Source organism: Giraffa tippelskirchi, chromosome 13 (genome assembly GCF_054371585.1).
Source record: "Giraffa tippelskirchi isolate mGirTip1 chromosome 13, T2T-mGirTip1v1.2.pri, whole genome shotgun sequence".
Classification (NCBI taxonomy): Eukaryota; Metazoa; Chordata; class Mammalia; order Artiodactyla; family Giraffidae; genus Giraffa; species Giraffa tippelskirchi.
In genome coordinates, this window is record NC_137287.1 from 41,605,612 (window position 1) to 41,749,382 (window position 143,771).

At 45.2% G+C, this 143,771-nt stretch overlaps 3 protein-coding genes, 2 long non-coding RNA genes and 1 pseudogene across 15 annotated transcripts in view; 3 read left to right on the forward strand and 3 right to left on the reverse strand.

Moving 5' to 3' along the window:
• Positions 1–1,416: 1,416 nt before the first annotated feature.
• LOC145530932 (ferroxidase HEPHL1-like) lies at positions 1,417–58,096 on the forward strand. Its single transcript, XM_081552278.1, is given in 20 exon segments — positions 1,417–1,672; positions 2,352–2,531; positions 7,782–8,034; positions 10,813–10,983; positions 13,851–13,990; positions 14,134–14,265; positions 17,089–17,300; positions 20,734–20,769; positions 25,748–25,868; positions 26,837–27,049; positions 29,919–30,132; positions 36,201–36,340; positions 39,272–39,412; positions 45,068–45,174; positions 50,080–50,302; positions 54,012–54,071; positions 54,074–54,144; positions 57,151–57,313; positions 57,764–57,829; positions 57,909–58,096. Coding segments are annotated over 20 exon segments (3,087 nt in total).
• A 1,438-nt stretch (positions 58,097–59,534) lies between these two features.
• Positions 59,535–62,735, reverse strand: LOC145532778 (uncharacterized). Its single transcript, XR_014073529.1, has 2 exons — positions 62,230–62,735; positions 59,535–62,029 (listed from the first exon to the last, which is right to left on the reverse strand). It is a non-coding gene; the product is annotated as an uncharacterized LOC145532778 (long non-coding RNA).
• A 13,506-nt stretch (positions 62,736–76,241) lies between these two features.
• Positions 76,242–89,935, forward strand: LOC145532777 (uncharacterized). Its single transcript, XR_014073528.1, has 4 exons — positions 76,242–77,056; positions 81,068–81,174; positions 89,469–89,558; positions 89,815–89,935. It is a non-coding gene; the product is annotated as an uncharacterized LOC145532777 (long non-coding RNA).
• Positions 89,936–97,067: 7,132 nt separating this feature from the next.
• LOC145532776 (ninein-like protein) overlaps positions 97,068–143,771 on the forward strand; it is a 71,132-nt gene continuing 24,428 nt past the window's right edge. Inside the window, exons 1-11 of one of the 11 annotated variants that reach the window (XR_014073519.1) lie at positions 97,068–97,150; positions 98,164–98,310; positions 103,303–103,407; positions 104,430–104,504; positions 109,735–109,892; positions 113,828–114,000; positions 117,142–117,325; positions 117,586–117,706; positions 119,798–120,001; positions 129,632–129,732; positions 136,190–138,083. Coding sequence is in view for 3 of the 11 variants with exons in the window: in XM_081558529.1 (XP_081414655.1) it covers positions 98,294–98,310; positions 103,303–103,407; positions 104,430–104,504; positions 109,735–109,892; positions 113,828–114,000; positions 117,142–117,228 (615 nt within the window). In the remaining 8 variants the exon portion in view is untranslated. Of the gene's footprint in view, positions 97,151–98,163; positions 98,311–100,065; positions 103,016–103,302; positions 103,408–104,429; positions 104,505–109,734; positions 109,893–112,631; positions 112,735–113,827; positions 114,001–117,141; positions 117,534–117,585; positions 117,707–118,421; positions 123,913–129,631; positions 129,733–130,063; positions 130,759–136,189; positions 138,084–143,771 lie in introns of those variants that run through there. The other 10 variants (XR_014073521.1, XR_014073522.1, XR_014073518.1 and 7 more) reach the window with 10 other exon arrangements.
• On the reverse strand, positions 120,579–122,844 carry LOC145532775 (MAP/microtubule affinity-regulating kinase 3-like). The gene is made up of 2 exons (XM_081558528.1): positions 121,313–122,844; positions 120,579–121,165 (listed from the first exon to the last, which is right to left on the reverse strand). The coding sequence occupies exon 1, from the start codon at positions 122,462–122,464 to the stop codon at positions 121,406–121,408; it is 1,059 nt and encodes a 352-aa protein (XP_081414654.1). The 5' UTR covers positions 122,465–122,844; the 3' UTR covers positions 120,579–121,165; positions 121,313–121,405.
• LOC145530934 (stabilizer of axonemal microtubules 2 pseudogene) lies at positions 139,857–140,829 on the reverse strand (annotated as a pseudogene).

The window sequence follows — 143,771 nt, forward strand, 5'->3', positions numbered from 1 at the left end:
GACTATTGAAAAAAAAATACAGCTTTGACTAGATGGACCTTTGTAGTAAAAAGTGATGACTCTGCTTTTTAATACACTGTCCAGGTTTGTCATAGCTTTTCTTCCAAGGAGCAGGTGTCTTTTAATTTCATGGCTGCAGTCACCGTCTGCAGTGATTTTGGAGCCCAAGAAAAGAAAAACTGCCACTATTTCCATTTTTTCCCCATCTGTTTGCCCTAAAGCGACAAGCACAAATGCCATGACCTTAGGTTTTTGAAAGTTGAGTTTTAAGCCAAGTTTTTCACTTTTGTCTTTCACCTTTATTAGAGGTTCTTTAGTTCCTCTTCGCTTTCTGCCATTAGGGTGGTGTCATCTGTGTATCTGAGGTTGTTGATCTTTCTCCTGGCAATCTTGATTCCAGCTTGTGCCTCCTCCAGCCCAGCCTTTCACATGATGTTCTCTGCATAAATACACAAGGTGACAATATACAGCCTTGATGTACTCCTTTCCCCATTTTGAATCACTCCATTGTTCCATGTAACGTTCTGTTGCTTCTTGACCTGCCCACAGGTCTCTCAGGAGACAGGTGAGGTGGTTTGATACTCTCATCTCTTGAAGCATTTTCTGCAGCTTGTTGTGATCCCCACAGTCAAGTCAAAGGCTTTCATGTAATCAATGAAGCAGAAGTAGATGTTTTTCTGGACTTCCCTTGCTTTCTTTATGATTTAATTTATGTTGGCTATTTGACCTCTGGTTCCTCTGCCTTTTCTAAGCCCAGCTTGTACATCTGGAAGATCTCAGTTCACATACTGCTGAAGCCTAGCTTGAAAGATTTTGAGCATAATCTTACTAGCATGTGAAATGAGCACAATTGTCTGTTACTTTGAATATTCTTTGGCATTGCTCTTCTTTGGGATTAGAATGAAAACCAGTCTTTTCCAGTCTTGTGGCCACTGCTGAGTTTTCAAATTTGCTGGTGTATTGAGTGCAGCACTTGAATGAACAGCATCATCTTTTAGGATTTGAAATAGCTCAGTTAGAATTCCATAACCTCCACTAGCTTCATTTGCAGTAATGCTTCCTGAGGCCCACTTGACTTCATATTCCAAGATGTCTGGCTCTAGGTGACCACACCATTGTGGTTATCTAAGTCGTTAAGATCTTTTTGGTAGAGTTCTTCTGTGTATTCTTGTATACCTTTTTTAATCTTTTCTTAATCTTTTCTTAAAAATTTGTTAAGTATCTGACTCTGTGCAGGACACAATATACAGTGCCTCACATCGTTCTTACATCTCTGTGGGGTAGATGTAAACATTCCAGCTTTATTGGTATAAAACCAAAGCAGTGAGAGTTTAAGTAACAAGTCTCAAGTCCCATTAGCAAATAAATTTTAGCTGATATATGTTTGATTTCCAAGCTCTAGCTCTTTCCACTATAATGTGTGATCTCTGTGTTTTCAGTGTTTCATTTTTCTTGAAAGGAGCCCTATATCCAGATGGAACATCTGGAAGGAACAAGGATGATGACATGGTTCCTCCTGGCAAAAACTATACCTACATCTGGCCAGTGAGAGAAGAATATGCTCCTGCCCCAGCAGATGCAAACCGCCTGACTTGGGTGTACCACTCACATATTGATGCCCCTAAGGACACCTGCTCTGGGCTAATTGGCCCCCTGCTGGTGTGCAAAGAAGGTAAGAGGTGTCTTCTCCCCCTCTGTGCCTAGAAACCTCTTCCCAGGTGTGCTGAAATTGTATATAGTCTTCAGGTCTTGTCTTGCCCACCTCCCTTGCGTCACACAGAGTGTGTCTCTTCTTCCAAAGTTTCTGTAAGATTAAAGAAATTCCCCTAATGTAGAAGATCCATAGCAGGGACAATACCTCAGACTTCTGCCTAAAAACATCATAGCATTCTGAAACCTACTATGGGACAATACCTCAGACTTCTGCCTAAAAACATCATAGCATTCTGAAACCTATATGCAAAACTACACACTGACACCACACATAGGAAAGTGTAAAATGTACTCAAATAACCAGGGATTCTTTGCTTTATTATTTCACCCACATAATCGTTTTGCTCCTTTGTACTCTATTAATTGATTTCATGTATCTATGTTTTATCAGTAAAGTATATTTCCTTTAAGGATAGCCAGGTTTCCATATCTGTGCTGATGAGGATTTCTGTTTCATGACTTTTCTATGGTCTGTCATTTCCATCAAAGCCCTTCACTCCTTTTATGTTGTGGGTTACTCTTGTACATATAGGCCTTAAAAAATCTTCAGATTTATCTGATACTATTGACAGAAAGAAAGGCTCATCTTGGTTTAGTCCACGTTGAACTTTTTCCTACTCTTTTAATGTGCCTGACAGGTATCCTGCACAGCTATTCAGGAACAAGGACTGATGTAGACTGGGAGTTTGTTATAATGTTCACTCTTGTGGATGAGAATCAAAGCTGGTACCTTGATGAAAATATCAGACGATTCTGCACTGATCCTGATTCAGTTGACAAAGAAGATGCTGTTTTCCAGAGAAGTAACAAAATGCACAGTGAGTGTCTCCTGTGTTTTCAAGTACATACCAACTGCCTTTTGTGTATCTGGCACTACAAGGGATACAAAACACACAGAAATAGCAGACCAAGCTTTCCAAGATTTATAACCTAGTGATGAGAATAATAAGAAAGTGATGAAACATAATACCAGTCAGAGACTAAAGCAAAGAAAGAGAGCAAAGAAGAAAGGAGCAGAGAGGAGTCACAAGAATGGAGAGCAATGAACAAAAGGGTAATAAGCACATACTTATCAACAGCTAAATGTAAGTAGACTACATTCTCAGATCAAAAGACACAGAGGGATTAAATAGATTAAACAGGAACAACAACCAAGCCAAGACCTATCTATTACATTACCTACAAGAGACACACCTTAATTGTAAGGACACACATAGACAGACACTGAGTGGATGGAAAAAATTATTCCATGCAAATAGAAACCAAAAGAAAGCTGGAGTAGCTACACTTATATCAGACTTGAAATTGACTTTAAAACAAAGGCTCTAATAAGATACCAAGAATGATGTACATAATTATAAAGGGGTAAATTCAACAAGAATATGTAACATTTAAAATATTTGTGCACCCAACATAGGAGAACTTAAATATATAAAGCAATTATTAACAGACATAAAGGGCAAAACAGACAGCAATACATAATAGTAAAGTACTTTAATACCCTACTTATATCAATGTAGGTGCCCAGAAAGAAAATCAATTAGGGAATACTGGCGTTAAACAACATGTTAGATCAGATGGACTTAACAGATAGTTATAGAGCATTCCATCCAAAAACAATAGGATACTCATCCTTCTCAAGAGCACATGGAACATTTTTCAAGACAGATCATATGTTAGGCCTCAAATAAGTCTTAATACACTTAAGAGGACTGAAATCATATCAAGCATCTTTTCTGACCACAGTGGTATGAAACTAGAAATTAATTATATAAAGAAAACCGGAAAATTTACAAACACGTGGAATTAAACAGCATGTTACTGAACAATCAATAGGTTGAATAAGAACTCTGAAGAGAAATTTTTAAAAAGCTTGAAACAAATGAAAATGGACATGTAATATATAAAAATGTATAGGATACAGCAAAAAGAATTCTAAGGGGGAAGTTCATATTGATAAATGCCTACCTCAGAAAACAAGAAAAGTTTCAAGTAAGCAAGCTAACTTTACACCTCAAGAACTAGAAAAAGAACAAATTGAGCCCGAAAGGAAATAAAGAAGATTAGAGTAGAAAGGGCAAAACAAAAATGAAATAGACACTAAAATCTTGAATTAGACTCACTAAGAAAAAACAGAAAGAACTCAAATAAATAAAATCAGAAATGAAAGAGGAGAAACACAAAGGATCATAAGAGATTACTATGAACAAATATATGCCAACATGTTGGATAACCTATAAGAAGTGCATAAGTTCCTAGAAACATACAGCCTACCAAGACTGAATCATGATGGAATAGACTCTGAACAGACTGATTAACAGCAAGTAGGAATCGGTAATCAAAAACCTTCCAACTAACAAAAGTCCAGGAACAGATGGCTTCTTTGGTGAATTCCATCAAACATTCAAAGAAGAATTAATACCAATTCTTCTCAAAATCTTCCAAAAACCAGAAGAGGGAGAAACTCTTCCAAACATGTTTTTTGAAGCCAGCATTGTGTTGATACCAAAACCAGACAAGGATGCCACACAAAAAGAGAAAACATACAGGCTAATGTTCCTGATGAACATAGATGTAAAAATCCTTGACAAAATATCAGCAAGCCAGATTCAGCAATACATTAAATGTTTCATAACCATGATTAAGTGGGATTTATTCCAAGTATGAGAGGATGGTTCAGCTTCCACAAATCCATTCAAGTTGTATGCCACAATAATAAAATGAAGCATAAAAATATATGATTATTACAATAGACATAGAAAAAGCATCTGACAAAATTCAACATCCATTTAGGATAAAAACCCTTAACAGTATAAATGGAACCCACCTCAACATAATAAAGACCATATATGACTAGTCCACAGCTAAGGTTATACTCAATGGCAAAAGCTGAAGACTAATCCTCTAAGATCAGGAACAAGAGAAGGATGCACACTGTTGCCACTTTTATTCAACATGGTATTGGAAGTCCTAGCCAGAGCAATTAGGCAAGGAAAAGAAATAAAAATCATCCAGATCTGAAACAAAGAAGTAACTGTTTCTATTTGCAAACGACATGATATTACATATAGAAAAGTGAAAGACTCCAGTAAGTTTGAGGGATATAAAATCAATACATAAAAATTTGTTGCATTTCTTCACATTAACAATGAATTATCTGAAAGAGAAGTTAAGAAAGCAATCTCATTTACAATTTCATCAAAAGGAATAAAATATCTAGGAATAAATTTAACCAAAGAGGTGAAAACCCCATAGATTGAAAACTATGATATTAATAAAAAAATTTAAGAAGGCACAAATAAATGGAAAGATCTTTTGTGTCCATGGATTAGATGAATTAATATTGTTAAAATATTCACGGCAATCTATAGACATAGTGCAATCCCTATTTCAGTCTCAATGGTATATCATTACAGAAATAGAAAAAACAATCTAAAAATTTGTATGGAACCACAAAAGACCCTGAATAGCCAAAGCACTCTTGAAAAAGAACAAAGCTAGAGGCATCGTGCTGCTTGATTTTATTACAAAGCTATACTAATTCAAACAGGATGATATTGGCATAAAAACAGACCCAGAGATCAATGGAACAGAATAGAGAGCCATGAAATAAGCCTGCACAAGTGTATATAGGAGGAAAAGGACAGTCTCTTCAATAAATGGTGTTGGGAAAATTGAACAGCCACACGCAAAAGAGTGAAACTGGACCACTGTCTTACATATATGCAAAAATTAACTCAAATTGGATTAAAGACTTGAACGTAAGATCTGAAAGTATAGAACTCCTATAAGAAAACATAGGTGGTGAGCTCCTAGACATGGATCTTGGTAGTGATTTTTTGAATCTGACACCAAAAGCAAAAGCAATAAAAGCAAAAATAAACAAGTAGAACTATATCAAACTAAAAACTTCTGCACAGCAGAGGAAACCATCAATGAGGAAAAAGCAACCAACTGAATGGGAGAAAATATTTGCAAATCATACATCTGATAAGGAAATAATATCCAAAATATATAGAGAACTCATACAACTCAATAGCAAAAAGCGAAACAATCTTATTTAAAAAATGAACAGAATATCTGAATGATATTTTTCTAAATAAGAAATACAGATGACCCAATAGGTACGTGAAAAGATGCTCAACATCATTACTCCTCAGGGAAATGCAAATCAAAACCACAATGAAATATCATCTCATACCTGTTAGAATGGCTATTATCAAGAAATAACAAATGTAAATTGGTGTAACCGCTATGAAAATCAGTACAGAGTTGCCTGATAAGACTAAAAATAAACCTAACATATGATCCAGCAATTCTACTCATGGGTATTTATCTGAAGAAAACGAAAACACTAATTCAAAAGGACATAAACACCTCTCCATGTTCACTGCAGCATGTTTTTTTACAATAGCTAATATATGGAAACAGCCTGTGTCTACTGATGGGTGAATGGATAAAGAAATTGTGGCATGTAATAAAGGAATAATAAGTGGAATATTCAGCCATAAAAAAAAGAATAATCTCTCCATTTGCAACAGCATGATGGACTTTTAGGGCATTATGCTAGGTGAAATAAGTCAGACCCAGAAGGCAACTGCTGTATTATCTTTTTTATATGTGGAGTCTAACAAGCAAGCTCCTCAAAACCAAGCTCATAGATTCAAAGATCAAATTGGTGGTGACAACAGGCAGGGGATGGGGATGGGAGAAATGGCCAAAAAAAAGTAACATGCCTCATTCCTGTAAGTTGGCTTAAAACTCAATATTCAGAAAACTGAGATCAAGGCATCTGGTCCCATCACTTCAGGGCAAATCAATGGGGAAACAATGGAAACAGTGACAGACTTTATTTTCTTAGGCTCCAAAAATCACTGCAGATGGTGGCTTGCAGCCATGAAATTAAAAGACACTTGCTCTTTGGAAGAGAAGTTATGACCAACCTAGACAGCATATGAAAAACCAGAGACATTACGTTGCGAACTGAGGTCCATCTAGTCAAAGCTAGGGTTTTTCCGGTAGTCATGTATGGATGTGAGAGGTAGACCATAAAGAAAGCTGACCACGGAAGAATTGATGCTTTTGAACTGTGGTGTTGGAGAAGACTCTTGAGAGTCCCTTGGACTGCAAGGAGATCCAACCAGTCCATCCTAAAGGAGATTAGTCCTGAATATACATTGGAAGGACTGATGCTGAAGCTGAAACTCCAATCCTTTGGCCACCTGATGCGAAGAACTGACTCATTTGAAAAGACCCTGATGCTGGGAAAGATTGAGGGTGGGAGGAGAAGGGGACAACAGAGGATGAGATGGTTGGATGGCATTACCGACTGGATGGACATGAGTTTGGGTAAACTCCGGGAGTTGGTGATGGACAGGGAAGCCTGGTGTGCTGCGATTCATGGGGTCGCAAGGAGTGGGACACGACTGAGCGACTGAACTGAGCTGAACTGCCTCATTCCTCCCTTCTAATCATTTCTTTTTCTTCTTCATGCTTCTGTCACTTAAGTAGCTACTAGATGTCAGCTTTCCCAACGTGAGGTAAGACAGGGTTTCTAGTTACACAGATCTGGTGGGGAAGGTAAATGTGCAAATAGAGATGGAAGTAGGAGGTGGCCAGGCTGTCCTGGAATTATAAACAGTGCTTTGGTTTACTCCTGATCTCATTGTGTTCACAAAGCAGCTCAAGGCTGTGTTCCTATTTCTGATCACTTTTATTCAGTGCTTTACTCTTAAAAAGACTAATGCTTTTCGTTCCTTTAGGGACTGCATTTTATCAAAGAAGCCACATTTTTTTCTGCACAAAAATATTACAACCCAGTGATCTGTGCCGGAGAAGGCAATGGCACCCCACTCCAGTACTCTTGCCTGGAAAATCCCATGGACGGAGGAGCCTGGTAGGCTGCAGTCCACGGGGTTGCTAAGGGTCGGACACGACTGAAGTGACTTAGCAGCAGCAGCAGTGATCTGTGCTAGTTTTTCAGCTGTGCTAGAGTATGTATTACCGTTGTTTCTGGTTCTGCTGGGCTCTGCAGGGGAGTGTCTTTCACCGGTGTTTCTGTTTTTCAGCGCTCAATGGATACCTCTTTGGAAACTTCCCTGAACCTGATATGTGCATTGGTGAATCAGTGTCCTGGCACCTATTTGGGATGGGGAATGAGATAGACATCCATTCCATCTATTTTTATGGTAACACCTTCATCAGCAGAGGGCATCGGACTGATGTCGTCAACCTGTTCCCAGCCACCTTCCTGACAATAGAAATGATAGTTGAGAATCCTGGAAAGTGGATGATAACCTGCCAAGTCAGTGATCACTTCCAAGATAAAAGGAATGGAGGCCAATGTGGAAATGCTTACAATGGTACAATTAAACCACACAGTCAACGGTGTTCATTCAGTGCATGCTATTGGATGGATTCTTGTCTGTGTTATATTTATTATAATTAAATGTTAGACATAGGAAAATGTATAATGCCTATTTGGCATCTCATCGACAGATATTTATTAATTAATTACCTCCTTATGAACCAGGTAAGAGGTGATTGAAAAAATTGATAAGACTTTCCTGGAACCTGGAATCTAGTAGTTAAATATAGTTATACATTTACAAAATGAATAAAACTTGAGACAGAATGATAAATGCTCTTTGAGCTTTGTCACTTCACTGGAACAGTCAGAGAGGCTACCTAATGAGGGGGTTCCTAATCTGAGCCTAGAAATATGGGTAGGAATTTGATAGATGAGGAAGAAGAAAAAGGCTTTCCAAGTAGGGGAAGCAACATGAACTGGGAAAAACACATGGGCAATTATAAATAGAATAAAATTTACAATCAGAAATTGGAATTTATAGATAATCTGGACCAACCGGAAAGGGATTTCTAGATAATCTGGGCCACCCCTCTATCCAATTCTTGAATTCCCTTTTGGACATTTCTTTAAATTTTTTTTTTAATTTTATATTGGAGTATAGTTGATTTATGTATGTGTTAGTTTCAGGTGTACAGAAAAAATGAGTTATGCATATTCAAATATCTATTCTTTTTCAGATTCTTTTCCCGTGTACGTTTCCCGTAGTACAGTGTACTGAGTATAGTTACCTGTGCTCTACAGTAGGTCCTTGTTGATGATCTATTTTATATAGAGTGGTGTGTATAACCCCAGCCTAGTAATCGTAGCAGCCCGTTTCATCTCTGGGCTGTTCTGTGAGAGTTCTTCTTTGTATTGAGACATAATCCAATGACAGGTGCAAAATCCTTTGAAAAGTGAATGATAAGCATTTGTTGACTTAAATACCTGTTGAATGATTCGGTCCAGGTTCCTTGGGACCACATGGAATAAGTCTACTTAGCTGGACCTAAGGCTCATGTCAGAGGAGTGATGAAGCAGAAGTTTTAGAGAGGCAGTTTGGGCCTCAGGGGAGCAGTTTTGAATGGCAAGGCTAAGGAATGTCTGGAAGGTAATGCGTGCGTGCATGCTGAGTCCCTCCAGTCGTGTCGACTCTTGGTGACCCTATGGGCTAGAGTCCATCGGGTTCCTCTGTCTGAGGGATTCTCCAGGCAAGAATACTGGAGTGGGTTGCCATGCCCTCCTGCAGGGGATCTTCCCAACCCAGGGACGGAGCTCACGTATATTACTTCTCCTGCATTGGCAGGCGGGTTCTTGACCATTAGCACTACCTGGGAAGCCCCTGGAAGGTAAAAGTGGGCCCTTTTAGTTCATTAGACACAAGTGCTTTAGGAAGATTTAGGAAGCTAAATATGTCTTGGTGTAGAGAAGACTCAATGGAGACATTCTGGCTACTGGATGCCAGTTAAGAAACATTGGCAGTGTTAGAGTTATGACATATTAAAGGTTTGGCCTAAGAAGAGAAAAAGAAAATGTTATCGACTGGGTAAACATGGAGTAAATAATGTATGATTCAATTTGGATCCTAACTACACACAGTCACTACAAGGACAGCTATGCAGCACTTTAGGGTTGTTTTCATAACACATTTTTATTCCCCTCAACCTTAAAGGAAACTTCACATTTGTCCGCTGGGTTATTCCAGTTAAATTCAATTCAGGAAATGTTGAGTTGCCCGGTTAATACATATCAGACACTCTCCTGAGAAGACAAAGATGAATATGACAGTTACTATTCTCCATCCCCACTCCAGACTTTATTGAGGTATAATTGACAAATAGGAATTGTATATAAATTCCTTGATGTTTTGATATAAGGTGGAAACTCTTTAAACTACACACAAGCTAATTAATATATCAATTACCTCACATAGTTCAACTTTGTGATGTTGGTGATGGTGAGAACACTTGAGATCTCAAAGAATACAAAGTTTCAAGTGGGTCCTCCAGATCTAATGGTGACTGCTATCAACAATACTGTGTTGTATACTTGAAACTCCCTAAAAGGGTAGATCTAGGTGTTCTCCACATAAGATCCTTAAATTTGAGAAGCAATTAGTTTTAAAATCAAGGCATTAGCAGCCATTTGAAATTAGTTAGATTCTTAAATTTGGCCAGTAGTTGCAGACATAAGCTGGAATACATTACTGAAATACAACATTTACTAAATTGTCCATACCCTTGGAGAAAAATGTTTAAAATTGGAAGATATGTATAATTCAGTTTTTAAAATTAGCAGTCACCTCTAGAGATAATGGTGTCACATTTTGATGAATATCTATCTTCCCTATTTTCTAGACCTTTATATATAAATGCATAGTCTTTCCAAACTTTACCACTTTGATGACTGAACAACAGTAGCACTTGATTATTATTAAGGTTGAACTATTTTTTGTTTGTTCTTGGGCCAATAGTATTTCTTTTGTGAATAACCTATAAATTTTTTGCTCATTTTCTATTGAGATATTTATGTTTTTCTTTCTTATGTATCAAAGATATTTACATATTAATCTTTTGTCACGTGTTAAAACACTCGTCTACCCACTGTTTATTTTTACTTTTAACTTTGTTTATGGTCCTACTTTCTGTATAAAAGTTTTAAATGTTCACGAAGTCAAATAAATCAGTCTATTCTTCCTCTATGATTGCTTTTGGAGCATTTATACATTGGCTCATGGTTTTCCTCTGTTTTATAGCTGGCATACTGGGGCAATACAATGTTGGTAACTGCAAAAGTGGTATTTCTCACCCCAAGATGAAGGGACAACAGAGGTGCTACTTTACAGCAGCTGAAAAAATTCTTTGGGATTATGGTCCTCAAGGCTATGACAAATTCAGTGGTCTTCCCCTAAATGCCTCTGGCAGGTAAGCTCTCTTTGGTGATATTTCTAAGCCTCTCATAAGAGAGGCATCTGTTAGGCTTTTTGCTGTGATCTCATTTGTGCTCCAGGCACTGTTCTTATGAGTACATACTGCAAGGATGCCATAATAGCATCATTTAAGGAGCTCTGAGTCCCATAATGTATATACTGCTGAGAATTGGCAGAGTATTTCAAAGCTATGGTTTTTCCGGTAGTCATGTATGGATGTGAGAGTTGGACTATAAAGAAAGCTGACCACAGAAGAATTGATGCTTTTGAACTGTGGTGTTGGAGAAGACTCTCGCGAGTCCCTTGTACAGCAAGGAGATCCACCCACTCTATCCTAAAGAAAATCAGTCTTGAATATTCATTGGAAGGACTGATGCTGAAGCTGAAACTCCAATACTTTGGCCACCTGACGTGAAGAAGTGACTCACTAGAAAAGACCCTGATGCTGGCACAGATTGAAGGTGGGAGGAGAAGGGGACAATAGAGGATAAGATGGTTGGATGGTATCACTGACTCGATGGACATAAGTTTGAGTAAGCTCCGGGAGTTGGTGATGGACAGGGAAGCCTGGTGTGCTGCTGTCCATGGGGTCACAAAGAGTTGGACACGACTGAGCGACTGAACTGAACTGAACTATTGCTTTATGATTTGCTGGCCAAATCAAAGCACTAGATTCATTCATTCATCCATCAAACACTTCAGGAGCATCTACTGTGTGCAAGCTACAGCATTAAGTGCCATGAGAATTACTAATCTGACAGAGAACAGACTAAGGTCTTACACATATTAAGCAGACAGTTTTGGAAAGGGTGTAAGTCAGGACTCTCTTTCAGTGGAGATGAACTAGCCAAGGAAGGTTACCCTTTTTGGTTCAAGGGCAGCCTTATATAAGTGAGGCCCCTTCTGCCCAGACTTCATTTTCCTTCCTGTCCAGTACAATGCCACTTTCCCCCTTCAAAACCGAACTCTACTGTAACTTCTTAAGTAAAGTCTCCCTGACACCTGAATAATTTTCTCTGGGCTTCCATAGCATGTAATATGTTTCAAATTGAATCTAACAATTTATTAAGTGGATGAAGACCCCTGTGACTTTTATTGTAGGATCATATGCAAATATGTCCAGGAAAGCATTGCAAAATATACAGTATGATGTCAGCAAGTATTGCTCTTACCCGGTAATCCTTTTCATGTTTGAGGGAATGTTTAAAAAATTGTCTTTATGATCAATAAGATTCCTTTTGTTTCTTTCATTATAAATTTCATTCATTCTTCCACCAAAGTGATAACCTTTAACCTTGCCTAAAGAATTTGTGTGGACCACCTATGAAAAACTCTTTGATATCAACATTCCCTATTGACTAGTATTTTCCCATAAACAGAAGAGTGAAAATTAACATTGAGAATTATGTCTTAGAAGCCTTACAAAATTAGAAAGCACCTTATAAACTATGAAATATTAAGCTATATTCAATGGATATTTAATGTAATATGTGAAAACACAATGTACTAAGTGACATGAGAGGTGCAGGAAGGTCTAAGATAATGTTCCCGATCTCAGGTACAGAAAGAAGCTGAATATACAGGAGAAGAGAAGTGACTTTCCAAGTTACAAATAAAATTAAGATGATCTGTCCAGACAGTTCTCTGGGCATTTAGAGAGAGCTAAGATAGCCGAAAATACATCACAAAGGAAGTGGAACTTAAGTAGGGTCTTTTGAATGATAGAATTTATATAAATGGGTTGCAAAGAGAGGGAAATTTCAGATGCAGGGGTTAATGCAAAGCATCTGCCATAAAGTAGAGTGATTAGATCAGAGAGTGAATGACATGTGAGGGGTTTGGATGGGGCATGAGCACTTACACAGAGCAATGGAGAGAGGGTTGGAGCAAACTGGATATCCTTTGCAGAGGTCCTCCAATCTGTTTGAACTTTACTTGATTGGCAGTTGGAAGCAGCTGAAGATTTTGGAGCAGATAAAATGACAATGAAAATGACTGTTTTAACGGTTTTGGAGTATCAGTGTGTATGCTGAGAAAAAAACTCAAGGGAGCCAATGTGAGATAGAGGATGCTGCATGGATAGATAGGAGGTCCATACTAGGCTAGATAGGAGGTTCACAAGGCGAGGAGCACACGCATGTAGTGTGGGTTGTGGGAAGAAAGGAAAGGAAAAGATGAAATAAAGGTGAAGGAAAGGAAGGGTGCAAAAAAGAAGGTTACAAAGTCAGGATGAACAAGATAAGAGGGCGAGGCAGAAAAAGAAGACACAGCCGGCATGTCTGCAAGAGCGGTGGTACCATTGACAGAAGCAGAGGAGGGATAGTACTAGTTGGACGTTATACTATTGTATTTCACAAGTTTGAAATTTGGTATTTCGTATATATAGTTTATATGGTAACTCCACTGATTAAACTACTTAATTGACTAGATACTCCATTCCTTAATCATGCCGGATATCAGAGCTTACTATTTGCAGAGACTATTCATATTGACATCAGAAAGAGATAGAGGGATGCTCATTCTGCAGAGAAACCAGTTAGCTCTTTGTTACTTTGTAGGACACCATCTGGGACTCCAATATTGGTAAGTAAGGAGCTGACCTGTGCCTCCTTCGGTTGCTGGACCTCTGGGGAAGAAAGTACAACGGCTAAGAGAGAAATGAGCTTGAGCACCAAAGAGCTTCTGAAGACTTTTAAGGCTGGTTGACTATTCCTGGGAACTTGGCCGAAGACTGTGCTATCTTTTCTGGGGAGATGGGTGGATGAATGGGCTAGAGACAATACAATAAAGCTCCATAATTAAGGCACTTAATTATGGATGTGCAGAGGTGTATTCCCAGTCAACTCCCTTCTCTTTCCACAGTGACTCTGAGCTCTACTTCACACAAGGGGACAACAGAATAGGAGGGAAATACTGGAAGGCTCGGTACACAGAGTATGCTGCTGCAACTTTTACTCAAAGAAAGAGATTCTCTGAGGCAGAAGCCCACCTTGGAATTCTGGGTACAGTGAAATCATCTGTCACGTTTGGAATGAGGGAGATGTTTCAGTGGGGCATGTAATCTAACAGGGAATGACTCTTCTGCTCCCATTCACTTCTCTGTCTCTTTTCATCTCTTCTCCCTCCTTCTCTCAACATTTCTCAGGTCCCGTCATCAAGGCAGAGGTGGGTGACACTCTATTAGTGACATTTGCCAACAAAGCTGACAAGGTTTACAGTATTTTGCCCCATGGTGTGATCTATGACAAAGCTTCTGATGCAGCCCCAAACGTAGATGGTAAGTCCTAGTCTGCGCCTTGGGAGGATCCTGGGTCCTTTACTTGCCAGCCCTGTGAGCTTGAGCAGCTATTTCAACTTTCTGAATCTTACTCTTCTCCTCTATCAAGGGCAGAGAATGATGCTCACCTCACAGGGCTTTGGGAAGGGATAGACGGGCTCCCTTGGTGGCTCAAACAGTAAAGAATCTGCCTGCAATGCAGGAGACCTGGGTTCAATCCCTGGGTCAGGAAGATCCCCTGGGGAAGAGAATGGCTATCCACTCCAGTATTCTTTCGTGGAGAATTCCATAGATAGAGGAGCCTGGGGGGCTACATACAGTCCATGGGGTCGCAAAGAGTCGGACACAACTGAGCGACTATCACTTCACTTCAGACAGAATTCAGGACAGGGTCTGGTGCACAGTAGATAGTTAGGAAACATTAATGCCATCCCTTTACTCTCAGTAACATACAAATCTCAAAGTGGGCTACTTTCACAGCCTCACCCACTTCTCTAAGATGGAGAGTTTTCTGCTGCAGTTGCATGGGATTCTCTGGGTAAGGCTAAGGGGAAAATCTGATTTCCAATGTTTTGTTGAAATGAAAATCTTACACATGGGCTTTGCTTTGTCTCTATGGGCAAATATTTATTTAAAACTTTTGTGGGCTTACCATCACATACGTATCCCCCAATCACAGAGTATGTAGCACAGGCTGTCTACGTGTAAGAAAAGCAGCTTCTACCCAGTGGCTACAGGAACTATCCTTCCATTCATGATACTGTTTTGGGAAATCCTGGCTGTGTGGGAGGCCTTTCTCATCGCTATAGCAGACACCTTGACTCCTGAGATTCTTCTTGATTCCCTAGTATGAGGCTGGTCCCAGTCCAGAGCAGGCTTTGCGGTGCGGGGGAGGGAACAGAGAAGGAAAGGATGGAGGCAGTATTCCCCATTCCCTAGTCTCCCCCACCCCACACCCCCTGCCCGCTTCAGCAACGTCTCCTGTGCCCGCATTCTCTTCCTTGGTCAAAATGCTCATGATGACTTGCAGAAAGAACCCTAGTTAATGACAGCTGAAATGTCTACATTTCTATTGTTTATCTCAGAAAACTTACTGCCTACCTGTTTGCAAGCCCTGGACAAAATGCAGGAAGTCTCTGGCCTCAGTCTAGTTGAAGAGATTCAATGTGTTCATTTGACAATACACTGTGAGGGTCAAGTACAAAGTCTTTGGAATCAGCCCTGGGCTTAATCCCAGATCTGCCATTTACCAGCTTTGTTACCTTGTGCCTTTGCTTACCTCCTCTAACTTGTAGTTATTTGGGTTATTTCCTTGTTCAACCTTCTAGACTTAAAACTCTTTAAAGGTAGGTCTCTTGTTCAACTTTTTGGAGTATCCTCTAAAGGGCCAAATATAATCAATTCCACATCACCAGTTCATTTCAGTCGCTCAGTCGTGTCCGACTCTTTGCGACCCCATGAACAGCAGCACGTCAGGCCTCCCTGTCCATCATCAACTCCCAGAGTTTACCCAAAGCCGTGTCCATTGAGTCGGTGATGCCATCCAACCATCTCATCCTCTGTCGTCCCCTTCTCCTGCCTGCCCTCAATCTTTCCCAGCATCAGGGTCTTTTCAAATGAGTCAGTTCTTCGCATCAGGTGGCCAAAGGATTGGAGTTTCAGCTTCAGCATCAGTCCTTCCAATGCATATTCAGGACTGATTTCCTTTAGGATTGACTGGTTAGCTCTCTTTGCAGTCCAAGGGAGTCTCAAGAGTCTTCTCCAACACCACAGTTCAAAAGCATCAATTCTTTGGTGCTCAGCTTTCTTTATAGGCCATCTCTCACATCCATACATGACCACTGGAAAAACCATAGCCTTGACTAGACGGACCTTTGTTGGAAAAGTAATGTCTCTGCTTTTTAATATGCTGTCTAGGTTGGTTATAACTTTCCTTCCAAGGAGTAAGCGTCTTTTAATTTCATGGCTGCAGTCACCATCTGCAGTGATTTTGGAGCCCCCCAAAATAAAGTCTGACACTGTTTCCACTGTTGCCCCATCTGTTTGCCATGAAGCGATGGGACCGGATGCCATGACCTTAGTTTTCTGAACGTTGAGCTTTAAGCCAACTTTTTCACTCTCCTCTTTCACTTTCATCAAGAGGCTCTTTAGTTCTTCTTCACTTTCTGCCATAAGGGTGGTGCCATCTGCATATCTGAGGTGATTGATATTTCTCCCGGCAATCTCGATTCCAGCTTGTGCTTCCTCCAGCCCAGCATTTCACATGATGTACTCTGCATATAAGTTAAATAAGCAGGGTGACAATATATGGCCTTGACTACTCCTTTTCCTATTTGGACCCAGTCTGTTGTTCCATGTCCAGTTCTAACTATTGCTTCCTGACCTGCATACAGGTTTCTCAAGAGGCAGGTCAGGTGGTCTGGTATTCCCATCTCTTTCAGAATTTTCCACAGTTTATTGTGATCCACATCATAGAAGGTATTAAATGATATTTTATGGATTTACACTTACATATAAATGGGCAATTATCACTCTTTAAGATAACTTAAAGACAATTATCACTCTTTTAATATTTGCTAAACTTGAGATTTGAGTAAGAAGTAATATCTATGAAGATATTATGTATAAACTGTGAAGAAGATAGTCCTTTGATATAAGCATCTATCTCATAAAACAGCATATGGTGGCACTGACCTCTCTGATAGGATACAGTGGAAACAACTGTCCTTCCACAAAGCACATCATCAGACTGAGACACACCCTGAGCTGGAAGATCCAGTCTGACAAGTTTCTCATTCCTAGCTGTTTTACTTGTCTCCACAGGATGTCTGAAGCCAGGGGCACATGTTAAGCCAGGTGAGATCTTCACATACATGTGGACGGTGCCTGAAAGTGTCAGCCCAACAGCTGATGACCCACCCTGTCTGACTTATCTTTACTTCTCAGCCGTTGAACCGATCGAGGACACGAGCTCTGGCCTTGTAGGGCCTTTGCTAGTCTGTAAAAGGGGCGTTCTCAATGCTGATGCGACACAGGTAGGCCTCAAAGGTCACTAGGCTCACAGGGTTGTATGTGAGAGAGATCAGGAATGCAGCTAGAGAGTAAATAGTAATCGTCCATTACAAAAAGGTGCATTTTTTCCTCATTGCTCTTGAAATCGACTTCTACATAATGAGGATGTTGTTTTATTTTTTGTAAATTTAAGATGCAAATTTTAATTTAAGGTAATTTTAGTGTAAATTTAAGATCTGAAAGTTACTGATGCCTATGCAGAAAGCCAGGATCTCTGCTTGTTTGGCTGGAATTTGGTGAGTCTCTTTCCCTGGGCATTGCTTTGGTTCTAGAATCTCCGGAGACCTATATAGAATATAAATTGGGGATTTTGAGGGGTGCAGGGGGCAAATTTTCTCAAGAGCTTCCCAGGTGGTGCTAGTGGTAAAGAACCTGCCTGCTAATACAGGTAGACATAAGAGTTGCAGGTTAGATCCCTGAGCCAGGAAGATCCCCCGGAGAAGGTTAGATCCCTGAGTCAGGAAGATCCCCTGGAGGAGGGCATGGTAACCCACTCCACTATTCTTGCCTGCAAAATCCCATAGACAGAGAAGCCTGGCAGGCTGCAGTCCGTATGGTTGCACAGAGTCAGACGAGACTGAAGCAACTTAGCACGCATGCAATTTTCTTAAACTTGTCTACACGTTAGACGTACCTGGGCGCCCCTCCCCACCTTTTAAAAAAAGAAACCTGAGGCCCTTTTAAGCATCCTTTATTCAGGTGTTTCAGGCCAATTAAGTCAGAATCTCCAGGTGATTCCAATGTGCAACCAAGTTTGCACATTGCTGAATCACTGTAGCTCACCACTATAATCCAGAGTTAATCACTATGACCAAAGAAACAAGAAAACAAGTAGATATTTTCTTGCAAGTCGCAACTTAGAGGCTTTGATAAAGCCACACTGATTCGTGTGGCAAAGCATAGCATTTCAAGCTATATCTACATGATATTAAACACACTGATGGAACGAGGGAAAGTCAGCTACTTAATCATTTTGAATTACTTTATTAATCAGAAATAGCAAGCTATTTGTTTAAATGGTATATTTTATATTTGACATTAATCCTAAGTTCTATACAAAAGAAGAACCCATTTGGATGTATATAGATAGAAAGAAAGTTATGATAAGGAGCAGAATCACATGACTATGGAGGATGACAAGTTTCAGGATATGCAGGGTGAGTCACAGAAAGAGACTCAGGAGGCCCAAAAGGCCAGCAGGGTCTACGAAAGGAAGAGCCTGTGTTTGAGTTTGAGTTCAAAGGCAAGCAAAAGCTGATGTTCCAGTTCAAAGGCAAGAAGAATCCCCTTTGACTTGTGAGAGGGTCAGATTTTTGGTTGTTCTGTTAAGGCCTTCGAATGATTGGATGAGGCTCACCCACGCTAGGGAGGGCGATCCGCTTCACTTAGTCGCTGAATCAGATGTTCATCTCATCCAAGCGCACCCTCATGGAAATAGCTAGAAAAAGGTTTGACCAAATATCTGAGCACCCCAACAAGCTGACACAAAATTAACCACTACTCAGGGTCCTATACCTACCTTCTAACCTCCTCCTGGGCTAATTTCCCCTTTCATAGACTCAGTTACCTTACAGATGACTCACAGATGATGAGGCTCTCCACCCAAATTCCTCTCAGTGGTTCCTTCACATCCTGTGTACAAACAACCACAGTTAATAACAGTTAACACCAGGTGCTTAGTATTTCCTAGAGGATGCGTCAAGTGCTTTGCCTATAGTATCAACTTGAACCCTCCAACAAATATGACGTAGGGACAACTCATAGCCTCATTTTGCAAATGAGGGAATTAGGACTTAGAGAAGACAAGTCATTTGTCTCAGTTGTCGTAACATGTAAGCAGAATGGCACAAGAACCCGATATCTTTCCAAATATATTTGATCTCTTATTCCTCCTCTAGTTTTAATATTTTATCTTGAGAAATCTTAAGCCTACATTGTTTCTTTCCATAGCCCATGATCTAAAACTATTGCCTTCTAAAACACCGTGTGATAAAAGCAGTAAGTGTACATAAGGTATAGTAAGAACATAAAGTATAACCTTACCTTCAATGAGGAATTAAGAAAGCATCACAGAGCTGGGACAGCTAAGCTGCCCCTTGAAGTTGGATTAGAGTGGCAGACCATCAAAGTTGAGGGAGAACACACATAAAGGACATAGGCCTGCTGAACACGGCAAGTTCAAATTGCTACAAGGATCTGGGGCTTGCCTTGGTTCAGGTGTCAGGAGGGAAGGGCCAAGAGATGAGGCTGAAAAGGTAGGCAGGGACCTATCACTGTGAATTACATTGTATTGTCCAGATTGAGAAGGAGAGAGATGTGATCAGATGGCACTGGTGAGGGTCCCTCTGGAGTAGACGACAGGATGAAGGGTAGATTGGGAGGGAGTCCGTTAGAGGTGGGAAGATGGTTGAGAGACAGAAAACACGGTTACCTCTCTGGTTCAGCTTTAAAGAAAAGTAGATTTTGACATTTCAGTATGCTGTGTGGTCAGTAATATTCAAAGAGATGGTTTAGGAATATCCACAGTGGGAATAAGTCACTCATTATCAACTCAAATTAATATAATTTAGCAAAGCCATGAATTACATGAATTCATTATCTCACTCAAAAACACGTATTAAGTGCCTAGTTTTCCAGGCATTTTTGTCAGAGCCGGGAATACAGAGAGATACCCCAAACTTCCCTACCCTATCAAAGCCTACATTACAGTGGGACAACAGTCAAAAATTTAAGTGCATACATAAAATATTTTAGGTGGAGATAAGTGATACGAAGAAGAGTAGAGTGTGGAAAAGTGAGTAAGTTTGCAGGCGGGAGGGAAGATGAGGGACTTTTAGCTAGGGTGGGGCGAGGGTGCTCCGAGGAGGTGATATTGGTGCAGGGAATGGAACAGAATAAGGGAGGGAGCCGGGCAAAACCTAGGAGAACCTTCTAGACAATGGGAACAGCATGTGTAAAGGTCTTGAGGCAGGAATGAAGTAGGTGTGTTCACAGAAGAGCAAAAGACCAGGGTGGCTGGAGTGAGCTAGGGGATGAGTACAAGGAGATGAGGTCAGAGAGGCCAAGGCCAGGACACAGAGCCTAGAGTGACAAAAATAACATGGTGGTGACCAGCCTGAGAACAGGAGTACCGCAGATTAGGAAAGCGTCTGAACAGGGACTTACTTCCTCTGAGGAGGTCACATGCGGAGGGAAAAGGATGTAATGGGGAAGATGAATTTATTGGGTGTACAACGAATTTATCAGAATCTTGATTTACAAAATGATCCAGTAAATCTATGGCTGATGTTGATCCTAATTTACTTTGTGTTACTTCGTGTTAACTTTGAAAGCGAAGCAGAGCTAAGAAGTCCTCCAAGCTATACTCTAATACGTTCATTTCTTTCTTCTCTGTAGAAAGGAATAGACAAGGAATTTTACCTACTAATTACAGTCTCTCTTTTTTTAAAATAAATTTATTTATTATTTATTTATTTTAGTTGGGGGCTAATTACTTTACAATACTGTAGTGGTTTTTGTCATACATTGACATGAATCAGCCCTGGGTTTACATGTGTTCCCCATCCTGAACCCCCCTCCCACCTCCCTCCCCATCCCATCCCTCTGGGTCATCCCATTGCCCCAGCCCTGAGCATTTTTCTCATGCATCGAACCTGGAATGGTGTTCTGTTTCACATATGATAATATACATGTTTCGATGCTATTCTCTCAGAACGTCCCACCCTCACCTTCTCCCTCAGAGTCCATAAGACTGTTCTATGCATCTGTGTCTCTTATTCTGTCTCGCATATAGGGTTATCATTACCATCTTTCAAATTCCATATATATGCATTAGTATACTGCATTGGTGTTTTTCTTTCTGGCTTACTTCATGCTGTATAATGGGCTCCAGTTTCATCCATCTCAATAGAACTGATTCAAATGTATTCTTTTTAATGGCTGAATAATATTCCATTGTGTATATGTACCACAGCTTCCTTATCCATTCGTCTGCTTATGGACATCTAGGTTGCTTCCATGTCCTGGCTATTATAAACAGTGCTGCGATGAACATTGGGGTACACGTGTCTCTTTCAATTCTGGTTTCCTCAGTGTGTATACCCAGCAGTGGGATTGCTGGGTCATATGGCACTTCTATTCCCAGTTTTTTAAGGCATCTCCACACTGTTCTCCACAGTGGCTGTACTAGTTTGCAATCCCACGAACAGTGTAAGAGGGTTCCCTTTTCTCCACACCCTCTCCAGCATTTATTGCTTGTAGACTTTTGGATACCAGCCATTCTGACTGGCGTGAAACGGTACCTCATTGTGGTTTTGATTTGCATTTCTCTAATAATGAGTGATGTTGAGCATCTTTTCATGTGTTTGTCAGCCATCTGTATGTCTTCTCTGGAGAAATGTCTGTTTAGTTCTTTGGCCCATTTTTTGATTGGGTCGTTTATTTTTCTGGAATTCAGCTGCAGGAGGAGTTGCTTGTATATTTTTGAGATTAATTGTTTGTCTGTTGCTGCGTTTGCTATTATTTTCTCCCATTCTGAAGGCTGTCTTTTCACTTTGCTTATAGTTTCCTTTGTTGTGCAAAGCTTTTAAGTTTAATTAGGGCCCATTTGTTTATTTTTGCTTCTATTTCCAATATTCTGGGAGGTGGGTCATAGAGGATCCTGCTGTGGTTTATGTCAGAGAGTGTTTTGCCTATGTTTTCCTCTAGGAGTTTTATAATTTCTGGTCTTACATTTAGATCTTTAATCCATTTTGAGTTTATTATTGTGTATGGTGTTAGAAAGTATTCTAGTTTCATTCTTTTACAAGTGGTTGACCAGTTTTCCCAGCACCACTTGTTAAAGAGATTGTCTTTTCTCCATTGTATATTCTTGCCTCGTTTGTCGAAGATAAGGTGTCCATAGGTGCGTGGATTTATCTCTGGGCTTTCTATTTTGTTCCATTGATCTATATTTCTGTCTTTGTGCCAGTACCATACTGTCTTGATGACTGTGGCTTTGTAGTAGAGCCTGAAGTCAGGCAGGTTGATTCCTCCAGTTCCATTCTTCTTTCTCAAGATTGCTTTGGCTATTCGAGGTTTTTTATATTTCCATAGAAATTGTGAAATTATTTGTTCTAGTTCTGTGAAAAATACCATTGGTAGCTTGATAGGGATTGCATTGAATCTATAGATTGCTTTGGGTAGTATACTCATTTTCACTATATTGATTCTTCTGATCCATGAACACGGTATATTTCTCCATCTGTTTGTGTCCTCTTTGATTTCTTTCATCAGTGTTTTATAGTTATCTATGTATAAGTCTTTTGTTTCTTTAGGTAGATATATTCCTAAGTATTTTATTCTTTTTGTTGCAATGGTGAATGGCATTGTTTCCTTAATTTCTCTTTCTATTTTCTCATTATGAGTATATAGGGATGCAAGGGATTTCTCTGTGTTAATTTTATATCCTGCAACTTGACTATATTCATTGATTAACTCTAGTAAGTTTCTGGTAGAATCTTTAGGGTTTTCTATGTAGAGGATCATGTCATCTGCAAACAGTGAGAGTTTCACTTCTTCCTTTCCTATCTGGATTCCTTTTATTTCTTTTTCAGCTCTGATTGCTGTGGCCAAAACTTCCAAAACTATGTTGAATAGTAGTGGTGAAAGTGGGCACCCTTGCCTTGTTCCTGACTTGAGGGGAAATGCTTTCAATTTTTCACCATTGAGGATAATGTTTGCTGTGGGTTTTTCATATATAGCTTTTATTATGATGAGGTATGTTCCTTCTATTCCTGCTTTCTGAACGGTTTTTATCATAAATGGCTGTTGAATTTTGTCCAAGGCTTTTTCTGCATCTATTGAGATAATCATGGTTTTTTTCTTTCAATTTGTTAATGTGGTGTATTACATTGATTGATTTGCGGATATTAAAGAAACCTTGCATTCCTGGGATAAAGCCCACTTGGTCATGATGTATGATCTTTTTAATATGATGTTGGATTCTGTTTGCTAGAATTTTATTAAGGATTTTTGTATCTATGTTCATCAGTGATATTGGCCTGTAGTTTTCTTTTTTTGTGGCATCTTTGTCTGGTTTTGGAATTAGGGTGATGGTGGCCTCATAGAATGAGTTTGGAAGTTTACCTTCTGCAATTTTGTGGAAGAGTTTGAGTAGGATAGGTGTTAGCTCTTCTCTAAATTTTTAGTAGAATTCAGGTGTGAAGCCATCTGGTCCTGGGCTTTTGTTTGCTGGAAGATTTCTGATTACAGTTTCGATTTCCGTGCTTGTGATGGGTCTGTTAAGATCTTGTGTTTCTTCCTGGTTCAGTTTTGGAAAGGTATACTTTTCTAAGAATTTATCCATTTCTTCCAAGTTGTCCATTCTATTGGCATATAGTTGTTGGTAGTCGTCTCTTATGATCCTTTGTATTTCTGTGGAGTCTGTTGTGATCTCTACATTTTCATTTCTAATTTTGTTGATTTCATTCTTCTCCCTTTGTTTCTTGATGAGTCTGGCTAATGGTTTGTCAATTTTGTTTATCTTCTCAAAAAACCAGCTTTTAGTTTTGTTGATTTTTACTATGGTCTCTTTTGTTTCTTTTGCATTTATTTCTGCCCTAATTTTTAAGATTTCTTTCCTTCTACTAACCCTGGGATTCTTTCTTCCTTTCTTCCTTCTCTAGTTGCTTTAGGAGTAGAGTTAGGGTATTTATTTGATTTTTTTCTTGTTTCTTGAGGTACGCCTGTATTGCTATGAACCTTCCCCTTAGCATTGCTTTTACCGTGTCCCATAGGTTTTGGGTTGTTGTGTTTTCATTTTCATTCAATATATACAACAACAACGAAAAAACAGATTCACAGATCTAGAGAACAAACCTAATGGTTATCGGTGGGGAGAGGGAAGGGTGAAGGGGTAAGATAGGGCTATGGGATTAAGAAAAAAATACTACTGTGAATAAAATAAATCAGCTACAAGGGTATATTGTACAACATATGGAAATATTGCCATTATTTTATATTAACTTTAAATGGAGTATAATCATAAACATATTGAATCACCATATTGTATACTTAAAACTAATGTAATATTATAAATCAAATACGTTTCAATAAAAATTTCTTTCAGTGCCTAAAGCAAACATGGCAAGATAACAGACCTTGTTTCAGGACCAAGCATAGCATCTATTTATTGCCTTTAAAACATTATGAGAAAATAATGAAGTAGCCTTCCCCTTCTCTCCCAAAGAAGTACAAAAAAAAAGTCTCTCTTTCTCCCACGGAAGTCCAAAAATGTTCAAGGTTCCAAGTGACCCACAGCACCAGCTCAGACTTCTGTGGTCTCGGATGCTCTGTTCCAACTGAACCCCTTCTTGGACCAATGGAAAACAAGGAACAATGCACTTTCAACGTCATCTTCTACAAAAAAAAATTTGTTATAACTGAAGACAACAAAATTTGTTCCCAACTTTTCTAATAGCCAATAAAAAGTTAAACAAAGCTATAAATTAGGAAACATAGCAATTCCTTAATGGAAAAGCTAGGCTGCAAAAGGGATCTATATACAGAGAAGTTTGTATATAGAAAACAGAAAACAACCTAATGGATCATGTCAAATCCAGTCCCTTCCTGGTTTGGCAATTTGAAACACGTGTATATTTTAAGCCTGCAGAATATGTCATGTTTAAGGCAAAATTCAAGGAAATTATGTATTTAGTTCAAGCTTCACAAATTAAATTTTGTCTCCAGTCTTGCTTGCATGGGTAGGAGAAAGTTGGCCACAATACCAAAGAGAAAATGCCTTACATGGCATACAATGTTTGCATCGCTCGTGTTATCCAGTGTGTGTTCCAATCTGCCTGTTGAATATATAAATGCATTAATGAATGTTCCAGAAAAAGAGGCTTTTCCGGAGGGGGTGAGGGCATGCCACACAGCTTTGCGGTATCTTAATTCCCTGACCTGGCCCTCCAGCAGTGAGAATATGGAATCCTAACTACTGGCTCACCAGGGAATTCCCAGGAAAGATAAGGGTTAAACTGAAGTTCCAAGGCAACAGAGAATTCTCTACCAGCCAGCCAAGGACTAAATTGTTAGCACTACAGCTTACAATGGGATGGGGAGGGAGGTGGGAGGGGGGTTTGGGGTGGGGAACACGTGTACACCCATGGCTGATTCATGTCAATGTATGGCAAAACCCACTACAATATTGTAAAGAAATTAGCCTCCAATTAAAATAAATAAATTAAAAAAAATTTACAATGATACCTCTTTAACATTCAATGGACAAGACAGTTTATTTGCAACAGCATGATCAAAGATTTTCTTCAGAAAGGGTGATATTCTTCTCAGCAGCTCTAGGGCTTCTTGGGATTTCTGCTAATAATTCCAGACATTTGAGTAAAATTACCAAACACCACTCATTCCGCAGATAAAGAAACAAAAGGTAATTTTATTTGACAATGAGATTCTAACAGGAGACCATTTATGTGTGTGGTGGATGGGCCGTAGAAGGAGTGGAGTCGGGGGTGTCTCTCTCCGGGATATCAAGCGTGAGACACAATTAGGCGCAGTCACCCCTGAGTGTACTCAGTCAGACAGTCATCCCCCAGAGGGGGCGCGTGTAGCCACTGTCAGTGGATTGAGGTTGATGTCAAAGAGAAAAGCAATTTGCATTTCTGGAGGTACAAAGACTTTTCATATCTAAGTGATCATTATTCAAAGCCTTGTCAGTTATTTTACTGACACTGGAAAATCAAAATTAGCATAAGGCAAGATTATTTATTCAAGGGCTAACCTCTTAAAACTTAGTGTCCCTTCCCCACTCCTCAAATCCCTCTTCACTAACCAGACATGCAAATATAATGTCAATCAATTGCAAGTCTTTCAAGTGAGGCAAGATCCATAAAATCAGTGAAGGGATGTCTGATAATTTCTTGAATGAAATGCAAAGCCATTGGCAAATGAGGATCTGACAGAATTAAATAAATAACTGAGGAAAAGACACTTAACAAGGGAGATGACAGGATAAGAACCTTAAAAGAAAATGACTTCCATATCAAGAGTTTTAAAAAAAGACTTTGGGGAAATTCAAGAAATCTGTAAATATTTTTTGAAGGATGATGCTCTTTATAATCTGCAAAACTAAAATGTGAAATGAAGGATATTATATAATGCTATCAAATAATTTTGTCAGAAAAAAATTGCTTCAGAAAACAACCTGTTTATTTCTTATTAATTCTTAGAATTCATGTCCTGTGTATACATTGTTAAATAGAACAGTTTCACAGTTTTGGTGTATTTTCATTATTCATTATTAATTTCAGTCTCCATCTAAATTTGATACACCACCTGACTTTTTCCCAGTACTCTTTATTCTCTGATAACAGGATCTTCTGTAAATTTTGAACGTGAACACCACTGCCCCCCATATGCACCGATAACCTTTCACTAAGGTGATGTGTTGTCAGTACATCTACAAAATAACCGTGGGCTCTGCTCTCCTTTTCCTTCCATGTAGCTATCAATGGCTACACGTATGGCAACCAGCCAGGCCTAACCATGTGCAAAAAGGATAGAGTCTCCTGGCACCTGATTGGAATGGGCACCGACACGGACATGCATGGAGTTGATTTTCAAGGGCACACCATCCACCTGCGAGGGACTCACCGTGACTCCTTGGCCCTGTTTCCTCACGTCTCCACAACGGCATTCATGCAGCCAGACTGTGCAGGTAAACTTGGCAGGGCCAGCTCAGGTGGCCAGATGCCTATCTTCCGGCAGGTACTCTTAGGGTCTTCCCTCAGAAGAAACTGGTTGAATTTGGGCACTTCTGAGTGTGCAGAAGGAAATATAGCCTTGATTAGAATCAGAGAATCCTGACTGTTGTATTTCAAACACATAATGTGAAGGACAGAGGAAAAGCATGTAATAACACCCATAAAGCAGAAGTAGGAGTCGCCTAAATGACCTGGCCTCACAAATCCTAGGAGAATGCTCTTGATTTATATCCGTGAACAATTCAGCCCCAAGAAAGAGTATTTTTGTTTGCTTGTTTATTCTCTTTCAACACAAACTTCATCTTAGTTGCTGCTCGGAAGCATCAACCAGACACGAGCTGCCTGGTGTTTGCCTCCAGGTTGTAGATGTGAACTTGTCTCCCTTCTCTAGAGATCGATAGTGGTCTCTTGATGAGTCCAAACAGGGACTTGCCTATTGTCATTCTCTCGGGTGCCCGGAAAGCAAGCTCTGTTGGATCCGGAGTCCTGGAGAGCCCATTGAAGTGCTAGTACCCATCCCTTCTCTTAGAGATTAACAAGTTAATTAGGTCACTGGGGCATTTTAATAAAAGATAAAGAGTAATATATGGCCACATATGCTCTCTCATGAAAAATAAGAATAGTAAGTGCTGTGGATGTTCAACATGTTTCTCCAAACCAACTTTTTCGTTGGTCTTAAAATGAAACCAATATGCTACTCAAGATAAGTACTTGCCTGCTCGGTCTCCTTTATGAATAGGTATTTACTTCTTTCCTTCACCCTGGAACTGCGTTTTAGATGCTACTCTCTGTCACTGGTTAAGAATTTGAGACTTGAGGGGAAAAAAAGTCAAAGAGAAAAGGAGATAGAGCTTTTCAAAGCTACTCTTTTCCATTAACAAGTAGTAAATATGACTTACATCACTTCTTTACACGTTAAACATTTCTACGTGAAACAAATCTAAAATTGTAAGTCATCAAAGAAATACATAGTAAACATATGGACCCTGGGAGCCACCTAACCCCGCCTCAGCATTCACTTCTGGATACTGTGAGTGTAAATGCATCTTTTCTCCATGATTTTACATTCAGTTATCTGGTTGAGAGAGGAAAAGTCTTCATGACTTACCTACCAAATAAAATACATGGATTTTTAAAGAAAGAAAAATAAAAGCAAAACAAAAGAGGCTTGAGCTTCAAAACTTTCGCCAAACAGGCTCAGACTAGGAGCTCCATGAATCCTTGCCTTGTAAGCTGCTAGTATTCAACCTTTCTATATTAATTGATTGATCAATTATGAATCACCCCAAGGGATGCCTTTGGAACAATTGCTTTTTAAAAATTCACTCTTCAAGACCAAAGAGGGGACAAGAGGGAAACAGCCAAATAGTTTTAATCCATAGAAACAGCATTCAAAGCTAGAGATGGCTGGAATAATTTTAGGGACATGGTTACTTACTCATGGGCCCTACAGGCTTCTAAAGAGCTACATGACAATGCTTTCCAGTTTATGTCTGGTGTTGAGTATAAATCAGTGAGTGCTGAAAAGCTGAGTCCTTTCATCAATTGCCATCCCATCCTCTAAGCTAAAAGGGGTACCCAAACATGGGTAGAGTAGCCTGTCAGCTGAAAGTCAAACATTTCCTCTTTGATCTTTTTTTTTAAAACCACTTTATTGATGTGTGACTGAAACGCAAAAAGCTGTATATTTAATACATGTAAATTGATGAGTGTGGAAATAGTATGCATCTGTGAAAATATCACCATAATCAAGGCTTTAAGCTTCTCTTTGTTCTTAGAAAAGAAAATTCCTCCTCTGTTGAAGGGATGATGAGCACACAGATAGTGGGCTGCCTGGAGCCCAGCACAGGCAGAGGAAGCTCTGGCCTCCTCTGTTGTCAGAAGGGTCTTCTCTTTGTTTTTACAGAGGGTCACCGTTTGTGCCTGGGCGTGCTGGGGTACCCTATGAACCAATGGTTTGGGCTCATCCTCCTGAAGGGATAATTTGGCAATATTTGGACATGATAGATGCTGTCTCTTGTGCATTGTAGATAGTTAATGAGACCCACACTCTCATTCACCTCTGAGAACAGAGCCAACTAGAGGAGAAGATTTGTTGATCCAATAATTTCCCTGAGTTAACATCTTCCAGTAATTTGATTTTATATGGTTTTATTGTGAATTAAATTAAAATATGTATATCTGATGCCAAGGCATCTAGAACATTCAGCTTAAAAAATCATATACTTCTCAGATATGATGGTTGCTATTTCTTTTTCCTTTTCATCTGGCATAATGTAGACCTACCACTGGAAATGAGACCCTCCTCTGCTCAAGGGCTTAATGAAAACATACATTTAGCTTTAAGAGTAATAGCTTATTTGTACATTGCACCTTATAGCTTATGAAAGCCTTTAGGGCAAAAGACATGACTTCAGAAGCCTGACCTAATTTGAACTTTGTCTAGACAGGTCATTAGTTCCTTTTAAACTGGGCTGGGAGAAGATACCCATCAATGATTTTTCCAGGAGTGACTATCCTCTCATAGATGTGTACAATAGAGGAGACCCAGAGAAATCATTTCTTGGCAGTAACTTTGCAAGTTTCTTTTTTATTTGTTTTTGGACATGACAGATGAATTTCAGATGGTATTTTTTCCCCCCATACGTAAATATATTTACAAGTAATTTATTCCTCTTAGGATCTGATTTTTAAATGCTATAGAAGGTTGATATCTTAAAAATCCACCTGACCGGTTATTTTGCAAGAATTACGGAGGTTTGCTAGCAAACCAAAAGCAAACTCTGGAGCATCGCTCTGAACGCCAAGCCATGTCTCTTCCAGGCGTCTTCAGGGTCTTTTGCTCCACCCTGCACCACTTGGCGAGAGGCGTGCATCAGATATATGAGGTCAGCAGCTGCGGCAATAAGGACTCTCCCGAGCAGCCCTATGGGATGATAAGACCCTTTTACATCGCCGCTGAAGAGGGAGAATGGGATTATGCCCCTAACAAAAACTGGGAGTTCGAAAAGCAGCACTTGGACGCAGGAGGGGAAAGGTACCACAGGCCGAGCTGCCGCCATCTCCGGGGTGGGATCGCACAGGTGCGTGGACTTTCGGCAAACGCGGGACCTAAAAGGGCCCCGGGTGTTGTCTGCCCAGCCCTGGCAGACAGACATGTCACCCAGGAACACGAAAGCCTAGGCACGTTGCCGTCCCCCTCCGAGGGAGCGGTCTGAAGCCAGTCTGATCCCCAGGAGGCTGGTGGGCCACGCACGTGGGTCTGAGCGAGCGCGGGGGAGGGTCCGCGCAGGGGCTCGCCCCTGGGGGGCCCGGGGGACGCTGTGCGGAGACGCGGGGCCGCTGCGCAGAGCTGGGGGGCGGTGGGGAGCGGGGCGCTGTAGATGGGCCGGGGTCGGGGGCCGCCGGCAGCCAGCCACTGGCCGCGGGGACACCCGAGGAGCGGGGGGAGCGCAGAGCCCCGGGCTGGGGCAGGAAGGGCAGGTCCCCTTGTTGGCCTGGTCCCCAGAGCATCCGCGAGGCTGGCCCTCCTGTGGAGGCGCTGCCCGTGCCGAGCCCCGAGGAATCCGCAGGCTCGAGGACCCTGCGCGCTGCTGAGTGCGGGTGCCCTCCGGCCTGGCCTTCAGGGCTGAACTGTCTGGGGGGCAGGCCTGCAGGCCTCCTCCCCGGGGTTAGCACCTTCTGCCTGGGTGGCACCGCCTCCTGTATGCAGGTGAGGACTGGTTCCCTCAGTCAGTGGCAGAGGTGGAGTTGAACACTGACCTTTTTGAAGGTCAAATCCGTGCTCTCATCACCATGCCATGCTGACGTTCATGCCCCGTTCCTCTTTGATATTTATTATCACACTTCCCTTGCCCTTCTTCCCCAGCCTTCGTGCAGACCTTCCGTGGTTATGACCCCCACCAACTCCTCTACACTAGCTATTAGGAATCATAACCTGTTCTGTTTTTCTTACTCGGCCTGTTTTGAGGGTTCAGGCTCATGGAAAGAGTATAATGCTGCCACCTTGTGGATAAATGAAGAAACAAAATCACTCTTCACTTCAGTTTTAAAAAGTTTTAAAAGATTTGCCTCAAGGGCAGGATGATTTAACATTCATTCAAAGATTCACCAGGTTTCCCTGGTAGTTCAGCTGGTAGAGAACCCACCTGCAATGCAGGACACCCTGGTTCAATCCCTGTGTTGGGAAGACCCGCTGGAGAAGGGGTAGGCAACCCACTCCAGTATTCTTGGGCTTCCCTGGTGGCTCAGAGAGTCAAGAATCCACCTGCAATGTGGGAGACTCGGGTTTGATCCCTGGGTTGCGAACATCCCTTGGGAAGGGCTGCTGCTGCGAAGTCGCTTCAGTCATGTCCGACTCTGTGTGACCCCATAGACGGCAGCCCACCAGACTCCTCTGTCCCTGGGATTCTCCAGGCAGGAATACTGGAGTGGGTTGCCATTTCCTTCTCCCATGCATGCATGCATGCTAAGTCGCTTCAGTCAAGTCCGACTCTGTGCCACCCTATGGACAGCAGCCCTCCAGGCTCCTCTGTCCACAGGATTCTCCAGGCAAGAATACTGGAGTGGGTTGCCTGGATGGGTAGCCCTTCCCAGGGAGAAGGAAATGGCAACCCACTCCAGTATTCTTGCCTGGAGAATCCTGTGGACAGAGGAGCCTGGCAGGCTACAGTCCATGCGGTCGCACACAGTTGGACACGACTGAGTGACTTTCACTTCACTTCACTTCAGTTATTCACCAACACGTTTTGTTAAACCAGACATGCCCCCTGCCAAAGTAGAGGTGCTTATACAAGTTAAAGATGGGTAATTCAGTATAAAGTGAAATGAATACTAATTTGGTCTTTTCTAAAATAATTATTTCATTAACAGGCTGCTATCTCTGAAGACATTATTGTATAATAATTGTCACATGTGCAGTCCTAACCCATGAGTGTGTAAGAAATATATCCTTCATTATTTTCTTGAAACTCAGTGTAATTTCTGTTTTCAGCCCCATCCCTCCAGGCTGGCAGAAAGAGCTAGCTTTAATCTTCTGGGACTGTCTTTCAAGCTTCTTAGAGAGATAGAGGGCAGTGGGTGTGTCTGCACCCTGTCCCTGCTATTCTGGTCTTGCCCATAAATAAATGACAACAAAGTGAAATGAGAGCATTTCCACCTATTAAAAATACAACAGAAGAGCCACAACCACAGTCTTCTAGATCAGCACTAATATAGTAGACTGCACCCATACTTGGCTACAGAACACTTGTAATGTGGTAGTCCAAATTGAAATGAGCCATAAGTATAAAACATATAGTGGATTTCATAGAATCAGTATGAGCAAAAACATAAACTACATAACTAATAAATATTTTACAATTACCACATGATGAAGTGATAAAATTTTGGTTGTGTTGGGATAACTGAAATTGTTAAAATTGATTTCACCTGTTTAAAAAGCAACAGCTCTGTAGATAAAAATGCAGGACAGAGCTGCAGTGACAGGTTGTCCCAGTGGCAGTCTGTGGCACCCTCGTGGATCAGAGCCCAGGAGCAAAGGCCCTCCCACCCCAGTTACTATGCGTCTGCCTTTGACCCGAGGCCATATCTTAGGACACCTCTGGGTTTCAAACCACCCCTCAGTATGGGTTTTCCCTGAAACATTTATTGTCCTGGTGAGCACAGACCCTCTGCCTCACCTTGGAACCTGGAAGTCTTTCCCTGTGGCTTCCTAAGAACATAGTGGGGGGAACTCAGGATCCCAGAAAGGCAACAAATGGGACTGTCAGCACAATGCCAGGGTCTGTGCAGTGGGAGGGAATTTGAAAACAGAGAGTAGGTTGCTATAGAGAATTCCCTTATAGCTCATCTGGTAAAGAATCTGCCTGCAATGCAGGAGACCCCAGTTCAGTCTCTGGGTGGGGAAGGTGCCCTGGGGAAGGGAAAGGCTACCCACTCCAGTATTCTGGCCTGGAGAATTCCATGGACTGTATAGTCCATGGGGTTGCGAAGAGTCGGACACGACTGAGCGACTTTCACTTCACTTCCTAGCACTCTGGAACTTGTGGACTGATGCGCATGTCATTTAACTAACCTGGGATTTGAGGTAAGACTCAGCATCTATTGAGCAGCACCACTCCTAAGCCATGAGCATTTCCCAGTCCATCAGCTTTGGCCCAGCACCATCACATGAACTCCAGTGAGATGACGATGGAGTAAGCACTTAACAGGTGTCTGACGCTGACACAGCTTTACAGCTCTCAACTCCTATGATCCTCACGTCACTCCTGGGAGCTGGGTGAATTATTATCACCTCATTTTGCAGAGGAGGGAAGCTAGATAACAGCACAGGTAGCTCAAGAGTCTAGACTTGTCACCACCACACATGCTACTAGGACTCCTGGAAAATAAAAGTACAAGAAAGTTTTCTTCCTTGGAAAGCACACAGTGGGGGGTAGAAGGTATACAGGCGTTTGTAAAACGCCTACCGTGTGCTCGGCATTGTGCAAAGTGCCGAGAAGGGCACACAAGGTCCTTTCCACGCAGATTTCATGTTCCGGGGGAAGACATTAGAGCAAACACGCTGAGTCATGCAGTCACTGTGGGAGAGGGGGGGTGGTCAGGGAAGGCTTCTAGGAGGAGGTGGTCTTTGAAGGGAGGGCCCATCGAAGAGGTGGACAGCACGCTGCCGGCACAGGAAGGCAGCGTGGGGAAGCCCTGCAGGGGTGGAGGGCCCGCGGGGTTCAAGAGAAGGAGTGTGTACAATGGCGTGAGCATAGAGCGTGTGGGCGGCGGTGATGGGAAACCAGGTTTGGGAGCTTGGCAGAGGCAAGTGGGGAAGGTTTGTTGTCGTTCAGCCGCTAGGTCATGTCCGATTAATTGCGACCCCATGGACTGCAGCCCTCCAGGCTCCTCTGTCCTGCACTGTCTCCCAGAGTTTGCTCGAATTCGTGTCCGTTGAGTTGTTGATGCTGCCTAATCATCTCATCCTCTGCCACCTCCTTCCCCCTTTGCTTTCAGTCTTTCCCAGCATCAGGGTCTTTTCCAATGTGTCAGCTCTTCGCATCAGGGAAAGGGGTATGAAAGCTAAATCAAGGAGTCTGCCAGTGGGAAGCCATAAAAATCTTTTTGACAAGGACTGACATATTCATATGTGTAGTTCAGGATCTCTCTGCCTGTAGTGTAGAGAGGAGAGGGAGGGGAGGAGAATCGGGAGCAGAGAACATGGTTAGGAACAGTTTCAGTTAATACGGGTAAATCAACAGATGAAGTCGGTGACTTAGGTTATAGTGTGGGCAGTTTGACCATGGGAAATGGAAGGATGTGAGACACAATATATTTTGGAGATGAAGTTGATAGATTTGTTTCTGTCTTTTGTAGTGCTTGGGATTGTGCAGAGGCATAAAATAAAATAAATAAATAAAATAAAAGTAGGCATAAAATATAGAGTTGATCCTGATTATTTGCAGATTTCATATTTGCAAATTTGCCCACTTGCTGAAATTTATCTGTAGCCCTCAAATCAATTCTTGTGGTGCTTTCATGGTCACTTGTAGAGCAGTGAAAAATTTGTGTCACCTGATGTTCACATTCCCAGCAGAGGTCAAACCAACAAGGCATCTCTCTGTTTCCTTGTTTTAGCTCTCCTAACTGTCCTTTTAGTCATCTATTTAGTGTCACCTTTTTCTTCTTTGTTCTTTTTGTTGGTGACTTAGCTGTTTAAAATGTCCCTCCCCACCCAGAGTAGGGCTGAAACGCTGTCTAGGGTTCCTAAGAACTGGAAGGCTGTAATATACCTAACAGAGGAAATACATGTTTTAGATAAGCTTCATTCAAGCATGAGTCAGTGTATTATTGGTCATGAGTTCAGTGATTATGGATCAGCAATATGTATCACATGATATGTCTTTAAACAGAAACACACATCTATCAAATTTATATATTGATCTGTTGATAAATATATTGTAACCAGAGATTCGAAGGAACCTAACCCTGTACTTCCCTTAGGAACGATTGTTCAGTATTTGGGGTGACTCTCTAGAGCATACTATTGTGAATAACAAGAATCAACCATATTTATATTTGTATATAAGTATATGCAGAATACGGGGCTGCCCTGGTGGCCCAGCGGTAAAGAATCCGCCTGCAATTCAGGAGCCACAGGAAGCACAGGTTCGATCCTTGGGTTGGAAGACCCCCTGGAAGAGGGCATGGCAACCCACTCCAGTGTTCTTGCCTGGAGAATTCCATGGACAGAGGAGCCTGGTGAGTGACAGTCCATAGGGTCGCAAAGAGTCAGACCCGACTGAAGAGACTTTGCATACACACATATGTGCAATACACAACCCACAGACTTTGTTGAGATCTTTACAGTGGAAAAACATAGCAAGGTACAAAACAACGTATGAAATCTGGAGGAACGTAGGGTGGTGGGGTGTGTGTGTGAGGTTGGTTGGTCCCAGGAAGAGAATGTAATCTCAAAGTGCCTTTAGGAGTCTCTGACTAAGTCTGGCCCTATGCAGCTCCCAGCAGGGTTTTTCTTTTTTTTTATTGAGAATAATTGCTTTACAATGTTGTGTTGGTTTCTGCCACACAACATGAATCAGCTGTAAGTATGCATATATCGCCTCCCTCTCGAGTCTCCCTCACCACTCTCTCCCCATCATTGGTCCCTCCAGGCCATCACAGAGCGTCAAACTGAACCCCCTGTGTTATAGAGCAGCCAGCTGGTTATCTATGCAGCACCAGCTCTCTATTTTACACGTGGTGGTGTGTATGTATGTCAGTGACACTCTCTCAATTCGTCCTGCCCTCTCCTTTCCCCACTGCATCCACAAGTCTGTTCTCTGTGTCCCAGCAGGGCTCTAGAGCGGTGGTTCCCAAGAATGGAACGTAGGCCAATGCTGGACCGCCACATCTAAAGCCCCAGAGATGCTTTCAGATGCAGATTCCTGGCCCTACTTTCACAAAGCCTGATGTAAAGGGCCAGCTCGCCAGGGAGATTCTGATCATAGCCAGGTTTGGGAAGCACTGCTCCAGTGCCCGCACCTCCAAATCATGCAGAAGCACTCAAGGTTTTTCTACCCTCTAACACCTTAAATTCCTGTTGCTTCTGATTTGCAGACATGGAGATATATTCATGAACCACACTGAAAACTGGATCGGCTCTCAGTACAAGAAAGTGGTTTACAGGGAATACACCAGTGGAGAATTTGTGGAGATCAAAGCTCGACTGCCATGAGAGGAGCATTTGGCACTCCTGGGTATGGCACAGATCACAGCCGTGCACTGCCACACACACACACAGATCACAGCCGTGCACTGCCCCCCTGCCACACACACACACAGTTAGACATTGCCCAAGAAGTCATGGAAGGAACAGAGTAGCCTGACTGCATTCATCCAAGGGAGACAGCTTTCTGCTCTCCCATCATCAGGGAGCATGCTGTGTGCTCAGCTCGCACCAACAGTAGCATAAGAAGACCAGCAGATGACGGGAATCCCTGTCATCCAGGCAGTCTAACCAGCACCTGCTGCCCTGAAGGTCCTTGGCCACCCCTCTGCTGAGCCAGGAAACTTTCATCTGAAACACCGATGCCTCAGAACAGCAGGCAGAGTGTTTGCATAGCTTCTCCAAGGTTCTCAGTCATCCATGGCCAGTGCCTTGACAACACACCATGAAAATCATCCTGACAAAAAAGGAACCTTTTACTTGAGAAGCAGTGCTTGGGTGAACAGCATGGATTCAGTTCCGGGGGCCCTGACTTCCTGGCCTTCTCAGAACCGACTCCACCTGTCTGACGCCCTGGGCTGCCCAAGAGACTGGATAAGCTCTTCCTGCTAACCTTCCCCACTTGTCGTCTCCTGAGTGTCACCCCGTCGTGAAGATGAGATCTTAAAGCAGAGACTAGATGACTTTTCCGTTTTTAAATGTACAAGGCAACTTATATAAATACTAAGGCTTTAATATGTTTCTTATTATCAAAATAATGCACCACACAATCATTAGATTCATCAATCATTAACCACTCCATCCATCTTCACCATCTGCTAACATCAGCTCCCAAGCCTGGTTTTCATACCAATGAGTCATCTCCCGTGGGAATATTCCTCCTTTTGAGTCTCTGAGTCAGAGAACGGATCTCTGAAGAACAGGTGCTGATTCTGCAGAGGGGGCTGGGCTCAATTTGGTTGGCTCAGGAAAAGGAAACAGACCAGCAACTTCATCAGAGGCAAGCTCAGCACCACTTCAGTCGGGGGCGCAGAAGGCCCATCTGTTCGTTCGCTGCAGATCAGGGAGAGGCTTGAACCCCAGAAACTGCCAAGGCCTCAGGACAGGCACACTGGTCATCACTGCTCCCTGTGACCCACCAGGCAGTAGACCAGAAGGCATTCACCCCTTGTCACCAAAACAGCAAAGCATGTGCAATTTAAGTGGTAATGAAAATATATTGATTTTATTACATGTATGCACATGCCCTGTCTGTAACTCTACCCCAAAACTACTTTTAAAAACATGCCTAAATTTTGCTTTTCTGGATTTATCATTAAAAAAAAAAAAGTGTGCTTTTCAGACACTGATTCATACTAAATATTTGTTTTAAAGATAATAATGGTCCAACAAATGTTAGATTTATTTAGGCCTTTATCAGTACAGTCCAGGACTGGTTCCAGGAGATTGGTTCTGGGAACCTCACAGGCACCAAAATGCTCAAGTCTCTTGCAGTAAATGGCTTAGTACTGTTGGCCCTCTATGTCTGCATCCATGAATACCGACAGCCAACTGCATTTCTCAGGAAAGCATTAAAACCACGGTTGAACCAGTGAACAATGGTTGAGTGTGGTCAGACTCTCAATTGTGAGTGTCTCTCCCTGTGAACATAGTGTGCAGATACATCCCAAGAACCTCAGGGATCAGATCTGTGGTGCTTCCACTGGAAGTCTGTTTCCACCTCTCTCAAGTGATCCCTTTGTGAGTGATGCTCTGTCAGTGTGGCTGAGAAAACTGCATTTGTGCCTTGTTCGGGGGACCAAGGGGCACCTGTGCTGGGTGAGGGCATCCCACGGCAATGAGGGTACAGACCTCTCCAGGGATGTTGTGTGCCGATTTCCACTGGCACTCATGCTGGTTGCTTCCAACAGAAATGTGTGCACACAACTTTCTGAAGAGTGCATGTCTCATGCAGGTATCCAAATACTGCGAAATAGCACTGGATGTTTGGACATGCATTAGTGAAATCACCATATTGATCATAAATCAATATGTATATGTTTCAATTTTGTTGTCTTAGAAATTCCTTTTATACTCATTATTTCATTGCACCCTCACTATCATTATATCTATTTACCAGATAATGAGCAATTTTAAACTAACCAAAGGTTACACACAGGGGGAATGCAATGGAAAGTCACCACGTGCTGTGGATATAGTTTTTCCTGGAGAGTATGTCTCAGCAGTAGTAAAAATTTAAGCATTTATTGAGTACTTACTAAGTCTCAATTTACTGAAATTAGCACTTTACATATGTTATTTTATCTAATCCTTACTGTAACCCTTTGAGAAAGGTAATATTAAGACCATGTTACAGATGAGGAATTTGACTCAGGTAGGTTACTTGACTTATTCAAAGCCTCTCTAACAAGTAAGTGAAGGAGGCAGGATTTGAATCCAGATTGATCCAACTGCAAAACATGACATGATATTTAATGCTACCTAATGTCACCTGCTAGAGGAAATACGCTAATAACAAGGCTCAGTTCAGTTCAGTCGCTCAGTCATGTCCGACTCTTTGCAACCCCATGAATCGCAGCACGCCAGGCCTCCCTGTCTATCACCAACTCCTGGAGTTTACCCAAACCCATGTCCATCAAGTCGGTGATGCCATCTAACCATCTCATCCTCTGTCGTCCCCTTCTCCTCCTGCCCCCAATCCTTCCCAGCATTAGGGTCTTTTCCAATGAGTCAACTCTTTGCATGAGGTGGCCAAAGTATCGGAGTTTCAGCTTCAACATCAGTCCTTCCAGTGAACACCCAGGACTGATCTCCTTTAGGATGGACTGGTTGGATCTCCTTGCAGTCCAAGGGACTCTCAAGAGTGACCTTTGTTTATTTTGTCAAATACTACCTACACATGAATTCCACCGGTGTTGAGAAGAGCAACGATAATGCACACAGACCTGTGTTTTGCCTTTAGGCCCAATGATTCATGCCGAGGTGGGGGACTCCATCCTGATCATATTTATGAACAAGGCCAGTCGGCCCTACTCCATCTCCGCCCAGGGCGTGGAGGACGCGGATAGTGGGAAGCAGCTCCAAGTGCCCGTCACAAAGCCAGGTAACTTACCCAGAGGTCTTCTCCATGCTGATGGGTACTCCAGGCTCAACTCCTTTCTTTTCTGATCTCTGAAGGGTCTTAGAAAGCTCATTGTAACATCATTACTCCATTACGTTCCATCTATTACCCCAATACGAAATTACTGTTCAGCCAATGACTGTTTATGGAGTTTCTAGAGCTCTATTAGAGACCGTAAAGGATATTAAGACATAATAACAGCTAGCAGATATTGAATGTTAACCTTGTGCCAGCTTTTAAATGTCGAAAAAAATTTAAAAACTCATTTATTCTTATAATAACTCAGGGAGGTAGACATCAACATATTTCATTGAGCCTGATACCATTGATTATAATGGCCATCATTACTTTGTTATTAAAGAAAAAATAGCGCTGTCAGGACTTCCCTGGTGGTTGAGTGGTTAAGAATCTGCCTCCCAATGCAGGGGACCTGGTTCAATCCCTGACCGAGGAGCTAAGACCCCATGTGTAACTAAGCCTGCACACCGCCACTACCGAGCCCTGGAGCTCTGGAGCCCACGCACTGCAACGAAGATCCTGTGTGTTGCAACTAAGACCCAAAGTGGCCAAATAAATATATTTTTTAAATGCTGCCAATTAAACTTTAACATGCCACTGATGGAAAGATACATCTTGGCAGCAGATATGCTAAATTGTGAAAATGCACATCGTGTTATAGATGAAATCTGGTAGTGTTACGTTCATTTAACAGGTGACTGAAGCAAAGAGGAGTAAAGAGTTCAGCCAGGACAGACATTAGTAATGGTGGAGCCTGTTTGACCTCAGGACCTGAGCTCTTAACCATGCATTTCTCTCAAGATGCTTAAAATTAGTTTGGAAGAAAAAAAAGAGACAAGATGAATCATTTCAGCAATAATACAGATTATACATATTGAAATTCTAAGTGGTGAAGATTTTCAAGAATATTTCTGAGAGGGTTGATAAAATTTCAGCGAAAGAAAATCCATGAAGACACGTTTAATTAGGAATGATTAGGAAAAGCTTTATAAAAGAGCTAGACCTCTAATTGTTTTTTTTAATTGAAGTATATAGTTGATTTACAATGTTGTGCCAATCTCCAAAGTGTAACAAAGTGACTCAGTTATCACTTATATCACACATGATATCACTTATATGTGGAATCTAAAATATTGCACAAGGGAATCTATCTACAAAACAGAAACAGACTCATAGACATAGAGAACAGACTTGTGGATACCAAGGCACAGGGCGGGAGACGGATGGACTGAGAGTCTGGGGTTACTTCAGTTCAGTTCACTTCAGTCGCTCAGTCATGTCCGACTCTTTGCAACCCCATGAACCGCAGCATGGCAGGCTTCCCTGTCCATCACCAACTCCCGGAGTTTACCCAAACTCATGTCCATCGAGTCGGTGATGCCATCCAACCATCTCATCCTCTGTCGTCCCCTTCTCCTCCTGCCCTCAATCTTTCCCAACATCAGGGTCTTTTCAAATGAGTCAGCTCTTCGCATCAGGTGGCCAAAATATTGGAGCTTCAGCTTCAGCATCAGTCCTTCCAATGAACACCCAGGACGGATCTCCTTTAGGATGGACAGGTTGGATCCCCTTGCAGGCAAAGGGACTCTCAAGAGTCTTCTCCAGCATCACAGTTCAAAAGCATCAATTCTTCTGCACTCAGCTTTCTTTATAGTCCAACTCTCACATCCATGCATGACCACTGGAAAAACCATAGCCTTGACTAGATGGGCCTTTGTTGGCAAAGTAATGTCTCTGCTTTTTAATATGCTGTCTAGGTTGGTCATAACTTTCCTTCCAAGGAGCAAGTGTCTTTTAATTTCATGGCTGCAGTCACCATCTGCAGTGATTTTGGAGCCCAAAGAAATAAAGTCTTTCACTATTTCCATTGTTCCCCATCTGTTTGCCATGAAGTGATGGGACCGGATGCCATGATCTTAGTTTTCTGAATGTTGAGTTTTAAGCCAACTTTTTGACTCTCTTCTTTCACTTTCATCCAGAGGCTCTTTAGTTCCTCTTTGCTTTCTGTCATAAGGGTGGTGTCATCTGCATATCTGAAGTGACTGATATTCCTCCCGGCAATCTTGATTCTAGCTTGTGCTTCATCCAGCCTGGGATTTTGCATGATATACCCTGCATATAAGTTAAATAAGCAGGGTGACAATATACAGCCTTGATGTACTCCTTTCCTGATTTGGAACTGGTCTTGTTCCATGTCCAGTTCCAACTGTTGCTTCTTGACCTGAATACAGATTTCTCAGGAGGCAGGTAAGGTGGTCTGGTATTCCCATCTCTTTAAGAATTTTCCACAGTTTGGTGTGATCTACACAGTCAAAGTCTTGGGCGTAGTCAATAAAGCAGAAGGAGCTGTTTTTCTGGAACTCTCTTGCTTTTTTGATGATCCAACGGATGTTGGCAGTTTGATTTCTGGTTCCTCTGCCTTTTCTAAATCCAGCTTGAACATCTGGAAGTTCTCGGTTCATGTACTGTTGAAGCCTGGCTTGGAGAATTTTGAGCCTTACTTTGCTAGTGTGTGAGATGAGTGCAATTGTGTGGTAGTTTGAGCATTCTTTGGGATTTCCTTGAGATTGGAATAAACACTGATCTTTTCCAGAAATGGTGTGGACCTAACAGAAGCAGAAGATATTAAGAAGAGGTGGCAAGAATACACAGAAGAACTATACAAAAAAGATCTTCATGACCCAGATTACCATGATGGTGTGATCACTCACCTAGAGCCAGACATCCTGGAGTGCGAAGTCAAGTGGGCCTTAGGAAGCATCACTACGAACAAAGCTAGTGGAGGTGATGGAATTCCAGTTGGGCTAGTTCAAATCCTAAAAGATGATGCTGTGAAAGTGCTGCACTCAATATGCCAGCAAATTTGGAAAACTCAGAGGCGGCCACAGGACTGGGAAAGGTCTGTTTTCATTCCAATCCGGAAGAAAGGCAATGTCAAAGAATGTTCAAACTACCACACAACTGCGCTCATCTCACAAGCTAGGAAAGTAATGCTAAAAATTCTCCAAGCCAGGCTTCAGCAATACGTGAACTGTGAACTTCCAGATGTTCAAGCTGGATTTAGAAAAGGCAGAGGAACCAGAAATCAAATTGCCAACATCCGTTGGGTTATAGAAAAAGCAAGAGAGTTCCAGAAAAACATCTACTTGTGCTTTATTGACTATGCTAAAGCCTTTGACTGTGTGGATCACACAAAACTGTGGGAAATTCTTGAAGAAATGGGAATACCAGACCACCTTACCTGCCTCCTGAGGAATCTGTATTCAGGTTAAGAAACAACAGTTAGAACTGAACATGAAACACTGTACTGGTTCCAAATTGGGAAAGGAGTACATCAAGGCTGTATATTGTCACCCTGCTTATTTAACTTATATGCAGAGTACGTCATGAGAAATGCTGGGCTGGAGGAAGCACAAGCTGGAATCGAGATTGCCGGGAGAAATATCAATCACCTCAGATATGCAGATGACACCACCCTTATGGAAGAAAGTGAACAGGAACTAAAGAGCTTCTTGATGAAAGTGCAAGAAGAGAGTGAAAAAGTTGGCTTAAAGCTCAACATTCAGAAAACAAAGATCATGGCATCCACTCCGGTCACTTCATGGCAAATAGATTGGGAAACAATGGCAATAGTGAAAGACTTTATTCTCTTGGGCTCCAAAATCACTGCAGGTGGTGACTGCAGCTATGAAATTAAAAGACGCTTGCTCCTTGGAAGAAAAGCTATGACCAACCTAGTCAGCATATTAAAAAGCAGAGACAAAGACCTTTGCCGACAAAGGTCTAGTCAAGGCTGTGGTTTTTCAGTAGTCGTGTATGGATGTGAGAGTTGGATCATAAAGCTGAGCACCAAAGAATTGATGCTTTTGAACCGTGGTGTTGGAGAAGACTGTTGAGAGTCCCTTGGACTGCAAGGAGATCCAACCAGTCCATCCTAAAGGAGATCAGTCCTGGGTGTTCATTGGAAGGACTGATGTTGAAGCTAAAACTCCAATACTTTGGCCACCTGATGGGAAGAACTGACTCGTTGGAAAAAACCCTGATGCTGGGAAAGATTGAAGGTGGGGGGAGAAGGGGACGACAGAGGATGAGATGGTTGGATGGCATCACCAACTCTATGGACATGAGTATGAGCAAACTCCCAGAGTTGGTGATGGGCAGGGAGGCCTGGCGTGCTGCAGTTCATGGGGTCACAAAGAGTTGGACATGCCTGAGCGACTGAACTGAACTGAACTGATAGGGTGAGGATGGGACTCAGATAGTTCAAAAGGAGGTAATTTAAATGAGCCTTTTACAATGTGATTATCTTGATAACTCATGAGTAATATATGGCTCCTCTGCAAGGCTCTGGGTCAGTCACGGGATTCACAGATACGGGGCCTGACGAGAGGGAGTGCATGTATTTGTTGCAGGCATACATGCAAATTAACTCTTGCATGGTGGCTCAGACGGTAAAGAATCTGCCTGAAACATGGGAGACTTAGGTTCGAATCGCATTTAGTTATTCCCTAAATGACTATCATTTAGGGGTTTCCCAGGTGGTGCTAGCAGTAAAGCACCCGCCTGCCAGTGCAGGAGACATAAGAGATACGGATTTGATCCCGGGGTCAGGAAGATCTCCTGGAGAAGGGCATGGCAACCCACTCTGGTATTCTTGCCTGGAGAATCGCCATGGACAGAGGAGCCTGGTGGACTATAGTCCATTGGGTTGCACAGAGTCGAACACAACTGAAGCGACTTAGCATGCACACATATATACAAATTAACAATTATTGACTGACCTCAATGTGAGGCACTTTCCTAGATATTTTATTTCATTTAATCCTCACAACAGTTTGAAAACTGGGTTGACTAATCCACTTTACAAACAAGGAAACTAAAGGTCTGTGAAGGGTAAACTAAGTGAAAACCAGGCATGGGTCTGGAGTGGGTAGCCATTCCCTTCTCCAGGGGATCTTTCCTATCCAGGGACCAAACCCAGGTCTCCTGATTTGCAGGCAGATTCATTATCATCTGAGCTACCAGGGAAGCCCTTACTTTTCAAAGATCAGTGAGGTAAAGTAGCTTGTCAAAGGTTGAATGGAAACAAGTCATTAGGGTTGAGATTTGAAACTAGGCCTCTCTGAGTCTCTCTGGTTCCAGCTAGATCTCACTTGCCTGCACATTAGAATTGCCTGAGAAGCTTAAGGAATATATTTGTACACCAATAATAGATTGCAGATATTCTAATTTCATTGGTTTGGGATGAGGTCTGAGCAGTGAGGGTTTACAAACCTCCCTGGTGATTCCACAAGAAGCCAAGGCTGAGGCCCACGGCAACTCAAGTGTGCTCAAGCATAACTCTTGGGAAGGAGATACAAAATTTGAGGAGAAAACCCGTCAAACTAGGATGGAAGGCTATAGGCTGAAATGAAAATCTGTCATGGTGAACCTGCAGAAAGTCAAGGTATGAGTTTAACAGGAACTTTTCTATTGAATGGGTAATTCTCTCCAGCAGTAACTTTAATCAAACTATACAAAGAATCTGTTTGCATTTCTTCAGGTAAATTGTCTGGAACAGAGATCACATAATTAAAAAAAAAAATTTTTTTTTTTTCTATTTCTTCTTGTTTGTTTCAGGAGAAATAAAAACCTACAGATGGAATGTCCCTAAAAGGTCTGGTCCAGGGCCATCTGACCCAAATTATATTCCATGGGTTTACTATTCAACAGTAAACTTTGTGAAGGTAAGGTAGAGAGAGCTGCCAAAATGCTCAAAGGGATATGGTTTTCAGTTGACCATTCAAGTTATCACAATTATGGTGGGTATATACGAAGAGGTGTATTGGTTTCAAGCAGGGGTCTCAAACTATGGCCATGCCCATTTGTTTGCATTATTGACAATGAAGTTGAATAGCTGTGATGGAAATGGTATGGTCCACAAAGTAAAAAATTCTTGCTATATGAAGTGAAGTGAAGTGAAAATTGCTCAGTTGTGTCTGACTCTTTGCGACCCCATGGACTATACAGTCCGTGGAATGCTCCAAGCCAGAATTCTGGAGTGGGTAGCCTTTCCCTTCTCCAGGGATCTTCCCAACCCAGGGATCGAACCCAGATCTCCCGCATTGCAGGCGGATTCTTTACCAGCAGAGCTATGAGGGAAGCCACTTGCTATGTGGCACTTTACAAAAACAAAGTTTGCTGGCCGTTGGTCTAAAGTGTAGGGGAAAAAAATAAGATCTCAAATTACTAAATTTAGAACTTATAAGGAAGTTTGAAGCAAGAGAAGATATGTAAATTAGATAACCAAAAAATAATATACATTTTAATCTTTAACATGGTTTATGGTGTTGCCCATTTTTAAAAGCCTTACCAGTACCATCAGGGCTCAGGAAAGAAAGCACACTCCACAAAAACTTAGTAACTGAAACTGCAAACTATTTGAATGATAAATAGGCTAACTTCACTTAGAAATTAAAGGCATACACAATGGAATATTACTCAGCCATTAAAAAAATACATTTGAATCGGTTCTACTGAGATGGATGAAACTGGAGCCCATTATACAGAGTGAAGTAAGCCAGAAAGAAAAACAACAATACAGTATACTAATGCATATATATGGAATTTGAAAAATGGTAACGATAACCCTATATGCGAGACAGAATAAGAGACACAGATGCATGGAACAATTTTATGGACTCTGAGGGAGAAGGTGAGGGTGGGACGTTCTGGGAGAATAGCATTGAAACATGTATATTATCATATGTGAAACAGAACACCATTCCATGTTCGATGCATGTGACAAGGGCTCAGGGCCGGGGCAATGGGATGATCCAGAAGGATGGGATGGGGAGGGAGGTGGGTGGGGGGTCCAGGAAGGGGAACACATGTAAACCCATGGCTGATTCATGTCAATGTATGGCAAAAGCTATTACAATATTGTAAAGTAATTAGCCCCCAACTAAAATAAATAAATTTATAAGAAAAAAAAAAAAAAAACCCTTTGCAGGAAAAAAGGGCTTGTTAGGAAATATAAGAAATATTGCTTTGTGAAACTGTCACTTAATCTATATTTACTCACTATGTTTTTACTCTTAACGTATTTAGCCTATGTAATGAAAGCATAATAGTTAGGGATTTATATAACTAGAAGTTTAGCTTTAATACAAATAATAAGACAATTGTTGATTTAACTGATGATTCTTAGTTAGAGCTGAACTTCAGCTTGCTGTTCTTTGACTTTATGGAACTACATTCTTTTCTGTTAAGTTCAAGGCATAGAGTAAATTACCAAAAACAGGTTTTACCTTAAAACTTCCTGTTGATGAATTCTTTCCTGATGTGCCCTATACAAAAGTGTTCTGATTGATTAACCTTTATCAATAGAGAGTCACAAGGGGTTAGCAGGCCACCAGGCCAGAAGATGATGTAAACAAAATGAGGCTTTTTGTAACTAAAGACATGCAAACGGCTTCGATGGGGGTCGAAACTGCTGGCCCACTGAGCTAACTTGATAGGCCCATTAAGATATACCCATTAAGCTAAGTTGGTATGTCCCTTAAGCTGAATCGGTATGTCCCTTAAGCTGAATTGGTATGACTCTATACATTTGTTTCTATATAAAATATAAAATCTGTCTTAAAAAACAATAAAGGGGAGACACTTGGAAACACCGGAAAAAAAAAAAAAAAAAAAGAAATTAAAGGCATACACAATGGAATATTACTCAGCCATTAAAAAAAATACATTTGAATCGGTTCTACTGAGATGGATGAAACTGGAGCCCATTATACAGAGTGAAGTAAGCCAGAAAGAAAAACAACAATACAGTATACTAATGCATATATATGGAATTTGAAAGATGGTAACGATAACCCTATATGCGAGACAGAATAAGAGACACAGATGCATGGAACAATTTTATGGACTCTGAGGGAGAAGGTGAGGGTGGGACGTTCTGGGAGAATAGCATTGAAACATGTATATTATCATATGTGAAACAGAACACCATTCCATGTTCGATGCATGTGACAAGGGCTCAGGGCCGGGGCAATGGGATGATCCAGAAGGATGGGATGGGGAGGGAGGTGGGTGGGGGGTCCAGGAAGGGGAACACATGTAAACCCATGGCTGATTCATGTCAATGTATGGCAAAAACTATTACAATATTGTAAAGTAATTAGCCCCCAACTAAAATAAATAAATTTATTTAAAAAAATAATAATAAAAAAAAAAAAAAGAAATTAAAGGCAAAGATTCAATATTGAACTTGAGTCAGACATGTACGTATAAAACATCTAGTCTTGAATTATATATCCTAACTGAAGTCTCACCTGAGGTCATATCTGGTATAATTAGTGTCTTTGAGGTATACTGGACAGCACAAGAATTCAGGAGAAACATACCAGACACTTGAAAAAAAACAACAAAAAATAAAGTAGAATCATGGGAAGTCCATATTTTTTGTTGATTGCTTTGTGCATCCCAACAAATATTTATTGAGCCGTTGTGATGTGCAAATGTCCTCACCAAGTAGTATGAGGGCTGAAAATATTCTTGTCTTGAAGGAATTTATCATCTTTGGGGGAAATAATGCATGTGCACATCCATAATTATATCACAATTCTGAATCTGGTGAGTTTTGTAGGACAGGTTCGATCCCTGGTCCGGGAGATAATATCCCACAGGCTGCAGGGTGGGGCCAGGAAACAAAACGATCTGACACTAGAAGGATGGTGGACAGGATGAAGAGAAAGTCACAGAATGGAGAGACGTTGTGAAGGGGAAAAAAAATGTAACATTTGATAGCAAATGAGATGGGACGGCCCCTGGCGGAGGAAATGGCAACCCACTCCAGTAAAACCCACTTGCCTGGAAAATTCCGTGGACAGAGGAGCCAGGCAGGCTAGAGTCCATAGGGCTGCAAAGAGTCCAACATCACTTAGCGACTGAGCATACACGCACGCACAACATGGGACAAAGTGAGGAAAATGAGGAATTAAACACTGATAATCACGTTTTCTGACCAAAGTAACAGGGAATATCATAGTGCTACTAACAGAAATAGAGAATTCAGGAGAAGGAAATGATTTGAGGGAAATACTAAAATTCACCTTAGAAAGGCTTATTAGCAGATTGAATTGTTGCAGGAGGCACATCCAGGTGGTATCTAAATAGGCAGATGGAAATGTGGGAGTTCAAAAGAAAGCTCAGGGCTGAACAACTTGATATGAAAATCATTCATGGGCTCATATCAGTTCCCAAGAAACCTTTATCCATAGAAAATGGAATATAAGCATTTGTATATAGTTATAAATACAATCCCACTTGGGTATCACTTCACACTGGTCAGAATGGCCATCATCAAAAAGTCTACAAATAATAAATGCTGGAGAGGGTGTGGAGAAAAGAAACCCTCCTACACTGTTGGTGGGAATGTGAATTGGTGCAGCCACTGTGGAGAACAGGATGAGGGTTTCTTAAAAAACTAAAAACAGAGTTAGCATATGATCCAGTGATCCTATTTCTGGGCATATAACCCAGAGAAAACCATAATTCAAAAAGATACGTGCAATGTTCATAGCAGCACTATTTACAATAAACAAAACAGGGAAGCAACCTAAATGTCCACTGACAGATGAATGGATAAAGAACATGTTGTGTGTGTGTGTGTATATATACACACACACACACTCAATGTCTGAATATTACTCAGCCATTAAAAAATGAAATAATACCATTTGCAGCAACATAGGTGGAACTAGAGATGACTACACTAAGTGAAGTCAGTCAGACAGAGAAAGACAAATATTGTATGAGATCACTTATATGTGGAATCTAAAAAAATGATACAAATGAACTTATTTACAAAACAAAATATGCTTACAGACATAGAAAACAAATCTATGGTTACCAAAGAGGAAAAACGAGGTGTGGGGGATAAATTAGGAGTTTGGGATTAATAGATACACACTGCATACAAAATTAGAGAAGGAATTGGCAACCCACTCCAGTACTCTTGCCTGGAAAATCCCATGGACAGGGGAGGCTGGTGGACTACAGTCCATGGGGTCACAGAGTTGGATACGACTGAGCACACACCACCACCACGTACAGAATAGATAAACCACAAGGACTTATTGTATAGCACAGGGAACTATAGTCAATATCTTGTAGTAACTGATAATGGAAAAGAATCCGTAAAAGAATATATATATATATATATATATATATATATATGCATAACTGAATCATTTTGTTGTACATCTGAAACTAATACAACATTGTAAATCCACTATACTTCAATTAAAGAATATAGTCTCACTTGAAAAACACACAGGAAAATAGAAATAAGCATTTATTTATTCAACAAATATTTATTGCACACCTTCTATGTAGTAGACAGCCAGGATCTGGAGACTCAACAATGAGTAAAGGACACAGCCTCAGCCCTCATAAAGCTCCCTCTCAGCAAATTTTTAGAAATAATCTTAAATTTTAGCAAAGATCGCCCTGATTCTTCAGGGTTTCTTAGTACTTACTTCACGGTCAATTGTCTTTTAGTCTTTTTGCAATGAGTCTTACAAGCAACTAATCTGTGTTATTAAATTATTTAAAGGCTCTTCTAATTCAGGTTATTTTTCTTTCAGGATACATACAGTGGTTTGGTGGGTCCTCTGATTACATGCAGGGAAGGAGTGTTGAATGAAAAGGGAAGAAGAAGCGACGTTGATTATGAATTTGCTCCCTTGTTTTTGGTATTTAATGAGAATGAATCCTGGTATTTGGATGACAATATTAAGAAGTATCTTAATAGAGATCCACGAGATTTTAAGCTCTCTGATGATTTTGAGGAAAGCAACAAAATGCATGGTATATCAGAGGTTTAAAAAGGAGACCCTTGTTGAGATAAGCCCATAGAAATCTGTGGAAGGTCCCAGCCTCGTTCTCTGAGCCCTTCTCCATTGCCAAGGGCACCTTGGCAGAAGACAGTCCTCCAAAGCTTTCCTTCAGAGGGAACCAGCCAAGCCACTGACTGGCTGCCAGCAAGGTCTAGTGAGGTTTCAGACCATCTGTTTAGGCAGCTGTATCTCTGAATGCTGGGATCGCTAAACTATAAGACTGTAAAGTAATTCCTAGGAAATGAATGATCACTTATTGGTATATTTCTATAAGAATACAGGATAACCTGTACTTGATCAAATTTAAGGGCCTGGTTTAACTGTGTCTGGAACATGAAACACTATCACCAAATTTCTGTTTCAATGTGTCTATGTTGATTAATTCTTTGAAATTTAAGGTACTTCGTGTTTTTTAAGTGGAAGTAATGTGTTCTAATTGACATGTCTACACTCTCTTCCCAAGATGTACTTTTGACCAACAGTGTGCAAAAAGATAGGTCTTGCCCAAGATAAGAAAGCTAGTTAATTGCTAACATTGAGTAGAATATAGCAACCTGATTTCTGATTCAGCTCCTCTCTCCCCTACAATTTTGCCTCCCTCTACGCAGTTTCCTAGGCTCTCTCCTTTTAATGAATGGAACTCGTTTGGTTGTGTCATGATGCACAGAATAAAAGGCTCATAGAAAACAGATGAGTGAAAGTCCCCATCATGTCAGCCTAGCTTGAGCTTGCTTTGGTCATTGTTAGATCATGGGCTCAGGCCTGCGGGAACCTTTCCTTCTTTTGGCAATTTAGCCAAGTTTAGAAATTTGTCCCAAGCTAGTTCTCAGAAAATGAAATATTAATTGAACCTTTTAATTGATTCAGTTTTGATTTATATAAACTTGATTCTCCATGCTTGCGTTCAGTCAGCTGTAGAATGGTGTAAATCTGGTGACCCCACACGAGTCTGTAATCCGCTCCATAAAAAGAATATTTCAAGTAAACAACCAACCAACCAACATGTTCAGTTCAGTTCAGTTCAGTCGCTCAGTCGTGTCCGACTCTCTGCGACCCCATGAATTGCAGCACGCCAGGCCTCTCTGTCCATCACCAACTCCCGGAGTCCACCCAAACCCATGTTCATCGAGTCGGTGATGCCATCCAACCATCTCATCCTCTGTCGTCCCCTTCTCCTCCCGCCCCCAATCCTACCCAGCATTAGGGTCTTTTCCAATGAGTCAACCCTTCGCATGAGGTGGCCAAAGTATTGGAGCTTCAGCTTCAACATCAAACCTTCCAATGAACACCCAGGATTGATCTCTGTTAGGATGGATTGATTGGATCTCCTTGCAGTCCAAGGGACTCTCAAGAGTCTTCTCCAACACCACAGTTCAAAAGCATCAATTCTGCGGCGCTCAGCTTTCTTCACCGTCCAACTCTCACATCCATACATGACCACTGGAAAAACCATAGCCTTGACTAGACGGACTTTTGTAGGCAAAGTAATGTCTCTGCTTTTAAACATGCTATCTAGGTTGGCCATAACCTTCCTTCCAAGGAGTAAGCGTCTTTTAATTTCATGGCTGCAGTCACCATCAGCAGTGATTCTGGAGCCCAAAAAAGTAAAGTCTGACACTGTTTCCACTGTTTCCCCATCTATTTCCCATGGAGTGATGGGACCAGATGCCATGATCTTAGTTTTCTGAACGTTGAGCTTTAAGCCAACTTTTTCACTCTCCTCCTTCACCTTCATCAAGAGGCTCTTTAGTTCTTCTTCACTTTCTGCCATAAGGGTGGTGTCATCCGCATATCTGAGGTTATTGATATTTCTCCCGGCAATCTTGATTCCAGCTTGTGTTTCTTCCAGCCCAGCGTTTCTCATGATGTACTCTGCATATAAGTTAAATAAGCAGGGTGACAATATACAGCCTTGACGTACTCCTTTTCCTATTTGGAACCAGTCTGTTGTTCCATGTCCAGTTCTAACTGTTGCTTCCTGACCTGCATACAGGTTTCTCAAGAGACAGGTCAGATGGTCTGGTATTCCCATCTCTTTCAGAATTTTCCACAGTTTATTGTGATCCACACAGTCAAAGGCTTTGGCATAGTCAATAAAGCAGAAATAGATGTTTTTCTGGAACTCTCTTGCTTTTTCGATGATCCAGCGGATATTGGCAATTTGATCTCTGGTTCCTCTGCCTTTTCTAAAACCAGCTTGAACATCTGGAAGTTCACGGTTCACATATTGCTGAAGCCTGGCTTGGAGAATTTTGAGCATTACTTTGCTAGCATGTGAGATGAGTGCAATTGTGCGGTAGTTTGAGCATTCTTTGGCATTGCCTTTCTTTGGGATTGGAACGAAAACTGACCTTTTCCAGTCCTGTGGCCACTGCTGAGTTTTCCAAATTTGCTGGCATATCGAGTGCAGCACTTTCACAGCATCACCTTTGAGGATTTGAAATAGCTCAACTGGAATTCCATCACCTCCACTAGCTTTGTTCGTAGTGATGCTTTCTAAGGCCCACTTGACTTCACATTCCAGGATGTCTGGCTCTAGGTGAGTGATCACACCATCGTGATTATCTGGGTCGTGAAGATCTTTTTTGTACAGTTCTTCTGTGTATTCTTGCCACCTCTTCTTAATATCTTCTGCTTCTGTTAGGTCCATACCATTTCTGTCCTTTATCGAGCCTATCTTTGCATGAAATGTTCCTTTGGTATCTCTAATTTTCTTGAAGAGGTCTCTAGTCTTTCCCAATCTGTTGTTTTCCTCTATTTGTTTGCACTGATCGCTGAGGAAGGCTTTCTTATCTCTCCTTGCTATTCTTTGGAACTCTGCATTCAGATGAGAATATCTTTCCTTTCTCCTTTGCTTTTCGCTTCTCTTCTCTTCCCAGCTATCTGTAAGGCCTCCTCAGACAGCCATTTTGCTTTTTTGCATTTCTTTTCCATGGGGATTGTCTTGATCCCTGTCTCCTGTACAGTGTCACGAACCTCTGTCCATAGTTCATCAGGCACTCTGTCTATCAGGTCTAGTCCCTTAACTCTATTTGTCACTTCCACTGTATACTCATAAGGGATTTGATCTGGGTCATACCTGAATGGTCTAGTGGTTTTCCCTACTTTCTTCAATTTAAGTCTGAATTTGGCAATAAGCAGTTCATGATCTGAGCCACAATCTGCTCCTGGTCTTGTTTTTGCTGACTGTATAGAGCTTCTCCATCTTTGGCTGCAAAGAATATAATCAATCTGATTTCGGTGTTGACCATCTGGTGATGTCCACGTGTAGAGTCTTCTCTTGCGTTGTTGGAAGAGGGTGTTTGCTATGACCAGTGCGTTCTCGTGGCAAAACTCTATTAGCTTTTGCCCTGCTTCATTCTGTACTCCAAGGCCAAACCTGCCTGTTACGCCAGGTGTTTCTTGACTTCCTACTTTTGCATTCCAGTCTCCTATAATGAAAAGGACAGCTTTTAAAAACAAACTGCTATTTCTCTTTTCTGGCTCTCTTTTATAAAGATTTCTTACTAATCTGAATTTTGGGTCTAGCATAGTGGGGCCATTGGTAAGTGTGAGTGGGATGGTTACATTTTTATCAGGCAAATGAAAATGTTGGTGACATAAAGGTCTTCTTGAATCGTTTCTAAAACCACATTAAGTAATCATCACTCAGGAGAGGCTGTTTTCTTTTACCTTCTTAGCTATTAATGGGAAGGTTTTTGGGAACCTCCATGGACTTGTCATGAATGAAGATACAACGACCAGCTGTTAGGAGCAGGAGACGAAGTGGACATACACACCATTCATTATCATGCTGAGAGCTTTCTTTTCAAGGTACATGTAAGAGAAATGCTCTGGGGAAGACATTGAATTAACAGATTCAATTTCCATTATGAAAGTAGAGTTATTTGGCAATAAGGCTTTCACAAGCCACAGAGGTGGTAGTGAATGCTAGAGAATGGAACAGAGAAATATGATTATGTCCTTCCCCTGACAAATATTTCTTAATATGTATTTTATTGTGCTTTTTTTAAAAAACAAAACAAAACTCTCTGAGCTTCAGATGAGAGTTTTCTCATCAGTTAATATGGGGATAATTCCAACCACTCTGGAGTATGCTGTTAATATCGCAAATGAAAGCATCCACAGTATTTTGTCCCTTTTCCTTTTTTTTCTTTTCTCTTTTTTCTTTCCCTTTCCCTCTCCTGTTTCTTTTCTATGTGATTAGCCAACAGAATAGCCCTCTCTAGTGAAGGAGATATTTCAAGCTTTGTCTTGGGTCCGAAACGTTACCTTGACTTTTGTCCTAGTGGACTGGGCTCTACTACGTGTGGCTTCCTGCCTTGCAAGCATCGAGCTGTACCATCTAAGTGGTGAATCACCTGTGGAGCGGTTTAAGAAACGGATTGCCAGGCTCCACCCCAGACCTGATGAATCAGAATCCCTGGGATAAGGTCCAAATGTCTGTCATCTCAGGTGCTGTGCCGTCTACAAGGAAGTAGAATAGAAAAGAATAATCATGTCGAATCTGCAAGGAAAACCTGCACGGCTCCTTTTCCAGTTACACGGAAATAAATAGTAACTAATGAAACATCTAATATCCTCTCCCCTCAGTATATTTATTCAACACAGTTTAAGATAGAAATACTAACCTACAGTGATTATATTAACTTAAGTTTCATATATTAAATGCCTGTGACGCTTTTCAGAACTTGGCTGTTTTAATCCACATTTAAAAAGTTATATTAAAATATATAAAATTTAGTAAAATTAAAAAAAATTATTTTAGATACATATACAATTATTATATACATATACATAAATATTTCAAACTAAGGTATAATCTACACTGAGTAGAATGCACCCTGGGGCTTCGCTGGTGCCTCAGCAGTAAAGAACCCAGCTGCCAACGCAGGAGACATGGCTTTGTTCTCTGGATTGGGAAGATCCCCTGGAAAAAGAAATGGTAACCCTCTCCAATATTCTTGCCTGGGAAATCCCATGGACAGAGGAGCCTGGGTGGCCACAGTCCATGGGGTTGCAAAGAGTTGAACATAACTTAGTGACTAAACAACAACAACAAAATTCACCGTGTTTAGTATACACTTCTGTTGTGATAAGCACATACAGTGCTGTAACGAACCCTAATCATGATACAGAACACCTCCGTCAACCCCTAAAACGTCCCTTTATACCTTCTAGAGTCAGCTCCTTTCCCATGTTTAACCCCTGGCACCACTAATCTGTTTTTGTCTCTATAGTTTTGCCTTTTCTGAAGTGTCTTATAAATGAAATCATACAGTCTGTAGCATTATTAATCTGGCTTGTTTCATTTTGTATCAGCATTTGAAGTGCATCCACCATGTTGTATCAGCAGGTTGTTCCGTTCCATTGTTGAACAGTATTTCATTGTATGAATGTATTGCAGTTTGTTTATTTGTGCCCCTATTTAGGGACTTTAGGGTTGTTTCCAGTTTGGGATTATTAAAAATAAAGTCATTATAAACATTTGTGAATATGCGTTCATGTGAACCTAAGTTTTCCTTTCCCTTGAGAAAATACCGAGGGGGTAGATTGCTAATTGTTGTTGTTAAGTTGCTAAGTTGTATTCGACTCTTTGCAACCTCGTGGACTGTAGCCTGCAAGACTCCTCTGTCCATGGAATTCTCCAGGCAAGAACACTTGAGTGGGTTGCCATTTCTTTCTCCAGGGGATCTTCCTGACCCAGGGATCGAGCTCATGTCTTCTGCATTGGCAGGTGGATTCTTTACCACTGAACCACCAGGCCATGTGGTACATATATGATTAACTTCAAGAAAACTGCCAAACTTTGTTTCAGAGAGACAGTATGCTTTTCTCTCCTACCAGAAATCTCTGAGGGTACCACTTTTCCACATCCACACAAGCACTTGCTATCTTTCATTCTTATTTTTTCTTAGCCATCCATTTAAGCATTGGGTTGACCACAAGGTTCATTCACGTTTTTCCATACCATCTTATGAAACCTGAATGAATTTTTTGGCCAACTCAGTATATATATTGGTATCTCATTGTTTTTCATTTGCATTTTCCTAATGGCTAATGATATTGAATATCTTTTCATATGCTTTTCTAGCATCTGCCATCTGTAAATCTCCAAAGTTGTAGAATTCATGGATAGTTGTTCCTAACATTCCTTTACTATCCTTTTTAATGTCTATAAAGTCTTAGTGATAGACTCCCTTCATCTCCGATATTTGTAATCTGTGGTTTGTTGTTTTTTTTTTTTGTCAGTCTGTCTAGAGTTTTGCTGCATAACAAATTCGCCCTAAGGTGTAGTGCCCTAAAGCAACACACTCTTATTATCTCACAATCTCTCTGGGTTAGGCTGGAAAGAGTTTAGTTAGTTGATTCTGATTCAGCATCTCTTGTGAGGGTACAATCAAGATGCCAGCTGGAGCTACAGTCATCAGGTTTGACAGCAGCTGGAGGATCCATTTCCAAGCTCACTCACAGGACTATGGACCAGAGGCTTCAGTTCGTCACCATGACATGGGCGCTGGCTTCCCTAGAGTAAGCGATCCAGTGGGGGAGAGAGAGAAAGGGAAGCAGAATGCCATTTGCTTCTGCCATACGCTGGTAGCTTTGAGGACCAACCATCAGTCAGTAGTGTGAGAGGGGACTACCGAGGTAATGAGTGCCAGAAGACAGGGGTCACTGGGGACCATCCCAGGTTGGTTTCCATACAGTTCATCAATTTTACTGATTTGTTCAAAGAACAAGCTTTTGGTTTCTTTATCTTTATTATGTTTCTATTCATTTAATTGATTTCTGCTCTTTATTATTTCCTTCTACCTGCAGATGGGTAAATCTTACCGAGAAGATGTATATGACCTCTTCCCCGGGACATTGCAAACCACTGAACTGTTTGCAGATCACCCAGGGACGTGGTTGTTACATTGTCATGTGTCTGACCATATTCATGCTGGCATGGAGACGACCCACACAGTCTTTAGAAACATAGGTACTGTTTTCTGTCTGTGATGCCAGCTGATAATACCAGGCTTCCTGCAGACCTTGCAAACAGGAAGCATGAGGGCCTCCAAGGAGCTCAAAGTCAAGTAAGAGAGACAGACACGTAACTGTAGTAGACTATGATATATGCCAAGATAAAGTGCCAGGGTACAGGGTTCAGTGACAGCAGCAGGAGGCAATGATTAACAGGTTGGGGGACATGAACCCAGGTTCCACGGGTGGATATCTTAACAGGTGAGCAGAAACTTGCAGGGTGGATGGGGTAAGAACAGCATGTATACTGGCATGAAATAGGCATAGTGACTATCCAACACAGACTTACAGATACTGATAGGATCAAGTCTTTGTTGGTGAAATGACTTAACTCTGGAAACAACTCATGTAGTGCAAGAATCTGCTTCTGTTGTTTATAAACCATCACATTGTCTTCTTTGTCCAAACAACAGGATTCCATACTCCACCAAGTCTCCTTCTGGAGGCGCATCCGGATCCGAGCCCTCTAACGGTAAGGATACCCGCCCCGACCCTGTGGTCAATGGTCAGGATTCACTCCGCAGGGAAAGCGGCCCTTTTCTTTTGCACAGAACCCGGCAAGGAGCAGCTCTACTTCTTTGGCCAGAGTCTGGATCCCAGAGGAGCCAGAGCAGCCTTGGTCATCCTCTTCGTCCTCGGCCTCCTCCCCCTGGTCCTCGCGCTCAGGCTGTGCTCCGCGAGGCCGCGGGCGGCGTACCAGGAGGTGCAGTCCTGCGCGCTCCCCACCGACGCCCTGTGACCCCGGCATCCTCGGCACTGCTCCCCGAGGACCCTGTCGCCGCTTCCCGCTTCCCGGGTCAGGCTCCGATCCTCTGGAACACATTCAAAGCAATGTGCTTTTCTTTCTTTATTTTCAAAGGGGCTGTGAATAATCCTCAGGTATAAAATAGAAAAGGAAGAGTGGGCATGACTCAGAAAGCAGACCCAGTCTGTTCTCTGAATGAGCTCGTCGAAGTGCGAAGACCCTCTGAAAGATACCTTTGTTTTCCATCTTTCATAATTCTTAGATTAGACAGTGCTTCCTTACCATCAAAGTCTCTATAGATGGACAGTTTCAGGAAAGAGTTACACTGCCTCAGACATCTAACTGGAATGGTACTGATTTTTCATCTCTGTTATGGAAGGCGTTTCCCTTAGTGGTTCCAGGAAAAAGAACTTTCTGGGGTGTCCCTGAAAATGTCTAAATCAGTATCTGCTGATAAAATTTGACCAAATGACTTTTTTGGAGGCTTTAGCCAGCTCCCCTGGCCTTCTCCCTTGAAATATAAATAGCCTGTGCACTGTTTGCTACAAGAAGCAAAGTTACATGCCTTTTTTTTTTTTATCTTTAACTCCATAACCTGCTCCAACCCAGGTCCTCTGTTCCCTTGATAGCAGAACTGAAAGTGCTGTCCACACTTGTCTCTGTCTCCTCACCCGATGCATGCCTCCACCCGTTCCAATGGTTTCCCTTCCAGAGGGCCCTGCCCAACTCTGCGCCCCAGTCTGCTGTTATCAAAACCATCACGACTATAATAATGATAATGGAAACGATTCCACATTCTGTGGCCTCTTCCCGGTCTTTATCTTACTTAACCTCTCAGTAACACTTGGCACCTCCTTCCTTCTGGATACCCTCTAGTTCCCTGGCTCCATAACATGGCCTGCCAACCTTCCTTCTTCCTCAGCAGCTATTTCCTTTCAGTCTCTTGCGAGTTCCTTCTCCCCCCTCTGAGTTACATCTTAGCATGCCTCCCGACTTCAACTGGGCCCTTTTTTTCGTTCGGCTCTCCGGGGCAGGCTGAATAACATCGCCAAAGATTCCAGGTGCCACTCCCTGAACCTATGAATGTTATCGTGTACAGCAAAAAGACTTTGCAGCTATGATTGTTAACAAATCTTGAGATGAGAAGTTTACGTTGAATTACCCAGATTGGCCCTAAATGTAACCACAGTGTTCTTATGGGGCTTCCCAGGTGGCACAGTGGTAAAGAATCTGCCTGCTGATGCAAGAGACATGGATTTGATCCTTGGGATCAGGAAGATCCCCTGAAAGAGGAAATGTGGCAACCCACTCCAGCATTCTTGCCTGGGAAATCCCATGGACAGAGGAGCCTGATGGGCCACAGTCCATGGGATTGGGAAGAGTTGGACACAAAAGAGTGACTGAGTATGCATGCAAGCATGGTGTTTTTATAAAAAAAAAGACGAGGGAGATATGGGACACATGAGGGAAGATGCTATGCTGCTGGCTTTGGAGATGTAGGAATGCTTTCTCAAGGCTGGAAAAGGCAAAGGATTGGATTCTGCCCTAGAGCCTCTGGAGGCCTGCTGGCACCTTGACTTTATTGCAGTGAAACTGATTTCGAACTTCAGGTTTCCAGAACTGTTAAAAGATAAATGTGGGACTTCCCTGGTGGTCCGGTGGTTAAGAATCCGCCTTCCAATGCAGGGGACTTACGTTCGATCCCTGAGTGGGGAACTAAGATCCTACATACTGAGGGGTAACTATGCCTGAAACGTGCAACTAGAGAGGCCTGCTGCGCTGCCGTGAGGACCCGGTGCAGACAAGGAGATAAAGATAAACGTGTGCCACCAAGTCAGCGGTAGTTTGTTATACCCCCTCCATAGGTTATGTCACTCATCTTCCCAGATCTGAAAATCATCTTTATGCTAATAAACTCAAAATGTATTTCTTTCTGGGCTACAGAGTACTGATCCTGCTCAAGCAGATCATGGTGGCAGTCCCTAACCAGCCTCTCCAGGTCACTTCTGTCCCTCTAACCACAGTCCACACAGCCGCAGCAGTGTTCTTCCAAATCCGATCACCACACAACCTGGTGAGTTTCCTTTACTGTCTTTTGGTTTCACTTTTAATAATATCCAAACTCCTTACCTTCATCTATAAAACTCAGACTGATTCGGCTGCCCATCATGTCCATATCTCCAGCCTTACCTCTGACTCCTGTTTCAGCTTTTATCAGTTCCTGTGCCCTGCTCGTTCCTTCCTGCCTCAGGACCTTTGCACACACTGCTTTCTGTGCCTGGAATGCTCTTTCTTTCCAGCACCCTCACCTTCTTTCCTAGTTCAGATGTAAGCTCCCCAGACTGCCTTCTCTAAAGTGTTCCCCTCCCAAGTTATTTCCAGTTTCCATTATTTTCTTTAGTTGCCCTTATCCTGGGACATATCCATCTCACCTGTTAGTCTGACTTTTGTCTGTCTCCTTGAAATCTGGGCTCCATGGAAACAAGGACCTCAGACCTGTTTTGCTCACTGCTGCACCCCAGCACAGACCACAGTGCAGATACACAATAGTTGTTCAGCAAACATTACTTAGGTGAATGAATGAATATATAAACAGAAAAGGCCATGTAGTGGGCTTAACTCTCTTGACTTTGACTATTTTGGTCACAAAAGATTTCATATCCAAATGTCAAGGGTCTCTAACAAACAAAACAAGAGTTTTGGAACCATAGCTATGAGGCCCACAGCTGCTTTGGCTTCCTTCTAACAAATGACACCGGAGTAAGGAGAGGGGGAAGGGAGGATTTAGGGGAGGATGTGTTATTTAATCCCTACATGCACCTTATAGCTATAAAGGGGGAGACAAACACTAAATCAATGACTTAAACACATACTTGTTGAACTGTAATTGTGATCTTCATGAAGAAGGACAAATAGAGGGGAACAGTAATGGATAACATGTACACAGCACTCATCAGTCACCAGGCAATGTCCTGGGCACCTTATGTATATTAACTCTTTCGATCTTTACCTCAATCCTAAGCAGTAGAATCACCTTACAGATGAAAACACTGAGGTACAGAGGGGGCATGTAACTTTCCCAAGGCCCACAGCTAGTATCATAAGAATATTTTACAAAGGGGCCTAATCCTGTTTAGTGTTCACAAGGAAGACTCTCCAGGGAACCCAGCAGAACAGGCCAGGCAAACTGTGGAAGTGTGGAAGTGTTTTGGGGCAGGTGAAGGTCTGGAGGAGGCAAGAGCTGGCTAAGTTGAAGAACTGAAGGGAAAGTAGTGAAACTGGTAAGGCAGGCAGTGGCCATGCTAAACAATTTGAATTTTATCCTAAAAACCAGGTACACTTGAAGTAGGGGAGTGATAGGATAAGACTGGAGCTTTTACAAGCTCCCTTTGGCAGCTGCTGGGGAGAAGGGCTTGGGGGCCTGCAGGGCCTACCTGTAGGTGGTTAGCAGAGGGATGGCAGCGCAGGTAGAGGAAAATGATCAGATGTTCAATATTTAGGAGCAGGAAGCCAGAGAATTTGGAAATGGGTTAAGGCAGCAGGGAGAGACGGTACTGTTACACAGGGCAGTCCAGGTGTCTGGTTTGGGCGCATGGGCGGATGGCACTGCTTTGAGCAAGATGGGGAAGACTGGAGTTCATGCCGAGAGGAGATGAGAGTTGTGGTCCTGGCCATCGTGCTGTCCTGGTCCCATGAGTCCCCTAAGCGGAGAGTCGTGCAGGCCATGGGACGAGGGCTCCGAGGGCAGGGCGGGGTGGAGATGTACACACAGAAGAGGCTTGCCTGCACGGACCTGCCCGTGTACAAAGAGCAGCGAAGGCAGCCCCGGCCCAAGGAGCCCTCCTGTTCAAAGGTCCTGCCAGCAGCTCCAAATGTTGCTGATCACAGCGTCTCTTGACTGTCTCTCAGCATCCCAGACCGAGGCTCCTGCGGGCAAAGCGGGAGGCGAAGCACAGACGCTTGAGACCGAGTCAGGCGCAGGCTCACCACCCCGAGCCCGCGCCTCCCTGACCCGCAGTGTTCCTCCGCAAGTCCAGCTCCCCCCTCCCACGTTCGCTCGGTCTAACCCCCACGATCGCCTTTTATGGCGCCCGTTGCTCTCTGAGGCCTTTGCACCGCCTTCTGACCTGATCCCGCCATGCAGAAATACTGGTGGTGAGGGGGGCCGTCCGGTCCATAAGGCGACAGGTCACTTTCGAAACTTCAAACTTCCCGGCGCCCGGAAGAGGAGGGGATGAGGGTAGGAGGGGCGCGAGACTCGCCGAGGTGCCGCTCGCCGGGACGCCTCCTTCGGGGGTGGATCCCAGGGCTGTCCGGCGCTGCCTCGCCCGCCGCGCCCCGCGCCTCCCGGAAACGCCGCGCCCCCTTGGCGCTCGCGCTCCTCCGAGGTTCCGAGAGAGCGCGCGGGGCGGCGGCAGGACTCGCGCTTTGTTCGGCCGCGGACTCCCGCCCTCGGGCGCGCGGCGGTGGCGCGGAGCCCGGGGACCTGCCGGGGTGGCTGCGCCCCGGCCGGCGGTGGAAGAACGGGCGCAACCCGGGCTCCCGTGCCCGCGGTGCAGCCCCGGGACCCGCCAGGCCAGGCGCCCGGAGAAGACGGCTGCGGCGCATCACGGTACAAAGACCGGCGGAATGTGGGAGCCACCGGGGAGCCGGCAAAGGGAAAGCGAAACCCGCGGGCGGGGCTGGTGACGGGCGAAGGCGCCGCAAGGCCTTCCCGACGCCGGCCGTCCCCAGGCCGGCCTCGCGAACCCGCCGGGCAGAGCCCGGCGCGCCGCAGCCATGGCCATTGCCCACCTTGCCACCGAGTGTGGCTTCTCGGACTTCCTGCTGAGGGAGCCCTCGGAGCCCAAGTTTAAGGGGCTGCGGCTGGAGCTGGCCGGGGACAAGATGGTCACGTGCATCGCCGTGGGCTGCCTCTGCTGCTCATCTCGCTGGCTTTCGCGCAAGAAATCTCCACTGGTGAGGCCCGGAGCTGGCGGGATCGGTGCGGGCTGGGCCGGCGTTATCAGAGGTGCCCTGGTTTCTGGCTGGAAGTGATTTTACCGTGCGCCCCTGGCGGTGCTCGCCGTTGGCATGGGCATGCACGTTGGGAAGGAGGGTAGCCAGAGTGATGGTCTGAAGCATTTTTTGTCCACGTGCTCCCCGCTCCCCCCAACCGTGGACCCTGCTCGTATCCCACACCCCAGTTCGCCTGTTCCCTGCTGCCCACTGATGGCTTACTGGCAGTGTGCCCCCTCAGTGCCTACTGCTGACTGTGGCTTGGTTTCCAAGCCTCACTCCTAAGACCGGCGCCGTTGTCATTAGATTTGCCTGGAACAACTGTCTCCTTTCCCTCCCACCCCCACATTTCTGCGGTCATCCAAAATTTGTATCAGAGAAGCTCCCGAGTGTCTAAATGGAGGATATGAGGAAAAGTACCCCAATCAAAGTGCTTTCTTCCTTGTCTGACATTTAATTAACGTATACTGAGACTTAGCCGCTGCAGGGTTGTGAATGATGGGAAATAACTGCTCTTGGCCAGTATTAGAAGGATATCCAAATCCTCTACCTGGATGGTCTTTTTATGCATGTGAGATGAATGAATCGCCTTCATGTAAATTCTCATGTGTCACAGCAACAACAGTTCTGTGAGGTTCTGGAAGTCTGGTGGTCTGGGCAGGATCAGGTGGCTAAGAAGCAGCTGGTCTTCCTTACCAGCTGTTCTGACTTTGGCAGGGGCGGGGGCGGGGTGGGGAGGAAAGTGTTGGAGTCAACAGGAAGGCAGTGTGTGAGGCCAGACACAGCTCTGTGGAGCGGAGGTGGGCGGGTGGGCTGAAGGATGGGGAAAGCCTGTGTGAGAAGCTGGGCTGGCCCTGAGCCCCTGCCCGTGGGTGGGATGTGGATAAGCAGAGCTGAGACTTCTGCCGGGGTTTTGAGATGACCGAGAAGGCCCAGTTACTGGAAGGAGAGACACAGCTAGCGAGTATCCTCGCCGAGGCAGAAGGATTGCTCAGGGTTTCCGGGATATGAGAGTGAGTATGGGCCTGAGTCAGTGAGAACAGAACAGAAGACCTAATGTTTTAAAAAGTGAAAAGTTATGATTTGAGTAGAGGCTGGACTAGCTGCAAACAGCGCTTAATAAGTAACAGGCTGAGGGTAGTGTGTAAGGTCTGTGAAGGGAAGGAGGTTCAAGCTAGGAAGGATGCCATAAAGATGCGGCCTCAGTTGAGGTCTCGTGTGAGTGTGGGCCCCACGACTAGAAGGGAAAGGATGGGAGGTTTCCAGGAGCAAGGAGCCACACTTGTGGGCGTGTAGCTTTCCAGAGGCCCCAAAGGGCCGAAGTGATCAGAGATACCGGGAAGGCTGCAGGCCTGGTGATTGTGAGTGATATTGACGGAAATAGTGAAGTTGAGGCAAGAGTTGGTTAGAAAAAGGTTACAGTGAGCTTGATTTTGTGATCTGCACCACAGAATTGTTCAACTTGGCAGGAAGTCACCAAATTCATTTTGAAAAGTCGTCTTCAGTTTTCCGTGTCATTGGGCAGGCATTGATAGTTGAAGCTTTCCCTCTGCCTTCCTGTGAGTTGAGGCTTCCGGGAGAAGGGAAAACCACAAAGTAGCATGGATCCTGGAGATGATCTTCCCCTTCAGTGAATGTTTCCTGAGTACCCAGTGCTGGGCGCTGAGGACCCAGGAGTTGGGGAGACGTGGGCCCTGCTGTGGGGGAGCAGCCATCTGATACCAGGAGCTGGGTACCCTCTGTGATCAAACCTCACCTCTAGCCCACGTATTCCAGGGACTCTAAGAGTGCTGTCGACCCCTTCTAACTGGTGGGCTGTCTGAAAGGCGTTTGCTTTGGATAGGTTTACCCAGTGGGAGGCTGAGCCTATGCTGTTTTTTGGGGGGTGGGGGGCATTGAAGGAGTTTGAAGTGTGGTCCTCTCCCCGCTCTGTAGGAGTTTACCATCCAGTTGGGCACAGGAACAGACTTACTGGAGGTAACGTGGTTCAGCCGTGTGTGATTCAATGACAGGACAGTAGTAAGCTCTGAACACCAGGTGTCAGGGACTTGGGTGAAGCTGTCAGCAGACTCCTGTATACTGAGAGCTTTAGGACATTCGAGAGGAGGAAGGCAGGACCAGGGACGACATTAGATGAAGCCAGAAGACAGACTTCAGAGAGGAGAGAAGAGGTACGGGAAAGAGTGCGTGGAACTGGTCTGGTGGGGTCCTGCACGCTGTGGGAGGTGGGAGCAGAAGGGGCTCTGCCTAGCCGTCCTGCCTAGCCGTCCGTGCAGCGTTTGTGGGTCATCACAGAGGTGATGCGGTGTGGAAGGGCAGAGAGGGGCTGGTGCCCACGGGCACGGTGGAGGGCACACTGGCGGCCTTTGCAGCAACCTGGAGCTGTCACTGCTCATTGGTCCTGACTGCCCTGCCATGGCCGGAATTACAAGCAGAGCTGTTCTGGAGGGAGTTGCTAGGAGAATCGTTTAATTTCTGAGGTGCGGCTGGAGAGTTTTAAAGGCTTTTGCATAGTGAGCTGCTGATGTTGGATTGATGTAAGAATTAAAATAGGCCCCTGGTCTGGTTAAGCCTGATACTTCGCTCAGCTCTTCTAAAGCATTGCATGCCTGGCTCCCCTAGAGGGTAAGCTGGGTAGGGGGACAAAAAACCCCAATTGCACACTAACTGATGCATAGCAGAAGACAGTTTAAATTTGATTGTGACTCGGGGCTGGTAAGACGGTGCGAGGGGAGCCAGAGAAGAGGGAATTAGCGCTGACGCGTGTTTTCAGCCCTCACTTTTTCTCTCCCCTTGCCTGGCATCATGTCTTGTATACAACAAGTGCTCAATTAAGATGCGGTGAAAGAAATGCAGGAGCATGTGAGAGAGCTCTCCTGGGTCCGCCCTTGGAGAACGGCTGGGCTGAGGCGGGGAGGGGCATCCAGGGAGGGAGGCCAGGTCAGGATCGAAGTTGCAGTGGCCAAGTCCCAACCTGGAATTCACCAGCTCGAGGTGAGGGGTCCCTGTACGGGGAGACCTCCTTGTTGCTGGGGTCCCCATGCCATTTAATAACACAAGAGCTGCCCTGGTGAGGTCAGTCCTGGTTCCCTCCCTGAGGTCTCGCTCTGATGATAGTACTGCAGGATATGGCCAGAGTGGAGGCACTGGTTGCTCCAGTTGACGTACAAGCATAGGATGTATTGCAAGTACCTCAAATTCCCTTTTGCAGCACTTCTGGGGCAAGGGAGAATCTGTTTGAGATGTCGAAGGCTCTGTGGAAGGCGGTTGAGTGTCATTCTGTGTGGCTTGGAGAACACACGACTGTCGCCATATGCAGGTGCAGGGGGTGAGAGTTCTATGCCACAAAAGGACCCTCATTCCTAGCACACCTTTCCCTGATGCCTCTAGAGGTATAGCATCTGGCACCCTGACTATCTGCCTATCTCTATATATTTCTGTATCTAGAGAGAGTTTAGGAAATAGCAGAGTGACAGCTCTGTGTAGAATACAAGCATATTTGGGCTACATGGCCTTCACGCTCTGAAATTCTAGGAGTATTTATCTCAAGCATTGAAGAATGCTACTTTTCAACAGACCAGACCCTGAATGGGATTCGTGCTCTTAGGGTTTTTGCTGGGTCTGCAGTGCCCTTGGCTTAGGGCTGTGCATGACCCGAGGCCGAGGTGTTCTCCCTTGGGGTCTGCTTCGACTCTGGAGCACCAGCCTGGCGCCTTAGGAGACGCTGGCAGAGCGGAGTCCCTGTGACCTGGCAGGATGCTGCCTGCCGGGTCCCGGTCTGGCCGGGCCAGATGAGTAGCAGGGGTAACCGCTGGACCCTGGGGAGGGGCGTCTGGTCCACCCAGGGAGCCTGCTCTCCCGCTGCCCTCCTGGTGGGCGGCTGTGGCTCTGGAGCAAGGGACGTGGTCTCTGCTGCTGTCATTCCAGGGCAGGGGCTCGGCCAGCCCCAGGGAGCCAGGGGACAGGCAGCTGCAGCCTCTTCCAGAGGTGTTAGCGCCCAGCTCCCCTCTTGTTTCCTCCAGCTGAGTCAGCAGCTCTGTCATCCGCTCTTCTGTGGCTGAGTGTAGGCACACCTTTGGGAATGCGTTCAGGCTGCCTTCAGCGTGCAGCAGGTGGCAAAGCTGATTGTTCTTTTCAGGCGTGTCTCTGAGAATGGGCTAATACTTAGGGTCTCAGGGCAAAGGTCCCAAAACAGCACATCCTCAACTGACATTTGAAGCCAAAACACCAGGGATGCATTCTAGTCCCCTTCCAGAAGGATGCCTGCTGTCCAGAGAGGCTACTGATACGTGCATGTTTTTCTTTGTTAATTTTTTTTTTTTTTTTTTGTATTTCTATTGTTCAGATAGTACCTACATACCTTCTCAGGGTAAAGGATTCATAAACCTTCCCCGTGTGTTAGAGGTGACCACCGTGGACACTGTGTACAGCTGGAAAGTCCCCTTTCTCTGCATTAATACAAAGTTTAGACACTTTTTTAAACCAAACTGAGTCACGTCATAGTGGTTTGCACTTTCCCACTCTTCAGAACTGAAGTGTCACCTCACCGTTTTTTAATAGACAGGCAGACAGATACTCCATAGGGTGAAATGTTCTTGCCGTAGTTCACCCAGTCATTTCCCTAGGGATGTGCGTGTAGGTTCTTCCTGATTTTCCACGATTACACATCAGGCTTGTTGCTACAGAAATCTTTGTAACTGCCGCCCCCCTCCCAGCGTTGAAAGGAAAAGAGAAGAGACCAGTATCAGTTCCCAGAAGGATGGAGTCATTCTCCAGGAGAGTTCTGCATTCCTGAGTTAGTGTTTCAAGGAAAAGTCAATGTGCCTGTGTACCCTCCAGCTCCAGCTCCAGCTCCCTCTAAATGTGACTCAGAAGAGCGGAAGAGGAATTTTGATGTGTTCCTCGTTTTAAGAAAGGAATGACCTCCTTCAGGAGTAAGGTTGCAAGTTTCCATGGACTTTTCTGATGTGTTCTCAAAGCAGAGGGTTTCCTTCTAAGCACTTAGCCCAAGTTCCAATTTGTTCATTATTTGCATAATTGTTGAATGCTGTCTCCCCACCAGACTGTAAGTTCACTGGGGTCAGGGACCATTTATTCTCTGTGGGGTTGACTGCTCTGTCCCTAGTGTCCAGCACAAAACTTGATACATAGTAGGCCTTCAGTGGAGTTTGTAAAGGAATGGAATCACCAAGGATGTCAGTAGGATTTTAGAATTTGGGGATCCTGAGTGTTAGTTATTCTATTGTCTGTAAGATGGGATTTTATGTATCTTGGAAAGTTTGTCTTAAAAAAAAAATCACCATCAAAAATATTTGAAAACTCTGTATAATGTCATTGGAGAGAACTGGAGTAACAATAATAGAGCAAAGAATGTGAACTGATGGATAATGAAACATTTAGTCATGATGAGATCGATTTTAAAAAGATAACAGAATTTACCCTTATAGCATTTGTTCTGTGTCAGGGACTTGGGTGAAGCTGTCAGCAGACTCCTGTATACTGAGAGCTTTAGGACATTCGAGAGGAGGAAGGCAGGACCAGGGACGACATTAGATGAAGCCCATTCTTCCCCGACTTTAAAGAACTCAGTGACTTACATCTATATTTAGTTATTTTCGGATCCCTTTCTCTTTTCCAAAGAGAAATGAAAATGCGAAAAGAAGATGAAGTTGTGGGGGGAAATCTCTATTATTTCGAAACAGATGCAACTCCTATCCTTAGCAAAAACTGAACATATGTCTTGAAATCTTTGCAGAGTCTAGGTTTGGATTAGCAGCATCCTTTTAGAAACCATTCGGACACCCACCCTTCCTCTGCAGGTTGCTTCCTTGGATTGCTTTCTTTTCAACCCCCTACCTGGGGCAGTGAGTTTGGTCCAGAGCAGGGGTGCAGTTGGGGAGCACCGTGCCCTGGCTGAGTGAGCTGGGTGCAGCCATGTCCCTTGGGGCTGCCTGGGGGCAGCTGGGACGTTTGTTTCCGAGAGAAAAAGCACCGAGGTGAGCCTGGCTCCGTATGGGGCACAGGGAGTGTGTTAGCAAAGGGAGGATTCTTCCCACTTATTCATCCTCTCTAAAGCTTGCACTCCTTTTTCTCAAAGGCCATTTACATATGTGTATATTTATCTGATTATAAAGGTATGACTTTCTGTAGAAAACATGGGAAATGTAGAACAGAGCAGTAATTCCAGTACTATTACAACACTGAGGTAACCCCTGTCAAATCTTTGTGTGTTTCCCCCCACTCTTATTATATATACATAGCTGACAACTTGTATTCTGCTTTTGAAAAACCAAACTTCATTTCGGGTGATTTTACCTCATTCTTAAATCTGACAAACTTGCCTTTTGTTGGCTACCAAAGTGAACATCGAAAAGGTGTATGGAAATTGAACCTTTTGCAATTTTTTTGCTAATACAAATAGCAATGTGAGGAACACTCCTGAACATAAACCTCTAAACTAAAGGTCTCAGTATTTCAGCAAATCGTGTATAAATCTAATCCCAAAGTGTAGGAACATTTTCAGCATTCTAAACTTAAATGGCTGGTTGCTGTCTGGAAAGTTCATTTGTTGTTGAATCTTCCAGCAGTTAGAAGGGTCCCCTTGCTCCTGGTTTCCAGAGTGTATGATTTTATGTATCTCATTTACCCAGGTATCTCCTTACATCTAGAAATAAACCAGGAAATTGACAAGCAACAGACAAAGTGACCCACTTGCCTGCACAGCTTGTTACATCTTTAGTAGATAAATTCTTCAAAATATATTGCTACAGAATTATAGGAAGGCGATCATTACTGGGAATTTGTCAAGTTACCTGACAAATTTCTACATCTGGGCACTCATTAAATTTACTTTCACTTCATTGTTTTTTGCCTTTTGATTAATTTATTTATTTGGCTGCATCAAGTCTTAGTTGCGGCATACAGGATCTTTTGTTGCGGTTCACAGACTGTCTTGTAGTGGGGTACTTGGTCGCCCCGTGGCATGTGGGATTTTAGTTTCCCAACCAGGGATCAAACCTGGGTCCCTTGCATTGCAAGGCAGATTCTTAACCACTGGACCACCAGGGAAGTCCCTCACTTCTTATTTTGATTATTGGTATTACTACTATCTTTGTGATTGAGAGAAGCTGGGCGGTTAGGATGGGATAAACGAAGTGGAAATGCTTTGAGAAAATTACAGCTTCCAAATAGGCTCAGAACGTGGTGAATATTCAGTATGAAGGATGAAGAGGTTCTCCATGGACTCAGTGTATCAGCTGATGAGATAGGCTGGGGGCAGTGCGTTTGCCCTGAGATGCTCTTGAGTAGATACCCCGCCATTCTGCTGCTGTGCCGGTGGAGGGGACTTTCCAGATAGTTTTAATTTGCCACGTGTCTATATGTTTGTGTTAAAGTTCAGAGCAAGAGGAAATTAATACCCTGCCCTTTTTTTTTTTTTTAAAGAGCATACCCCAATCTTGATCTCTTTCCTAGAGGTAACAACTGTTTACTGTGTATCCTTTTACATTGCTCAATGTTCCTATGGAAAAATATGATATTATTTAGCATTTTATCAGAGTTAAATTTATAACAAAATATTATGTCATGTATTAACATTTGCTCGTTTGTCTATAATGTGTTCCAGAGATATTTTGGTGTCTATGTGTAGGTCTGCCTCATTGTTTTTGGTTGCCTATAATTTTCTGTTGTATGACTATACCTTAGTTCACTTAACCTTTCTGTTAAGGGACATGTAGGTTCATTCCACTTTTTTCTGCTGCAAATAGTGGTTCAGTGAACATCCTGGATGTGCTTCCTCATGCAAAATGTGTTTCTTTAGGGCAGTTGTTCTCAAACTTTTTGGTCTCAGGACACTTTTATATTTTATACTCTTACTAAATTTTATTGAGGATTTCCCAAGAGCTTTTGTTTGTAGGTTATATCCATCAGTATTTATCACATTAGCAATTAAAACTGAGAAATTTTTAAAATATTCATTAGTTTAAAATATAAGCCCATTACATGTTAACATATATTTTATGAAACAATAAGTTTAAAAACAAAAGCTTAGCGAGAGGAGTGGCATTGGTTCCCAGTTTTGCAAGTCTCCTTAATGTCTGGCTCGTTTGAAGACCACAGACCCCTGCCTGCTCCTCATCCATTGCACAGTGATGCGCCACGTCAGTAGCTTCTGGAAGCACTATCGAACATACGAGAGAATGAGATTAAGAAGGTAGGTGACAATTTAGTAATATTCTGAGAAGAGGGTTCACATCACGAACCTGCTTCAAGAGTCTGAGGTTCCGTACCCCACTTTGAGAAACATTCTCTGCGGTCAAAGAGTAGTGTTTGCCGCTAGCACCACACGAGGTGCACACATTGCATGTTCACGAGGCCCTTCCAGTTGCCCTTCAGAGCTCAGTCTACACCCGTCAGGATGTAGGGCGCAGCCCCTTCCCCACTTCCTTCCTGCTACCGAGTAAGCTTTCAGTTTCTCAATCTCTTGATGGAAATCACATCTCACACATCAACTCTACTTCAATTATCAAAAAAAATGGGGGTTTTCCTGGTGATCCAGTGGTTGGGAATCCTCCTGCCAGTGCAGGGGGACGGGGGCTCGACCCCTGGTTCAGTCAGAGCTCATACGCTGCGGGGCAGCCCAAGTGCTTCAGCTGAGGGTCTGGGCGCTGAGGGTCTGGGGCTTAGGGTCTGGGGCTGAGAGTCTGGGGCTGAGGGTCTGGGGCTGAGGGTCTGGGTGCTGAGGGTCTGGGGGCTGAGAGTCTGGGGCTGAGGGTCTGGGCGCTGAGGGTCTGGTGGCTGAGAATCTGGGGCTGAGGGTCTGGGCGCTGAGGGTCTGGGGCTGAGAGCCTGAGGCTGAGGGTCTGGGCGCTGAGAGTCTGGGGCTGAGAGTCTGGGCGCTGAGGGTCTGGGGCTGAGAGTCTGGGCGCTGAGGGTCTGGTGCTGAGGGTCTGGGTTTAGCATCAACCAAGACTGGGGCCTCTCTAAGCATGGGGTCCTGGGGGTAGGGATACTCCAAATTAGGAACCTCGGACAAGGAACTTTCTCTGCAGTGGAAACCTACGGTGTTGTTGTGGGGCTGGGAAGGTAGAGATGGGAGCTCCCAAAGGTCATGTTTTCAGCATCACGAGAAATTATGTCTGGAGAGTCGAGCAGTCAGGGCTGTGAGACGGTCCTAGTGGCATCTGAGGCCCTGATCTGAGCTCCCTTTCCCTTCCTGTATTCTGGGGAAAGGAAGCAAGAAGTACCTGGGTTCGATCCCTGGGTTGGGAAGATCCCCTGGAGAAGGGAATGGCAACGCACTCCAGTATTCTGGCCTGGAGAATCCCATCGACAGAGGAGCCTGGTGGGTTACAGTAGTCTATGGGTTCACAAAGTGTCGGACACAACTGAGCAACTAACACTGGCTGAACTGGCAGAGTGCAGCTCTGACCTTTACAACCAAATACAGCAGTGTTTGGAATCGGAGACTGTCTCTAGTAGGTGGGAGAGGTTGTGACCCCCTGACCTGGTGGGAAGGTGTGGCTGGAGTCGAGGGTAGCAGGGAGCTGGCACTGGAGGCTGAGCCCCCTTGTTGGGAGTGGAGGAGTCAAATGGCAGGAGCGAATAGGGTCAATCTGAGAAAGAGGGTGCATAGTGGGTGGTCAGTTCTAAGCTCCAGGAGAATCCTGAGTACCAAGGTCCGGAGCCAAACAGAGGAGAGAAGTGCTGGGGCGCACCTGGGTTGTGGAGTCAGGACAGCATCCGGGGGCTTCTCTCTGCCGTCCTCACCTATGGGAACTGCTGCTCTCTCCTTACGGTTCTGGCCTTTGGGGCGGATCATCCAGTCCCTTACCCGAGAAAGGCAGGAACATTCAAACACTGTACTCAGGGCTTGGGAGAACAGGGAGAAATGAAGGTAAGCCGGCCAGGGGCCTGGAAAGGATGATCAACAGAGGTTTTGTATCTGGGGGGGCTGGATCCTCCCTATCCAGGCACAGAGGGCATGGCTAAAGGGTGCCCCCTTTCAATCACTCAGCTCAGCCTGGCTCTGTTTTCATTTCCTTTCATCCCTTCTGGAGCTGGGATGGGATGAGAGGGTACATACCTTTTCACCAAACAATTCACCTTTTAGGAGTCCATCTTAACAGAAAAAGATGCATTGAAAGATGTTCACTGCAGCCCTGCTTGTGATATTCTAATAGCTGTGTGTGTGTATGTGTGTGATTATTTAACATAGAAACAGGTCTGGTAGCATATGGTCCAAACTGTTAACAATAGTTACCTCTACGGAAGGAAGGGAGTGGGGAAGGAAGGAAGGGAGTGGGGAAGGAAGAAAGGCTTTCCTTTGCCTCTGCACATTTTATATACTGCTGCTAAGTTTAATATTTTTTTCTACTATTTTTCTAGCACATGTTAATGTGACTTAAAAAGATTTAAAAATTACGTTGTACAAAATCTTGCAATTTAGAGAAATGAACTGAAGTCTGATGCCACAGATTTGTAGTGGTAGGGATCCTCGGGGTAATTTTATTTCCTCCAGAAGTTTTTGGCAGTCTGGGGGTAGGCCTGCAGGAAGATGGTGTTGAAAGGACCCAGAAGTTGGCAAGCTAAGACACAGGTGCTCAGTAATCATTCTGGGCATCTGACATCAGTTAGCGTATTTAATCCCTGAGGGGTGGATATCATGAATCCTAGATTTACAGTGGAGGAAAGTGGGTTGGAAAGAGGGCATGTGGCAGGACTGGGATTCACACCTCAGGGTGTGGGATCTCTTCGCTTATGGCTGCTTCCAGCCCAGTTCAGTGGGGAGGCAAGGAGAGGAGCAGAAAACTGGGTGCCGGGAGCAGCCTTTGAAAGCTGACTCCCAGGTGGAGGAGGAAATAAAGCTAGGAGGGAGCGCCAGTTGTAAAAAAAAAGGATCAGCTTAGGAGTAAGAGGCGGGGAGACCAAGTTGCTTTGGGTTTCACATAGAATAAAGCTGCGTGGAACGCTGCATCTTCACGTCTCTCATGAACTGGGGAGGGTGTCAGGACTGAGGAGTCTCCTGGAAATGGCCTGTGGCGGGGTGGGTGCCAGGCTGGCCTCTGTCCCTTGGCCGAGTCTTTTCCCAGTCCCATTGACCTCATGCAGATTAAGAACTGAAGTCGACATTCAGTGACAAGTTTGAGCCTGGTGGGGGATCAAGCAGTCCTGTGTGGGGGTCCCTGCAGTTGGGGGGCGGAGAAGGCAATGGCACCCCACTCCAGTACTCTTGCCTGGAAAATCCCATGGACAGAGGAGCCTGGTAGGCTACAGTCCACGGGGTCGCGAAGAGTCGGATGACTGAGCGACTTCACTTTCACTTTTCCCTTTAATGCACTGGAGAAGGAAACGGCAACCCACTCCAGTATTCTTGCCTGGAGAATCCCAGGGACGGCGGAGCCTGGTGGGCTGCCGTCTATGGGGTCGCACAGAGTCGGACACGACTGAAGCGACTTAGCAGCAGCAGCAGTTGGGGGGAGAATGGATTGGGGTGGTGGGGGACTATGTTCTCCTGCGTGCCACCAACTTCCAGGTACCCACATGGCTGGGGGTGCCTCTCCTGCAGCAGGAGTGGGGTGGTGTGTGAGCGCTCTCCACACACATCCGCGTGGCGGGATTCTTCACAGGGGTTCAGGAGTCCTGGGTGAGCCAGTGAGTGGCACATGCTGGTGAGGTTTGGGTTAGTCCTGTTACTGTGACTCTTTTCCCTTGTCACAGAGGTCTGGGGAAACTGGGTAGAGAAGTGTTCGGGGACTTTGAGGTTCAGATGATGGCCAGGGAAGGAGGGCTGTGGTGGAATTGGTGCTAGGCAGTCGAAGCTGAGGTGAGGGGGGAAATTGTGAGTTCCTGGAGTGTTCCAGGCTGAGTTCCAGAGCATGGATGAAAGTGAGTGGGGGGGTTGCTCCTTGTGACCCCAGAAGTAGGCAAATGACTCCCACCATTCCTGCCCGCTTCTACTTCATTCTTGGTTTTAGGTCTCTAAGTTTAGCGTTCCTAAATTGCAGACCTGGAAATCAGTTAACGTGGCTATGCAACAGTTCTCTGAGAACAGAGAGTCAGTGACCAGCTCAGGACAGCACAGGGCGGCGCAGGAGGCCAGCGAGGGGATAAGGGGGTCAGGGTCAGCTGGGGGTAAGGGTCCTCACCCCTAATTAGAGCATGGCTCAAGGATTTCCAGAGAGAGGTCAGGACAACAATGTCCTGCATTCAAAGGTGGGCCCAGGAAGCACCCTGGAATGCCAGGAGGAGGCAAAGTCAGTGCTGGGAGTCATCAAGGCCAGACTTCTCAGTGAGGCAGGGCAGGGAGGACAGAGGGTCTGAGACAGACTTTCAAACTCTCTGATAGCTCAAAGCATTTTCTCCACCAATTACTCTTTATTTAGAAGAGTCAAGGTTCTGCCTGGAAAAATTACCTTCTAAATCCAGCAGCACAGAGGCAGAAAACACTGCAGTTTTGGTAGAATTACTGGTGGTAATAAAAATCTTCCCTTGTGTCTTTTAAGACATCGTCATTGAGCCGTTGGTACTTTTATAAGGCAGGGAGGCGTGTTATGACTATTGCTAAATGTGCTTGAACTTGATCATGTAAGTCATGTGCCAGTGGCTTGGACCAGCTAGGCTAGTAAAGAGGGCTGGTAGCGCGAAGCTGCTCCCCGGTTACCGGGCCTTTCTGCGCGGCTGCCTCGGGGAACTGCCCGGTGCCCACCTCGGGCCCTGAAGATCTGGAGGGGGCGCGGGGGCTGTGGATCTTAGGTTCCCTGGCACCCTGAAGCCTGAGCCGCCGCAGGGATCCCGGCGCTGGAGCCCATGCGGCAGTGCCAGCGCCGCAGCAGGGACTGCAGCCCGGAATACGCCTCCAGGTCTTCACAGTAGCCGGGACCAAGGCGGGAGCGGGCGGCACCTCAGGGTCGTTCCAGGGCCGCGCGCGCTAGGAAACGTGTGGAAGGCGGCAGAGGAAAGGGATCCGCTGCACCAGGGTCTTGGCTGACCCGGAGCCGCCTGGCGCCCCAGCTGCTTTGCGTGGACTCCAGCACCCGCTGGAGGCTGGGCGCGGCTTGCTGCCGGCAAGACCCGGCATGGATGGAATGCGGAGCCGGAGCCGCGCCGCCTGCAGGTCCTGGGCAAGCGCCACCGCGTCAGCACTTCTCAAAGGCGCGGCCTCAGGTCCGCGTCCCTCCGTCCCTCCCGGCATGAACGGAGCCTTGCTGTCCCGACGGGATTCCTCCGGCCCGCACCGCTCAAGGGCCAGAGAGCTATTCTAGCTTTCTCCGCCACCAGCCCTCGGACCAGGGGCATTTATCCGTGGGGCGGCCGGCCGAGCGACGTGAGAGCCCGGGGCCTCTGGAGGCGCGGCCACAGCGCCTCCGGAGCCAGAGCGGGCGTAGCCTAGAGCGCACCTGCCCCCGGGGGGGGGGGGGTCGCGCCGCCTCACGGCGAGGGCGGCGTCGCTCGCGCGGCGGACACTTGTTGGCTCTGGGGCTTGGAGAGGGCAAATCCTCTCCCCTGAAATTCCCCAGAAGCGCGGCGCGGCCAAGGCGAGCGCGGCGATGTGAGGGGAGGCGGCCGGCGGCTCCCTCCTCAGGAAGGGCCTGCTCGGAGGGGCGGCCGCGGTGCGCTGCCCGCCGCCGCCGCCACGCCCGCACCGCGATAAAAGGGGCGGCAGCACTTCCTATCGCGATGACACGGCGCACGTGGCGACCCCGAGGTGCCGGGCAGGCCGTTTACCCGCCAGCGTGTCCGCAGCGCTGCCGCCAGCATGGGCTGCGCCCCAGCATCCACCCTTCCGAGAGCCAGGGGGTGTACCCCAGCGGCGAGGAGGCCAAGGACGTGCGGGGCCCCGCCGCGCCGCCGCTCCCGCCCGGCGGCCTGAGCCTCCCACCCGGCCAGAAGACGGCCGCCTCGACCGGGGACCCCGGCTCCAGCCTCGCAGAGTCCGAGCCTCGAGGCGGCAGCAAGGTAAAGGGGCGCCGGGCGGGCGGGCTGGCGGCCCCAGGGTTGCGGTCCGCGGTGAAACTCGGGCCCCGCGGGGCGGCAGCCTTCCCGCAGGGCCTGGCGGGGCTCCGTCCCCTGCCGCGGTGCCCTCTCCCCAGGCTTTGAGGGACGCCCGCGGACCGTCCTGGGCGGGGCGGCGCCTGGAGGAGGACCGACCCCGGTCCTGGGGCCCCGCTTAGCCGAGTTGTGAGGAGGACGCTCCCCGAACCGCGGCGTCCTTCACGTCTGTTGCGCAGTCTGGGGCAGGAGGGACCGCCATGAACTTGACCGAGGCGCTTGAAACCCCCACCCGCACCCCCACCCCCACGATATTCTGGCGCGACCCTGAACGTTCAGTGTGAACTTTGTTCTTCTGGTTCTCCTGTTGGAAAGGGAAGGGCGGCCAGCCTGTGAAGCAGGGGTTCTAGACCCTACCGCCCCGTTGTTTGTTTCCTTATTTGGGCTTTGCACAAGCCCGCAGTTGCAGTTTTCCATTTTCTTTGGACTATTTAAAATGTAATCTGGAATATCAGCTTTGCTCCATTGCACATGTATTTGAGGTCCCCGTTTGTTAGCTTGCATGTTGTTCTTAAAGCCTGTGCAATTAGAAAATACTATGAGAAACGCAGTTTTTGAAGCATTCAGCAGAACCAAGTTAATTTATCAGCCAGTCTTACTGGGACATTTTGTAACTTTTAAAAATTGCGCGTCTTCTCCAGCGCCTGTTGCCTTGGCTGTGTTTTGCCAAAGTTTCTGGGCTTCGTCTTTGTTAAGGTTTTCTAAAGGAAAGGTGTTTTTCCTTTTTTCAAAAAGGAAAAACATGTTTATGAAGACGGACTGCAGACGCTTTCGGGTTCTCTGATTCGAAATTTGAGAGCTGGAAGTCATGCGTTTGTTTATGTATTAACCTAGGGGGAAGTATTCCTGTATGCACGGCTATATAGATTGTTGAGGCTCGTCAGTCTCTTTGCTGCTGTGTTTTAAGAGTCATTTGTAGAATTGTCTTGATTTTCTTGCTTACTGCTAGACCTTCCAGTTAGAGGGTTAGAAATTGGTTCATTTTCTCTCTTAAATTTCCAGCAGTCATCATGCCTTTTCTACATGAAAGTGAAAAGTCTTTAAAAGTCTTTTTCAGTGTTGCATAACAACCCCTCTCATATGCGCTCGGAAAATTCAGGTTCACTCTGTTCATCAGATTTGGGAGTCCTTCTACCGAGTCATTGAAGAACCCTGTGATAGTTTTGAACTACTTACCTAAGCTGCTCTTCAGTTCAGTCGCTCAGTCGTGTCCAACTCTTTGCGATCACATGAACCGCAGCACGCCAGGCCTCCCTGTCCATCACCAACTCTTGGAGTCCACCCAAACCCATGTCCCATCGAGTCGGTGATGCCAGCCAACCATCTCATCCTCTGTCGTTCCCTTCTCCTCCTGCCCTCAATCTTTCCCAGCATCAGGGTCTTTTCAAATGAGTCAGCTCTTCGCATCAGGTGGCCAAAGTATTAGAGCTTCAGCATCAGTCCTCCCAATGAACACCCAGGACTGATCTCCTTTAGGATTGACTGGTTGGATCTCCTTGCCGTCCAAGGGACTCTCAAGAGTCTTCTTTGAACCCCATAGTTCAAAAGCATCAATTCTTTGGCGCTCAGCTTTCTTTATAGTCCAACTCTCACATCCATACATGACCACTGGAAAAACCATAGCCTTGACTAGACGGACCTTTGTTGGCAAAGTAATGTAATGTCTCTGCTTTTTTAATATGCTGTCTAGGTTGGTCATAACTTTCGTTCCAAGGAGTAAGTGTCTTTTAATTTCATGGCTGCAATCACCATCTGCAGTGATTTTGGAGCCCAGAAAAATAAAGTCAGCTACTGTTTCCCAATCTATTTGCCATGAAGTGATGGGACCAGATGCCATGATCTTAGTTTTCTGAATGTTGAGCTTTAAGCCAACTTTTTTCACTCTCCTCTTTCACTTTCATCAAGAGGCTGTTTAGTTCTTCTTCACTTTCTGCCATAAGGGTGGTACCATCTGCAAATCTGAGGTGATTGATATTTCTCCCGGCAATCTTGATTCCAGCTTGTGGTTCCTCCAGCCCAGCGTTTCTCATGATGTATTCTGCACATAAGTTAATATAAGCAGGGTGACGATATGCGGCCTTGACATACTCCTTTTCCTATTGGGAACCAGTCTGTTGTTACATGTCCAGTGCTAACTGTTGCTTCCTGACCTGCATACAGGTTTCTCAGGAGGCGGATCAGGTGATCTGGTATTCCCAGCTGCTCTTAATACTGTTGTAATGCTTGTGGGTTAAGCTACCTGACTTTTGTTTGTTTAAGTGTTACACAGGTGAAGTTGAATAGCAAAGCTTTAACAGCTTTCAAGTTTTTGACCCAAATCTGATATTGGTTATCTTGCATTAAGTACTATTAAGTTTTTAGTTAACCCAAGTAGCTTTTCAAGAAGTCTTGTGCCTTATTGGCCTACTGGGGGCAGTTGTGGATGTCCTAAATTCACGTAGGTGTCTTGTAAGCATCTCCAGTGCAGCAGTTTGCTCTCTGCCACCCACTTTGTCAGGAGGACCCCTGAGTTTCTAAGAGTCTTGTCAGACCATTGTCTTGAGTGGGGACCCAGAAAAATACATACATTACAGCACTTAATCCAGTGGCATGCATATAATAAGTGCTAAATAAATGTTGACTTTGATTTTTGTTGTTAACAGAATGATGAAACTTTTTCAGCCATTGGAATTGGATTCCATAAAACCTCCGGTGCAGGATTTAACGTTAGTTTTTCAAGAGGAGGAGCCAAATGATAAATAACACCACAGCCACAGAATTAGTAGTCCCATGCTTGTTATTCGTGAACTACAACATTTGATGCCACATCTCAGTTACAGATATTTGTAATTAGGCCTGTCAAGTGAGCCACCAGGGAAGCCCATAACAAGTGATGGTGGTGGTTTAGTCACTAAGTCGTGCCCTGTCAAGTGATAGGCAGAGGTAAATATCGGCATATTTTTAATTCACTATTTTTCTCTTTAAGGGAATGAATCTTCTGAAATTAAGATACTCAGTATGTTCTGGAAATTGAAAAACCCATGTTTAGAGAAGATAAGCTTTCAGCAATTTAGCAAAGTCAAATTATTACACAATGTAAATTCCTTTATATAAACATACCAAGATCCAATTGTAGCTCATTAAAAAAATACATCTTATTAAAATATAGTAAGTCAGCTTATTGAGTGAATTCCAGTCAGACATTCACTGAGGAAGCTTTTGTATTTCTATACCACGTAGTAAACACCAGTTCATCAGAATGCTTGGGAGATTGATAATCAATTGCATTTTCAGATTAATTAAGCACTGCATCCCCTACACCTGTCGTGTATCCCACATGTGTTCCATGAAGCAATTTGTGGACCGTTAATAAGTATTAAATGAATAAAGGATCCGTGGTCAAGTTAGTTTGGGAAATACTGGCTCAGGCGAAATTTGTCAGATTTCTTTAATACAGGATTTGTCAGAAAACTTGATTTCCTAAAACACATTGTGAACCTCCAAGCCGTGTTTAGAATGTGCAACGCTTCCCAAACGTGTTTGATTATGGAGCCCATTTGTTGAGGTATATATCTTAGGCCACATGTTAAGTCATGATTCCTAACATGAGATAACCAGTATTCAAAGTGCAAGAAATATACTGAATGGTACAACTCAATAAATATAATTTGCTTCTTAATGATTCCAAAAGTACTTCAGGATCTTGTAATACACGAGGCTGGCTCATCTTTATGAACTCATTTAAGTATTACTAAAAATACGCTGGCTGTTTATTCATTTCAGGAGTTATAGTCTCTGTGGTTACAGATAATGAATGCTGTGCTCAGTTTGAACACTTACAGTTTTGTTTTGTTTTGAATCGGGGTGCACTTCAACTGTAACATTTAATATTTTCTTGTCAGTCTTGAGATTAACTCCGTTTTCCTTTTGCTTGGCTAGGACTCTTGAGTTGCCCTCGAAAGATCTGAGTGTGGGGGCGGGAGTGTCCAAGGAGCCCTTCTGCTCCCCCCGCTCCCTTTTTGGAGACACGCAGGGAACAACTGAAGGTGGGTCCGCCCTCTCCCTCTGTGTCACTCATCAGCCCTGTGAAGGGGCAGCCCCTCTGTTTTGTTCACTGCTGTGTCCGCCCCACCCCCCCCACGCACAGTAGGCCTTCCACAGACATTGGTTGAATTGGAGAATTGTGTGAACTAGGCTGCTAGAAGTGGAAAATCCAGCCAGTCCTAGTAAAGGAGAAATAGAAACCAGTTTTAACTCGAGTGGAGGCTGTAGAATTTAGACTTGAGTTTTTGGAAGTGTCTGGTATTCCTCTTTCAGCACCTTTGTACCCAGGAAATAATACACCTTCGCTCTGGTGAGCCCAGATTTCCCCGTGAAGACATAAGAATTAGTGCGGCCAGGTGGCCAGTACACAGAGGTGACCGGTAACAGCGCGGCCAACGCTGACCTCTAAGCAGGGGTCACTGCCATCAGCTCTCAGGCTGACTCTCCGTTTGTCCTTCTCTAGTATTTGCTGTGTCATTTTCTTTCCCTCCACCTAGTTTTCTCTTATTTTTCGCCACCTTCCCCTTCTTCCCAGTCTTTTCTCCCTCCTTTTCCCCGCCAGCCCACCATCCTCCATAAAACTGGTGACATGAAGCACCCTAGGCCATCAAAATTTGCTGGTTTCTTCGTGTTTCCTAGCTCTGGAATAAAATTTGTTGCCTGCTGTTAATATACAGAGTGGATTAATCCAACTCATATTTCCCTAAAAGAAAGTGAAGTTTTCTTTTTGTGTGACCTGAGTGACCACTCCCTCCCCCCAAGTAGGGTCATTGACCTTTGAATTATAGATTATATAAATTACTGAGCGTTTCCCTGTAAAAGTGTAGTTGAGAAAATTGGACCCAACTTTCTGTTCGTGAAGTGAGTGACTAGAATTTTATTTGGAGCTCATGGGCTCTCAGTTCCCTGATCCTTGTATTCTTATGCCTTTTGGTGTATAGAATCTCATTATCTTGCCAAGTCTAACTATAAAGATAATCACCTTTTAAATTTTCTTGAATGCCTATTATATAGATAAAATACTTTGTTTTATACACTTTTTTTTAGTGCTTAGTGTCATTACCACCATGACTGTAAGTGTGGTTCTTAAGAGTGATGTTATAAAGGTCACAGCTCTGCCAGCTCAGACCTGCCCTCTGCTGGCCTTGACCTTCTCCTTGCTGAAGTGAGTGTTCGGTCCCTTCTGGCACAAATGTTCCCTGTCAAGTGTCTTGTGATGCTGGTGACCCCTTGGACTGCTTGCCTGTTTGGATTGGGTTCCTCTGTAGGTGATGGTTCCGGATGTGAGGCCATGGGGTGAGGCAGTCATCTCAAAATTACCTAAAATGCCTTAAAGGACAGAGTATTTTTAAAAATTCAAAAGAAATCAGAGAACAGAGGGAGAAGTTGACTGGCACATGGGTAAGCCCTTGGGTGTGTCCACCGTTGGTGGCTCCCGCCTGGTTTCTCTGCACACAGGGGTGGGTGGTAGGAGGCCTCGGACTCTGAGGTTCTGGGAGTGCAAGCTCTTCATCCAAGTTGCACCTGGCTTTCCTCGATGCCTCCTGTGTCGTAGGCACTTTGCTGGATGCCTTTTGGACCTTCTCTCTTCAGCCCTGTGAGGTGGCTGGTGTCATTTCCCTTGTGCAGATGAGGTGCCAGAGGTTAGAAACTCACCCAGGGCCAGACAGTTAAGCAGGGATGCAAGTCCATTGTTCCTGGCGCTTATCTCCTGGCTGGTTGCTCTGATAACCAACCACCTGTCCCAGTGTTATATCCACCATTCTCTGGCCTCCCACTCAGCTATGAGCATCGTGGGTCCACCTGGGCTTTAAGCAGGCATCCCGAATCTGTTATTAAAATTTCAAGTCTTGATTTACCTGGGAGATTGGTTCCAGCCCTAGCTTAGGTTCCCACGTCTGCGGAAGTTGTAGCTGTATTCGGCCCTGTCCCAGGTAATGCCTCCCATCAGGCATTCTGTGAGGCCCTCTCATCTGCCCTCTTAACTCTCTATAATGAGTCGGCAGGCATCACTCGGGGCTACTTTCTCCTCCTTTTCCTGCTCAGGCTGCAGGTAGCCTTCCTTAGCTAGGACCTCCGTAGGAGCCAGCCTGGAGGGCAACCCCTCCCCCCTTCTTCTGCCCCCAGTTCCACACGTGCACATCCTCCCTTGAGCCCTTGGTTGTACTTGCACTCTCTCCTCTGCTCTTGGGACCTCCCCTATAGCTCTCCTGGGCTCAGATTTCTCTCCCAAGCCTGCTGCTTGATGATAGGCCTCTGGAGGGCAAGGGGTGTGTCCTGGTTTCAGTCCAGTTCCCGAAGCGTTTGGCACACTGAGTAGGTGTTTGGATAAATACACCAGTCTCTAAGGCTGAAAGGGCTTTTGTTTCTATTCCATGGGTCTCTCACCTGTTTAAATTTAACAGAAATTGTTGGGGTGTGTTATGCTTTAACAAAAAATCAAAATACCGCGAAGCCAGTGATTAATCCGCAGGGTGATTAGTGAAGCTTTTGCCTCTCATTTTGGCTGTGTCAGGATTGAGCAATGTGCCTGGGTCCCGTCCCTCTGCTCTGCTTTTGTTCTGCTCTATAAGATGAGTGCTGGCGTCTCTTGTGAGAGAGCTGTTTTGACAAGCCTTGTGCTGCAGTTTCTTTGCTACAGGCCTCATCTGCACAGACGGGAAGGCAAGCTGAGCTTTCCCCACGCTTTCTGGATGGCCTCAAAGAACACCAGGACTTCCCTGATGGCTAAGACAGTAAAGAGTCTGCCTGCAGTGCAGGAGACCCGGGTTCAGTTTCTGGGTCTGGAAGATCCCTGGAGAAGGGCATGGCAACCCACTCCAGTATTATTGCCTGGAGAACCCCCATGGACAGAGGGGGGATGACCAGCTTTTATCCTTTGTGGGCTGAAAATTCACCTTCGATCTATTGAGATCGTACTTATTGCCTGAGAGCACGCATCTCCCTTTCGTGTCCTGCTCATCAATGCAGCACTTCTTCAGCCTTGTCTTTTGCTCCTGGGACGAGCAAAGGGCTGGAGACCCATGGGCAGTTTCCACACCGTCTTCCCACGTTTGAGGTTTACAGCAGCTCCCAAGTGAGGTGTGTTGGAAAGAAGAGAAGTGGAGGAGCCACAGGTGTTTGTTTTTAAAGCCAGCACCATGAGGTACCAGCTGTGTGATATTTAGCAGGTTCTGACCCACGTTTTCTCAAGCATAAAATGAGACTAGAATACCTGGATTTTGGTGAAGATCATTTAAAACAGTCTGTGTGCATATGTTTTGTTAATTCAACGCACCAGTACATGTACGAATTGATCTTTTTCTTTCAGTTACCTGTCTCAAAGACAAACTTTGCTTAAATATATTTGCTTATATTTAATTTGTTTTTGACTGTGCCGCACAGCATGGGAGATCTGAGTTCCCTGACCAGGGATCGAACCCAAGCTGCCTACATTGGCAGTGTTGACTGGACTGCCAGGGAAACCGTCTATCTGCTTATTTTTTAAAGCAAATCTCTTCCTTTTAAAAATATATTTTTATCTTTCCCCTAATATTTTATTAGTTTGAAAAATTTCAAACATATAGCAAACTTTAAAGAATTCTCACATGTGTACCCACCACCAAGATTCTATAGGTAACACTTGGCTTTGTTTGTGTTATCATTTCTCTTTATCCACCCAGAAATCTGTTTTATTTTTGGAGCCATTTCCAAGTAAGTTGCACATATCAATATACTTAACTCCTAAACACTTGAGTATGCATATCACCTCGGGTTCAAAATTTGTCTCTCTCTTTTTTTTTTTTTTTTGACAAATGTGTATGTATGCCTGTGTAATGCAGAATCTCTGTCAGGATACAGAATATTACCGTCACCCTAGAAAGTTCTCTGTGCTCCTTCTCCATTCCTAACCCTACCCATCAACAACCACAGTTCTTATAATTTTTTCCATTATAAATTATTTTTGCCTATTCTAGGCTTCATAGAAATAGACTCTTGAATGTATTCTTTTGTCTAAGGATTCATCTATGTCACATGAGTCAGTTCTTGCTGAGTCGTATTCTGTTGTGTGACTAGGTCGCAGTTCACTTACTCATTCTCTTGTCAATGGATGCTAGGCCTGTATTTCATTTTCGGCTATGAAGAGTACAGCTGCTATGAATATTTTGGTATAAATTATTACCTGGACATGTACTTTCACCTTTCTTGGGTTAATACCAAGAAGTGGAATTGCTGGGTCATAGGATAGCTATTATCTATTATGTTTAGCTTTCTAAGAAACTGCTTGACCTTTCTTCAGGGTTCCACAGTTTCACCTTCCCGCCAACAGTGCATAATGAAAGTTTGGTTGGTCTGCATCCTTGCCCCAGTTTGGTGTTATCAGTCTTTTAATTTTAGCCATTCAGGTGGGTGTGTAGTGATATGTCCTTGTGGCTTTGATTTTCATTTCCTTGATGGCTAATCATTTTGAGAATGTTTTCATGTGTTAATTGTTTATATAACTTCCTTTTTGAGGTTTTCATTTTAACAGTTTATTAAAAGGAAATGTAACTGTCTCATCATGGTCTCTGGGTTCTGTTGTTCAGTCGCTAAGTCACCTCTGACTCTTTGGCCACCCCATGGACTGTAGCCCGCCAGTCTCCTCTGTCCATAGGATTTCCCAGGCAAGAATACTGGAATGGGTTTCCATTTCCTTCTCCAAGGGATCTTCCCATCCAAGGGATTGAACCCAATGCTTCCTGCATTGGCAGGTGGATTCTTTACTGTTGAGCCACCAGGGAAGCCCAAATGAAAAACATTGTCTCTTGTTTGCACTAAAGAAGTTACGCAAAGCATTTACCATGAAGGAAAAGGTTGATAAATTCAACTAGGTTAAAATAAAGAACTTCACGACTGAGTTCTTCACGGTAGAAACTGTCTACAACAGTTTCTGGTTTTGATCTGTGTTTCTCTAATAATTAGTGATATTTAGTATATTTTCATGTGCCTCTTACCCATATATCTTCTTTGGAGATGTCTATTCAGGTCTTCTGCCCATTTTTTAATTGGGTTGTTTGATTTTTGTTTTTGATGTCAGATTGTATGAGCTGTTTGCATATGTTGAATATTAATCCCTTGCCGATCAAGTCATTTGCAAATATTTTCTCCTATTCAATAGGTCATCTTCATTTTGTCAATGGTTTCTTTTGCTATGCAAAAGCTTTTATGTTTCATTAGGTCCCATTTGTTTAGTTTTGCTTTTATTTCCTTTACTCTAGGAGGTGGATCAAAAAAATACATTGCTGCAATTCACGTCAAAGAGTGCTCTGCCTGTGTTTTCCTCTAGGAGTTTTATAGTATGCTGTCTTACAGTTAAATGTTTAATCCATTTTGAGTGTGTTTTGGTGTATGGTGTTAGAGAATGCTCTGATTTCATTGTTTTATAGGTGGCTGTCCAGTTTTCCCAGCACCACTTATTGACAGACTGTCGTTCTCCATTGTATATTCATGCCTCCTTTGTGGTAGATTAACTGACCACTCGTGTGTGGGTTTATTTCTGGGCTCTCTATCCTGTGCTGTTTACCTATTGTGTCTGTTTTTGTGTCAGTACCATAACAGTTCTTGACTTGTAAACAATATAAAGTTCTTTCTAAAGATACCTAGTTAACATACGTTCTCTTAAAAACTGCATTAACTATCAACCTATTTTCATATTAAATTATTTGAAAGTTCTTTGTCAGTGTTTTTGTACACAATCAACAGCTTTCAAATCATCATCAATTACTATAGCATTTTACTCATGAAAAATGACATATATTGATACTTCAACTGACTGATAGAATGTCAACATATAAAGCAAAAGAGGTACATTTTCACTGAATTACATCTTGAATAACACTTACGTTTGAAATTGAATATTCAGACATTAATAATCAATCCAAGTAATGTGGCTACTATTGTTATGTTGACAAGATGTGATAGAAATATACACAGTGGGTCACACACAAGTTCAAGGATGTCAGAAATGATATTGAACTAGGTTGAAGATGATTGTTTTGGGGTAGTGGCATTGGGGCAATTAAAAAAACTTTTTTAGTACTTTCTGCATTGATTTTTATGAGGAACATATGTCTTGTAATGATCGTTTATTGAAGAATCTTTCCACAATCATGATGTCAAGAATTATTCACACTTAACCACAAAGAGTATTTTCATATTACACTGCAATATCAATGAAATATAGCATAAGACTAAAGCTGTGCTTGGCGTAAAGATCTGACTCAGTAACATCTCTCTTAATAGCAAGCAGTTACATGACTTTTTTCATCTTATTGGCATTTAATTTAGATACAGTAATGAGTACAATATCAATTTTAAATACATATATCCCATAGAGTCTCCACCCAGATCAAAAATAGAGTCTAAGTCCAGCCTTGCAGAAGACTCTCGTGGCTCCTGAAAGTTAGTACCACTTTCATGGGTGACCTCTACCTGGCCTCTCCCACTGTATTGGTTAGTTGTGCCAGTTTTTAACTTCCTATAATTGGAATAATACAGTATAGCCTCTTGCATCTGATTTCTTTTGGTCAAAATTAGGTGAGGTTCACCTCTGTGGTTATACTGCCCATGTACTGTTCCTTTTTTATTGCTGTGTAATCTTTCATTGTTTGGACACATCACAATGTATTTCCTCCTTCTACTGCTGCTGGACTTCCGAGTGGTTTCCAGAGTGGGTTATCATGAAGACAGCTGCTGTGGACGCATTCACCCGTGCCTTCTGGTGGACAGAAGCACTCATTTCCATTTGGCACATATTCAGGAGGAGAATGGCTGGTCAGGGGTATATGTATGTTTAGTTTTAGGAAATATTGTGGGAGATTTCCAAAGTCGTTGTACCAGTTAACACTTGCACCAACAATGTAAGGTTGTCCTGGCTTTTCCTCATCCTTGACTTTAAGATATATGGCTTTGGGACTTCCCTGGCAGTCCAGTGGTTAAGACTCTGCATTACCAATGCAGGGGGCAAGGGGTTCAACCCCTGGCTGGGCAACGAAAATCCTGCATGCTGCAGAGCAAAAAAAAGCCTAGCCGAGTCAATAAAACTTAAATTTTTCATAAAAGTAAGTATGATTTTGAAAAGACTGAAAAGTATGTTTACCGTTTTTAAATTTGAGGGGTATATGTGTATAGAAAGTAAAAGATATCTGCTTGTATATCTGATCTTTTAAAAAAAATTATTAGAGAATAGTTGATTTACAATGTTATATTAGTTTTGATCTTAATAAAATAAAAATAATACCTCTAAATTCTGTCTTATATTAGAGTTAAAATACATTCAATTAAAATTTTGAACTAAAATATTTTTTACTATTTCTTTTGAGGAGAGAAAAAGACTGCTAATACCAAGAATTTAAAAACATAAGAAGTTTCTGTGACAGTGGGTATTGGCAGTGGTGTACTGGTCACTAATTAACAACCGGCTCACTAGGAAAGAAAGTGTGATTTGTAGAAGCTGCCAATTTCTGTGGGATAAATACTTTTAAACATGGCTGACTCTCACACATTGTTGGTAGGAATTTAAATTGCTGCAACCACTTTATAAAACCATTTGATGAAATCTGTTAAGGTTGAATGTATGCAAATGCTGGGAAACAGCAACCCCAACCCTAGGTATGTGTACCAAAATATTTATATTTTCAGGTCATCAAAAGATGAAAAACTAGAATGAATAAATAGTTGTGTATTCATGCAGTGGAATACTATGCAGCAATAGAAATGAATAAGCTGCTATTACACATAACAACATGAATGAATCTCACACATACAAAAGCATATATACTATATAATTCTAACTATAAAAAGTTCAAAACAAGCAAAACTACTGTGGGGGGTCAGAAGTCAGGGTAGTGGTTGACTTGGGAAGGACAGAGAAGGTAGTGATCAGGAGCATCTTACCTGGATGGTTACTGTATGGACTGAATGTGTTCCCCCAAATTTATGTTCAGTTCAGTTCAGTGTTTATCTGTTAAAGTTTATGTGTTGAAACCCTAACCCCTATTATGATGATATCATTACCGAATCCAAGCTCACACTGCTCACCACAGGTGACAGGTGTCCCAAAGAATCATCTTACCCGAGTTAGAATTCAGGCTGCTTTTATACTGAAAGGGTAGGGGATGTGGCTGGTTGTCGCAAACTTCTTGGTGCTGACCAGACCCCAGAGGGAATGTGAGATCCTTTGGTCTTGTCCACTCTAGGTCTCGTCACCATATTCCTATAAATCTCCAAAAGAGAAAAATTGTATCTATATGAAAGAAAATTGTTATATCTTTAATAGTCCAGCTTGGGAGCCAGAGCCCTGAAAAGGAGCTATGATGTGTTTCAGGCTGTAAGCAGCATTCCTTTCCAGGGTGCAGAGCCAGCAAAGGTAAGCACAGGAAACAGAGCACAAAGGTTAGAGCTAAAGCAATAGCTCCAATATGGAGTCAGGTTTGTTCTCTGTTACATTATGAGGTGGGGCTTGGGGGAGGTATGTGCGTGGGTTTAGATGAGATCATGATGTGAGGCCCCCATAATGGGATTAGTGTTTTATGAGAAGAAAGCAAAAACTTCTCTCTCCATCATTCTCTGCCTCTCTCTCTCCCCCTTCGTCCCTTCCCACCATGTGTACACACAACAAAAAGGTGACTTTCTGCAAGCCAGGAAGAAGGCTCCCACCGAGAACTGAATCTGCCAGCACCTTGATCTTGGTCGTCCCAGCCTCCTCCAGAGATGTTAGAAATAAATGCCTGAAGTTTGAACCTCCCTGTGTATGGTATTTTTTTACGACCTAAACAGTCTAAAACAGTTACGTTTGTACAGATGTGTTCAAGTTTTAAGGTGTATTCATGAGCAATTTCGATTAAATTTTATTAAACTAATGGAGTCTTCGCACACACAAAACCAAAAAAATCTTAACATCATTATCAGAATAAATCAGCTTTTTCAATGTCTCTTAATTCATTGATAAATCTTACTGTGTTCATAAATGAAACAAATTACACCTTGGCCAGTTAAACACATAAAGAGAATTTTGCCAAGAGCAATTTAGGCTCTTAGTAGAGCAATTCATGTACATACTTAAGAGAAGCCATTCAAGCAAACAGAATATTTTCTAAATCCCCAGATACTAATTTTGAACCAACTAGCTCTAAATCCAATTGGAGCAAAGACAGTTTCTGGCTGGAAACAGAGTGTGGTACCCTCTCAGAAGGAGAAAAAATTAAGCACATATTTAAAGACAAAAATATTCACCATTAAGATATCTCTTAACTCATCTCTTACATGTCCTTCCCCCCAAACCCTTCTGTTTTCTCATCCTGACAAAAATGTACTTTATTTACGGTGGGTATACTATCTCTTGGTCCTTCTCTTCTTTGGCTTTGTCTTGTTTTTTTAAATAATGTCACAGCACTTTTTATTTCTTGTTCCCAGTGAATCAAGGGAATCAGTGGAATTGGAGTATTTCTCAGTTTAACTGACATCTAGAATCACCCAGGCAGACTCCACTTCTCCTTGGAAAGTTACTGGCTGTGCCTTCTTACTTAAATGACCTTACTTAGTCCACGTCAAGCGAGGGGGAAAGTTCCTATCTCCACAGCCTTAGATTTTCTCACATTTTAAGTAAAATTCTTGGGTTATTGCCATCAACTACTCCCACATCTTTCTTCTCTATTTCCTGATTTCTGCAATGGTGAAGTTAGGCGGCGCTGCATAGCTCCCGGCTCACACGCACCCCTCTCCCCGCCGGCCCGGCTCGCCGCTCACACGCCGCCCTCGCCCCAGTGCACGGGGCCGCGCTCCCCGCTCCCACAATCCCTGTCCCCGGCCCGCGCTCCCCGGCCGCACGCCCCCCGCGCAGGCGCCCGCCCGCTCGCTGCGCACACAACCCCCGCCCCCAAGGCAGCGGCCTGTGCTCGCCGCTCACATGACCCCTGCGCGCCGCTGACACGTGCTCGCCGCTCACACGACCCCTGCGCGCCGCCGAACACCGCAGAGGCCCTGCCTAAGCTCTCCGCCCGGTCCGTGAGCGGTGTTCAGCGAGAAGGCCGTGGAGCCGGCCCGGGAGCTGCCCCGCACGGCCCAGGGAAGGCTGCCTGAGGCGGGGTGTCGTGAGGGTGGGGGCGGGCGGGCGCCTCCCGGGGCCGCTGATCTGGGGCTGCACAGCCGCGAGCGGGATGGCGTGTGCGCCTGTGTTTCCACTCCGTGGCTGTGGGCAGGTCGGTTTCGGTGGCTTGCCGCGCGCGCGGGGGTCGCCGCCACTTCCTGAGCGCCCCCCGCCGCCCCACGTCCTCGAAGCCGCTGTGCGCGCGGGCTGCGCGGCGGGCGTCTCGCTCCGGTGACGCGCCGAGAGACCGGGAGACGGGCTGCTGGAGCTCAGGTGCGAGTTACACCGGGGAGGTGGGGACGGGGTAACCCGGTAGACCCGTTAGGGCCGTGCCCTGAGGGCTGCGGTGAGTGTAGCCCCAGCGGGGAGCCGGCCATGCGAACACCCGCCCCTCCCCGCCGGGGAAGCGCGGGCAGCAAGGGGGCTCTGGGGCGGGAGGCTCGCTCTTCAGTCCCAAGGCATTTCAGAGGCGCGTGGGATTACTCTGTGTTTAGATAGCTGTCGCAGCGCTTGTGGCTCATCTGGTAAAGAATCTGCCTGCAATGAGGGAGACCTGAGTTCAATCCCTGTAATGGGAAGATCCCGATCCCCTGGAGAAGGGAAAGGCTACCCACTTCACTATTCTGGCATAGACTGTCGCAAAGAGTAAGACTTTGCAAAGAGTCAGACTGAGCGACTTTCACTTCACTCATTAAGGGGCTTGCCGACTAATTAAGGGGCTTCCCCTTAATTAGTCGTTAAAGAATCTGCCTGCAATACAGGAGACCCGGGTTCGATTCTTGGGTTGGGAAGATCCTCTGGAGAAGGAAATGGCAACCCATTCCAGTATTCCTGCCTGGAGAATCCCATGGATAGAGGAGCCTGGCAGTGTACAGTCCATGGGATCGCAAGAGTCGGACACGATTTAGGGACTAAACCAGCACGCAGCACTTTGGGGAATGGATCGGATAGAAGAAAGACTGGTTCTGAGTGGGTTGGAATAGACAGCAGGAGAGATGGATGTGGTCAACAGCCCGGTCGGGGGTCACTGAACACCGTGTCCTGAGACGACAGGACTTGTAGGTACAAGGACAGGGGTGGAGGTGAGAGGAGTAGCGGGCGAGGGGAGGGACCTCGTCTCTGGAGGCTTCTCTCAGGTAGCAGAGTAAACATCTGGGGGTCAGCAGGAAGAGCCTTTGGGTAAGGTGAGTTTTGTTTTGAACATTCAGGAGCACTTAGTCTGACACTTTGGCCATTTAACAGATGGGGAAGCTGAGTCACTGGAATTACGGATCAAGTTAAAGGGCTTGTCTGAACTTGCAGCTCTTGGAAGCGGAGCCTCAGCTTGAACAGTTTTCTTCAGTTCCACTCTGTTCTTGGAACTTCAGGCAGTTACCTTATCTAAAAAGGTAGGAGACCACAGTGGGAGGTTCACTGGAGACTAGAACTCAGAGGGGTGGTTGTTGTTCAGTCGCTACGTCATGCCCCAGTCCTCAGGCCCGCATGTACTGAGGCCCGACGCCAGGCTTCCCCGTCCTTGCCTGTCTCCCTGAGTTTGCTCAAATTCATGTCCGTTGGGTCAGTGATGTCATCCAACCATCTCACCCTCTGTAGCCCCCTTCTCCTTCGTCATATCCTCAATCTTTCCCAGCATCAGGGTCTTTTCCAGTGAGTCAGGTCTTTACATCAGGTGGCCAAAGTATTGGAGCTTCAGCATCAGCATTGGTGCTTCCAAGGAATATTCAGAGTTGATTTCCTTTAGGATTGACTGGATTGATTTCCTTGCTGTCCAAAGGACTCTCAAGAGTCTTCTGTAACACTACAGTTCAAAAGCATCAATTCTTCAGTGCTCAGCCTTCTTTATGGTCCAACTCTCATGTCCGCACACGACTACTGGAAAAACCATAGCTTTGACTGACTATGGGGACTTTTGTCTGCAAAGTGGTATCTCTGCTTTTAAAACGCTCTCTAGGCTTGTCATAGCTTTTCTTCCAAGGAGCCAGGGTCTTTAAATTTCATGGCTGCAGTCACCATCCTCAATGATTTAGGAGCCCAAGGAAGGAAAGTCTGCCACTGTTTTCCTTTTTTACCCCATCTATTTGCCATGAAGCGATGGGACCGGATACCATGATCTCAGTTTTTGAATGCTGAGTTTGAAGCCAGATATTTGAGAGGGGTGGAGGCTTTCCAATATGTCCCCACTAGGGTGGGAAGACTAGGTCACAGGGGAAGAAAGGAGCCCAAAGGCGCAGACATTGCCCACAGGTGCTGGCTTTTCAGACTGTGAGTCCAGCTGTCAGTTTCGCTCAGACTTGAAGTGTTTGTTTCCCACTTTGGGAAGCCACAGGGTGGAGGCAGGAAATCAGGGGTGAACTTCGAAGTGTAAAATCACTGGCTTTTCTGGGTCTTAGAGGGCGTCGGTGCACCTTTTTTTGCAGTCGTGGCTGCTTTGGGGGCTGGCCACTGGGACAGCTGAGCTGGGTTAGAGTAAGAATTGGTCTTGATCTGATTGACCCCTCACACCCCGGACCCACACATGCTTTCGAGAATCATTCCTCCCTGGCAGATGGTAGCTGGTTTAGAGCAGGGACTCTGCCTTTTTCATTCCAGAATCCCTCATGGTTAGGTGCTGTGTTTGGCAAATTGGAATGATGCGCTTTGTATCTGCAGAACTGATAATCATTTGAGTCTTTAGGGAAATTATCTTGAGTTCCCAGGGACTTACAGCTGGAGGTGGGAGCACAAAATGGCACAATTCCCAGTGTGAATTGTTAAAATTAAAGTCTGAAAAAAATAAATAAAAATTTAAATCTGAAAACTGGTTGTATCTTTACAAGTTAATTTCATACTTGTCTTTTTTGTATACCTGCTGATCTCCTAATTGTGCAAGAGTTTCAGCTGTCCCTTAAAACAATGTTTGTGATAAAAGGAATATGTAAGTGGATTCTAGTCAATCAGAGTTTCCCACGATATCTTTTTAACCAGTTCATGAAAGAGTAGGTAGAAGTCCTGGTTTCATTTTTCATTAGAAATCATTTCTTACATCCAAGCAGCAGTAAATAGTGTAATTTTGTAGTTATACCTGTAGTGCTAAAGCATTTTGTTTGCTAATGCATTTGTTTTGGCTCTCACAGTAGATGGGTTGCTTATCGTTGTTTTGTTTTGAGGTTTTTTTTTTTTTTTTGGTTGTCATTGGTATAGCATTATTGGGATTTTTTTTTGGTAAAAATTTTAGTTGAAATATAGTTTATTTACAGTGTTTCACGTGTAGGGGGTGCTTGTTGACAGACATTGTGTAGCATTTATGAATTTTATGCTTCAAATGTTTTTATCCTTCCAAGGGAAATTTTTTTAGAAATTTGCCAACGTAGATAGCAGAAAAACTCCTTTGACCTTTCTGTTTTCTATCATATCAGTGTATAGGTGGTTTTTTTGTTTGTTTTTTGATAGTAACCTTTTAAGATCCTTTTCCAGTAAATAATAAGTAATTTACATGCTTTTGTCATGTGTTATTACTTCTGTAGACTGTTGGTTTTTTGTCATTAGTTTTGTTGAGGTATAATTTATGTACAACACAATACACATTTTAATAGAGTTTTGACAACTGTATTCAATCCTTGTAACCAGCAACCCAACCAAGATTTCTGCTATGCCAAGGATTCCCCTTTCTCTTTTGTTGCCCTGGCTACCTCCCATCTGCAGCCTTAGGCAGCCAAGGATTTTCTTTCCCCTCCAGATTATGTTTGTCTTTTTTATTGTGTTTCTGGAGTCAGCATGCCAGCAATTGCAAAGTTTTCTGTACAGGGCCAGTTAGAAGCATACAGTGTGTACTCCTTTCTGTCTGACTTCTCAGTACAATGTCTTTAAGATTATCCTTAATGACTATGTTGATTGTGTATTTTGTTAGTGATTCATTCCTTTTTATTTTTTTAATTGTGGTAAACGATACAAAACTTAAATGTTGCCATTTCTAACCATTCTTCTGTGTCCACTTCAGTGGCATTAATTATATTCGCATTGTTGTGCAACCATCACCCCTATTTCCAAAGCTTTTTCATAACCCCAAATAAGCTCTATAGCTTTTAAGCAGTAACTGCCCACTCTTCTACCCCCTCAGCCTCGTAGGCGCTAATCTACTTTGTTTCCATGCGTTTGCCTTTTCTAGACATTTCAGATAAGTGGCATCATACAGTATTTGTCCTTTTGCGTCTGCCTTATTTCCCTAAGCAGTGTTTTCAAAGTTCACGTTGTCGTGTGTATCGGCACCTTTTTTTGACTGAGGAATATTCCACTGAAGAGACGTACTTTGTCTGAACATAGGTTTTCAGTTCTCTTGAGTGTATACCTAGAAGAGGGATTTCCGGATAATATGGAAATTAGAAATGTGACCTGTTGTGGCCCCGCAAGGCTGTGCTCTCTAGGGCTACACCGTCTCACATTCCCGCCTGCACTGGCCGAGGGTGCCAGTTTCTCCCCATCCTCTCCAACGCTTGTCATTGTGGCCATCTGAGTAGGTGTGGAGGAACTGTTGGTGTTTCATAAGGTACATAAGCATAGAGTATTGCTACAAACTTGGTGGGGGAATTAATGAGTCTAATTTTATATGTTCCAGGAGGATGGACTGAGGCAAGTTCTGGAGGAGATGAAAGCTTTACACGAGCAAACCTACCTGATATGTAAGTTGGTAAGTTGACAGTTTAAACAGTTTAAGAAATATGATATTGATGTCAGATCATCTTCACATTAGTTTTTAGATATGATTTGTTTGTTTAAATTCTCTGTGAGTCTGATCATACCCTAGCTATACAGAAGTAGAAGGATTTGTGTTAATGATTATTATGTCTCTAAGGACCAAATAGTGCTTGGCACATGGTAGGTGTACGATAAATACTTCTTGTTTGACTGTTATGACCTGAAAGGAATTAGGGTGGATCCAAAAGAGATGACACAGGAGCAAGTAACAGACCTAATGAGTCAAGTGTATTGTTTGAGCTGCTTGTTTTCATCAGGTGAGGCCTTAGTGGGTTTAAAGGGAGAACAGGCAGTTTGCAAATTTAGCAGGAGTAGCAGTGACTTCCGAAAGCTTGCGTGAAGTTGGCTGGGAACTTGTGCTGCAGAACACTACAGCTTGGTAGGCTAGAGGGTTCTGGAGTTGTAGACTGTTTAGAGCCAAGCGTGGGAGTTGGCACAGAGGAGAATTTGAGCTGAACGACCGACTTCCGAGGACCTGTGATTGGGTGAAGAATAAGACACAAGACTACTGACTGCTGGAGGAAAAAGGAGTTCTTGAGAGCTCCTCCTGGAGAGAAGTCTGTCTGCAACTTGAGATTTCGTCCCTGGCCTGGTTAGGTAGTGTTTTCATCAGTTAGCTGGGCATAGAAATCAGTAGCATGTTGTTAGGGTGTGTGGAGTACACAGAACAGTAGGAACACTTTGCAGTGACTGTGTTTAAGGATAGATACTGATGAATGGGGAACTGATGTGCAAGAGGTCTGCAGTAAATGTAAGGGAAATGGAAGGTCCTGCACTCAGGTTCCCAAGTCCTTCATTTCATGCAACAGATATGCACTCAGCAGTTATGAACTGATAAAGGGCTCTGCTGTTTCAATTGTAAACAGCAGAATCAAGAGGTTTGTCCCCGTGGCCTCTCAGCACCAGCGCCGCCCTCTTCTTGCAGAAAGGGCCCACGGAAGGCTGTGCTTCCCCCAGGGTCGGCTTGGAGTTTGGATCGGATCCCGTGGTGTCCTGGGCAGAACATCAATGGACATGTCCTCTTATTTTCAGGCACCGTCACGTTCGTGGGTGATTCCGCCCCAGCGAGTATCGAAACAGAGATCATACTGGAGTAGCTGAAGGCGCGTTACCAAGAAGTCAAGATCCAGCTGGAGACCAAGGTCGGGGGACTGAGGGAGGCCACAGAGGTCGGGGAACTTCTGCTGCTGAGACGCGTCTGCGCATATGTCTGCCCATAGTAAGCGCGCTCAGGGGGACTGAGGCTTGCAGGGAATATGGGTGACCTTGACTTTCTGCCTCCACCCCCTTTGGAAGGAGACAGGACAGAAAGAATAGCTAATAACGGAATGGAGCAGGGTCCCTCCCCTGTCCGGAGGCTGGTGCAGAGGCCAGACCTCCCTGTTTGCCCTGCGCTGGGAGGTCACAGCCCTGGCTCTGTTCCACCTGAAGCAGATTCTGGGAGCAGAATCTTAGTTCCTGGGATTGCCCTACGCCAGGGGCTCCCCAGGTGGCGCTAGAGGGAAAGAGGAGATAGGTCACCAATACAGGAGACATAAGAGATGCAGGTTGGAGCCCTGGGTTGGGAAGATCCCCTGGAGGAGAGCATGGCAAGCACTCCAGTCTTCTTACCTGGAGAACCCCATGGACAAAGGAGCCTGGTGGGCGACAGTCCACAGGGTCACACAGACTCGGACACAACTGAAGCAGCTTAGCACGCAGGGGCTCCTAGGCCACCCTGGCCAAGCCTGTCTTCTTGGGTGAATGTGTCTCTTGCTCTGATACTCAATTGTGGTGGGGTTTGTGGAGAGATGGTCCCACAGGTCGTCAGATGTCACCATGGCCACAGGGTGGTCCTGCCCCTGGGTGCCTGCTGTGGCCTTGCCTTCCAGGCCTCGTGGAGGTGGTGTTCCCCCCTGCCCTCCTCCTGCGGCTACCTGCCGGGCCACCAGCCTCCCTTCTGTGCCTGCAGGGCCTGCCCCCAAGGCTGCAGTGGAGGTTACAGGAAGTGACGGAAGCAGGCGCCCACACAAGCCGTGGGGAGCCTTTCACGGGCCCCGGCACCCTGTTGAAGCTGGGCCACCCGCTGTTTGGGTGCTGAGCCCTGCAGCTTTGATTCGTCAAGTGAATTGTGTTTGGGAGCCCCCAGTCGACATCACTCCTGCTCTCTCCTCAGATTAATGACCACAAGAGGGAAATGGAGGTGACGAAAAGGGCCTTTGCAGAGGAGAGGAGGCAGCTGGAGCGGGCCTTCCAGCTCGAGGTTGGCGTGCTGCAGGGTCAGAAGGCCGAGCTGGCGACGCTGCATGCGGAGTCGCAGGAGGTAGTCCGAGGCCTGCGGGAACAGCTGCAGAGGAGGGCAGAGCTGGTGGCTGAGCCAGGAGAGGGCGCGGCTGCAGGAGGCGCTCCAGCGGCTCAGGTCCGCCACCCTGGCCTTGTGGGATCTCAGGTCCAGGGTTTGTTGCCCAGAACCCGAATTGGAAATTGAATTTGGGCAGATTGTTCAGAATCACAAGTCCTTGTTACCTGAGTGGTGAGCCCTAAAAGAACAGGTTATTTTACAAAAGCTCTGACTTTTCTTTCTGCCACACTGTACGCATGGCGTGAGAGATCTTAGTTCCCTCACTTTAGTTCCCTCAGGGATTGAACCTGTGCCCCTGTGGTGGACGCGTGGCGTCTTCACCACTGGACTGCCAAGGAAGTCCCAAAGAGTCTGACTTTAGAAATAGTCTCCATCATCCGTCATCTCGAGGCTCCTGGGGAGGTGGATAAAAGGCCTAAATGCCCCCAAGTAATGGGACAGGCCTTTAGTTTGGGTTAGTGGAGTTCTTGAAAAAAACTGAGATTTGTGAGCAAAGGAGAGAAAAGGTTTATTTGGAGAACTGGAACATGATCTTCTGTGCTAGAGAAGAAGGGCCCACACGCCCATCCTCTGCCCCACCAGGAAGCTGGGGGCTGGAGAGGCCTGAGGGGAGGCTGAAGGTGGAGAGGCGGGCTGTGAGCCCGGTGATGGCAGCGCTCAGCTGTGCGGCCTGGCCCTCCTCCCCGCCCCCCTGGGGCTCGGGCCGGCGCCCACTCCATCTCAGGAGCCCAGGACGCTAGAAGGTCTTTTCCAGGAGCCTCACAGCACCACCCAGGAGATGTCCCGGGCTACTGCAAGCCGGGCACAGCTGTGTGTTGTGGTTGCGGCTCTGTGCACTATGTCTTTTGGCCCTGTGAGCGTCCACACAGCACTCCCGCAAGGTCCCCACGTGCTGTGGAGACAGAGGCTTTGTCAGGTGTTGTGTCCCTTGTCTGGGCAGAGGACGCTGGCCTACTGCACACACAGGTGTCTCCACTGAGGCGCCAGCTTCTGCGTGCTAGGTGACCGTGGCACGCTGCTTCACCGGAAAACAGATCATGTGGGATTTATGATAAGCCAAGGAACAAATGTCAGTGCACCTCCCAGCTTGAGAAGGAAAATGCTAGCATAGCCAATAGCCCCAGGCTCTGTTCCCAGACCCCCGCTCACTTCTCCCTGAGGCGCCTGGAGTGTTTATCACCCTCTACACCTTGCTCTAGGCCTCTGCCTCCGACACAGGGGTGGAGCCTTGGTTGTGGTGGGCTGACTTCTGAATTCCCTGTTCCATGAAGCAGAGGTGGTGCTGGGCCTCACAAGTGGCACAGAGCCTCAGGTGAACGTGTGGACTCACTGTTACTATTGCGGCTGCGATCGAAGGCTGGTCTCGGGCCCAGTGGACCTGCGAGTCCACATCAGGCCCCAGGCACACTCGGGGGCCTTGGACAGCCCAGCGGCCACACGGCCTCTCTGCCGTCTGTCTCGGGCACTTCCCTGTGGACAGGCACAGGAGCCCAGTGCTGTCCTAGTCCTCCACCCAGCCCCCGGGCCCGCTGGGCTGTGCTGGTCCTCTCTGCTTCTCCTGACTTGCGGCACGCCTTGGCTTGTTGGCCCCACAGCTAACATCACAGTTCCAGTCTCAGTGGTGTCTGGATCATCGGACAGGGTTTCCTGGGCACCTGCCACGTGCTGTCACAGCCGGGGGTGCGGCCGGGAGTGAGACAGGTGTTTGCAGCTTTCAGCCCCAGGGGGGTGGGTGGAGAAGGCTCCATTCTCCGGCATCTGTAACCCTTATTGCAGGCCTGTTCAGATCTTATGTTTTCTCGTGGGTCTGTCCTGGTAGATTGTTTCAAGGCATTTGGACATGGACATTTTTCAAAACTCCAGACCAGGAGTTTTACTGAATGGTCCTCAGCTTGGGTGCCTGGTTAGATGCCTTCTTTATGGGACCGTCTTCTTTACTCTGATGTGTGGCCTATCGTGAAACTGTCTTTGGAGTACATTCCCTCAGTTTTTGTTTCTCTGAAAATGTCTCAGATTCTCTCCCATTTCTGAAGGCTGGTCTTCCTAGGAGCACCAACCTTGGCGCTCAGTTGAAGGCTGCCCTCTGCCCTCTGCCCTGGGCAGGCTGCTCTGTGTGAGCATCCATTTTCTATTGCTGCGGTGAAGAGTTACCAGGAAGTCAGAGGCTTCAAGCATCACAACTTAGGATTTCATGGTGCTCGATCCTGGAAATCAGAAGTGGCTACAACTGGGCGGGAATCTCAGTGTTGGCAGCCGCCTTCCTTTCTGGAAGCTCTGGAGGAAACCTGTAGGCTCCCCATTCTTGATCCACACCTTCCTCCTCTAATGCCAGCAGTGACTGGCTGATCCTCCTCGCACTCCATCCTGACTCCCGTTCTTCTGCCTGCTCTTCCACAGTGGAGGGTCCTAGTGGACAGTCTAGGACACTCTTTCCATCTAAGGGCAGTGAATTAGCAGCTTTAATTCTCTTTGTTGCATTGATTCCCCTTTGTTATGAAATAGCACATTTGTAGGTTCTGGATGCAGACGTCTTTTAGAGGCTGGTTTTCTGTCCCCACAGGAGGTGATCTGAGTTGTGTCCTCTGGTTGCTATTAGCTTCTCCATCTTTTGTGGTTTTTCTTTGGTGTGTTTAGGTGTGTATTTCATTCGTTTTAACTTTTTATCGAAGTGTTATATGCACACACACAAACAAATACACGCGTGTGTACAGTTGGAAGAATTGTTGATGAATTGGACACATGTGTCACCAGCACCCAGAACACGTCCCCCAGGGTCACTGTTCCAATTCAGGAGAGTGGGAACCCCTGGGGGGCTCTGGGGAGCCCCATTTTTTTGTTCTCGGTGGTAGTATACCTAAGAATGGAATTGTTGAGCCATAGGGCATAGATGCGGTTTTCTTTCTACTTACCATACTTAGAAATATTGTGCCTGCTGAATATATAGATTTGTGTCCTATGAAAACATTTCAGCCATTCTTTGTAAAATATTGCCTCTCCCCTCAGTGGCCTTTTCAGCTGGATGTGTGATATTAGATCTTCTCACTTTTCCTCCTTTTCTTAACCTCTCTTTCATTTCTTCCATCTTCTTTTCTGTACATGTCATGTTCTGGGTACTTTTTTCATATCTCTGTGTTCCAGGTCAGTGATTCTTTCTTCAGTTATATCTAATCCACCAGTGAGCTTTTATGTTGACACTGATTTTGTTTTCATTTTCAAACATTCTATTTGGTCCTGCCTGATCGTTTCTGATAGCTTCTTGTTGCTTGCTTGTCCATTTTCTATTTCCATCTTTTATGTAAGTAAACATTTAATAATATTTATCCCAAGTTTGTGTCGGACGATTCCAATATCTGGGATCTAATTCTGTGGTTTTGGCTTCTTCTGACTCTCATAAGTGGTCCTTTCCCACAGATGTTGTGGTGACCTTTGATTGTGAGCTCATGCTTACATGATGTTTCTCTCTGGGAATCCTGAGAGCTGTCGTAGAGGGTTCTCCCTGCAGAAAGGATGTGTTTTGCTTTTGCTAAGACAACTTGGGAGCCTCTTAAACTGAGACCCCTTTAACCTCTTCCAGGGAACCAGCCCAGCACATGCGCTCCTGGGGTGGTCTCTCCACACTGATGTAGGTGTTGGCCTCGGGGTAACCCCATCTTTGTGTTGCTTAATGCTCACAGCTTTGGTTTCAGCATTCAGGTTTTTGTATAAAGGCCCCTGGAGGTTTCTATCACCTTGTTTTCTGTAAGGACACCGCACATTAGATGGTCAGCTTTGCACAGGCTCTGGTTGGCTGGTGAATGTGGAGGACTGGGATAAGGCAACCACCATCTTATTCAAAGTCCAGGAACCTGGAAACAGAACCCCCTACCCCCACCCCGCCCCACCACCCACATACACACACACACACCTCCCTTGAATCAATTTTGTTTTCCATCCAGGAGCCTGAATGACAGTTCAAAACACAGACCTCATTTGTGATCACGCTTCTTGAAACCCTTCACGTCTTTTAAAATTCCATTCTTCTTTGTCTTAATTTTTCTCTTTAGTTCCTCACGAGAATGAAATCGTACTTATGCTTATGAAGGAAATACTTATGCTTGATATTATAAGAATAATACATTAAACATATGAGGTCATGTGCTTTGAATACTTTTAGATTGAACAAACTAGAAGGTAATGCCAGATAAAGACCTAACGTTCAGGGGAATAAATGTCAGTGAGACCAACATATATTAAGGATAGGTTTTCTGGGCAGCAGGCGTGGGTTTCAAGCTGCCTCCCTGTGATCTGTATTGGTCAGTTGCTCATCTGTTGCACATCAATGGAGTTACCTTCCAGGGAGACTAAGAGCATCGGAAGCCAGGGGCTCCAGGCAGACTTGGCCTGGGCATCCTCTGTCAGTGCTTACTTTCCCCTCCTGAAGGTTCCACATTGCATCGGATCCCCCTCCGTCCACTGATTCGGGCATCTTTCCAGTTTCCTCCAGTGCTGACCTCGGGGTGTAGGATAAGGGGCACGCCCCATAGGATTCAGCTTCCTGAGTCCTTGTGTTCCTCAGCTTTGTGCTCGGGGTCCCTGGGGGGGGATTTCCTTGCAACAACCTCGTGAGGACTGTCACCCAGCATCTTGCATTGGTGCCAGCTGTGAGCATGCGGACATTTCAGTGAAGGTAAGGAGATGCAGGAACAGGCCAGCTGTAAACACAGAGTACCAAGGTGCCGAATACACTAGTCAATGGCTCTTTTAGGAGCTAAGAAAGCTCTGTTTTTCTGTAGCTTATCTCTTGGGAGATGCAAACCAGAGCAGGTTAACACTGGCAACAGGGAAGGAGCTGGTGCCCTGTGTCCTCATCCAGGAAAGGAAAGTGTGGCTGGGGGTCATTGCAAGAGCATACTCTGTCGGGTGACCAGCTCCTGGAATTCCCACTCTTCTTTCTTTTTAAAATTTGTTATCCAGAATTGAGTTGGAAAAGCTTTCTGAAGAAAACGTGCTATTGAAAAATGAGCTGGGGAGGATCCGACAAGAGCTTGAAGCTTCAGAAAGGACGGAGGCTGCACAGAGGTAAGGGCCGGCTCAGTGGTCCCACCCCAACCACCCATCCCGGACACGGTTTGCTCATCGTAGAAGAAGCTCAGAAGGCGTTACTGTTGAAAGTGGGACGTGTTCACAGATAACCCACATTCCAGGAACAGTCAGCAGGGAACTGTGCTGCCCTCTGACCAGTCTTGATGGACACGGGAGGGCTCAGGCGTCCTACAGAAATACTCCACAGCGTGCTCAAGGGTCAGAGGAGGCATCCTGCATTCCTGGAGGGGCACGAGGGCCTCTTACAACCTTCCTGGGCCAGTAGAATCTGTTTGTTCTTTTCCTGATAATGATTTCAGCTGTGCTTTTGTCCAAGGTTCATTCCTGGTCTGTGGATTTCAGTGTGTCAGAGTCAGGGGTCTAGGGCAGGGGCCTGAGCACTGAGGCAGGAGCTGTGGGTATTGTGGAGGGATACCTCTCAGTGGATTTCAGCTTTCACCATCAGAGCCTCATCTAAGAAGGGTTTGGCTTTTTTTTTTTTTTTTAATAAAATTCAAATGAGCTCAGCTCTAAACTGCCGAGAATGTGGTGTTGATTTGATAAAAGTGCCTGACGATTAAAGTGTGGAATCCAGAGTGGATGGTCACCAAGCGATGGTCACTGTTATGTTACAGCAGTTCTGAAATCCGAAAGGTTTCTTCCCTCCAGGAACCATTTCCCCTAAGTTTGGTGCTGGGACCCTTTTGACAGCAGACATCAGCAAATGTAAGGCTGTGTTGATTGTTGTGCTTCTGGGTGTGAAGAGCACTCCCACGTGCTAGAGAGAGATTAACATGTGCTGTGCAGCTGAGGAATGTCGTGGAGGGTTTGTTCTCAGTGCTGGCAGGCTTCCTCTGGTCCCCACACTGGGATCTTAATTGGACCAGCATCAGTAACAGTGCAGGACAGTGACAGACTAGTGGTTGTAGGGTCTCGAGAACAGGTGTACAAACCGAGCCACCCTGGTGACTGTGAGCGATGGCTGGTCAGTGATACGGTGAACTTTGCTTCTTCAACAGGGAGGAAATTGAGGTTTTAAAGAGAGACAAGGAAAAGGCCTGCTCTGAGAGAGAAGAGCTCTGCACACAGGTTAAGTATTGACCCCTGGCGTGAAACTGATGTCCCCCTCTCTTTTCCATTGTTTTGAAATAATCTCAAACTTACAGAAAGGAAACACAGAACATTTTAATGAAAGTTACAAGAGTTGCTGGCCCATCAGCCCCCTCCCACTCCAAGTTGGGAAATCAGTATGGATATGACGGGTTGTGGTCCCGTCAGCTACAACCAGGACCTCGTGTGGCTTCAGTCTGCCTGTCCTTGTTCTTAGGACCTGGTGCTTTTGAAGGTTATAAGCAGTTGTTTCGGTGTGTCTAGAACTTCCTTATAATTGGATTCAGATTATGTGGGAATATCCCCTTCTCATTCCATCCTGTCTGGGGGCACAAGCTTTAGTGATGTCCTTAGATTCTTTGTCGGGTGGTGTTGGCCACGCTTCTTCACAAAGTTCCTTTCCCCTTGGTAATTACTGAACATTTTATGGGAAAATCCTTTGATATGATGTGAATGTCCTGTTCTTCATCAAACTCGCACCCAGTTTTGTCCCTGTTTTATTCAATGGGTTGTAATATGTTACCATCAGTATTTACTTTCATGCTCACTTGTCCCAGATTTGGCCAATAAGAGCCCCCTCAGGGTGAGTTCTGGGCCCTCCAGACAGGTCCTGGTCATTATTTGAGCCCTTCCTTACTTTCTAGTGTCCCATGATATTCCAGGTTCCTCTGGTACTTCCCTTGCCCCAGCCCTGGAAGCAGCCACTTCTCCAAGGAATCCTTGGTGACTTTTAGCTCAGAATGGTACTTGGAGACCAAGATTTGGGTTCTGGGAGTGCTCACAGCTCCTGGGGCATCACTGTCCAAACGCAGTTAGTGCATGGAACTAGGGAGTGTGTATTTATTATGCTCACATGCACGTGGTTTCAGGTATATGTATTTATACACCTCTCTTCGAAAAATCATAAACCCAGACTCTGCAATTCCAATATCACAGGGATGATTGTAGTTTTCTCTCTTTCTATATTTATAACTATGCCTCTAGCAGTGAGAAGCCTGGTTTGCATCATCCTCAGTGGATGGACTTACTGTTTGATCGGTCCCCTTTAGCCTGCACGTGAATGCCCTTCTCACTCTGTTTCAGCACTGCCCACCACACTGGTCTCCCTCTGCCCCATGAATCAAGGCTTTCTGCACTTGGTCTCACTTCCTGGCTTTTGTACCGAAGCACACAGCTTGGAGGGCTCCCCTTGGGACTCAGCTGGTAAAGAATCCACCTGCAGTGCGGGAGACCTGGGTTTGTTCCCTGGGTTGGGAAGATCCCCTGGAGAAGGGAAAGGCTACCCACTCCAGTATTCTGGCCTGGAGAATTCCATGGACTGCATAGTCCACGGGGTTACAAAGAGTCGGACACGACTGAGCTTCTTTCACTTCACTTCACACAGCTTGTATGTGTCATTCTTTTTTTTTAAATTGAAATTATTGTTGATAACTGCAGGCTCACATGTGGTTATAAGACATATATTACAGAGCAATACACTTTGCCCAGTTTCCCCCAGTTGTCACATTTTATGAAACTAGTATAGGATCTGTGTTAGTTTGCTAGGGCTGCCATAGCAAAGCGCCACAGACTGAGGGGCTTATACAAGAGAAGTTTACTTCCTCACAGTTCTCGGAGTTAGAAGTTCAAGGTCAGGGCAAGGCTGGTTTCTTCTGAGGCCTCTCTCTGCCTCTCTCTTTGGTTTGTATACAACTGTCCTCCCTGTGTCCACACAGGGTCATCCCTCCGATGTGTCTGTGTCATCATCTCTTATTAGGGCACCATTACATTGGATTCATATGACCTCGTTTTACCTTAATCACCTCTTTCAAGACCCCATCTCCAACTGCAGTCCCTCTGTACAGTATCCCAATACGATATTGGAGGTTTGGGCTTCAACATGTGAATTGGGATGTGAGGGGGCACAAGTCAGCCCTTGATGAGTATCACAGTCCAGCTGCTGACATTGATGCAATCCGTAGGTCTTACTTCCCCAGTTTTGGGGGGGGGTTATTTTTCTTGGGGGAGGGGCTTCATTGCCCCACAGCGCGTGGCATCTTAGTTCCCCAACCAGGGATGGAACCCGAGTGTCCTGCCTCGGAAGGCAGATTCTCAACCATGGGACCCCCAGAAAGTCCACATGCTGCCGCACCTTTACTCATGTACTCATGTGGGTGTCAGGTCTACATGGTTTATTCCCTCCACAACCACAGTCACGACATTGAACAGCTGCAGCTCCACAAGGTCCTTCATATTGTTCATTCACAACTACATCTGCCATCTGCCTTTCTGCCCACCTACCCCAGCCCCAACCCCTGAAAACCACTATCTGTCCTTCATTTCCAAAACTGTATCGTTTCACAAGTGACACAAAAGGAATCATACAGAATGAGATCTTTGGGATTGCCTTTCCTCACATAGCATGATTCCTTGCTATGTGTCCACAGTTAGTTTCTTCCTGTCACTGGATGGTATTCCAAGGCGTTAATGTCCCACAGCTTGTCTGCAGTTCAGTTCAGTCGCTCAGTCATGTCCGACTCTTTGCGACCCCATGGACTGCAGCACGCCAGGCTTCTCTGTCCATCACCAACACCGAGAGCTTGCTCAGACTCATGTCCATCGAGTCGGTGATGCCATCCAACCATCTCATTCTCTGTCGTCTCCTTCTCCTCCTGCCTTCAATCTTTCCCAGCATCATGGTCTTTTCCAGTGAGTCAGTTCTTCACATCAGGTGGCCAAAGTATTGGAGTTTCAGCTTCAGCATCAGTCCTTCCAATGAATATTCAGAACTGATTTCCTTTAGGATTGACTGGTCTGATCTCCTTGCAGTAAAAGGGACTCTCAAGAGTCTTCTCCAACACCACAGTTCAAAAGCATCACTTCTTCAGCACTCAACTTTCTTTAGGGTCCAACTCGCACATCCATACATGACTATTGGAAAAACCATAGGTTTGGCTAGACGGACATTTGTCAGCTTTTTAAAATGCTGTCTAGGTTGGTCATAGCTTTTTTTCCAAGGAGCAAGCGTCTTTTAATTTCATGGCTGTAGTCACCATCTGCAGTGATTCTGGAGCCCAAGAAAATAAAGTCTGTCACTGTTTCCATTATTTCCCCATCTATTTGCCATGAAGTGATGGGACCGGATGCCATGATCTTAGTTTTTTGAGTGTTGAGTTTTAAGCCAACTTTTTCACTCTCCTCTTTCATTTTCAAGAGGCTCTTCAGTTCCTCTTTGCTTTCTGCCATAATGGTGGTGTCATCTGCATATCTGAGGTTATTGATATTTCTCCCGGCAATCTTGATTGCAGCTTGTGCTTCATCCAGCCTGGCATTTCATGTGATGTACTCTGCATATAAGTTAAATAATCAGGGTGACAATATACAACCTTGACGTACTCCTTTCCCAGTTTGGAACTAGCTTGTCTTAATGCTCACCTTTTAAAGGTTGGCTGGGCTGATTCCAGTTTGGGGCTGTCACAGAAGCTGCAATGAACATTCCTAGGCAGGTCTTTGTGTGGATGTAGGTTTTCATTTCACAAGACAAATGCCCAGGAGAGCAATTGCTGATCTGTACAGCAGTTGCATGTCTAGTTTTATATGAAATTGCCCAGCTGTTATCCAGAGCGGCTGCTAACAGTTTATGTTCCCGCCAGCAGTGTATGCTAAGTCCAGTTGCCCCACATCGTTGTCCACACTTGGTATTGTCACTCTTAGCCACTCCAGTAGGTGAGTGACTCTGAGTCAGAACAGCTAGAGGGGGCTCCACTTGGCTATTCTCTTCCCCTCGCTGATTCTGGTAAAGAAGGAGGTTTCCCTCGAGGGCAGAGAGCAGAATGCTCTGTGGACTTCAAAACAGTCGCGGTCCTAGTCTGCTCAGGCTCCATACAGAATGCCACAAGCAGGCGGCTTAAACTACCGAGTTTATTGTCCCAAGGTTCTCAAGGCCACGATCACAGCGGGGCTGGCTTGGTTCCCGTGAGGCTCTTCCAGGCTTGTGGGGAGCCCCCTCTCACTGTGTCTTCTTATAAAGTCACTGTCCCATTGGATTAGGACCCCACCTTTCGAGTACATTTATGTGAATTACCTGCTGCCAGCCTTGTCTGCAGACAGTGGTGACTTTGTGGACCCGGTGCTACCCACAGCAGCCACCTGGTTTAGGCCTCCAGCCTTTGGCTCCTGGTGAGCTGTGACGCTCGTCGCCTGTTTTTCTTTCTGGTTTTCAGAGCATTGGTTTGCCCTGTGACTTCAGTTCTCTGATGGCTCTCAGGAGAGTTGTTGACTTTTGGTTACTCAGCTTTTTCTTTGTTCTTGTTGGGAGGGTGGGAGTGACGACTTCCAGGCTCTTTCAAGGCCAGGGCAGAAATGGTGTTTTGTTTTTCACGTGGGTTTCAGCACGTTCACTGTCAGGACATAGAAGCATAGTAGATTTTCACCTGCCGACCTTGTGTCCCTGAGAGATCCGCCGTTCCCATCTGCCTCTTCCCACCGCTGCCTGCCTCCCCGAGTCTGGCTGATAAGGTGGAAACACCCACTCTGGGGTGACAGTGATGCACCCACCTAGCTGTGCATGAACCCTGCTCTGAGGCACAGAGGGCTTCAGACCCTCAGCCTCCAGAGCAATTGCTAAGGAAAAGCAGAGGAGCAAAACATGGTTTGTGTGAAGGCGTGTGACACGGTTGGAGATAATGAACTTCCTTGTGTCACCTGCTGACTGCTGTTTATCCCAGGCCGCACCGCCAGGGTCCAGCATCCACTGTCTGCAAAGTGGGTGATTTCATCAGTGTGCTGTGTTTAATGACAGTGATCAGATTTTTGAAGAGAATCACGTGCCTCAGGTTTAGCTAGGGTTTGGGGTTTTCTTTCCTTCAACTTGTGTAAGATAATGTCAGAAATAACTGGGAGAAATGAGGAAATCATGCCAGTTCTCCAGAGCAGTGATGGGATGTTGATGGGGTGTGAGCGATCCTGGTGTCCAGTGTTTGTTTCTTGGGGGATGGATCAGAGTTCATCCTCCGCCCAGTGGCCTGAGAGTCCATCACTCTGCAGACACTGAGCAAGCGCCTCACCCACTAGTTGCTAATAGCAACCCCACCCCCAGCTGAGATGACCAAAATGGTCTCCAAAGATTGCCAAGCATCCCCTGGGGAGAAGAGTGCCCCTGGTTGAGGACCTCTGGGATGCTGCTGGCTTAAAAAAATAACTTGTCTACCCGTGTTTTCTCCCTTTTTGTTCCAGAGTCAGAAGTATAGGGATGAACTGTCCCACTCAACCACAGGTTCCTGCAGCTCGTAGAGGAGGCCTTTACCCACCAGGCCCAAAGCGAGAAGAATCACGTCACCTTCCAGCTGCTGACACACAGACTGGAGGAGGCCATGCTCCGGGAGGAGCTGCAGGTGAATGGTGGGCGGGGCAGGGAGGGGCGGGCAGCCTGGCCTAAAACAGACCAGGGACAGCCCTGACGTGCCTGGAGGTAAAGCGAGGGGCTTCACGAGCAAGCCCTGAAAAATGTGTGAACTTGAGCAGCTTTTGCAAAGCCTGGTACCTAGAGAAAGTAACAGAAAGAGATTAAATCCTGATGATAGGAGCCTAAATTGGGATGACCTCTCCAGAGATCATTATGGCAAAACATACATCAAGAGTGGTCAAGAACGGTGGTCTGCTCTGGCTTCATGACTCTGCTGTGGGAACTTTCCTGAACTTTGTGTATGGACTTAGCTGAACGTATTTTCGTTGCTCTGGTGTTTATAATAGCACAACAGAATTGGAATCAGATTTGAATCATCAACTGTATTGACTAAGTCCGTAAATTATGGTGCTGCCATTAAAACCACATTTTTGAATAGTGTCTAATGCTCTGGACATTATAAGAGAGAAGGCATGGCCTTCGATGTCGTGGTGGCAGCATGTGTGTGTGTGAAGGAAGGGCCAGGAGATACAGCATGTCGGGTGTGGTGTGATCACGGATGACTTAAATGGTGTAATCCTTGCTTTTCTGAAGTTTCTGCATTAAACACGTATCACGTTGCTAATGTTCTTTTTATACTTGTGAAACTGACATTTAAAAACAAGGTAACCAAATCCAAAAACTTGAACTTGAACTTGACCACGTAGCTCAGGAACGTCAGAGCCTGAGACTGGCACAGTCACAGCTGAGAGAGGCCCTTGGAAGAGTCGGTACCAGATGGGTGTGCACGGTGGTCCAGGCTGAGGGGGGTCAGCCTTGCCTCTGACAGCCTGGATGGGACTAGCCTGGCCAAGGGCGTTGCGGGGCTAGCTGAGGTCACACAGCTAGGCGGGTGCCCTCCAGGCCCAGGACTCAGTCAGGCCCCGTCCAGGGTCAGGCGGAACACGAGTGAACCGTGTGAAGGGCAGGGCTGTGCCTGTTTCCTCACGAGGGCAGCAGGCCATGGCAGCACCTCTGTGTGTGCCCTCTGCAGGTGGAGGAGCCAGGGGACACGGCAGGTGGCCTCCGAGGTCCAGGCCGCAGGCAGAGCAGCCCCCGAGGGGACCAGCTCCCCGCCCCCAGCGGAGCCCGGGTGTCACACACCTGTGGGTGTCCACCCACTGCCCTGCCCTGCACTTGTCCGGCGCCTGCCAGGCTCAGAGGTGCAGCGGCGGGGAGGCAGGGAGCTCACGGGCTGGGACACACAGATGTGAGCGAGCGGGCCCAGGAAGGGTGGCAGGTGTCTGTCAGCGTGAGGTGCTGGGACGCAGGGCTGGTTCTTCCGAGGAGCTCCAGCAGGAGAGGAGGGAGGTGACGGTGTGAGGTGCCCTGTGGGCCACAGGCCCTGGTGGACTCAGACATGGGGTGCACTTGGAGGGCCAGGGTCTACAGGGTGAAGGGGCTGTGAGAGAGGGTCTCTAAGCCTCGTGTCTCTGCTCAGCCTGGCACCAGGTACCCCACCTGGCCCTTGGTCTGACCCCTGGACTTAGCTGTAGGCACCTGGTGTGAGAGGTCACTTCTCAGATGGCCTGGGTTGCAGAAAGGTCTGTCTGCATGTGGGACCCCTCCCTGTCCAGGGACTTAGGAGGGGCTGGCAGACCCCTTTGGGCCCAGCTCCCCACTGTCAGCAGGCACTTTCTCTAAGGTGTCTCTGTGTATTGGGGGCTCCCTTCCCTGTTTGTAGTGCAAAAGGAACCTTGAGAAATTGCCGGACTGGTTTGAGCCTTGGAGGCGCAGAAGACAGATCCACCTGTGGGCAGAAGGGCTGGGCTGCCGGAGTCTTCCATGCCCACTGGGGTGGGGGGATGCCCAGCACTCAGCCGCTGTCACGGGCAGGAGCAACTGCTGTAACGCAGCTGGTGTCACCTTTTGTGAGTTAGATGAGGACCCCCCGAAACACACCTGGATGAAAGTGTGCAGAGGGAAGTAAGGCGCTTACAGGGCATCTAGGGACCCTCGGGGGGTGCAGAGGTGAGGGTGCATCCAGAGCCATGGGGAATGCGTGGTCTTGAGGTCACGGGGCCAGCAGGGGAGCCAGGCGTCAAAGAGGGCGCTTATATGGCCTGCGTCCCGGGCTGCTGCGGGCGGGGGCACCTGCACCAGCCTCTCTGTGGCATCGGGTCCTCGTGGCGTGGCAACCAAGCGCCCCAAGAAGAGCAGACAAGCATCCAGGCTGCTGAGGACTGTGCTGGGGGGTTCCTTAACATCACTGCCCCACATTTGGCCGGGCCAGCCTGGATTCAGGGCAGAAAGGTCCACCATCGTCTGAGGGGCTCACTGCCCCACCCCAGCTTCCAGAAGATGGAGGCCCTGGCTTCCTGGCTGCAGTGGTCCCGCTTCTCTTCTGGGGACGTCCTGCCTTCTCTCGTGGCGGTCAAGCAGGGCTCTCCGGAGCGGGCCCACCCTCCATCCATGCCTTGCTTTACAAGGAGGGCCTCAGGGGCACTCAGCTGGGCCGTCCTGATGGACTGCCTGGCCAAGGAGAGTGGATGGCGAGGCCTGTGGTCAGGCTTCAGGGCTCAGCACAGCATCGCCTGCAGGAGGCGGCAAGGCACGCAGCCAGATGTGCGGGACTCAGACATGGGCTGGAGTGACTGCATAGTGATCATCCGAAGCTCAAAAGCCGGTGGGAGGCGGCTACATCTGGTGGAGGATGTGTGAGAACTTTCCTCCCCTCTCTTCATCCCAGGAGCGTGGGGGCTGCTCTGCTGGACCCGTGCATGTGGTGTGCTTCTGGGGGGTCCTTCCAGGGAAACTGCCCAGGGTGGCCCCTCAGACCCGCGGTGACACAGGTCAGTGAGGGCAGTGAGGCGGTGGCTCACAGTTTCACCCCTGCCCGGGGTGGCCCCTCAGACACGCGGTGACACAGGACACTGAGGAAATGGGGCTGTGGCTCACAGTTTCACTCCTGCCCGGGGTGGCCCCTCAGACACGCGGTGACACAGGCCAGTGAGGGCAGTGGGGCTGTGGCTCACAGTTTCACCCCTGCCCGGGGTGGCCGGTGCCCTCTTCTCCGGCCTGTCCTCAGCAGGGCCCCTGGTGGAGCTGCCGCCTCTCCCGTCCACGGGGTCTCAGAGGGCAGTTCTGTGTGCTCCAGACGAGGCCGCCACAGTCCATGGTGTAAACGGTGTTTAGATGGCCTCCCAGATGCTCCGTTCAGGAAAAGTGGACAGGCTCTGGACTGCCTGGTGCCAGCGATCCCGTGGGTTCTGTGCCCGGGGAGCAGTGTCCTAGTCTGTTCACATCCACGCCCCACCAGACGCTGTGCAACCACCTCCGGGGCCCTGGCCACAGCCCGTCTCAGGAGTGTGAGCTCTACATTTAGAGGGAGGCTGCTGTTCACAGCTGGTGTGGGTCCCATTATTGAAGGAATTAAACCGAGCAAAGAACCCAGGAGGTAAACAGGACAGAATAACTTGATCCTCCCAGGATCCGGCACAAGGTCACAGGGAGGGCTACAGGCAGGACTTCCAGGCTGTCAGGGTGCAGAAGTGCCCCTGAATGGACTTGCGTTCGTCGCTTAGTCCTATCTGATTCTTTGCGACCCCATGGACTTTAGCCCGCCAAGCTCCTTTGTCCGTGGGATTCTCCAGGCAAGAATACTGGAGTGGGTTGCCATGCCCTTCTCCAGGGGATCTTCCCAACTCAGGGACCAAATCCATGTAACCTGTGTCTCCTGCATTGCAGGCGGATTCTTTACCATCTGAACTACCAGGAAATGGAGCATGGGCATCAGATAAACGGCCTCTTTAGAAATCATGGGCTTTGCTGGACACGCCCTTCCCCTGTGGGGTGGCCTACCAAGTAGAGATGCAGTTTTCTGTGTCTGGTGGTGATCCTGTAGCTCTGGGCAGTCACCCCACAATCACTGTGCCTTTTCCCCAGCAGCTATATGGAGCCACCCAGAGGCTGCGGCTGGCCGGTCCCAGCATGCCCAGCGGGTGTGGCAGCTGCGGGAGGAGATGGCACAGCTCGTGCCCCCAGGCCGCATGGCCGAGCTGCAGCAGCTGCTGGAAGGGGAGCAGCGGGCGGCAGGGCGGCTCCAGGAGGAGGCCCGGGTGAGTGGGGACCGGGCTCGGGGGCCAGCTGGGGGTGACGGGGAGGGCAAGTAGGCTCTCTGGTGCCAAGGGGAGGACGGCCCGACAGCCCTCCCACCATGTGGGATGTTTGTGGAAGCCACGGGACCCGGCTTCCGCTGGGAGCTGGTGGGCATTGAGCGGCCGACCCTGAAGTCCCCCAGCCTGTTTTCTGGGCTGTGTGTGTCTATAGCCAGCCACACGTGTGACCTGCTTCCAGATCTGAAAGGTAGTGACAGAAGGGCCACAAGAGAGGGATGGGCAGGGATAGCTCTTCAGGAGTGCAGGCAGGTGCAAAGGTCCTGAGGTGGGCTGTGCTTGGCATGTTTAAAAGCAGCCAGGGGTGGGGGCTGCTGGTTGGACAAGAGATCAGCACAGTGACAGCATGGACTTGAGGAGCCCTGCTGTGTGCCAGGCTCTCATGTAGAAACAGTTGCTGCCTTAAAAGGGCAGCAGAACAGTGGTTCAGAGCATGCAGTGCAGGGGACTAGATCCTGGCCCCACCACCTGAGCCGAGTGATTTAACTGAGTGAGTGATTTAACTCTCTGTGCTTCTATTTCTTTCCACCTCTGGTGGCAGTGGTTCCTACCTCAGAGCAGTCTCTAAGGCATCAGTGAGTGAGCACCTCAAAGTGCGAGCCCGGGGAAGCACATTTGGGTCCTCAAAGTTCATGGGTCAGTGGGAGGGTGAGGAGGGGAAGAGGGCTAGGTGTCTTCGTGAGGAAGGAATTTGTGCAAGATTGGAAAGGTGGGTAAAATCTGACATTTGTAAAACACAGATTCTAATGAAGAACAACCTTATAGCATTATGCAAACACGTTGTGCTTGAGAGACATTTAAGCTAGGACATATTATTGACAAAGGAAATTTAGTCTGAGATCCTCTGGAAGACTACCATGTTTGGGGAAACTCAGCTTTGAGTCCTTTAGGGTTAAAATCCTAGGACAAAGAGTCTCTCATCTGCTCACACTACAGTGAGAAATGCAGCTTTGTGGCTTGTGAGACATTTCTAACCATCCCTCCCTATGGATGAAAGGTTAGCCAGATGCTTGGATTTTGTACACTTCAGCTGATTTCCATTCTAAAGTAAATAAGCCTGAGGTGATTTGCCTCTCCTTTGCCTTTAGCTCCTCTTCTTTTCTCAGCTATTTGTAAGGCCTGCTCAGACAACCATTTTGTGTTTATGCATTTCTTTTTCTTGGGGATGGTCTTGCTTACTGCCTCTTGTACAGTGTCAGGAACCTCAGTCCATAGTTCTTCAGGCACTCGGTCTATCAGATCTAATCTCTTGAATCTATTTGTCACTTCCACTGTATAATCGTAAGGGATTTGATCCATTCAAGTATGGTCTTCCATTCAGAAGGTAGTGGTTTTCCCTGCCTACTTCGATTTAAGTCTGAATTTGGCAATAATGAGTTCATGATCTGAGCCGCAGGCAGCTCCCAGTCTTGTTTTTGCTGACTGTATAGAGCTTCTCCATCTTTGGCTGCAAAGAATGGAATCACTCTGATTTCGGTATTGACCATATGGTGATGTCCATGTGTGGAGTCTTCTCTTGTGTTGTTGGGAGAGGATGTTTGCTGTGACCAGTGTGTTCTCTTGGCAAAACTCTGTTAGTCTTTAACCTGCTTCATAGATGAGAGGAAGCTTTGTGAGTGATGAAATGTATATAACTTGCTCTGGATCATGGTTACCTAAGTACATACAATGTGAAAACTCACAGAACTGCATGTTTGACATGAATCATACCTCAATAAAAAGAGGTGTATTTTTTTTTAAGAAATGCATGTATGTCTTGCGTTGAACTGTCTTGCTTTTATGAAATGTGACATAGAGTTAGGTATGGCATCAGACATACTGGGTTCCAGTCCAGCTGCAGGACCTTGGAAAAGTCACACAGCTTCTTTCCATTTCTACCTCTGCAAGTAAAAATAATCGAAATCACAAGATGGCTATGAGAATTAAATGGAAATTTGATATTAAAGTGTTTAACTCAGTACCTATCACCTGAAAAGTTCTCAATAAACTTAGCTATTTCTAAAAGGTGTTTTAAATAAACTGTAGGGCAGCTAAAAATGTGTACTGTTGTGCTTTGCAAATGATATGCAACTTAGGACAAAATTCCAACATCAAAAGGAAGCACTGGAAAACAGTTAAGTTAAAGGCATAGGTGTACTCGGTGGAGCAGCCTGTGGACACAGCTGGTAGCTATTATTTACTTGTGATCATCACAAGAAAATCTGGTCCTTTCTGTGATCATACACAAATCTGTCATCGTCATGTCCTACTTCCATCTTTTTATCTGGTGTCAAAAGGGAAAGGAAAGGCTGCTTGGAACGAGGACTAAAAGGAAAACAAGCCATGATTGTTGGAGGTGGTCAGCTTCAGGTTTTTTAAAGGAAACTCCCGTTTTCACCTTTCCAGAGGGCTCTATGGCAAATTATTTATTCAGCTTCAGGACTCATCTGAAATTTAGACTAAGAATTAGTGGAGAAGTAAGAATGGAATTGAAGTGTATCTTGAACCTGTCTGCTTAATCCCTGCTCCCCGCTAAATCATCTTTCATCTCTCTCAGTCTGATCCACTCCTGAGAAAGAGAATCCATTAGGGCATCCCCTGGAGAGACCCTCCTCCCTTGTCCTCTTGGCTCTGTTTGGAGAGTCTTGAGAAGCTGGCCCACTGCCCAGAGTTTCTCCTCCTTCTCTGGGACTTTTCTGGCAGATCTAGCTGGCGTGAGACAACCCCTTGCCCAGGCTGTATGTCTTGCCTTGAACTGTCAAGGGGCGTTTGTGAAATGTGAGGTAGTATTCTGAAAGAGTTAGATTTGGCATCAGACACGCTGGGTTCCAGTTCAGCTGCAGGACCAAGGGCTCCATCATGGCTGTAATAACACCGCACCCCCCCCCACTCCGCCCCGGGTTATGACAACAAGCTAGTCAAGAGAAAATGAGATTTAAAGGATCCCTTTACCCCATCTGATGGTAGATTCTCTGTGAGCTGTTCAGAGAGCCCAACGGGCAGCTAATCAGAAAGCAGCTCATAGTTGTCTTTGTCCGGGTTGTCTCTAGCCCATCATCCCTTTTCCTCCAGCGGCCATCTGTGACATTCATTTTCTTTCTGCAGAGACTTTCTGGGAGCTTGGCAACTGGACTCATTGTTCTGCCACGTGCGGCCACTTGGGAACCCAAGTTCAGAGACCCCCATGCCTGATGGCCAACGGGCAGGAAGTGAGCGAGGCCTTCTGTGACCAGCTCCAGAAGCCACGCGCTGCGTTCCAGCCCTGTAACATCCGGGACTGCCCCCCAAGGTGTGTGCAGTCACTCTTCTCTCCTTGCTACCAGTGTTTGACTTGTTTTAAAATGCATAGTAATTTGGACTGAATAACTCAACCACTAAGATTTGTTTTATGTGGACTATACTAGGTGCTCAGCTAAGTAGTTTATGTGGATCACTTCACAGTCACCTATCAAGTCAATATTGTTCATCTTCTGTTTTAAAAAATTTATTTTATTTCATTGGTTTTTTTTGGATTTTTTTTTGGTTATGCTACACCACGTAACCAACCAGGGATTAAACCCAAGTCCCCTGCACCGGAAGCTCAGAGTCTTAACCGCTGGACCTCCAGGGATGTCTCCAGTGTTGTTCATTCTCTATTATACAGTTGGAAAAACTCCCCTAGGCCACACAGGTACGAGGGCCAGAATTCAAATCGGGTTAATCTGATTTCAGAGCTTCTGGCCTTAATTGCCACTCTCACCTGCTCCCTGCACTCACAATGTACCTTAAGAGCACAGGGAAGCTGACTTCATGGGCTCACCTCAGAGATACGGCAGTAGGCCAGCATCACAAGAGGCACTCGTGAAAAGCACCATTCCTTAGACTCTACCCCCGTGGGTGGTGGTGTTATTCAGTCGCCGGTCGTGTCTGACTCTTTGTGATTCCATAGACTGCAGCACGCCAGGCCTCCCTGCCCCTCACCATCTCTTGGAGTTTGCCCAAGTTCATGTTCATTGCATTGGTGATGCCGTCTAGCCATCTCATCCTAGAGGCTCCTCTTCTCCTTCTGCCCTACATCTTTCCCAGCATCAGGGACTTTTCCAATGAGTCATCTGTTCTCATCAGGTGACCAAAATGCTGGCGCTTCACCTTCCGCATTATTCCCTCCGGTGAATATTCAGGTTGATCTCCCTTAAGATTGACTGGTTTGATACGCTTGCTGTCCAAAGGAGTTTCAGGAGTCTTCTCCAGCACCACAGTTCAAAGGCATCACTTCTTTGCTGTTCTGCCTTCTTTGTGGTCCAGCTCTCACAACTGTACATGCCCAATGGGAAGACCACAGTCTTGACTATACGGACCTTTGTTGGCACAGTAATAATGTCTCTGCTTTTCAACACACTGTCTAGGTTTCTCATCGCTTTCCTGGCAAGAAGCAACCGTCTTCTGATTTCATGACTACAGTCACCATCCACAGTGATTTTGGAGCCCAAGAAGAGGAAATCTGTCACCACTTCCACCTTTTCCCCTTCTATTTGCCATGCAGCAATGCAGCCAGATGCCGTGATCTTAGTTGTTTTTACTATGTAGTCTTAAGCTGGCTCTTTCACTCTGCTCCTTCACCCTCATCAAGAGGCTCTTGAGTTCCTCTTCACTTTCTGCCGTTAAGAGTGGTATCATCTGCATCCCCAGGGGTAAAGCCATTAATAACCTTTCGATATCATAGATGACACAAATCAAGAGTTTTACAAGTATCCAAAATCAAACTCATAATCTCCACCAAATCTGATCTGCCCCTAGTTAGTGTTCCAGATCACAATGACCACATCCTAAGCTACCCACCCCCTTTTCCTCTCACTTCCATCCATTCCTGTCAGTTTCCCACTGTTCCCGGTGTCTTTGTCATTCCTCATAAGGGCCACGTCAGGAGCCTCTTGAGTTTTGTCTCCTCTCTAGAGTGCCTTGTCCACTCTATAAGCAGAAACATCTTTATTTGTTTTTTATTGGAGGATAGTCGTGTTTCTACTGTACAGCAAAGTTAATCAGTCACATGTATACATACATCCCCTCTTTTTGGATTTCCTTCCCATTTAGGTCACCACAGAACACTGAGTAGAGTTCCCTGTGTGATACAGTAGGCTTTCATTAGTTATCTGTTTTATGCATAGCAGTGTATACATGTCAACCCCAGTCTCCCAGTTCATCTTCCCAGATGGCACCAGTGGTAAAGAATCTTCCTGCCAATGCAGGGGCTGCAGAAGCCAGGTTCGATCCCTGGGTTGGGAAGATCCTCTGGGGGAGGAGATAGCAACCCACTGCAGTATTCTTGCTTGGAAAATCCCATGGACAGAGGAGCCTGGTGGGCTACAGCCCACGGGGTTGCAAGAATCAGACAAGTCTGAGCGACCAAACAACAACAACAACGACAAGAAGGAACACACAGGTGCTGCCTCCTTTTTTCTTCCCTTTGGTTTCAATGAGTTGAAATTCACCTTTCCAAAATTTCCACCTAATTTTGCCCTAGCTCTGCTTGCTGAGGCCACACAGCTCTTACATCCCTGAGGACAACTTTATCCCACCCCGATGCTATTGTCTCTAGGTGGTGATTCTGTTGCTTCTGAGTGAAAGGAAATCTGAGAGTATTGCTGGGAGTTATTGTGCTGCTGCCCACTCCCAGAGGCATGTGTCGGCCCTGAAACAGTCATACTGCTAGGATGGGCTTTCTCTTTGGAAGACAGTCCCCATACGGACTGTCCTCCTAAGCTCCTGTAGTTTTTGTTCTTAGGTGCCTCACAGGCACATGGTCAGAGTGCTCTGTGTCTTGTGGTGAAGGATTCCACAGTCGGCAAGTGACACGTAAGCGCACAAGAGCCAATGGAACGGCACAGGCATTGCCGCCGAGAGTGTGCATCCCCAGAGACAGGCCTCTGGGGAGAAGACCCTGTTCCAGTCACCCTGTGTTCAAGGGCTCATTGAACAAGGGAACCAGGTAATGCTGACAAATCTAGTGTTTTAAATCATCCAGTCCCTGTGGTCAGACCCACGCATCCAAAAAGGGACTTCTGCTGGCAGTCCAGTGTTAGGACTTTGCCTTCCAATAATGCAAGGGATTTGGGTTCCATCCCTGGTCGGGGAACTAAGATCCCACATGCCATGAGGCCAAAACATAAAAGAAGCCATATTGTCACAAAACCCCACCCATCAGGGCCCCTCCCCACAGGGGAGAGGAGAGCACTGGCTCCTGCAGGACATTCAGGAAACTCATCTGCACAGGGAGCTGACCACACTACACACCAGCTGGTTCAGGGGACTTACTATCCTATGCTAGACCTCCCGGTCATAATTCACACAGGCTGCAGAGATCAAAAGTTCTCCTCAGCCCTTCTGAAAATGTTCAGTATTGTTAGTGTGGGAGAATAATATACTCTTTCTGCATTTCTGCCCTGCAGTGCAGCAGTTGTTGCTCTTGAGAATCACTGTGCTAATTGTCAGGTCATTAACTGCAAGTCCTACATGACTACACACTTCTCTAACTGGAGAGGATGCAAAACAGAGGGAGATACATCTTTCTGGAGAAATGAAGTTTATTAAAACTATGAAGGAACAGGGAGTTGGCAAAAACTATCCCCTCCACCAGCAACATGGAAGGGGGCAGTGTGGGGGAAGGGGGACACGCCCCGGGGGAGAGTCCAGTCTGTGGTTTCATCCAGTGGCGGAGGAGGGGCAGCGGGGTCAGGGTGTTGCCTCTTCTGGTCCCTCAGGCTGCTCCAGACCATCCTCGGAGCTGGCCAGGGTTCCTGAAGGCCCTGGAGGTGCTGGACTGGGTCCCAGGGCGCTCGGCAGGGCTGCTTTTGTCTTGGTCGACTGTCCATGGTCAGTCATCCATGGGTTGTTCTGGCCTACTTGGCTTGTGCAATATTTTCTTATAAACCTCCATATTCTCCCAGCCACCCCCCTCTTCTTCTTGCTGAGGCCAGAGGGAGTGGCTGGGCATTGGGACTGCCCAGCTTGGGAGGAGCTTCTGGGGGTGTCGGCCACACTCAGGGGGTCATGGGTTCCTCTCGGGTACCGTGGGTGTCCCGGGCGCCGTTCTCGCCGTGGGCGCCGCTCCCACCGTGGGCGCCGCTCTCGCTGTGGGTGTCCCGGGTGCCACCTGTGCCCAAGATATCGGTAATGCCCCGGGTGTCAGGCGTAGGGCGGGTGGGGCGGGTGTCGGGGAGCCCACAGGTGGAGGGAGTGGCCCCGTGGTCACAGCAGGAAGATGGGGGAGGTGGGAGAGTGGTAGGGTCAGGGATCTCACCTGACTCGTGGGTGGGCTCCGTCACGAATAGCCAGTGTGGTATGATGGTGGGCTTGGGGCTTGGAGGCTGAGGTTTTTCGTTGGTGAAGTCCATTATGACGGGGCGGGCTTCACGCGGATGGTACGGGCCCTCACCCTGGGTCCATCCAAGCCTGTGCTTTCTGACCTGTGGCTTTCGGCAGGGGTGGGCTTCACGCGGATGGTACAGGCCCTCACCCTGGGTCTGTCCAAGCCCGTGCTTTCTGACCTGTGGCTTTCGGCGCACCTAGAGCACAGACGCTGCTGCCCGGTCACCTCCGAGTCCTCGTCACAGAGTGGCTGGAGGGGCTCCTCCTCATACATCGTCACCCATGGATGCTGCTGAAGATGGGGTATAGTAGCTCTCATTGTCGGGTCGACGGTCAGCATGCTTGCTATTACTGTTCTCACTTCACCTGAAAGGTACTCGGGCACGTGATAATGCCCTCTGCACACACTCCACTCCATCTGCTCGTAATCTCGTCCTCGGAAGGGTTCAGACCCAGTTACCATGACATACAGGACGACGCCAAGGCTCCACACATCCAAGGGCGGACCTGAGCATGGGCTGTCCAGGAATACCTCCAGGGCTGCGAAGGAAGGGGTGCCACAGGTTATATATAGATTCGGTTCATTGTCTTGGCATTGGGTGCTCAGACCGAAGTCTCCAATCTTAACATTCTGATGAGCATCAAGGAACAAGTTGCTCGGTTTCAGGTCCAGGTGCAGGATGCCCCGATCGTGGCAGTAGTTCAGGCCTGAAAGGAGCTGCCGGAAGAGGCGTCGGGCTTCCTTCTCGGTCATGCGGCCCCGCTGATCCAGGTAGGTTTGCATGTCTCCCCCACTCATGTATTCCATAACCATGATGAGAGACTCGTCATTATCAGTGACATTGAGGAGTTTAACAACATGCTCATTGTCTAGCAGCTCCAAACTTCTCCTCTCACGCCAGTACTCTGGCCAGCCGAATGAACGCCCTGTCCTATTTATTACCTTAAGGACCACCTTGGTCCCGGCCTCAACATGCTGGGCCAACTTAACTGTCGCAAAGCGACCTACTCCAATAGTGTGGACAATTTCATAATTTCCTATTCGAGTTCCTTTAGTTGAATAAACGGCCATTAGGTCCTGCATGGTGATAAACACTAACTACCAGCTAACTACTCTATGCCAACTATACTAACAAACACTATGCCAACTAAACTAACAAACGCTAACTATGACAACTATACTAGCAATGAAACTATGCCAACTGTACTAACTATGTTAACTATGCCAACTATACTAACAGGGCTAACTATGCTAATACTACCTATATTAACTATGCTAATAAACTATTAACTATACCAAATATGTTAACTGTACCAATGATACTAATACCAATACTAGCAGCACTAACTGAAAAAAAAAGGAAAAATAAAATCAACAGAATGGCAAAAACACAGGAAAACAACGTGCTAACTGTGGGTCCAGCCGTCAGATCACCAGTAACAGCTTCCTGGGCTCTAAGGACCAAAAACCTGGAGCCAGCTGGGCTCTTATATAGGGTTTTTAGTGAATTTCATCACAATTGTGCCCTGTGAGGACAGAGCAGGAAACGGACCAGTCATGGCTGAGGATAAATCCTAATGGTTTTCTGTCTTTTCAGGTTCAAGGCCCCTTTACACTTAGGAAAAAGGGTCCTAAAGAGATTTTTCTTTATATGTGCTATTAGAGACTGGTATTCACTTTCTTAGAAATTAAAAGCTGTAGAATTTTTCAGCAGCCTTTCCATGTCTAGTTTGAAAATCAGTAATGATGTTAAGGACCTCATAACATCTACACTTGAAATATTCAATTCCTGTTCCTTAAACTCTGGTCTCAAAATAAAGTGACCATTTAAATGAACTTGACTATACTATCAGAAACTGTCCTGTTGCATGAGACACTCATAAGGCACATAATTAATGTCTGCAAAGCTGGGAGATTTTTCTGGGAGGATCATGAATAGATTTCTCATCGGGAGCCTCAGAGGCCAGATGACATGGGTCAGTGTATTTGAAGTGCTGAAGGGAAAGAAGCTGTCAACCAAGAATCCTATGGGTAGCAAAACTGTCCTTTGAAAACGAAGGAGAAATGAAGACCTTCCCAGTTTATACGAGTTGCGAGAGTTCTACCTCAGCACAGAGTCCTTCAGGTTGGAGTGCAGGATTTTTGACAGTAACTCAAAGCCTTACGAAGAGATAAAGATCTCCGGTAAAAATAGATGGGTAACTAGAAAAGCTAGTGCTACACTGCTATAATTAAAACAGATAACCAGCAAGGTCCTACTGTGTAGCACGGGGAACTCGGCTCAATGTTCTGTGTCAGCCTGGATGGGAGGGGAGTTTGGGGAAGAATGGATACATGTATATGTATGGTTGAGTCCCTTGCTGTCCACCTGAAATTTTCACAACATTGTTAATCAGCTATACTCCACTATAAAATCGGAAGTTTCAAAAAATGAAAAGCTAGTACTATTGTAACTTTGGTTTGTAGCTCCACTTTTTGTTTTCAATTTGATTTGAGACTACTGTGTAATAAACATACACACACAGAAATCATCATCTGTTTCTAATACTTTTTTTTTTTTACTTTGGGATAAAAATTCTGATTGGTCTCTAAAAATGAATGTATGTGCCTGACTTCAAGGATAGTATTTGGAAATTTCAGTGTCTTTGTCCTCCAATATGAAGGTAAACCAGGGTCAGGTCCCTTTGAATGCAGCAGCTCGGTAACAGAAGCTACAAGATAGACTGATGTGAGGCAATAGCAATGAGAACAGGCTTCAAGAAAATGATGTGAGGCAATAGCAATGAGAACAGGCTTCAAGAAAAGGAACTGAAGACCATTATTAATAGATCCACAAAAGTTTCAGAACCCCTTTTCGAAATACAACCTTGAATAACATTATAGTAAAAAAAAAAAAATAGTAAAAAAATTGTAAGAAATGTGTAGAGCTGTGTATGATTAGTAGTCTGTAGTGTTAGTTACTCAGTCATGCCTGACTTTCTGCAATCCCATGAACAGTGGAGCCTCCAGGCTCCACTGTCCATGGGATTCCCCAGGCAGGAATACTGGAGTGGTTGCCATGCCCTCTGTCCGGGGATCCTCCCAACCCAGGGATGGGACCCACTTCTCTTGCGTCTCTTGGGTCTCCTGCATTGACAAGCCAGTTCTTTACCATTGGTGCCACCTGGGAAGTCCCAATAGTCTGCAAGTCACCATGAAAGAAAAGCACACACTGGGTGCCTTGAACAGCAGAAATTTATTTTTTCACAGTTCTAGAAAGCTAGAAGTCCAAAATCGAGGTGTTCTTAGGGTTGGTTTCAGTTACTGGCTTGTAGACAACGACCTTCTGACACTATTGTTCTTGTTGAGTTGCTAATTCATGTCCCACTCTTTTGCAACCCCATGGACAGGACTGTAGCTTGGCAGGCTCCTCTGCCTCTGTCCTCACATAACCTCTTCTCTCAGTACACACAGAAAAGACAGAGAGTTCTGAATGTCTCTTCTACTTCTCACGAGGCCGCTTCCTATTAGACTAAGGCTGCACCCTTTGGCCTCATTTAACCTCTAACCTCCTTAGGACCCTATCTCTAAATATAGCCACACTGGTGGTTAGGACTTCACTGTATAAATTTTGAGGGATAGATACAGTTTGGTCCATAACATTCTGCATTTTCCCCAAATTTATGTCCTTCTCGTGTGCACAATACACTCACCCCATCTCAACATCCCCAGAATTCTTTTTTTTTAATTAATTTATTTGTTAATTGAAGGATAATTGCTTTCCAGAATTTTGTTATTTTCTGTCAAACCTCAACATGAATCAGCCATAGGTATACATATGTCCCCTCCATCTTAAACCTCTGTCCCATCTCCCTCTCCATCTCACCCCTCTAGGTTGATAACAGAGCCCCTGTTTGAGTTCCCCGAGCCATACAGTAAATTCCCGTTGACTGACTATTTTACATATGGTAATGTAAGTTTCCATGTTCCACTCCCTATACATCTCACCCTCTCCTCCCCTTTCCCCATGTCCATAAGTCTGTTCTCTATGTTTGTTTCTCCATTGCTGCGCTACAAATAAATTCTTCGATACCATTTTTCTAGATTCCATATATATGCTTAAGAATACGATATGTATCTTTCTCTTTCTGACTCACTTCACTCTGTATAATAGGCTCTAGGTTCATCCACCTCTTTAGGATGGATGTAGATGTGTTCCTTTTATGGCTGAGTAATATTCCATTGTGTATATGTACCACAACTTCTTTATCCATTCTACTGCTGATGGACATCTAGGTTGCTTCCGCGTTCTAGCTGTTGTAAATAGCGCTGCAGCGAACGTTGGGGTACATGTGTCTTTTTCAGTTTTGGTTTCCTCAGGGTATACACCTAGAAGTGGGATTGCTGGGTCATATGGTGGTTTTATTCCTAGTTTTTTAAGGAATTTCCATACCGTCTTCCATACTGGCTGTATCAATTTACATTCCCACCAACAGTGCAAGAGGGTTCCCTTTTCTCCACACCCTCTTCAGCATTTGTTGTTTGCATACTTTTTGATAATGGCCGTTCTGACTGGTGTGAGGTGATAATCTCATTGTAGTTTTGATTTGCATTTCTCTAATAATACTCAATGTTGAGCATCTTTTCATGTCTTTGTTAGCCATCTGTATGTCTTCTTTAGAGAACTGTCTTGTGTAGGTCTTTTGCCCCACTTTTTGATTCGATTGTTTTTCTGGTACTGAGTTGTATGAGCTGCTTGTATATTTTGGAAATTAATCCTTTGTCAGTTGTTTCATCTGCTATTATTTTCTCCCATTCTGAGGGTTGTCTTTTCACCTTGCTTATAGTTTCCTTTGCTGTGTGAAAGCTTTTACGTTTCATCAGATCCCACTTGTTTACTTTTGTTTTGATTTCCATTACTCTAGGAGGTGGGTCATAGAGGTTGTTGCTTTGATTTATGTCATCGAGCGTTCTGCATGCTTTCCTCTAAGAGTTTTATAGTCTCTGACCTTACATGTAGGTCTTTAATCCATTTGGAGTTTCTCTTTGTATATGGTGTTAGGAAATGTTCTAATTTTCTTTTACATCAACATCCTCAGAATTCTTAAACCATTCAAACATCAATTCCAAGTCCAAAACCTCATTAAAATGTCACTTCGTCAGGTAGAGATGAGAAGTGACACATAAAATTAATCCTCACCGAACCCATAAAGAAAAATACAACATATTGTTGAAACACATAGCAGAAAATTTGGATAAGTAAAGGTACTCTGAGTGCTATAAAGGAGCCCATTCCCTTAAATGAACCAGAACACATACTTCCAATTCAAATTGCCATAGAATTCTTTTCTCAGAACCTCATGTGATTTTGACATTCATGTGGGAGAGTGAGTGAGGACAAGAGATTTTTAGAAAAACAAATCGATAGGAGGATAGAAAGACTTTCCTAATCTGATGTCAGAGTGTCCTGCAAAACTGTTGTAAGCAAAACAGTGCAGCATCAGTGCAGAACGCACTTAAGTCATGCCGTATAATAAAAGTACAGGGACGGACCCGTTTAAAATGAGTTTAAAGTCCAAAAGCAGTTAGTCATAAAGGGAAGAAGAGTTTTTTAAAAATGAACACTATAAAACTACAGAAAGTTTTTTTTTTTTAAGGACATTAAAGAATGTGTTCATTGCTCCGTCGTGTCCGACACTTTGTGACCCCATAGACTGTAGCCCGCTAGGCTCCTGTATCCACGGCATCCTCCAGCCGTGAATACTGGAGTGGGTAGCCATTCTCTTCTCCAGGGAATCTTCCCGACCTGAGGATCGAACCCAGGTCTTCTGCACTGCAGATAGATTCTTTACCGTCTGAGCCACCAGGGAAGCCCAAGGACTGGTAAAGAAGACCTAAATAAATGAAAAGGCATTGTAACAATGTGAAAGGTATATTTATGGATAAAAAAATATTATTCACGTGACAGTAAATTGATCTCCAGATTCAACACAGTCCCCATCAAAACCCCAGCTTCTTCGCAGAAATTGGCAAGCTGATCCTAAAATTCATATGGAAATATAAAGGACCCAGGATAGCCAAAGCAATCTAGAGAAGGAACAAAGTTAGAGGGCTCCGACATGTCAGTTTCAAAACTTACTACAAGACAATAATAATCAAGACAGCGCAGTACTAACATGGGCTTCCTTGGTGGCTCAGCAGTCAAGAACCTACCTGCTAATGCAGGAGACGCGGGTTTGATCCCTGAATCTACTCACTCCAGTATTCTTGCCTGGGAAATCTCACGGACAGAGGAGTCCGGCAGGCTGCAGTCCACACTCTCCATGGGATCGAAAAGAGTCGGATGTGACTTAGTGACTGAACAACAAGATGGTGCTAACATAGCAGAGACACATAGACTGATGAAATTGAATTGAAAGTCTAGAGACAAATCCATGTATCTATGTCAGCTGATTTTCTACAAGAGTGACAATACCAGTTCAGTGAGGGAAGAACAGTTTCTTCCTCACCGGTGAAGGACAACTGAATATGCAAATGCAAAAGAATGAACTTGGGCTCCTAGCATATAAGGTATACAAAGCATTAACTCAAAATTTATCAGAGACCTAAATTTAAGAGCTAGAGCAATAAAGCCCTTGGAAGAAACTCTGTAGCCATACATCTTCATGTTTTGGATTAGGAGATGGTTTCTCAGATATGATACAAAAAGCAAGCTACAACAACAACAAAAATAGATAAATGGGACTACATGAAAACGTACAGCTTTGTTGCTACAAGGGATGTGATCAAGAAAGTGGACAGCCCACAGAATGGGAGAAAATATTTAAAAATCATATACATGAAAGGGAACTTGTTTCTAGGCCTGTTTGTAAGTCCAACAAAGTTAGCCTAGGTACCCAACAAACACAATTGGCTATAGAGTACTGCACTGTAGTAGGTTTATGATACTTTCCACACAAATAACACATAAAAAGCAAACCCAAAAGAAAACATTATTCGTCTTACATTACAGGACCTTGAAAAAGTACAGTAGTACAGTTGCAGTCGCTGACATACAGGGGCACATTTGCATCTTTGAAAGTTCTCAACTTGAAGGTTCATATGTAGGGGACTTACTGTAAACTGTATACATTGAACAGTGACTTTTAGGCTATGTGAATTGTATCTCAATAATGTTGGAAAATTAAAACAAAAAACAATTGTATCAGAGAGAAAGTGGTCAACTAAGAGGAATAAATAAAATGAGAGCCCAAACTCACTGCATACAACAGAATAAATTCTGCCTTGATTAAAGTGCTTCAGTGTAGTCATTAAACTGGAATAGAACTACCAGGATGGGGAAGACCTTTTCAAGTATAAAACAAATGACAAGAAAAATTTGATATGGGTTAGTACAGAAAAATTTAAGAGCTGAATGTTAATTTTTTTTCCTGTAATTCAGCTCACCCTTACACACAAGCCTCCATTTTTGTTCTAAGCAGGAAAACCCAAACTTGGCTGTAGCTTATGCTTTTAAGCACAGTGATTTCTGAACCTTAACCTGGTCAATTAGGGATTGGCCCTGTGCTTTTCACTCCTTCTCCCCAGGGGTGGTCTCAGTTTCTGAGGAGGAAAAGGGGATGAAAGGAAACTTAGGTAGCTGTTTGACTCTGAAGGAGGGCAATCTGATCCTTACAGCTGGGCTTCCCTCCTCCCTACCTTCTCTGAATATTCGCTGGAAGGACCGATGCTGAAGCTGAAGCTCCCATACATGGGCCGCTAATGGAAAGAGCCGACTCATTGGAAAAGACACTGATACTGGGAAAGATTGAGGGCAGGAGGAGAAAGGGGCAACAGAGGATGAATGAGATGGTTGGATGGCATCACCAGCTCAATGGACAAGAGTTTGAGCAAACTCCGGGAGATGGTGAAGTACAGGGAAGTCTGGCCTGCTGCAGTTCATGGGGTCACAAAGAATCGGAAACAATTGAGCAACTGAACAACAACTTTCCTTCGGCCAGCTAACCCCCTGTAGCTGGTCTCTGGCAACGCCGCCACAGCACGTGGTTTTGGTACCCCAGCACACATGAGCTCACAAGATTGTTTTCTTTTCATTTTTTACAATCAGTCTTTATATTTATTTTCGCCATGCTTCACCACATGTGCGATCTTAGTTCCCCACCCAGGGATCGAACCCGTGCCCCCTGCATTAGGAACACAGAGTCTTAACCAGTAGACCGAAAGGGAAGTTTCTCATAAGATTGTTTATACTGCACTGTGCTTTTGTTTCAGTGTCCTGGACGTTGCCTGGGTCGCATTGTGAGGATGCAGCAGCATCACATAATTTGTCAGCACCTCAACAGTTCTGAGTCTGGCTGTGATGACACAAAGAGGTACTGGCCCCACCCTAGGGCAGCACACAACCTCTCCCACCTCAGATAAGCACTATGATGTCTGAAAATGGCATCATCCCTCCCATACACCACCTCTCCAAATGCACAGTTCCTACTCAATTATGATTTCTTATGGTGCCATCCTCAGTGGTGTATGTTATGCTGTTGCTGTTCCATCGCTAAGGCGTGTTCGACTCTCTGAAACCCCGTGGACTGCAGCATGCAGTCTGTAGGGAAGCCCTGTCCTTCAAATCTCCCGAAGTTTGCTCAAATTCATGCCCATTGTGTCGGTGATTCTTTCTAACCCTCTCATCACCTTGATTTCCTTTAGGATTGATTGGTTTGATCTCCTTGCTATCCAAGGGACTCGAAAGAGTCTTGAAAGCATCGCAATTTGAAAGCATCAGTTCTTTGGGGCTTAGCTTTCTTTATGGTCCAGTTCTCACATCGGTACGTGACTACTGGACAAACCATAGCTTTGACTGTACGGACTTTTGTTGGCAAGGTGATGTTTCCACTTCTTAATATGCTGTCTAGGTTTGTCATAGCTTTCCTTCAAAGGCGCAAGCATCTTCTAATTTCGTGGCTGCAGTCATCATCCACAGTGATTTGGGAACCTGAGAAAAAATCTGTCACTGCTTCCACTTTTCCCCCTTCTATTTGGCATGAAGAGACTGGACACCATGATCTTATGAGGCTTTTGAATGTTGAGTTTGAAGCCAGTTTTTTCACTCTGCTCTCTTGCCCTCATCAGGAGGCTCTTCAGCTCCTCTTCACTTTCTGCCATTAGAGTGGAGTGGTATCCTCTACATATCTGAGGTTGTGGATGTGTCTCCCAGCAATGTTGATTCCAGCTTGTACTCCATCCAGCCTGGCATTTTGGATGATGGACTCTATGTATAAGTTAAAGAAGCAGGGTGACAGTATACATCCTTGACGTCCTCCTTTCCCAATTTGGAACCAGTCCGTTGTTCCATGTCCTGTTCTGTTACTTCGTGACTCGCATACAGGCTTCTCAGGAAACAGGTAAGGTGGTCTGGTATTCCCTTCTCTTTTTGGAATTTTCCACAGGTTGTTGTGATCCATGTGACCCACATAATCAAAGGCATTAGCATAGTCGATGAAGCAAAGAAGAATTAGAAGTGTTACTCACTCTGTCACGTGCGACTCTTTGTGACCCCATGGCCTATAGCTTGCCAGGCTCCTCTGCCTGTGGGGTTTTCCAGGCAAGAATACGGGAGTGGGTTGCCATTCCCTTCTCCAGGGAGTCTTCCCGACCCAGGGATCGAACCAGGGTCTCTTGCATTGCAGGCAGATTCTTTACCATCTGAGCTACCAGGGAAGCAAAAGTAGAAGTTTTTCTGGAATTCCCTTGGTTTCTCCATGATCCAGAGAATGCTGGCAATTCAATCTCTGGTTGCTCTGCCTCTTCAAAACCCGATCTCTGGAAGTTCTCACTTCACAGACTGCTAAAGACTAGCTTGAAGGATTTTGAGCCTAACCTTCCTAGCATGTGAAATGAGCACAGTTGTACAATAGTTTAAACATTCTTTGGCATTGCCCTTCTTGAGATTGGATTGACAACTGACCTTTTCCAGTCCCGTGGCCACTGCTGAGTTTTCCAAATTCGTCAGTTCTCTTTAATTTACAGATTACCTCTGGATCCTAGTGTTTTCAATTATTCTAAATTTATTCCTCCATTTAGAAACTGTTTGATTAGGACGTCGGGACAGTGGATTGGCAGAGAATAAAGTAAACTTTTATCTTGTTGAGGGGCTTACACAAGAAGATTGCTTCTGTCTGGTGTAAAAGTCTGAGCTGGTAGATAGTTTAGAGGGTAGAAGAGCTCTGCTCCCCGAGGTCCCTCTGAGATCCAGACGCCTTCCATCTGGCGGCTCCACCACCCGAGAGGAGCGTGCTCCAGTCAGAGAAAGTGAGGAGAGAGCCGCGAGGGCCACCAGTGGAATCTGGAGTTCTGCCGCTCTCTTCTTGGTGTAACTTTGAGCTTTGTGAGCTCCTGATCTTCACTGTGGGGTATTACTGTCCGTGTCAAATTATGGTTGGGAAGTTGTTTTGTAATTGAAGTGTAGTTGATTGACACAAGTGTGTGTTAATTTCTACGCTGCAGCCAAGTGATTTAGTTATACATATATACGCATTCTTTTTTAATATTCTTCTCCATTATAGTTTATCAGAGGATATTGAATGTAGTTCTCTGTGCTACACATTAGGAACTTGTTTATCCATCCTATATATAAAAGCTCACGTCTGCTAACACCAGCCTCCCACTCAGTCCCTCCCCCAACCCCCTCTCCCTTGGCAACCACCAGTCTGTTCTGTCAGTGATTCTTTTTCTGTTTCATTTGTAGCTTCATTTGTGTCATCATTTAGATCCCACTCATAAGTGATATCACATTGTATTTGCCTTTCTTTTTCTGACATTTCACCTTGTATGATAATATCTAGTTGTATCCATGTGGCTGCAGATGGCATTATTCCATCCTTTTTTTGTGGCTGAGTAGTATTCCATTGTATATGTGTACTACATCTTCATCCCTTCCTTTGTCGATGGACACTTAGGTCGTTTCCATGTCTGGCTGTGTCAGTAGTGATGCTATGAACATCGAGGTGCATGTATCCTTTTGATTTTTAGTTTGTCCAGTATATACCCCGAAGTGGGACTGCTGGATCACATGGCAACTCTTGTTAGTTTTCTGAGGAACCTCCGTACTGTTTTCCACAGTGGCTGCACCTGCGTTCATTCCCACTAGCAGGGTAGGAGGGTTCCCTTTTCTCCACACCCTCTCTAGCATTTACTGGTAGGCTCTTTAATGATGATCATTCTGACTGGTATGAGATAGTTCCTCACTGTAATTTTGATTTGCATTTCTCTAGTGATTAGGGATGTTGAGTGCCTTTTCCTGTGTTTATTGGCCATCTGTATTTCTTTTTTTGGAGAAATGTCTATTTAGGTCTTCTGCCTATTTTTGGATAGGCTTTTTATTGTTGTTGTTGAGTTGTACGAGCTCTTTGTACATCTTGGAAATTAAGCCCTTATTGGTTGCATCATTTGCAAATATTTTCTCCCATTCTGTAGACTGTCTTGTGTCTGAGAGGTTTTGATTAATTGGTTTGGTGTGAAGCACTTAGCAGCCTGAGTCATAGCAGATGCTCACTCCATGGGTCTTCCTTCCTCCTCCACATCGTGAGTTGCTGGGGAAAATGAGATGACCCTGACCATTGGCTCCATTTCCATTTTGAGTCTTCACTAAGTTTTGTCGATGTAATGTCAGCTGCATTTCCTATTCCCAACACAATTCCAGCCAGAATCATTCTCCTCGAATGGAAAATGTTCAGAACAGCCACCCTGATTCTCAACAGACAACCTAGTTTCCAATTTTGTTCAGAAGATAGAGACCACACACTGATTGATATGTATCATCCCAGACGTTTTACTTTGCACGCTCAAAGATATATTTATATTACAAACACACATGGTTTGTGTTTTCTTTGTAATAAGCAAGACATATTTTTTATGAAACTTGTGTTTTTTCCTACTGATCAATATGTTATTGACTTTTCCCCCATCTGAGTACCTAAGGGTCACTTCATCCTTTTGAATTGTATTTACTGTTACCTCAGTCTTGTCCATTGCTGATGGACATTTAATTGTTTCTGTTTTTTGCTATCACAAACAAATGCTGCAGTAAACATCCTGGAACATAGATCTTTATGCCTAAAGGGCAATACTCTTAAAGGATAGACTTTAGGTGGACTTAAATTGACAGACATGCTCGTCTGGATACTGCTAAATTACCATCAAAATGTCTCTACCAACAGTATAGGAGAGTTCCCCTTTTTACCAACTTTATATAGGTTTCCAGTGTTTTAAAAATTTTGCCAATCTGATGGATGAAAATTTATATCTTAATGTAATTTGTACTTTTCTGTTTGGTGTGTCTTTTGGCTCTTTGTGTTTTTTCTCTAACCCATCTTTCCTTCTTTACTGCCAACCTACTTGACCTTCCTCTTTCCCCTCCTCCCTCCATTACTTCCTCCCTCCTTCTTTCCTTCCTTCCATACACACACACACACACACACACACACACACACACACACACACACACATGCATGTGTAAATGGGTTGAAATCCACCCTGTCATTATTTTGTTGCTCAAATCATTCTGTCTTTGGCCACTGGGAGAGTTGAAAGGTTGACTGCATATAAACTAGTGCATGAATGCATGCACACACACACACATGCACATGCATGCATGTGCACACACATACACACAAGTGCATACATGCACACGCAACTATTTTCCTTCCATATGTATGAATTTACACTGAAATCTTGGATACCAATCCAGCACAATGAAGGTCATGATTATAGTAAAAATATAATATGATTATACTTTTTTCTTCTTTTTTTGGCAACTTCTTTCTCTGAGAGGGACTAACCTGGGGTGCATTATCAGCAATGTATTTTTCTGGTTTGACTTTCATATACACATCAAGTAGTCTCAGAATTGATGATGCATACTCCCTGTGAAAAGAGAAAATATGACCAATGAGAATGTAGAGTGGTTACATCATTCTTTCTGTCTGTTGCCCCCTCTTCCAGGGTAACTCAGGTCACCCCCTTTTTTCCTGCCCCCTTCAGTGTGGTTATGGCATTCTTCTGTTGTACACTTATACTCCTTTGTCACAGTCTGCATGCCTTCTTGGGTTCTCCCCACCTCCTGGGTGATGGTTTTTATCATTTGACATGCAGTCAAGTTGACTCTGTGGTTTACAGTTCTCATGTGTGTGTGTATGTGCGTGTGTGTGTGTGTTGTGTGCGCATGTGCACTCTGTCGTGTCTGACTCTTCACAGACTCCATGCACAGTAGCCTTCAGGCCCCTCTGTCCATGGAATTCTCCAGGCAAGAATACTGGAGTGGGTAGCCGTTTCCTTCTCTAGGATCTTCCCAACCCAGAGATTGAAACATTTTCTCATATCTCCTGCATTGGCAGGAGGATTCTCTACCATTGGCACCACCTGGGAAGCTCCTACAGTTCTCATAGTTTTAACAAATACAGATAGTTGTTTGTCAGCCACCACATTTCGTCACATAACAGTTCCTTTTTGCCCCAAATTCCTTTATATTGCTTCTTGGTAATGACTAATTTCTCCATGCCCCAATTACTGGCAATTACTGATATATTTCCAGTCCCTACAGTTTTACATTTTCCAGAATTTTATGCAAGTGTGTTCGTTCATTATGTGGCCTTTGAGGCCCAGCTTCTTTCACTGACCAAGACACCTTGGAGGTTCATGCATAATATTGGGCAAATCAACAGTTTGTTTCTTGAATTGAGCCTGTTTGAGTATACTAGAGATACGTGTCATTTTTCCAGTTAAAAGACATCAGGATTGTTTCCAGTGTGGAATGAGGATGAGTAAAATTGTATAAACATTCATGTACAGGCTTTTGTGTAAAACTTAAGTTTTCATTCTTCTTTGATAAATACCTAGAAGTGGATTTCTGGCTCATATGATAGGTGCATGTTTAGAAGAAACTGTCAAACTGTTTTCCAAAATTTATGTTCCCACTAATGACATACAGGTGTCAGCTGCTCAAATCCTCATCAGTACTGCAGATTGTCATGTTTGTGTCGGTATGTGTATATGTGTGGGCTTTCCCAGGTGGCGCCAGTGGTAAGGAACCCGCCTGCCAATGTAGAAGACATAAGAGATGCAGGTTCATTCCCTGGGTCAGGAAAATTCCTAGAGGAGGGCATGATAACCCATTCCAGTATTCTTGCCTGGAGAATCCCAATGGGCAGAGGAGCCTGGCAGGCCACAGTCCATGGGGTCGCAAAGAGTCAGACGTGACTGAGCAACTGAGCATGCATGCATGTGTGTATGCGTATATTGTAGCCATTCTAATAGATGCATAGTGGTGTCTGATTGGGCTTCCCTAGCGGCTCAGATGGTAAAGAATCCACATGCAGTGTGGGACACCTGGGTAACAGGTGTCTCATAGTTTTAATCTGAATCTCCCTGTTGACTAATGTTGTCCTTTTGTCAGGTTTATGTGTCTGTGTGTGTTGTAGCTATTCTAATAGGAATATAGTGGTATGTCATTGTGGTTTTAATTTGCATTTCCCTGTTGGCTAATGATGTTGAGTATGTTTTCATATACTTCTCTGTCATCTTTTATGGATTGAACTTTGTCCATTCCCTCTCCCCCCCAAAAATTTCTAACTCCTAGAATGTGATCTTATTTGGAATTAGGGTCTTTGCAAATGATCAGGGAACAATGAGACCATTAGGGTGTGTAACATGAGGGTGGGTAAAAGACCTGAGTCTGTGAACATCAATATAGTTGGTTTTTTTTTTTTTTTTTGGATGTGGACCATTATTTAAAATCTTTATTGAATCTGTAACAATATTGCTCGTTTTATGTTCTAGTTTTTCGGCATTGAGGCATGTGAGATCTTAGTTCCCTGAACAGGCATGGAACCTACACCCCTGCATTGGAAGACAAAATCTTAACCACTGGACCACCAGGGAAGTCCCATGACTGGTAGTCTTATAAAAATGGGGAATTTGGACCAGGTGCCTGCACATAGGGAGAAGATGAAGGCAGAGATTGCTAAGCCAAGAAACACTGAAGGTTGCCAGCCAAGCTCCAGAAGCAGGGAGAAGAATAGAACAGATTCTCCCTTGCAGCCCTCAGGAGGAACCAGCTCTACTAACACCTTGACCTTGGGCCAGAACAGTGAGAAAGTAAAATGATTACGCCACCTGCTTTGTGAAACTTTGTTACAGCAACTTTAGCAAACGAATACACCATCTGTGTATAATCTTTAGTGAAGTAGCTGTTTAGATCCTTTCTCCGTTTTTCCTCTTATTGTTGAGTTTTAAAAGCTCTTTATATATTCTGGATACACAGCCTTTGAAGTCTGTGTTGTAGATGAAGAAACAGGGTTCAGACAGGGAAGGCAACTTATACCAGGTCACGTAGGTTAGTCTGTCTGTGGAAGAAACTAGCGTCTTCACCCCTCTTCTGGCTCCCATCTTCCGAGGCTTGCTGACTGTCAGCATCTCCTGGCCATGTTTCCTTGCTAACCACTGTAACTCCCTAATGGATTCAAGTAAAGAGGTCTTGTTGGGGATACTGGAGATGATGGAGACGCAGACCTGGCTGCCCTAGAGAGCAGCTGGCAAGCTGTGTGCGCTGTTGAAGGGGAGGGGATGGTGACATTGGTGAAAATCCTAAGTCTGTGACACAAGCTGAAAATCTGCATGTCCATGTAAAACAGCACGGAGTGGAGAGAGAAGACGAAGTGAAAGTTTCTTGTTGTATTGGACACTGTGACCTTTGAAAAGTATTCAGCACTCTCTTTAAACAGCTTTTTTTGACGTTTGCTAATTGAGGATTACCAGGTTCATCTTCCCTTTCTTTGATGAATGTTCAGAGGCCTCCTCTTCCCCTCACATTACCAGGCTACTCTCACACAGAGACTCTCAGGGAGGGCCTTGTGTGTGTCAGTCGCTCAGTCGTGTCTGACTCTTTACGACCCCATGGACTGGAGCCCACCCGGCTCCTCTGTCCATGGGATTTCCCAGGCAAGAATACTGGAGAGGGTTGCCATTTCCTCCTCCAGGGGATATTCCCGACCCAGGGATCGAACATGCATCTCTTGCGTCTCTTGCATTGGCAGGAGGATTCTTTACCAGCTGAACCACCAGGGAAGCCCCAGAGAGGGCCTTGGGTAGTTTGTACAAAAGTCTATAAGTCAGATGTTTTACGGGGCTGGGGAATGGGGATTCCCAGCTTCTGACTGCTGGACACCCCCTCCATTCTTCCTGTCACCTAGGTTTTGGTTTTTTTCTTTAATCATTTTATTGTTTTAGAACAGTTTTAGGTTCACAACAAAATTGAGTGGAAAGAGCAGAGAGTTGCCCTGTGCCTCCTGCCCCCACACTTGCACAGCCTCCTGCCCTTTAACAGCCTTTGCCCAGAGGCTGCGGGTGTCACAATGGGTGGCTTAGCCTTGACACGGCATAACCACCCAAAGTCCATGGTGCACGTTAGCCTTCACTCTGGGCGTGGGTGTCCCTCCAGGTCTTATGAACGACGGAGCCTCTCTTTCTAATTCTGTGGTCTTATTTTCCACAACAAGGATATGCAGGGAGACAGGGTCGAGATGGGGTGGGGTGGGGGTGAAATTTCCTACTGCTTTTTGTCTCCAAATGTCCCCCATTCTTCATCAGATTCATCCAAGTTTGGCTTCATGGAAACTCATTCTAAATCTGGCAGATGATTAAATAATGTTACTAGTTTCCAGTGCTTTTAAAATGTTGTGTGACTGTGTGTGTGTGTGAATTATGCATACCTTAACCTAGAAAATCCTTTATTAACAAGGTCTCTTCCAGAGAAAATTGGTTGCAGAAATGATTTCATGAAAATTCATTTAGTGATACTTTATTAATATTACTAGATACATATAATTCAACATAATTTCCCCTAATAAATACAAAAGCAAATAAAAACAGATTACTGCCACATAATGAAAAATACTTTAACCAAATGTTGATGGACTTATTCTCAGTTATGGATATATATTTTGAAACAATTCTAAAACTACAAGACTAAACTTTTAAGATAAATCCTATCACCCCAAAACCACCCAATAAGAGTTTATTTCATGGGACTCCCCTGCCGATCCAGTGGTTGGAACACCATGCTTCCGATGCAGGGGGTACGGGTTCGATCCTTGGTCTGGGAACTAAAATCCCACGTGCGGCATGGCGTGGCTGGGGTTGGGGGGGAGAGTTTCATTCATTAGGGAATGTTCAGCATTTATATATGCAGTCTGTTCTGCCGACTTCACTTGGTGCCACCATTCCTTCCCTCCCTCCCTTCTTGGCATTGCTCTTCACACTGGAGGGGGAGGAGGACATAACTGTGCTCATGCTGAGCCTGATTCTTCTTCTGTGCTGTGATTCTGGCAGCGGCAATTAGGTGCATAATTAATTGCCTGCGGTTACCCTGAACATTTTCTTCAGAGCTGCTGGTCATACTCTGAACTTCTGCAAATGCTTTTTCCTTTTTGGAAATAGTGTCATTCAAACCACATTATTCCCCTATCCACACTCCATTCTCTGTAACAACTTCTAGGTGCTTGTGAAGCTTTAGAGGGCAAGACTCCTCTCAGAAATCATACTCCTCATCAGCACAAAGCAGGCTAGGTTATTCTACAATCCTTGCTACAGGCCAGTAAGGGAGTATTGAGTAGGGAATTCTCCTACTATGAAAATGGAGGAACAGGTACAAAGAGAGATTAGGTGACTTATGAACAACCCCTGATTCTTGGTTAGCACTCTTACTTTGTGGATTTCAAGGCATCACAGGACCTGATGCTCAGAGCAACGTTTCTGTGAGGTAGGCAGAGCAGACATTCTTTTACAGATGAAGACACTGAGCCTCAAAGACAAGAGTCACTTGCTTAGGGTAACACAAATAGAAATTAACATCACTGGAGCTGTGAACTCAGGTGCTTCGATTTCCAACTCACGGAGCCTTAGATTTCAACATTAGGGTGCCTTTTACTAACCTGAACCCTGTGAGGAGCAGTGCAGCCATCTGAACAGCCACCAATGAAAACCTGACTCAGGGAACACCTCATAGATGCCTTGAAGTCTAAGGAGAAAAATTCTGTTGTCTTGAAAGAAGAATCCGTGTGTCATTTTCTGCGGTGCTCTAGAAAAGTCCTAAGGCACTTGATGAATGATAACACCTATGTGAATAACCATATACTTGACATAAGTATGAACACAAGTATAAATTATAATAGATTGAAACAAGTTACCAAACAGTATGTTGGGATTAAAAACAGTTCTGATGGGAATGTACATAATTAAAGTCTCAGAAACACCTACTAAAGAACAATCTTGGTTCAAATACTAATTCGAAATGGATTGAAAAATCCTGATTTCCTCGGACAGATTTTCTAAATTTCTTGTTTAAAAATTTAAAAAATGATTAGTTTTCACTTAAAAACAGTTTGTTTTCTACTATAGAAAACTGATTTTGTCCTTGAGAAGCCAACATGCTGTGAGTCCTCTTCCTTTTAAACGTGATTTGAGAATTAGAAGGCCTTCACCTCCGGAGCGATCTTGCGGAAGAATTTATGACCTCGGGAATTTGTAGTTTCAAACAGGTAGCCAGGAGGGGAAGGGTAGCTAGCCGGGCAGGTCTCCAGTTTCTTGGGCAGATACTCCAGAGAGTACGTGGTGACGTCATCAAACGGAAGCGCCCTCTTCAAGGGAGCCTCCGCAGGTTTGCAGCTCTCGGTGGGAATTAGTTCCCCGGGCACGGGCACGTAGTGGGACCTGAAAGTGCTCAGGCCATCGAATTTTCCGGATGGGCTGGAGATCTGCGGCTCCTGCTTCATGAGTCCCCGACGGCAGCTTTCCCATGCTGGGAAATCTTGCTTCGTGGGGCTCTTTCCTTGGAAAGGAAAGGTATGATTTCTCCTACGAGAAGCGAGCCTGGTGGGAAGCACACGCGTGGCCTGATGCGGGCCATAGTCGAGGTGGCTGGTGCTCTGCCGCTGCCTGGTGCCTGTGGAAGGGATGTACTCCGGCGCTTGCTGTACTTGCGGTGCTGGGAGTGCCCACGCTTGAAAGCTGTCCCGGAACTCGGTGCTTCCTCCGAATGGAGCGTCCTGGGCCCCTCTGGTTGTGCGCGTCTGCAGGTCTTTGCCGTTTCACCGACGAGACCCTGAAAGTCGCATCGGTGAGTTGTGAGGTCCTCCAAGGCTTGGTCGGGGGGCTTGTAGCTGTCTTTTGGCCTTGCCAACTTGAATTCTGGTCGATGAGGCACATAATCAAGGCGATGACTTACTTGTGTTACCGCTAAAGGGGATGGTAGAGCATTCGACCGCAGGGCTGGGTTTACAGCTTTCTCTTGGCTTTATCTCCCGAGGGATGTCATCATCCTGAAATGTTGAATTTCCAAATCTCACATTAGGGGGGTAGTAAGTTTGTTGCAGATTGTAGAGTTCGCTTTTCTGAATGTCCCAAGCTCTATAATCATCTTGAAAATTTAAAAGAGAGAGAGAGCATTTTTAAATACTGAAGAACACCACCACCTTCTAAAAATCGTGACTGACTTCTCTCATTGCTGTCCTTACATTTCCTTTAGGTATTTCAACACCAATTAAGTAGGAAGTTCCACTGATTTCCCCTCAGATTTATTCCTTTTTTCCTTTTCTTCTACTTTCCTCTTCCTATCTCCCCACTTTAATACACACAACTTTCCACTTTCAGAGTCTTCTGCTTTAACATGGGAATGGAACATCTGAGCCTGACTGTTGATTGTTTTTGAAAACCGAAAAGATGGTGTTTTGGGTGAAGACAGAATTTAGGAGGTTAGGGTTGTGTTCCCAGGAACTGGTTGGGATTCTTGTTATAACATGCTGAAGTGAAACATAAGAGCTAGGGATTAACATAAAACCAAGGGCCCTGCTGTGTGGACAGGAGTGATGTGGATATCAGTCCTTACTTTGGGGGGACTCCTCAAAGTCGAGAAAACTTCAGCTCCACTGTACCCCTGGAAGCCTACAGGACTCCCTGAGCAAATATACAGGGTCCAGGGTAACTTGTACTATCCAAGGAGGAGCACTGGCTTCGAGTTTTCCTCCTCGGGAAATGAGTTTCGTCTGGAGGTGAGGGGCCCGACTGAATGCTCTCTAAACTGTGAGAGACTAAATATGGAATTTAGAAATGAACATCACGGGAGGCGGGGCTAAGATGGCGGAGGAATAGGACAGGGAGACCACTCTCTCCTCCACAAATTTATCAAAAGAACATCTGAATGCTGAGCAAATTTCACAAAACTACTTCTGAAGGCTGGCAGAGGACGTCAGGCAACCACAAAGACAGCGCATTATCTTCAAAAGAGGTAGGAGAAATTATAAAAGATAAAAAGAGAGACAAAAGAGTTACGGACGGAGACCCGTCCCGGGGAGGGAGTCGTAAAAGAAGAGAAATTTCCAAGCATCAGGAAACCCTCTCACCGGCGGGTATGGGGGAAGATTTCTTATCTCGGAGGGCAACGTAACTGGGAGAAAAAATAAATAAAACCCACAGATTACGTGCCTAAAGCAACTCGCAGCAAAGAACCCCAGACGCTCACATCATCCGCCACCAGCAAGTGGGGGCCGAACGGAGAGGAGCGGGCGGCACTGCCTAGGGTAAGGACCGGGCCCGAGTGCCCTGAGGGCAATCTGAGGGAGCTAACGTGAGATAGTAACCTAAACTGTGGGACAGCCAGAGAGAGAGAACTATCCTGTGAAAAGCCCAACTCTAAGGCACTGCCGGCCCGCTCACAGAACAAAGGACTGAGCGATACCAGAGGAGAGCTAGCCGGCTGCGGACCGCCCCATCCCCCGCCGGACACAGCAGGCAGGCGGGGCCCGCCAGAGCCGGAAAGGGGCAAACTCGGCCCCAGAGAGGGCACCCCCTACCAAACTGCAAACAGGCTCCCAGTTTCTAAGCAAAGACTGCCTGAGATCCTGGAGGGTCGACAGCCGCTGGGAGGGTCGCAGCCAGAGACCAGCTCCCCAGAACCGACACAAAGCACACCGGAGCCAGGCGCGCCCGTAAACCGAGGCGGGGACCAGGGAGGTGATAAGCCGCACCGCCCCAACAGGGGAGAGTACGCTCGCCAAACTCCTGGCCGCCGGGGCAGCTCCGACCGGGAACGGCACAAGCCGTGGGCGAAACCGAGTCTGCGTCTTTGTGGAGTAACCGGGAGCCTGAACCTGAGCGGCTTAGACCTGGGAAGTGCACGCATCTCAGGGCCCACGCCCCGGCTCACTCCCCGGCTGAGTAACCTGAAGCCTGAGCAGGGTAGACGGGGAAAGCACACACGCCGTGAGCGGGGGTGAACCCAGTGCGGCCGAGACACTGCGAGCTCACCACACACACGCCAGGTTTGCAGTGTTCCTTCCTCCCCACAGCACGATTGAACAAGCAAACCTAAAGAGACCACCTCCACCCCTTTGTTGCAGGGCGGAAATTAGATACTGAAGAGACCTCCAAACAGAAGCCAAATAAACAGAGGGAAGCGCCTTGGAAGTGACAGGCCAACAGATTAAAATCCCTGTAGTTAATACCGACTGCATTGAAAGGGACCTATAGATCTTGAAAAGTATAAGCAGGAACAAGGATCTATCTGAAACTGAGCAGACCCCACACTGCTCACAACAGCTCCAGAGAAAGTCCGGGATACATATTTTTTACTATTATTATTATTTTTCTAATTAAAAAATTTTTTTTTTCTCTTCTTTCCTTTTTCTTGAAGTCCTCTATTACACCTTTAACTTTCATTTTCATAACCCACTATTAACTTGCAAAAAAAAAAAAACAACCCTATTTTTGAAGCAAACTGCATACATACATCTTATACCTTTTGTGTTTTCTTTTTTTACTGTTTTTTTCCTGTTTTACTTTTTTTACTGTTTCTTTTTTTACTGTTTTACTGTTTTTTTTCTTTTTACACTGTTTCCTTTTTTCTTTTTTTTTTTATATTGTAAGTTTTATGAGTCTAACCTCTACTCTAGATTTTTAATCTTTTTTTACATATTTGATATCAATTTTGTACATTTAAGAACCCAATCTTTAGGACCCAGTTTTACTCAGGAGTGTGATCACTGGCCTGATTACTCTCTCCCCACTATTGATGCTCTTTCTTCTCCCCCAGGGAACCTCTATCTCCCACCCTCCTCCTCTTCTCAACCCAATTCTGTGAATCTCTGAGGGTGTTCTGGGTACCGGAGAACACTTCAGGAAGAGGATACTGCCCAGATCTCTCTCTCCCCTCTTGATTCCTCCCTTTCTACTCATGCTCACCTCTATTACCTTCCTCCCCCCTCTCTATGTATCTCTGTGAACCACTCTGAGGGTTCCAGACTGTGGAAAGCACAGAGGGAAGGGCTTACTGGCTAGATTGCTCTCTCCACATTTGAATTCCCGTCTT

Coding starts and splice junctions, on each gene's coding strand:
- LOC145532775 (XM_081558528.1), bottom strand. CDS start 122,464: ATGCAGGACCTAATGGCCGTTTATTCAACTAAAGGAACTCGAATAGGA.